This window comes from Saccostrea echinata, unplaced genomic scaffold, assembly GCF_033153115.1.
Source record: "Saccostrea echinata isolate AGI-Se365-2 ecotype Australia unplaced genomic scaffold, CSIRO_AGI_Sech_v1 ptg000047l, whole genome shotgun sequence".
NCBI lineage: Eukaryota > Metazoa > Mollusca > Bivalvia > Ostreida > Ostreidae > Saccostrea > Saccostrea echinata.
The window spans coordinates 15,093,503-15,237,681 of record NW_026889796.1 but is presented as its reverse complement, the minus strand read 5'-3'; the positions used below and the strand labels follow the sequence as shown (position 1 = coordinate 15,237,681).

The 144,179-nt window shown below is 33.1% G+C and overlaps 2 protein-coding genes across 2 annotated transcripts; both read left to right on the top strand.

Moving 5' to 3' along the window:
* Nucleotides 1-30,211: 30,211 nt before the first annotated feature.
* On the top strand, nucleotides 30,212-75,645 carry LOC133202523 (protein mono-ADP-ribosyltransferase PARP14-like). The gene is made up of 15 exons (XM_061338361.1): nucleotides 30,212-30,227; nucleotides 30,794-31,078; nucleotides 35,981-36,265; nucleotides 39,235-39,519; nucleotides 40,710-40,997; nucleotides 41,074-41,355; nucleotides 42,448-42,690; nucleotides 42,909-43,145; nucleotides 46,114-47,856; nucleotides 48,355-48,813; nucleotides 50,610-50,692; nucleotides 55,941-56,174; nucleotides 73,047-73,268; nucleotides 73,486-73,720; nucleotides 75,575-75,645. Exons 1-15 carry the CDS (start codon nucleotides 30,212-30,214, stop codon nucleotides 75,643-75,645), a joined length of 4,968 nt encoding a protein of 1,655 aa, XP_061194345.1.
* Nucleotides 75,646-75,770: 125 nt separating this feature from the next.
* On the top strand, nucleotides 75,771-99,771 carry LOC133202594 (protein mono-ADP-ribosyltransferase PARP14-like). The gene is made up of 7 exons (XM_061338432.1): nucleotides 75,771-75,947; nucleotides 78,598-78,831; nucleotides 83,592-83,794; nucleotides 86,285-86,690; nucleotides 87,137-87,294; nucleotides 87,416-87,593; nucleotides 99,448-99,771. Exons 1-7 carry the CDS (start codon nucleotides 75,773-75,775, stop codon nucleotides 99,741-99,743), a joined length of 1,650 nt encoding a protein of 549 aa, XP_061194416.1. The 5' UTR covers nucleotides 75,771-75,772; the 3' UTR covers nucleotides 99,744-99,771.
* Nucleotides 99,772-144,179: the final 44,408 nt, after the last annotated feature.

Sequence of the window (144,179 nt, the reverse complement as noted above, 5' to 3'; positions counted from 1 at the left end):
AGATAAATATTTCCTAAGAATGTGATTTTGAATTGCTGGGGCAAATTATTGTTATTATCACACAGCACCAGTGTCCCAGAGACAGGGAAAAAATTATAGCCGATTTTCCCAAATAAGACCGCGGAACATTAACTGGCAAAATTGGAAATATGCAGCTTGCGTCATTTCCATCTGTTACAGTCAAAATATTTTATGATAGACAATGAAATGGGTGGGCACAATTTGGCACGGACGTCTGAGGAAACATTGGATTGAAATTCTAGTTTGAAATTCATTTTCAATCCACCTCAGCAACGTTAAAATCACTGTGCTAATGATTGACCGAAAAGACAAATAATTTCAATTTCGGAATAGTTTGAAATTTATATAAATCAGAATTTCTGTCCAGTGTTTTAAAAGAAATATGAAGGGACAGATATTTGATTTCTGTTAGGTATATGCATGAGTGTGGTGGCGGTAGTGGTGTATGTGTCGGGGGGGGGGGGGGGGCTGAACAATCTTGGAAATAAAAAAAGAAAGTTTTTTTTGTTTGGACAACCCCTCCCTGTTTTAACTTGTCAAACATTTTTTCCAGTGAAGACAAAACTAAAGAAAATAGCTCTTGTCATCCTAGAAATAAATATATTTTGTCATGTGAAGGCATGATCTGACTCGACAATTTTTGACACCCCCCCCCTTTCTAGAATCAAATAGCCGTCCCCTGAAAAAATAATCTCTGTCTTCTATGACTTTTACATGTCCTTAAAATTATAGGCTAAAAAAAATCATATCAATATGAATTTCAAACGACATTATTTTAGAATTGAAATTATTTGTCTTTTGAATCATACATTCACACTTTGCGTTTGAAAACAGCTCAGGTGGATTGAAAATGAATTTCAAACTAGAATTTCAATCCAATGTTTTCTCAGACGTCCGTGTCGAATTGTACCCGCCCATTTCATTGTCTATCATTAAATGTTTTGACTGTAACAGATGGAAATGACGTAAGCTGCATATTTCCAATTTTGCCAGTTAATGTTCCGCGGTAGGGAATAGGAGATGAAAAAAGCATAATATAAAATAGGAAGTCTAATTAGGATAATAATTTAATCAATTTGCTAAAAGCTAGTTTTTTTGCCTTTGATTGATACATTGTTCTTTGAAAATTTTTCATCAAGACAACTAAATACGGTAGCAATTACTTTATCTTTACTTATATTAAAATTATAGATATTTTCTTCAATGATTTTCATATTTAACACAATCGAAACAATTAAAGAGACACCGTGATGGAAAAAGGGGAAAATTGACCAAAGTAAAATTTTTGCATGACACGTGCAAATTTTGTTCAATTTTTATTAGGTTTCAAAAAAATTACAGGTTTCAGAACCTAAAAATTCTACTTTTATGGAGAAAAATAAAAGTAAAAATAATTTTTGTTTGCGCCAACACAAAAATATTGCTTCTCTTCTTCCTTTTCATTGTACGCATGCGCAGAAAAGTTGAAGAATTTACCATGATGTCAATTCCATAGATATAAATGTCGGATGCCCGAGGATTTTGATACAATCTTCAATAAAAATGATTAGAACTTATTAATTCCTCACTTTCGCTTGCTCCAATTCAATGTTGCTTACAAGTTTCACGCTAAGAATAAAAATCGCGTAACCTTGACATTGTTGACATTGACGATAACAACAAAGCGATAGGTACAACCTTTGCTTTTCCGGCACTTACATTTTGCAGTTCTTTTCTTGCTTTACAGTGCAGTTTAGTTGTCAAAATTTCGCATTATTCATATTTCACATAAATGTTTTGTATATGATACAATTATCTTAAAAGAAACACATGATTTTGACTCATTATGTAACTTTAAATATTATTTAAACTGATAAAGAAGGAGCTAAGTTCACTTGAAGCATAAAATGGCCCTGCATGTCTGTATACTAAGATAAGACAGCGGAATATTAACTGGCAAGATTCGAAAGAACACGCAGTATATGCGTAAGCGCCATTTCCATCTGTTAGAGTCAAAACATTAGATGATAGACAATGAAATGGGAGGGCACAGTTCGGCGTGGACGTCTGAGAAAACATTGGATTGAAATTCTTGTTCTGAATTCATTTTCAATCCACCACAGCTAATCTCGTAAGCACAGTGTTACTTATCGATCCAGAAGACAAATAATTTCGATTTCGGAATAGCTTGGCATTTATATAAATCAGAATTTTCTGTCCATTGTTTTAAAGAAATAAAATCGGGAAAAAAAATATTTCTGTTCGGTATGTGTTGAGGGGGAGGCTGAAAGATATTGGAACTAAATAAGAAAGTTTTATAGTTTGAACACCCTCTAACCGTTTTTGCTTACCAAACATTTTTCTATGTAGAAAAAAAATCTTGTTTTCCTAAAAAGGTGAAGGCATGTACATAAATAACCTGACTCGACAAGATTTGCACCCCCACCCCCACCTCTAGAATCAAATGGCCCCTGAAAAAAAATATCTATCATCTATAAATTTTGCGTGTCCTGAAAACAATTGGGAAACAATCTCTGATATACATTGTTTTCAAATTACATGCATTTGGGAATTGAAATTATTATTATTAGAAGGCACGAAGTTTAGGGAAAGGGGGGTGGGGTGGGGGTGGAAGGCGGAATATAGGCCTGACCTCCCCTTTTTTCTAAATGTTTTGTTTGTTTGTTTGTCTGTTGTTTAATGTCCCTCTCGAGAATCTTTCACTCAAATGCAGACGCCACCACTTGCCGGTGAGGGGCTGCAAACTTTGACCTATACTCGGAACGTAGGGTCATTGAGCAGTGAGGGATCTTTTTCGTGCCAGCGACATAGGGCCTCGGTTTATACGGTCTCATCCGAAGGACCGGTCTCCACGTTCTGCAGTGGGATTCGAACCCGCGACGTAAGGATCAACTCCTTACTCCGCGATTCTATCTCACAGACGCTCTAACCATTGCGCCACGCGGGCGACTTTATCACTATTGAAAATGTTCATTGAAAGGCTGACAGCTCCCCCACCCCCCACCCCCTCTTTTGTTATAGTATTGTTAGATCATGGTTAATTTCGTTATGTTTTGATAAAATTTGGTTGTGAAAGAACGGCTTAAACATTTGGCCTTTTCTGAAGATTATTGTCAAGATATTGTAAAAATGACGTAATTTATGAAGTCGCAATCATCGGCAATGCATTGAATAGCAAGAAAATTAGTCATTTATTGAATGTTTTTAAGTTCTGTGTGAGTTATTGGTTTCTAAATCACATAGACTTGTCACGTAATCATATTTCCTGAAGCGCTCTAGCAACAAAAATATACTCAAAGTTTGAATTTTACACTGCCCTATATCGTTAAGTTTTTATTAACGTCTCTGTTTCTCCGTGTATATTTCTACGCGTGAGTATACACGAAAATTCATTCAAATCAATTTCACAGATTGCTTACTAGAAAAAACACAGCATATGTAAATGTTTTAATCGATATGCGGTCATCACGAGTCCAAGTGATGTTTAATGCATTCTCCACTAAAACTATTTTTACTTTTTAGAAATACACAAGACCTAAATAGGTCCTAAACGAACCTTGCTCTTTGAGTTGCTTAACCTGATATTACGGTGACTTTTTCTACTAACGTAATTACTTCTTGCTTGCAAAATAAGAGCAAATAAAAAGTAAAGGATATTTGCAAGTTTATCTACCGTTATTAAAGTTATCTGGATGATAAAAAAAACTTTTTTCTCGGAAGACGATTTTTTTTAGGTCAAGCTGAGATATCTTGCATGACTTTTCGTGATAAGTTTACTTGATTTAGGACGATTAATTTGGGTTGCGTCCACATATATTGACCTTAAGCTAGATTTCAATTTATTCTTGGAAACAATGGGTTTATAAAATTGATAACTAGATACACAATTGTATATCTCTTCGACATACTAGAGATATACATCCCCCTTCAATAAAAAAGAAATTCTATTTATGTCGGATATCATCATATGCACTTTCAGAGTATCCATTTATCAAACATATAGTTACTCATAATCTTGTCACTTCATTTTCTTTTCAATAGTTCTCGATAGTCGTGCTTCGGCATCCATGTTGATCATGCATCCATGTTGATCATGCTAAAATTACACGTCAAGAAGATAAAAATAAGTCATATGTCCAGAAAATAGAAATTAGTCATCTGATTCAAACTTCTAAGGTCAGATATACTTATCGTCTATAAGAGTACATATATCAAGAAATTTAAACAGATGGAACAAAAATTTGTATAGATTTTCTCGGCATTTGCATTAATTGTCTACACCAAAAGTCTACCTATGTTTTTTCCCCCCAGTGAATGGATAAGTAGCTATCTAGTTTATGTCCGATTTTTTTTTCTCAGAGAATTACAATTCTGAAACTAATGGATAACATTATTGAAACATTTACAGATATGGATTTGGCATAGAATACAACGAATAAAAATAATGTAATAATCTCAATATTTTTATTAAAATCATTGATAGATAAAAATTAAAACATATGGAATTACTGTCCGGGATTTTAGCTCATATGAGTTGAAAGCTAAAGTGAGCTTTTCTGATCACATTTACAGTTTGTCAGTCGTCTGTCCGTATGTAAACTTTTCTCATTTTCGACTTTTTATTCAGAACCACAGGGCCAATTTCAACCAAACAGGGAATTAAAGTTTGTTCAAATGAAAGGCCACGCCCTCTTTCAAGTGGAGATAATTAAGAATTGGTGAAAATATGTTGGCATCTCTAAAACATTTTTTAAAATCCATTGGGCCAAAGAACTGAAACCTTTATTGCATAGTGTAAATTCAAAGTGTGTTCAAATCATGACTCTCAAGGGTAGGAAGGGGCCTCAATGGGAGTTGAAAGTTTTAAATAGGAATATATAGGAAAATTCTTTAAAAGTTTTTTCTCAAGAACAACAAAGTCATGATAAGTCATTTTGATATGGAAGCATCTTCATGTAGTATAGATTCAAGTTTGTTTAAGTCATGACACTCTTGGTTAGGATGGGGCCTTAATGGGGGACAAAGTTTTACATAGAAATATATATAGGGAAAGCTCTCCTCAAGAACAGCGAAGTGATTCTGATTTGGAAGCATCCTCGGGTACTGTAGATTCAGGTTTGTTCAAATCATGACCCCCGGGGGAAGGGTGGAGTCTGAATTGGGGTTCAAAGTTATACATTGAAATATATAGTAAAAGCACAGTTTCACTTTTCTGCGATTCGACACAGCATTTCTGCGACAAATTAAACTGCTTTTCCGCTTGTCATTGACCATTCTATACGTAAATCCATCGTTTGTAATACATTTGTTACAAATCTTCTTCTCAAGAACAGCAAAGTCATGATCAGTCTTATTTAATTGGAAGCATCCTCAGGTAATGTAGATTTAAGTTTGTTCAAATCATGACCCCCCGAGGTATGGGTGGGCCACAATGAGGGATCAAGTTTTACATAGGAATATAAGGAATATCTGTTGATGAAGAAGAACCGGGCCCTTTTGTCCAGGTGAGCGTTGTTGGCCTTTTGCTTGCTTTATGATAAATCTGAGGCAATTTGCCCGTATGATAATCTTACTTAAAATGCATTTGGCGTTTATACAAATTGTCACACGAGCAAACTGATTGATCACATCATTAAAAAACTAGACAGGTATTCTTTGAATCATTTACCCATTAATTCAGAGTAAAATTGCTTTCGTTAAAAATTTTCCTCAATCACATAAGTCTTTCACACTTGATAAACGAAGTAAATTGATAAAGGATCAGTGTACTTAAGCTATGAGAGTTGGATCCCGGTGCTTTGCCGATAATAAATTTCCGAAATTTATAAACTTTTTGAATCAGAATTATTAAACAATATCTTAAGAGCAGGGTTTGATATATTATATCACATAAAAATATTAAATAATGCCGAGCGACACTGGTTTTTGCGACAGGGGTCGAGCAGTTTTGTCACATTTCTATTGTTATTCATATGCATACCAGTTTTCAACGACATTGTTTACATCGAGCCGCAACTTGTCCATTCTTCTCATTTGCACAGAATGTGTCCAAAGGGCAATGTTGGACAATTTGCGGCTCATATGTAATTTTTTTTAAAAATTCTCCAAACTACCGTAACGGTCGGGTTAGCTACTAAATTAACAGGTCACCTATTTTGACCTCTTTGATATTATAATCACTTTACTCACGTGACATTCCACTGTTCGATATGCTTTCATTGTGTCTGTCAATGGACTTCAGGGCTGTACACACGGATATGTATTTAAGTACAAAATCTGACTATGTATAGACTTTTAATACAGTGAATCCTAAGATTATTCGAATCTTATAAAACTGTATTAAGAATAGGGCAATGCTCTATTTCTTGATACAAGTCTTAACTTACCTTTCATTTTTAAACCAATCAAAAGTACTCACATTGTGGTCATCCTATTTTTATCATAAAAAAAGCACGTGGTAAATAATGGTCGACTTTAGCAGTAAAAATATCGAAAAACTCGTTGTTTTATTGGAAGAAGATCAAAAGGAGTAACTACATGTAATTGTAAAAGTTGCTCAAATGCAGCGTTATCTATTCTGAAGAAGTTTTTATAACTACTGGGGTCTTCTCCTTGCACCTCACTAGCGATGCATTGTGTGCACCAAGTACATATACGAGTGTTCCGCCGCTGTTTCCATTACGATGTTTTTTTTCAGTTTTAATGCAATGCATAATACGATAACAGATACTGCTAACCAGAACCTCGTTTTCCATTATTGAGAGAGAGAGAGAGAGAGAGATTGCGAGGGAAACACGTAGAAATCCCTAAAGTCTATAAACAATCTAATAAAACGTATAAACGTATGTACAGGAAAGTATTATAATACAAATATAATACTTGTACAAGTATTAGCTTTCCTAAAAAGCTTGTCTGACTTGAGCAATTTTATTTTTACCCGAAGAATCAAGAAAAGTTAAATTCAGTGTAATCAACATGACTCTGAGTCATGAAATGAATTAGCACTAAGAAACAAGAAAAGTTCAAATCAGAAACTTGGACATGAGTTTATTCTATCAGAGGCGTGATTCTATATACACTAATATTACTTTTAAATTCTTTTTTTCATGGACGTAGGAACCGGGGGGGGGGAGGGGGGGGGGTCTGGGACCGTGAGCTCAATAATTTTCGGGGATTTATATTCATAGCTAATTTATGCTTGTGTTCCCTAAATCATGTAAATATTAACTTCAGATATCTTAATTTTTTTTAATGTCCGATAAGGAATTTTTCCTTGATTGTGTCCACCCGAAACTGAAATTTTCTGAAATTTATTTTTTTCAACGGGCAAAAAAAAAAAAAAAAAAAAAAAAAAAAAAAAAAAAAAAAAAAAAAAAAAGAAAGAAAGAAAGAAAGAAAGATATAACCAGTGTATTTGAAAGAAAAAGTTACAACACATAAAAATCTAAACATCACTTGGTGAACAATTTTGATAATTAAGAAATGTCTTATTAAAAATAATAAACGTGTTTCAAATGAGCTAATATCTTTGCAATTAATTTAAAGCAAAAGAATATATTCGACATCTATCCTTCACTTTGATATTTTTTAAAACTATGAATAAATCAAACGTCTGCTTGTTATGAATATGTGTAGATTTATAAAAATTCTAAAGGTAGAGGGACATAGTGTATACATTGAAAATAAACATCCAATAGTTTATCTGATAGTGTTGATCTGACCAACTTCATTCCTTCTATTTTGCTGGACATGAATGATGCAATTTTCGAGAATGGTCAAATGTTATGTAACCCGTCATGTGTAATGTGATAATAATGACATCAGATCCAATGCCCTAGCTTGTTTGGGTGTTTAGCACGTTTGCTCTCCAATTGATCTAGTTAAGATAATATGAAGTTTCCAAGATCAAGTTATCACAAGAATTCTATTGAACGACTTGACCAACAAGCCTTGGCTAAATCTAATACTGTCTGACGCCATGACGTCAGACAATTATACAGTACTACAAATCTCACCGTTTGTACCGGCCTAAACAACTTCAAAATAATGAAGAATTTTGCGAAAATTTTATTAGGGTCTTAAAGTTTACATTGTCTTCTTTCACTAAGTTGTGTTTTTCGTTTGGTATTTTGGAGGAAATTCTGGTATTGCCAGTGCAAATCAAGTGCACGATTAGTATGTAGCTGTGTTAGCTCATATGTCGCTTCTGTATTATGGTCTGCAGGCATCTACAGACACATCCCTAAACACTAGTATCATACCTGACAATATTTGGATTGCCGAAATGATAGAGATATAGAAGACATAAGCGAGTGATCATCTATATAGTAACGTTGTAGAATTTTCGTTGACCATGTTTTTTAATCTGAAATATACTTGTTCCGACAATATAATGTTAATTTAAATTACAGATAGTTTGTATTTCTTGGAGTTTTCATGTTAACCTAGCGACTCAAATTTTAAGTTAAAATTTTATATTTCATTTCCGAATGTTATTTATCTATACATGCATATAATAAAATATGTATCACCGTGAGTACTACATGTGTAATTTGTTTCACTGAACGTTTGTATTATTCTACGTACTACATGTACAGTGAATTACGATTAAATGTAGTGTGACATCGAAGTCATGTAAATGTGAATCTTTCTTAAAACATACGAGGGTTGTCCAAAAAGTTCGTGGACAAATGCTTAATTTTCTTAATAAAGTCCGCAAAGGCAAACGTGTACAATAATATTTTAAAATAGACAATATCTTAGTGATTATATAAAAAATTAAAACAATACACACTATTTTATGAGCATTATAGGTGTAAATACTTTGTATATGCAAGCCGCACGACCCAGTCTGACGTAACGCTAATTTCACAATAACGCCAAGAATATGGATTTTGAATTCTTATCACATGTTTAAGGACACACGCTAATTTTCTTTATTATGCCAAACTGCCAAGTGTGTGCAATATTATTTATGTATAGACCATAATTGATTTAATTTTTAAAATTCAAAACAATACACGATAATTTACGAGCGTCATTAATATGAAGACTTCATATACACAGGCTGCATAGCCCAGTCCGACGGCGCTAGATTTATAACAACGTAATAAATAGAGATATCCTATTTTTCATCAAATAACAGTGATTTTCCACTTCTTACAGTGTCTCCGAAATTTAACACACCGTTGAAAAATCGTATACACCAATTACAAATCAATGAACTAAATATATTCCAATAATTTCAAGTTGTTTGAATAAATATTTTGTGTCTGACTTCGTTTCAACCATATTTAAACATAATTGTATGATTGGACGCTGTCCCGTTCGGATGGCTGACGTCGCTTTTTCTGTCAATTTTTGAAACATACTTCTTGCGGTTTTCGCTTAATATTCTCACTGTCTATTTAGTAAGCGATACGAAACATATCAGAAAATGACGACAGCCGCTTTATTTGCGACACATTTAATTTTTATTAAGCTTTGACTCGTTTTATAAAGAAAACAATCATTTTAATCAGAACACTTTATTCAAAAGTTTATGGCAGTTTAACCTTGGTCCGTGCTCACTATCGGCGACCTTTAATGACCGCGATTTTTATTAAAATATTAAGTTCAAACAATGAAAACCAAAATATGCCGACTTGGATTTTCATAACAAATATTTTGGTATACAATAAGTATATCTTGAACCATTCATTTTAACAAAAGCGCCATTGTCCACGAACTTTTTGGACAACCCTCGTACATTCATTCTTTGAATTGAAAAGCATTCAGCATATAAGACGAAAAATTATAAAGCTAAAGAAAAAAGAGAGGGCATTTTTTTTATCATATACGAAAACTTAAGATTGATCTAATTCGGTGCTAGGCATCAAACATATGGATACGAATCATGAAAATGATCAATATGTATGGCCATGAATCATTTATTATTTGTGTGAATCATGAAACTACACAATCTCTCTCTCCTCCATTTAAATTCATACTGTAGAATCAATCTGGAAATAATGTGCAAATGTTTACATTCCACTTCCATGCGATTTAAATATCTCCGCCCATTTGCGGGTACCTTAATTAAATTCGAAAGTGGTCCAGTTCAAATTTCCGGAATTTAAGGCTTATATATGTTATTTTCAATGACGTTGTGTGGAATTATAGCAATATGTTTAATAAAAAATTCGAAGTATAAATATCAGAAGCATATGTATGCACAATAATCATAGATTAATTTAGCAATATAGTCTAATTTAAGGCTTAAAATGGGTGGCCGAAAAGGCTCCAAATGACAAAAGTGCACTTATTCTTTGAACAAACTTGATCTGCGATAAAGCTTTTTTACTATACCGTTATCTTAACAATACTAGAGGTACTGTGAACAGTGAGATCGCAAAATGATACCCCTCTCCTATATAAGTATAATGGCAAAGTTCATATTATGCAATACGAAACCTCAAATATCTGCCCGATCAGAACACAAGATGGAGATGCACTATGTAAGAAAGATTCTGAGAAAGTCTCATTAAATTTTATTCCGTTGTATAGTAGGAGTTGCAATTGAGGTCAGATGATACATTCCTCAAATATCTGTTATGTATATCTTCGTAATGTATGAAAAATAATCAAACTTTTAATTAACTTCTGATTTCTAAACCAGTTTCTAATCGTCTTTAAAAAATCCAAACACTAACAAATTTGATATTGTCAAATTATTTTTTTTTCCAAAAGGATTATATAAGAAAAATTATCCTCTCTTATCTTGCACAAATGCCTGGTAAGGTACCTCAATTTTTTGTGAGTAAACATGTTAAAGTAGCAATATTTCAATGACAAAATCTTAGAAAAAAATATATATTATTGAGAAACGTATCGTCTGTCCTTAAGAGATGGGTATTCGCCTTATGTTTTGCTATAGTAAACCCCAATTATCTGCCAGAACCAAAACATAAAATAGGACGTGCAAAGTACATTCGCAGCACTATGTAAATTAAGATTCTGTAAAATACTCATTAAGTTTTATCCAGTGGTATAGTAAACTGTAGAAAGTGCGTAGAAGAGATGGGTATCTTCTATGTTATAGAAAGCATGGCAGTGTCCATAATTACTAAGTAGTCCCCTACCGGTGAAATCTTATTGAGTTACAGATCAAGTTTGCATTTCGTTCCGCTTCAATGATTTTTTAGGAATATCGACGTTTTTTAATTGTTAAGGGATTTTCGCATTTTTTTTTCTGAACGTTTGCAGATATTGAGCTGTTTTTGGTATATAACTTTACCTTGATGAGTTATAGATCAAGTTTGCATTTCGCTCCGTTCAATAATTTTTTGAAGGAATTACGGCATTTTCAATTTTTAATGGGAACCAGATTACTTTTGCCGGTAGGGAATTAGTATTGCTAATGCAAAACTCCCAGATTGCTTGTCTTCATCGGTAAGACTCATCGCCATTCTTTAAAACATTGACCTTTCCATACGTAAATCCATCGTTTGTAATACATTGTTATCACGATTTGTTTCTTTATGAACAATTTCCATGGCATCTTAAACATCACTGACCAGTGTAAAATGTTATTCCATCAATTTTTATCACACTGTGGCACTACCATAGGAATAGATAGGAAAAATCTTTAAAAACCATGATCAGTCATATTTAATTGGAAGCCTCCTCGGGTAGTGTAGATTTAAATTTGTTCAAATCATGACCCCAGGGTCTGTCTGGTCGCAATTTTTTCTAAACGTTTGCAGATATTGAGCTGATTTTTTGGTGTATAACTTTGCCTTGATGAGTTATAGATCGAGTTTGCATTTCGTTCCACTTCAATGATTTTTAACGGAATTATGGCATTTTCAATTCAAGTGTTTCACAAATACATCTTGTTTAATTTGTTAGCTATATACCGGTACACTTTGAAAGATTCATGGCTCATTATTTGAATCCTCATTACCCAATGTTATTCTATGCTTAGTGTGTTTGAAATTGTTTGAGATAGTTGTTCTGAAAAAGAAACTAAAATATGAAATGTAAATGACGCCAACAACAAGAACCACAAGGCCTAAGGAGCTAACTTGGGATTTGGCCAAGGTGATCTAAATCTAATATGCAATGCAACCAAGGAAGCTGATTTTTAAAAGAAAAACATCTTGGTTATTTTATAGGATATCGAGAAAGAAATATTAAGATCGATATAGTGTGTTTATTACTAGATTATTGGCAATGGAACACTTATGAAATAAAATATCTCTCTGTAAGAGAACTTACACATAGAGTCGAAAACAATCCCTTACAATTGTCATATCTAAAATGTACATGTGTTCAAAATAGATCGTAGGTATTTACACGTATATTATAATTGCTGTATGAAATGTTATGGCCGGGGCACAATGTAAAACAGTGCAGGAAACATTTACAATTTTTTGTAGATATCCCAAAGTCCCCATGTGCTAAGTATAAGAAAATGTTAGGACAGAGCAAAAGAATCATTCATTTAGATGTCCAGGCTGAGATAAATTGCTGGATTCAGCATTTTTGAACATTCAAGGACTCTTGTTAAATCTTCTCTTTTCTTTACCTTAAAACAAATTTCAGGTGCTAAGGAGTGGGTCAATCGAGGCAGTTACAAGGTATTTAACTTCACTTTGGACATAGTTGCGAGCACCGGATCTGACATTCCTGATGATTGGCTTCAGGTAAGAAAAAATTGGTTCTCCTATGAGAGCACTTTCTTTAGGCATCTAATTAGGGATTTCATACAGGTGTAAATGAAGTGGTGTAAATCAGATGTGGATACTAACAACTCCAAAGAAGTTTTGGAAAAAATCACAATATTTTGCTAAAATCAATAGCATCAAAACGAATGACTTTTCAACACTTTATACAACCATTCCCCACGATAAATTGAAGTCTAGGCTTTTTGGCACCATAGGTGCTTTTTCAATAAAAATGGAACTGGTAAATATACTTACCTTGTCATTGGTCATTTACAAAATTATTTTGTTAAAAGCACTCTGATTGTACTCTGAAGTTGATATTAAAAAGATGCTTGAGTTTCTGATTGACAATATCGTATATAGGTTTTGGAGATCATGTCTCCCAACAATCTGTTGGAAAACCTATGGGTACCAATTGCGTCCCCTTATTAGCAGACCTATTTTTGTATTCATATGAAGCAGCATTTATTAAAAAACTTCTACATGAGAAGAAAACACTTGCTTTGGCCTTCAACTCGACATTTCGATATATCGACGAGGTTTTATCATTTAACAGTAGTTACTTTCATTCATATGACGAATCGATATATCCCGGTGAGCTTGAAATAAAAGATACCACAGATTTTGACACATCTGTTTCATATTTAGATATTTTACTAGAGAAAAAGACGTTAATGGTAACCTAACAACAAAGCTTTATGATAAATGTGGTGACTTCAACTTTTCAATCGTCAACTTCCTTTGTGTACATGTAGCAATATATACCCTTATCACCTGCATATGGGATTTATGTCTCTTATTTGATTCGATACGCAAGAGCATGCTCTACGTATGAACAATTTCTAAACGAGGCAAGCTATTGACAATCAAGTTGACGAAACAAGGATATCAACAGTCTCGTTTAAAGTCATCTTTTCGAAAGTTTTTCGGACGATACAATGACCTTGTCAGCACATACAACCTATCATTGAGTCATCGTTTTTCATACTAATTGTTAGGCCATTATTTATTCACTGAACTGAATTATACACTTTCCCCGATCATGACAAGGAGAACACGGCGGGTGTAACCGGTCGACAGGGCTCACTCCTCCATGGCACCTGATCCCACCTCTAAATTTTTTAGGTCCGTGTTTGCTCTGATCCAAAATTGTATCGTATCACTGGACTTTAGAGATTGAATACTGTTCGTTATCTTCATATTCCATAGTACTACGTACAATGTATATTGTAAATACATGAGTTGATCAAAGTTTTTTTTTTTTGGTTTTTTTTTTGTTGTTGTTTTTTTTGTTTTTTAATTTTTCATTGCCATCATTTTCTTTAGATGTGGTTGACAGCAACGTTTGTTTTCTGAATGAAAAAGTAAAGATAACAAACAATGATCAATCTTTAAAAAAATTTAATCAATACAAGTCTGTGAACAGGACACAAAATCTGGACCTATGAAAATTCCAGAGGTGGGGTCAGGTGCCTAGGAAGGTAAGCATACCCTGCTGACCGGTGGCAGATGCGGTAAGCCCTATGTATTGATCAGGTAGACGTAACATTCCCTAGTCAAATTTAGTATAAAAACAAAGGACTAACAATAGGTTTAAATCATATCAGCCATAATACGACCCAGTGTTAGGTTATGTTTGTTAACATGGTCATTATAACGATGAAAGAATTTTCTAACTTTGTTGTTGAAATACCTGTAACTGTCAGTAGCCTGTCTTGTTTCAAAAATTGACCGTACTCAGAGCATGCCCTTGAGTCACGAAAAAACTTTGGAGACGTAAACACCATATGCAGGTGATAGCGGAACTATACTGCCTAAATAAGGAAAGTTGACCATGGAAAAGCAGAAGTCACCTCGTTTGAGATACAATATAGTTGTAGTTGGCTTTTGTCTTCTATAGTTAGTAAAAAATTTAAATATGAAACAGATATGGCAGACTCTGTATGTGGCCTTTTATTTCGAGTTCACTGGGATATATCAAGTTGAAATATGAATGGCAGAAATTTTAGTTAATTGATAAAACGTCATCGATATATCTGAATGTCTAGTTGAAGGCCAAAGCTTGTGTTTTCTTCTTCAAATACAGAAGCTTTAAAAAAATCCCAGGAATTAAGAATTAAAAAAAATTGACATATTTGTGTTTACGAAATGTTTAATTAATTTATCAATTACTTTTACAAGTAGGTAAACATAATTACAAAATTTAATATTTGAAAGGTCCATCATTTTCAGAAATACATGCCTTATTTCAGCATGGCTTATTGTCTGTTTATTTTTCTAACAAATGGATCACAAATTCCCAAAATTTCACTGCTTTAGACTTTCTTTTTTTGCAAATGGTTGTTAAAATTGTCTTTTATGATACTCCAACTGGCCATAATAGGATTTAAATCCTGACTATAGCCCGGCCTGCTAAGAAAATTAAAATTATCATATTCTACCTATGACCATGGTGTGAAATGTTCCGTTCTGTGTATTTGATCATAATGCTGCTGAAGTATCCAATCAAAACATGTGCCGTAGATGAGGTATACATTTGCATTGCGCAGAATTGTGAGAAATCCGTTAAGGCACAAAATTGTGTAGCTCCAATCTTGCCATTCCAACCACATATGGAATTTTGTAGTACAGTGGTTCAACACCCTTGGTTTATTTAGGATATAGCCAAACTAAATTCATCTTCGTCTTCTTATTTTTGAGAATAATTTTCTCCTTATATAAAAGTGTTTGAAATAAGTGTTGGAATATAACTATTTAAATTAAGAAAGTTGACGATGAAAAAGCTGAAAACATCCCTTTTGTCATACTGTATAGTTATTAGTTGGCCATTATCGTCTATAGTTAGTAAACATCCAAATATGAAACAGATATGGCAGACTCTATAATGTCTTTCGTTTCGAGTTCAGTGGAATATATCAAGTCGACATACTAATGAATGTAATCTTAACGCAGTCGCTCGTTTGGGGCAGTGATTAGAACGTTTTTTCTATAGAGTTGAGGAGTAAGGACTTGATCCTTACGTCGCTGTTGAATCCACTGCAGTCCATCGGATGAGACCGTAACACGATGTCGTAGTACATGCTGATACAAAAAACATCCCTCACTGCTCAAAGGCTGCAAGTGCCCAGTACAGGTATAAATTTGCAACCCTCCACCGGCAAGTGGTAGCGTCGCAATCATGTTTTTGTTGTTTTTAAGAAGTCGCTTCAAGTTGGCATTTTTATTTAGCTGTGGATGAAACGTTCTCGACAACGGCAAATATTTTCCCAAACTAAAATCTCCTTCTTGGTGCTGTTATCAGTGAAATCAACACAACATCAAACATCACAAAGAAGAAAGCTACATATTCGACAAACTTCTAATGATTCCGTCGCCTTCATCAACCTCCACTGTTACTTAATATGCGTCTCTGTCAAAGAGCTGTGATAGGGCTTTCGAAATGGAAACTTAAGGAACTTTAGTAAAAGAAATGCTTCGAAAAGGATATCAAATAAAATGAATGATGCATATGATAAACGATAAAAATCATTAAGAGCATTTAGGTAACACTTGAACTAGCACTTACCAAATTCATGCATTTAGGATCTTTACATTATCAAATGGAGAAAAAGGGCATAAAACTTAGACCTATACTCGGCACTAAGGACCACTGAGCAGTGACGGTTCTTTATAGTCTCAACGCCTTCCGTGGCACAGGACCTCCCTTTTAATGGTCTTCTCTGAAAGACCCGTGACTTTCAACTTTAGAATAGTTACTACCCTTGTTTACATCTTGGGTTTGACGCAACGCGGCGAGAAAATCGAACGCGGGCCTCCCGATCACAATGCGAACGGCCCATCACAAGGCTACCGTAAACGGGGTGTTACTTTGATGACTATATCAAACAAATTTCAGTCTTTAAACATTGTCATGTCTCGAAATAATCAATGCAAATTTACTGTAATGTTCATGTCAAGCTAAGTTTGTCTGTACCTGAATTTGAATTTCTTAAAAAGAAATCCGTAAGCTAAACTTTATTATAAATAAAATAAAGAAATATTTTCATTTTGTAGTAAACTAAATAGGTTACGTTTTATGCAAACCTTTTTAAGACAACAAACAAACAGTAGAGACTTTATCAAATCCAAAATATGACAAAGCATTCAATGTTTTAGTAAAATACAAAAGGCTATTGGAAGAATAACAAACACAAACATTGGAAGAATAAATTAAGATTTTTTTCTTTAATTTTTTATTTATAACATCAAAAATTGAATGAATGAAATTTGACTCAATGGATTTTTCTAGATATACAAAATGAAATATGAAGATAACGAACAGTATTCAATCTCGAAAGTCCAATGAAATGATTCAAATTTGGAGCAGAGCAAACACGGACCTCAAAATTTGTGGGATCAGGTGCCATGGAGGAGTGAGCATCCCCTGCCGACCGGTCGCACCCGCTATGTGTTCCTTGTCATGATCGTAAAAACCCGGAAAAAAATCCATAGCAGAAATATTTTTTAAAAATATCCTTGAGTTTTATTTTACATAAAATGGATGTTGATCCTGTTTTTCCAACAGCGATAGTTTAAATCAATATTTCAAACTTTTGGGCAAATAGCTCATAGTTTCAGAAATATGAAACCTGACATGATTTTTGTGATATAGTTTCCAAAATTACCAACATCAAGAAATCTAGCGTTAACCTTAACGTGTGCAAATTGATTATGAAAACTATGAGGAAACTGTTATTATTTTTAAAGTTTCCTATCCGAGAGACATGGTGGAAACTACAAATTGGCTCTCCTTATCGTTAATCTATGAGGACACTTAATACATATTTCAAAACTTTCTTAAGTCGGAAAACGTGGTCCCTCTTGTGATGTCGCAACCCTGCTTGGCTTCAAGGTATTAGGTGCTTTTTTGTTGTGAATTAATTCACCTATCTTTGCTTGTCATAGGTTTACGGTCTGCTCTGCTCCCAGTAAATGGGACCTGAAATCCTTCACTAGCGAAAATGTCTTTCACTACATGACGTAAACTACCTTTAAGATACAATGGAATTAGAATTTATTGACACAAAGGATTTACATATCATGGCACACACCGGGAAAATCCATCTATTCCAAACTTCAAAAATTTGAGAGTGTCCAATGCAGAATTTTTTCAAACTTTTAAACAATTTTTAAAGAAATGGTCACACTGTAACATGAAAAGATTTATAATATTAAAATTTATACACTTAAGATTCAAGATGGCAAATGCATGTATATGCACTCTTTATGCACATTATTTATTCTAATTGTTGCGTCCTGTTACTATACTTTATTTAATCAATATCCCGAAATCACATCACTATTAATGGAACTAAAAGTGTATAATTTAATGTATTCACTTGATAAAAAATACCATTTTCGAACAAAAAAAATAATAATAATAAAATCATAAGGACACAGGAAATCTTTCAAAGCTTATCATAAATTGATGTGACCAGAGATATAGATAAATGAAACTTTTTAATTTTCTAGTGATTTATATGATTATTCTATTATTTAAAATTTGTAACTTAATGCCTGGTGTCTAATAGGATGATCAAGCAAAATCTTTTGGAATATCGGAGGCTTCCGAGAGTAAGCAGAATGATGTTAGTTCAAATGGTGAAAGCAAATCTGTATATCAGAATCCATCTGCTGAACCCATGCGTAATGAACCTGATAGTATGACATCAAAAGTCCCTCTCGCAAGTGGACCTCAGATTGTAGCATTCGAACAAATGTCTTCTAAATCTGATGTGGCACCAATGTACTATCCAAATTATCAAAGTATGCCTATGACAGATTCCATGGAACCACCTCCCTATGACAGCCACAATTTCCAATTCAGTAGCCCATCAGGACCATTATCTATGCAATCACCCCAGTCCGCCCAGATACATGTATTATACAGCAAAGAAGAAAAACCGAGCATTCACAAGAGCTTTGACAAATGTCCTGTGAAAACACCTGCACAAGGTATGCTGAGTACATGAACGAAAGCAGTTTTACATTTTTGCAAAGTTCTGCCTACAGTCAAAATGATATATATATTTCCAAATATTTCTTTAAACATTTGTTTTGTTTGTAATAATAAGTATTTAGGATTTTCATTTTTTTAGATAAAATTTAATAATATAAGGCAAAATATAAGCGTAAAAAAGTATTACCTGTGCTGTAAAACATGTTAAAGAAAACTTAAAATTACAAATTTAAGTACATGCAAATTACTTAAAAAAATTATAAGGTAGATTTAATATAAATTCATGATGGTGTTCAAGATGATAAATAGATAAACAAGATGTGTTAGTGAAACACTGATGCCCCCTTATGGCAACTTACAGCGAAGGTTAAACTTTCCCAAATGCAAATCAAATATGTTAGTACCCAGCGTAAGGTCTTGTCTTGAGGAATATACCTGTGAAATATGAAAGCCCTAGAAGCAACCATTGAAAAGATATGGAAAAGGTTAAAGTTTTTCAAAAGTCAACATCAAGGTCTAGGTCAAATGGTCAAAATTAATGGTGCCCAATAAAAGGCCTGCTCACAAGAAATACAAATGTGAAATTTTAAGGCCCCCATACTAACCGATCAAAAGCTATGATTGAGGCTGAAGTTTTTAAAAGAAGGTCAAACCCCTAGGCTAAGGTCAAAGGGTCAAAGTTGTTGGTATCCAAAGAAAGGTCTTGTCACAAGGAATACACATGTGAAGTATGAAAGCCCTAACACCAACTATTCAAAAGATATGGCCAAGGTTGAAGTTGGGTAAAATTTTTGCAAAACTGGGTCAAACTCCAAGGTCAAAAGGTCAGATGTGATGATATCCAAATAAGGGTCTTGTCACGTCACAAGAAATACACTATGAAATGTAAAAGCAATAATTCCAACCAATCAAAAGTTAAAGTTCTGGCGGGCAAACAGACAGAGAGACAGACGGACAGGACAAAAACTATATGACCCCTAATCTGCGATTACGGGGGCATAAAAATTAACAGCACACTCTCACACAAAGATAATGAACAAGACAAAACATCACAAAGATAAACACAGCACAGTCGAACGAATTTTATATATGGTACATGTATTATAACCTGCAGTGAATTGGTTTGGCTTTAGCATGATTTGTTGGTTACACACTTAATGAGAAACAAAGAGAAAGAAATGCATGGTTAACACTTATAAATGTCAAATTGCAAACAGCAAAGTACACGAAATTCAAGAACAGATCTAAACAAAATACATTTAACTCGGTAAGTCTCTCCGTATCTTGTTTTCCCTATGGATGCTGATGTCCCTGGGCGCTAAGATATCGATATATTCTACAATTATTGCTGTTTTTGAGGTAAATACCCAAAGATACTGAAGGAATACAATATTCACCGAGCCCAAAGGGCAGGTTAAATATTGTACTTTTAGGGTGGTTGAATCATTGTCTTGATTTTTTTTTAATTTCATGATCAATGATAAAAAAAATCCAGACTCAAATCCATCCATGCAATCTTACTTGTTTACATTTGCCAAATTCCTAGCTAAATGGAATGAGAGGAAGCGGGATTAAAATGAAAACCAACTGTATTAATTTGAATTTTTAAAATATCTTCTAGGTGTGACGTAGAAAAAAAAATAAATGCCAGACATGAAGGATCGATTTTAAAAGGGGGTTATAAGGGAAAAATTGACTACTGACCTGGCTGCCCCTTCCCCCTCCCGAAAAAGAGAATTTTCCAAACTGGGGTGGGGAGGATGATCGAAGATCCATTAACCGGAGGGGCATCAGCATTTTAATGGATATTTTTATACTAAATTAGAAGTAGATACTTACGTTCAGAAAAAAAAGTGTGGGGAGGTGAGCATGCCTACATTCTACATGTATGTATCTATATGTTATGTCTACCTGAGTGGAAGTCGGCTGCAAGTAAAATTACTTTCCTGATTTTTATTAATATTAATTTGAAAGTTCTCAATTTATATTTTTAGTCCAATGTAGAAAAAATAAATGCTACATAATGTTCACCCGGAAGGTCACATTCCGATGAACATAATGTAGAATTTTTCTACAATGTTGTATCCAAGCCAATTCAGAGAGTTAGGAAATATTAATCATTTAACATAAGTTGTCACTTATTGGTTTATTCCAATCACCACATACTCAACTTAATATCAAAATATGTTCTTAGAAATAAATCAGTTTTTTCCAACAAAAAAAATGATATCATTAGATTAAAAACAAGATATATAGAAGAATTTTACGACCAAAGTCTTTAAATATTTTCTTTAATGAGAGATTCTAAATGAATTGAAATAAACAGAACTCTGTAAACGCCGTAAAAATTGACAATGACTCGTACTTATGCTGTAATTTGAATTATTTAAGATACTTCATCAGACCAGAAGAATAGTCTGACTGAAAAACAGGCATCTGAGGACTATGACAGTATCAAGGTGTCCTATCTGCCAGGTAGTATAACCGAGGACTCTATTTCCGATTTTTTTGAAAACGTGAAAAGAAGTGGAGGTGGATCTGTCTCTAAAGTTGAATATCATGAAGAAAAGAAAACAGCTATTGTCACGTTTGAGGATTCAAATGGTAAGTCAGTATATAACCATTAAATATTTTAAAACAAGAGTCCCATGGGCCCCATTGCTCATTTCAGCATTTTAGAAAATTTAAATTATAAAAATTGAACAATTAAAATCATATAAGTGGTCTCAACCCTCCCCCAAGCGGGCATGATTTAAACCATTTGAAAATTTAATATACACTAACTGGGGATAATTGCTTTAAAAAATATTTTTCCCTATATATTCCTTTGTGGCAAGTTAAGTTGAAATTGGCCCAGTCGTGCTGGACACTTTTTGTTCAGAAAAGCTAAAAAAAATTCAAGGAACCCAAAGGACCTAGAAATGGTTAAAAATATTAAAGCTTCCTGTTACTGTGTAGATTCAAAGTTGTTGGCCATGATTAGTCATATTCATATACAAGCTTACTCAGAAGTTGTAAATTTATTTTTGTTCAATCCATTGCGGTAGGGTAGGATAACAATAGGAGATCAAAGTTTTACATATAGAAATTGTCAGATACACTTACTATGTATACAGTGTTATACATAGAAAAATTCTCTCAAACTTTTTGAGAAGAACAACTGAATATGATGAGTCCTATTAATATGGAAGCACCCTCAAGTAGTATAGTTTGTTCAAACCGTTACGATAGAGTAGGACAACAATAGGAAATCAAAGTTTTCCGTGTTATATAAAGAAAAATTCTTTCTAAACTTTATGTAAAGAACAACCGGATATATCATGAGGAGTCCTATTAATATGAAAGCATCCTCATGTAGTTTAGATTGAAGTTTGTTCAAATCATAACCCCAGCGGGAACACTAACACCACAATAAGGGATCAAAGTTTTTCATGGCATTATATAGAAAAAAAAATCTTTAAAATCTTATTTTGAAGATGAAAAAGCATTTAGAAATAAAATAGAAGCTAATTTGTTTAAATCATGCCCTTTGTGAGTAGGGTTTGGCCATCATAGTAGATCAGTGTTAATGTATATGGAAAATTCTTCTTTTTTTTGAATATACTTCTGAAGAACATAAGGACCGTGATCATTCATTTATATATAAAGGAAAGAAACTAAATATGTTTTGAAAAAAATCTTTTTAAAATGACAATATTTTATTCTAAAACGTCATATATGGACATAATGAAGTAAAAGATTAACGTCCCAAAGGTTCATGCGTCAACGATTCAGTGAGTCCAGGGTTAGTTTTTCTTGAATTGTTTGAACAAAAGTTCAAATACAAAATTATATGGAATGAATTACCAAGCTTTTATTTTTTAAGTTGTCAAAAATGTACTGGAAAAGCACGCAAGCTCACCCTTGTTGATGAACAAACAGCAGATAGAAATAGAGATGTACATACCAAAAACAGACATGGAGAAGCAGAATCAAACGGTCACAGCTGTTCATGTCAGGAATCTACCAGAAGGAACCAATGACGAACAAATAGAGTTATTTTTTGAAAATCATAAGAAGAGTGGAGGTGGAGAAGTAGAAAAAGTGGAGTATGATGAGACTTCCAATAGTGCTGTTGTATGGTTTAAAGAGGCTGAAAGTAATTTAATCAATGTTTTATGATAATAGGGTTATGTTAAGAATCGGTAATCATGACTACCATTTAATTGAAATGTTGTTGGACCGCTTGGTTATAGATACTGGACCTGTCGATGGACCGCTATGCCGTTTTTACGTCATCTGTAGGAGAATCAATAATATCTTTTCTGCATTTGTTGATGATTAATAGTTAGGTAATTAATCGACTTAAAGCGGGTGAGTTTTGAGTTTTGATATATTCCATGTCATAAGGTATGTGGACCGTCTCTACAGTTTGATTTATTAATCAGTGTAAATTTATTTGAGCAGTGATCATTATGAATGATTTCTGAGTTACAACTGAATGCAAGTGCCATACTTTGCAGCTATTATTGTTTAACTACAACTTTTGCCTTGCTTCAGTAAAAAAAAACACGTTAATGTTGATTTCCAAAATTCTGTTACATGTACTGATTACAGACAGAAAAATCAATTCTTGGCCAGTGTGTTCATTAATTTTCTGTGCTTCAATTTAAACAATATGGCATAAAGTACATAAGAATGAATCGGAATTCAGTCAAGACGTAATTGGAGAGTTCACTGTACATAGGCAAGCTACATGTATGTAACTAGATATACAGTGATTGGACAAGTGCTGTTTAAGAATTAAATGTTTACATATACTTAAAAAATGCCGACAATAATCGTGGATACGTAAACTTGTAATTGACGACTTCACTGTACGTAGGTAATTCAAGTTACATAGCTAAATATAATGTAAACAAAAATTTCAAACCCGATTGCAAATGGAAAAGCAAAATACTGAATGTTATATTCTATTATCTCCTCGTTCAGTTTTATTTATGTGATTGGAATATGAGATCAGACAATAGTTGAAAAAATAAAAAATATACATATATTAAGGCAACATTCGATCCCGGTGCAAATTACGACACTTCCGTTTCGCACAGACAAACTAATCCATCCACTAGCTAACACAAACACATTACTATGGCGCGTTTCTATATTCCCTCCGCAAATCTGTTGCTGAATAATGAATGCATAATATTCAATTTTTTGAAGACTTTTAAATATGAATAAAACGATACAAAACCATATAAAATCTATTGTGAACATTTAATCATTTCAGTTTGTTTGTATAAAAGTTGTAGAAAGTGTCCTACAGAAACATGAGAGTACACCACTGATGATGAACAAGCAGCAAATAGAAGTGGAGGAATATCGTCCTCCTCAAGAAGACAGTGACGGAATATCTAAAGGACTGAATGAGAAAAGTACAATTAAAGTAACAAAGCTACCCACAGGGATCTCAGAGGAACAAATAGCTCTTTTCTTTGAAAATTACAAGAAGAGTGGTGGTGGAGAAGTGGAAAAAGTGGAGTATGATGAGAATACAAACACTGCTATTGTTTGGTTTGAAGAGGCTCAAGGTAAGATGATCTTTATTTTCATTGGGTGTTATGGCTACACCATTCCTTTTTAAACATATGCTCTGGGCACATCATGTATAGAAAATTTAGCTCAGATGATTTGAGTCACTCGATCAGTTGAGATATTGTTATATTTTATCATTCATCATCGCCCGTCAATTGTTAAGTCCTTCATGTACTCATTTTCAGCTAGACCTCTTGTAGGATTGAAATCAATTCAATCAATTTCTATGCATATTTGGGTAAAAGGGAACACATGTTATGACTTTTCATGCTCTGTTGCCCTGGACCCTGTTTTGCATGGCCAAAACCATCAAAATTAAATGAATCCCTAAAATTCGACTCCTTGACCTTAACACAGCATGTAACACGTATGTAACATGTGCATTAAATATACTTGAAACGTACGTCAAAGTACCACGTACGTAAAAGTAATGCCCTGTTCACACGGAGAGTTTAATTCGCAGTAAATTAATGCGAAGTAAAATAATGCGAATTAAACCAATGCGAATTAAATTGCGTTCACGCGACAGCTAATGCGAAGTAAACTAATGCAAATTTTAAAAATTTTATTTCTACAATAAGGCTAATCAGCAAGGTTATTATGACGTCATTTTCAAATCACGTCACCTTATGCAGAGCAGATCCATTTGACATAATGTCATAGTGTCTGTACACATTTCAGTGATTAACATAATTTTCCTTTGTTTTTCACTAAAAATAGCAGAAGTACCAATATCTGACCACCGACATGTGGCATGTGACTTTATTTTGCCATAACGCATGCGTCAAAATTTAATTCGAATTAGCTTCGCTTAGCGTTCACACGGAGCTAATGCGAAGTAATTTAATGCGCAGAAAACTAATTTGAATTAAACTAATTCGCATTAATATATTAAATTCTCCGTGTGAACGCGGATCAAATTTAATTCGCAGTAACTTACGTTTAATTCGAATTAAACTCTCCGTGTGAACAGGGCATAAGTCTTCACCCATACATATATCAGGCCAACCACGCACATTACATATACGTATTGACTCCCATACCTTACACACCCTTTGCACTCGTACGTTATTTCTATGGTTCCAATGTGGAACATACCTTTTGAACATTTTTTTTCACATATTGTAAACATAGAAGAAACAAGTTTTCAATCCCAGCCATTAACATGATATTTTTTATAGGCCTCTCTTTCGATCGTTGAATAATTGGTCTACATTTTGAAAGTACAGATCTTATAATTCACCTCACATTTCCTGATCCTAACCCTTCATAGGGAAATAACAACAAAAAAGTCTTCCAGAGTTCGCCGCATCTGTTTGCCCCCTGTTTTTTACCAGAAAGAGATGAATCTCCTAAACCTACACCGTACAAACCGCTATTGATGAGATGGATTGATAAATTGCATGTTTTTTGACGTCCCATTTTGGAATATTTTTTAATATATTCGATCAGTGCATATTATCTATTCAAGATATATTACTAAAGTCAGGTACTCTTCACACAATTGCTCCCAAGAAAATAGTTCCATTCATGATCAGTAGATACAACATTACAACAAATGTTAAGAATAATGATGTATATTTAATACGTTATAGAAAACAAAATTAACGTAAAAAGATTTTAAGAAAATCACTTTTCCCCAGAAAAGGAAATAAAAAGTTTTCATATTCCTACGCTCGCTGCCTCCTCAGTCTTTTTCTCGAAAATATATATAGGTCATCCTTCGATTGATAGTGATAAATCTTTTCACCAATTATATAACTGTCATGATTATTGTTCGTTAATTGCCGTATATTTTCTTTTGAGTGAGAATATTAATCATTAACTGTGTGTGTGTGTGTGTGTGTTTTTCTCTCTCTTTTTTTAAATAACGGAATGGTTATTATGTGGTTAAACACCTGCAATCGTAACTTCTCGGTAAAGCAACGTGATTTGCCGAGCTCGTCTGAAAGGATCTTCGCACGTGTGTAAACCTAGTCTATTTGGCCTTGCAAGCACAGGTATGTGCACCGTTCGCTTAGATATCATGTAGACTGGGTATCAGTATTTGCTACGGACATGAAGAAGAACTACACACCAGTTTCATAACAAGTGCAGGTTTTTTACTCAAGCCCTAGACTGGGCTAGAGGGGCTGATCGAGTTACCTAAAACGATGCTAGGTCATTGATCTACTCAGTTTAAAAACACGAAAATATACTTTTTTTGTAAATAAAAACATTTCTAGAAACAAAAATGAAGTTTATCTTCAAAACGTCTCTATATTCAAAATCTATATAAAGTGTTAAATGTCGGATTTTATTCTATGACAAAGGAGTGATGCTCCACAGCCGCAACCGATCTCGCGCTTTCCTTTGCGTTTAACAACGGCCTTCAATGCATCTCTAGACAAGTTCATTGATTACTCTTGTTGACCCATCTTTAACATCTGCCTATGCTTTGAGTGATAGTACTTTAATAGCACAAAATTAAAAAATAAATTAAAATCTATCCTTGATAGATCTATAGTTTTGCTATTTAAAAAATTGGGCTATCTTTGATCTTTACTTGGATTTGTTTCGAATTTTTACTGAAGATTCTATCATTGGAAAGTTAGATGGTACACATGTAGTACAGGCCCATAGTACGCGGGATTTTTTCGGAGCCCCCCCCCCCTCACTTTGAAAACGTTGCTACAGGCCTGTAACATGCTATTTGGATTAAATATTCCTGAAAATGAGTGAGCTGTTAAATACATCTTTAAAATTATACGGTTAATTATATTTAGTCTATGTTCTATGTGAAATTAAAACTATTTCTATAGGCATCTGCAACGTTGTGATAATAAAAGTCACTAATCGCATGTAACGTTATATACATGTATGTATATGCAGTTTCCTTAGTACATGCATATTTTATTCAACAAAAGATGTTGAAACTCAGTAGAATATAATATTAAAAATTATTATTAATAATTTATTATTAATTATTATTATTATTATTATTATTATTATTATTATTATTATTATTATTATTAATTAATATTAAATATTATGTCATTTTAGGTTATTTATGGCCATTGTATAGTTGACTTTCTACAGCTTTAGTATCTCTGACGTTTTATCAGTAAATCAGTAGTTTTTTTTTTAAATTAGAAATCATCTGAGCACAATGAAAATTCGAATAAATTAAAAGTCGAATATCTTGGATATGGGGTACCCCATATCTATTCTTGTTTACTCATATAGAGATGTCACCATATACCGGTGAAGAGTTTCAAACTTAGACATTTGATCGGCACTTTGGGCCATTACGATAGCGTAGTCGTATATATATATATATATATATATATATATATATATATATATATATATATATATATATATATATATATATATATATATATATATATATATATAAAGGATGACAATTTGTAACCGGTTAATCGATTACTCAATTGGAACAATGGTAATCGGTTTGTCGGGAAAAAAAAAAAAACTATATGTAAATTTAAACGCAATTTTTCTTAACATTAATTTTTTATAAAAGAAACCTCAGCATAAACCTAGATAATTTAGCATTTTCACATATCTACTTAAGCTGATTTGATTATAATTATGGCTAGCCGGATTGAGATTGCGGGGTAATAAGTAAGTTTGTGAAGTGTTAATAACTGTTTTAAAAAAACCATGTCGGTACCCCAATGTCCTGTAATTCTTTAATGATATTAAATAAATCACCGTTGAGCACTGTGAATTAGTATGTCTGTCTCTTGCCGTTATCTATTAAATAATATTATTATACAAATGACATCTGCTCCGGAAAATTATCAATGTCTCTGCAAGCATATTTCATATTTTTAGCTCACCTGAGCCAAAGGCTCAAGTGAGCTTTTCTGATCAAAATTTGTCCGTTGTCTGTCGTCGTTGTCGTTGTTGTTGTAAACTTTTCACATTTTCATCTTCTTCTCAAGAACCACTGGGCCAATTTCAACCAAACTTGCCACAAAGTATCCTTGGGTGAAGGGGATTTAAGTTTGTTCAAATGAAGGGCCACGCCCTCTTTCAAGGGGAGATAATTAAGAATTAGTGAAAAAATAAATGCATCATTTAAAAATCTTCTTCTCAAGAACCATAGGGCCAGGAAAGATAAAACTCATGTGGAAGCATCTTCAGGTAGTGTACATTCTAATTTATTCAAATCAAGACCCCCGGGGGTAGGGCGGGGCCACAATGGAGGATCAAAGTTTTACAGAGAAATATATAGTAAAAACATTTAAAAATCTTCTTCTCAAGCACAGCAAAGCCATGATGAGTCATATTTATATGGAAGCATCCTCGGGTAGCGTAGATTCAAGTTTGTTCAAACCATGACCCCCGGGGGTAGGGCGGGGCCACAATGGAGGATCAAAGTTTTACATAGAAATATATAAGAAAAATCTTTAAAAATCTCCTTCTCAAGAACAGCAAAGTCATGATGAATCATATTTATATGGAAGCATCCTCAGGTAGTGTAGATTCTATTTTGTTCAAACCATGCCCCCGGGGGTAGGGCGTGGCCACAATGGAGGATCAAAGTTTTACATAGAAATATATAGGAAAAATCTTTAAAAATCTTCTTCTAAGGAACAACAAAGTCATGATAAGTCATATTTATATGGAAGCATCCTTGGGTAGTGTAGATTCAAGTTTGTTCAAATTATGACCCCCGGGGGTAGGGCGGGGCCACAATGGAGGATCAAAGTTTTACATAGAAATGTATAGGAAAAATCTTTAAAAATCTTCTTCTCAAGAACAGCAAAGCCACGATGAGTCATATTTATATGGAAGCATCCTCAGGTAGTGTAGATTCTATTTTGTTCAAACCATGACCCCTGGGGGTAGGGCGTGGCCACAATGGAGGATCAAAGTTTTACATAGAAATATATAGGAAAAATCTTTAAAAATCTTCTTCTAAGGAACAACAAAGTCATGATGAGTCATATTGATATGGAAGCATCTTCAGGTAGTGTAGATTCAAGTTTGTTCAAATCATGACCCCTGGGGTAGGGCGGGGCCACAATGGAGGATCAAAGTTTTACATAGAAATGTATAGGAAAAATCTTTAAAAATCTTCTTCTCAAGAACAGCAAAGTCATGATGAGTCATATTTATATGGAAGCATCTTCAGGTAGTGTAGATTCAAGTTTGTTCAAATCATGACCTCCGGGGGTAGGGCGGGGCCACAATGGAGGATCAAAGTTTTACAGAGAAATATATAGGAAAAATCTTCTTCTCAGGAACAACAAAGCCCAGATTGTTCATATTTATATGGAAGCATCATCAGGTAGGGTAGATTCAAATTTATTCAGAACATGACCCCCGGGGGTAGGATGGGGCCACAATGGAGGATCAAAGTTTTACATAGAAATGTATAGGAAAAATTTTAAAAATCTTCTCAGGAACAGCAAAGCCCTGATTGATCATATTTATGTGGAAGCATCCTCAGGTAGTGTAGATTCTATTTTGTTCAAATCATGACTCCCGTGGGTAGGATGGGGCCACAATGGAGGATCAAAGTCTTAAATAGAAATATATAGGAAAATTTCTTCTGAAGAACTGCAAACCATGATTAGTCATGTTGATATGGAAGCATCCTCAGGTAGTGTAGATAAAATTTTGTTCAAATGATGACCCCCAGGGGTTGGGTGGGGCCCATTGGGGGATCGAAAGTTTTACATAAGAACATATAGAAAAAATATTTCTTCTCAAGAACAGGAAAGCTATGTTTAGTCATATTGATATGGAAGCATCCTCAGGTAGTGTAGATTCAAGTTCAAATGATGACCCCTGGGATAGGGAGGAACCACAATGGGGGATCGAATTTTTACAAAGGAATATATGGGAAAAATTTTTTTTTAAACTTCTCAAGTACAACAAAGCCATTTGTTATATTGACATGGAAGCATCACCAGGTAGTTTAGAATTCAAGCCCCCCCCCCCCCCCCGGGTAAGCTTTTCAATACTGAACTGATTTGTGCTTTTGCCTAGCCAATGTGCTCAGGTGAGCGATGTGGCCCATGGGCCTCTTCTTAATTTTTTCTTGTTTAGTGAAATTGAAATAAAATATATGTACATGTAGTTTCCCGGTCAAGATAACCAGAATGTTTTTAACATCTAACGTTTTTAAGTCTTCTTGTGTATATGAATTGAGCTACTTGAAAAAAATGTCCTAAAATGTATATTTTGATACGATTAACCGACTAATCGGTCGAAACGTTTTGCGGTTAACCGATTAGCGATTCTGTATTCGATTGCCATTCCATATATATATATATATATATATATATATATATATATATATATATATATATATATATATATATATATATATATATATATATATATATATATATATATATATATATATATATATATATATATACATGAGAGAGAGAGAGAGAGAGAGAGCACTGCATGATAAGCACGCTAAAATGTATACTTTGAGCATAAGTTATTTAAACATTTGCATATATTTCAGTTGTAAAACGTGTTCTACAGAAACACGAGAGCACACCTCTGATGATGAACAAGCAGCAAATAGAGGTGGAGGAATATCATCCTCCTCAAGAAGACAGTGACGGAATATCTGAAGGACTGAATGAGAAAAGGACAATTAAAGTAACAAAGCTACCCACAGGGATCTCAGAGGAACAAATAGCTCTTTTCTTTGAAAATTACAAGAAGAGTGGTGGTGGAGAAGTGGAAAAAGTGGAGTATGATGAGAATACAAACACTGCTATTGTTTGGTTTGAAGAGGCTCAAGGTAATATGATCTTTATTTTTAGTGGAAGTTATGGCTACGTCACTCCTTTTTTAAACATATGCTCTGGAGAGATCATGTATAGAAAAATTAGCTGTTGACCTATTGTTATACGATATATTGTCCATCATCGTCCATCAGTTATAGTCTTACATGTAATCATTTTCAGTTTATTTCTTGTACAACTGAAACAATTTTTTCTATATAGCATATTTCGGTAAAAGGGAACAAAAGTTATGCATGTTTATGATCTTTCTCCCTGGACCCTGTTGTGTGTTTCCCAAACCATCAAAATTAAAATTGAATCCTTAAAATTCTTCTTTACTCCTTGATCTCAACACAGCAAACACTGCTATTGTTTGGTTTGAAAATGCTCAAGGAAAGATGACCTTTGTTTTCATTGGATTTAGGGTTACATTATTCCTTTTTTATTATGTATACTGTTTACATCATGTCAAAAATATCAAATTTTGTGATATCATTCAATTGTTGATGGAGTTAAAAAATTCACATATGACCATCCGATACCAGTGAGAACAAAAGAAATAAAAAATTAAGTGATTATTTAGCAAATATCAAAGTTTAACATTAAACGTTCACTTATCTATCAAAATCGAATATTATTAGTTGTCCAGGTCCAATCAAGGGTGTACGAGGATTTATACCAGGTTTTATTCCATACACCTTGAGGTCGAAGGCCGAAGCGTGTATGGAATACAGCCCGGGTAAATCCCCGTACACCCTTGATTGGACCTGAATAACGAATTTATTTCCTAAGTACCCAAATAATTCTTTGTAAACAAGTCCAATCAACTGTGTTTCAAGCTATCGATAGGCTATCGATAAGATTCGTGTTATTTGCTTTTTATCATATAGAGAAACTATGCATTTCGATGTCACATTGTTTACGCCTGGCTCAAGTTGGGTGTACGGAAATTTACACCCGACTTTGTAACCAATCAAAGCTTGTGTTACCAGCTACTGTACATAGGAAATAATATGTATTAATCATGCAGAATTTGAAATTGAAAGATTAAAATCAAATACACATTTGCAACAAGCAGTGATTCATACATGATGCCCCTGAACTTGTAATTTACTTATCAAAATTTATGCAAAGTTTACCTTTATTGTTAAAAGGTTTTAAAAATGTCATACCAGCTGGGTTAAATACTTATAATCAAAGGGTGTCGGCTAGTAAATCTGTCATTTTTAATCGTAAAGTCAAGAGTTTTTATTCTGGGCACTATCGAGAATCATTCATTACACATGCAGTCTTTTATAAGGTTATTCTCAATGTCTGTAATTAGAAATTCATACACGAGTGTTGATCCAAATTAATGTCAAAGCTGCTCTAAAATCTTAAAAGATCAAAAGTTATCTTTAAGAAAAAAAAAGGAAAACACCAAAGTCCAAAACTCTATTTCGTGTGGAGGGGGGGGGGGTCTCTAGCTAGAACTATTGAAGGACAGATTATTTATTTCCTTGCCCAGTCGAGAAAAGATTATTCATTTCCAAAATCTGCCAGCCCCCCCCCCTTTTCAGAATGAAATGATCGTCCCCGTATGCCTCTATTATTTTGACATTGTCTTAAAATTTTCAGTTATATTCCATACATCTTTTTAAACGTCAGTGTTTCAGATGCAAAGACATTTCACGTTTCTTATCAATCTTTTCAACATTTCAACTAAGGAGTGAGTGAACGAACAATCAACCTTGAATTAATTAATGTCCTATTTCTCAGACATGCTGCCACCCCGCAAGACACAGAAACCGCCACCCCGAGCGTCGCATCGAGTTTGAAGCCTAAATTGGCTTAATTAGTAAAATATATTAACTTATAAAGTAGGATTGAAGTTTATTCTATCGTTTTACTTTATTACTGTTCAAGATATAAGGGAAAAAACCCTTCTGAGGTCAATTTTGAAACAGAATATTGTGTCAAAAGTCGAAAACGTTGATACCCCGAAAAGTGAGGAGGAGTGTTTGAGAAAACGGAGCACTCTCATAGGCTGCTTTAAACGGTCAGAGGTAGGTTGATATTTGCTCTCTTCCGTAGAATACAATTTTTTGATCTAACACGTCTAAACATATGAAAAAAATTCAGGTTTAATCACCGTGTTGATGTTTTCTTCGCCTCGGTGCCGCCACCCCGAGTCACGCATTGCCGCCACCCCGAATGTACCGTTCTAACCGGTGAGGTCTTTGAGCAGCAGTGAGAGATCTTTTTCGTGCCAGCACCTACTGCAACACTGGAACTCGGATTATACGGTCTCATCCACACTACCGGTCTCCGCGTCCCGCAGTGGGATTCGATCTCACGACGCAAGGATCAAATCAATACTCCGCGACGTTAGGGAAAACGCTCTAGACTACCACTGCGCCACGACGACAAAACACATAATAGAAAGTGGTATTAGGGTTGTTCTGACAGTTGTTCGTGGACTATTGTCATAACTTTTTTTACTTTACGTCATAATTACATGTATTATATTAAAATTTTGAAGAAATGTTACAACAATAAATTTAAATGACGTGTACTTATAGTTTTAAAAATATTTCAAACTTACTTAAAGTTAAAAATGCTAAAATCCGGTCGCAGAGTAGGTCAAAATTTCGTAATTTACAATCAATACAAACATTACATAATGTCTGTTGTCATATCCTTTGTAAAATGGGCAAAAACGGAATAATCCTAGACGTTCAAATTTAAAAATTGTTGCATCGTTTCATATTCCAAATAATGACAACATTTTGTTTCTTTGGAAAGAAATCAGTTATAGAAGTAAGGCGGTACTTATTGAAAAAAGAAAAGACGTCGTAGAACGTCACGGAGCAGCAGTTTATAGCGATACAAATTTGTGTTGTACTCTGAAAAACTCTATAGAAAAAAAACTCTAAAAATGCCCGAGGAAGCAGAAAAATATGTCAAAAGCGAATCATGCATTTGTGTGTACATGCGGTATTTGAATTCTAGAGGCTCTGTCTCAGACGAGGACGATCTGTGAGAAAACGGATTATCATTCTGTAAAAATCTTATCAAAAACTTTTAAAAGTTAGTAAGGTCATGGTAAGACTTAGGCGATTCAAAGTTGCTGATCTTGTAAAAGCACGGTTACACATTTAAAAAAAAAAAATAACATTGACAAACAAAGTTATGCTAGCCTACTTCATCAATTGTTTTCAAAATATATTTCACGTTATAGAGTTCAACGTTATTAATGAGTGCACTGGTATTGGGCCATACTACGTGAAATGTACAGGGATAATATTTTTGAAAAAATTTGACGCTATGTTCTTGACGTTGCAATGTTTTTGAGTTTGCTCCGTGATTACAAAACATGTTGATTTTAAAATTAAATAACTTGACTTCTTCTAAATCACATGGAATGAAGCTTCACACATCAACAAAATAAATATTTTTTTTATATATGATATTGTGCTCATTTTAAATTTCTCGAAGATTGACATGGTCCGCGAGCTTTGCGAACAACCTTTGTATGTACAATTTTGTCCATAACGTTCGATTATCAGAAACTTTAAAGCAGTTTTGACATTAATTTTTGATTAACCCTCGTAACATCAGCATCTTTAGTACGTAGGTAAATGTTTTTATTATAGTGACATACATTAATTTGTATACATAATACATTAATTGTGTATGCATTAATTTTACAATCATTATACAAATAAGCATATATATACAACACTCGGCCCATCGGCAGTATATGCATCTATATATGTATAATTATATATATCTATTTGTTACATACGTGTGATTTTCTATGTCTCATATAATTTGCATTATACATGTTTATGAAAGTCGCAGTTTGACGTGGTATATGAATGAATATATACTTAAATGGAACATTTAAATTATTATTATGTATATTTGAAATTCCAGTATTTGTTAGAAAATCATATCCACAGTTCTTATACAGATCACATTTTAATAGAAAATGAAGTTCACCCTCTACTTCGTTCAATCACAAAGACTACATATTTTTCTGTATTTTCTGTGTTGTTCAGTTCAAATCAATATTTTTCTGCATGCATTTTACTTTCTACCCGCCCCCAAATAATTCCTTAGGTTGCATGTATCATAAATGGACACACTGATCTGAGTTACCCCCTCCCCCTTTCAGTCAAAACAATTAAATTACTCAGTCTATTGTTATGTAGCTAATTACAAAAAAAAAGAAAGGAAAAAAAAGAGCAGTTTTTATTCTAGCCTTTTTGACGGCATTACTTCAACTGATGTAAACTGTTTTTACCGGGTAGTGTGATATATGCCTCATACAATTCTGTATGAAAAAATAGACATTTTTCGGCCCTAAAAGCCTTAAACTGTCTGATTTTTTCATACAGAACTCTGTTTGGCGTAACATTACTTAGTTTATATCATTTGAGTCAATCGATCGGATGACCTTTAGTTATTTGTATCGTTCGCCGGTCGTAAAGTCAGTAATGGGTATATGCCGATGTGTAGTTCTATATGAAAAAAATATATATATTTCAGGCAGTTTGAGGCTCTGAAATTCTCGATAAACCGCCTTTTTTGAATTTAGATATCATGGCGGTATAGCGAATTTGGCGATGAACTGAATTTCCCTGGAAACAAGAAAAAAGTTATCGTTCTTAGAAATAAAACATTTAAGGGTATATTTTCATTTTTTAGTATGGCAGAAAAAAATATTTCAGAATTTGAAAATGCTTAGAACAATTATTTTTATGTACAATAATTTTATTTTTATACAAGATATGTAATTATTTCGGCTTTTGTCCTCAGGTTGATTGGAATGAAACCCGGCCGTACACCCTTTGATTGAACCTGCATATCTAATAAATATATATTAAGAAAAATATATTTTGATCATAAGTTAATTAAACATGTATATATTTCAGTTGTAAAAAGTGTTCTACAGAAACACGAGAGCACACCGCTGATGATGAACAAGCAGCAAATAGAGGTGGAGGAATATCATCCTCCTCAAGAAGACAGTGACGGAATATCTGAAGGACTGAATGAGAAAAGGACAATTAAAGTAACAAAGCTACCCACAGGGATCTCAGAGGAACAAATAGCTCTTTTCTTTGAAAATTACAAGAAGAGTGGTGGTGGAGAAGTGGAAAAAGTGGAGTATGATGAGAATACAAACACTGCTATTGTTTGGTTTGAAGATGCTCAAGGTAAGATAACCATTCTTTTCATTGAGAGTTCTCGCTAATTTATTCTTTTTTAACATCTATACTGGGTACTTCATGTATACCAACTTTAAGAAATGCTAAGATATCATTCTTGCAGTCTAACGAATTACCTTTTACAGTCCGATATCTATGGTGTCCCGATAGGGCCAATTGCAAAAGTGCAACAGCGCGTTAGAAACAACGCGCCGGTGCGTTGTTCACATGTGACAGCGCACCAGCACGTGGATAACAACACGTCTTTTCGCTAATGCATCTAAACAGAACATGTCTGTGTAAAGACGAATAATGACCCCCGTAAAATAATGACTGGGGGTCTCTTCGTTGTTGAAAAATGACTCCCGGTCATTTTTCAACGTCGAAAAATGACCCCCCAGTTATTATTCGACGTCGAAAAATGGCCCTTTTGCCTTTAAAGTTACATCACCTTAAAATATGCATACTTAATAATGACCCTTTTAAAAGTGTATATAGAGTGTGTTAGCTATATATATACTTGTATTTTTCATTTAGATAAAATGATTAAAATTATACAATTTTAAGGCCTGTAGACAAAAATGCTCACCCGAGATATACATAAAATGAGGATACAGGAATGATACATGTATGTTCGTACCATAAAATCTTTTGAATACGATTATCTTTTTTTTTATGCTTGACAACATTAATCGACCTCAATATACAATATGTGGAAAAGCTTTCATTTTAGTTAGACAAACAAATTTTTGTTTTATGATTTAAAAAAAATCTTTATATATCCCAGAGAGAGAGAGAGAGAGAGAGAGAGAGAGAGAGAGAGAGAGAGAGAATTGCTTATAATGTCTAAATGTCTATCTACCGGTTAATCAAGTTGCATTTGTGCGACTGTATTTTTAATTCATTGATTTTTAGTTTACATACATGCATTTTTGGACATAGAGCAAAGTATATACGTATCTTAAACGAAGAAATGTATAATGATTTAGATACTTTTGGTTCATTTTTATTAAAACCGAAAGAACGAGCATTATTCTAACTATCAATGGTACTTGTTGTATGTGGCCTAAATTTAAAAAAAAAATGGAGAGGCAAGTAATTGTCACCTAAACTGCAAGTTAATCTTTTTTGAAACCCCAGAAAGAAATGGAAACCATAAAAGTGTAATTAATACATGTAATATTTTTGATTTCCTGGATTTTTTTAATCAGAGGAATGATAAATTTTGTATAAAGAAAAGAAATCAAATGTGTTCGATCAAACATATAATTCGCTGTTGTCTAAGCAAATATCCAGTTTGAGTTAACAATTCGATAAAAAAAAAAATCAATGTACCTTTCTTAAGTGTATATAATTTGTCCGAATGCAGAACTTTTTTCACACAAATATCTTGTTTGTCCGAACGAGGAACAAACTTGTCAGATTTATTACATTATTTGTCGAAACATATATTGAATTCGTCCGAACATTTATACATTTTGGAGCCTTCAATGGCACCATTTATGACTTTCATGGATTGTTAAAATTTGTGTATATTATAAAATTTACAAAATAAATAACCTTACAAATTAAAAAAAATTAATGTGTTTGCTTATAAGGTCATTAGAATGACCTAAGAACTTTCGAAATGCTTTGATTTAGACCGTTGAGCCCTGCAACATCCTCTTGTTTGTCAATATCCTGTCTCTGTTTTAAAGTTGATGGTACTCAAAGCATGCTCTAGCGTATCAAATAAATAAGAGACTAAAATCCAGGCGATACTGGAATATTACTGTATAAATACATTTAAGAAGTTAGCATTTGAAAAGCCGATTTGATAGTCATATCTTGACATACAGTTTAGTTGTAAGTTGGTCATAAGCGTCTAAAATCAGTAAAATTTCGAAATGAAAACGGAGGCTAAAGAAAGATAAAGACATCTGTTTTAACCGATAGCCACTCTGGCGTATCTATTGAGCGATTTCTTTTGTGTGTTGAAAACGCAATAGATGAAATATAAAGATTACGATCGGTAATAAGCTCAAAAGTCCATTTAAGCAAAACAAGATAGTCGTGCAAACCGGACCTCTAAAACATCATAGTAGGTATCATATGCTTGGAGGATTAGGCATCCCTTGTCGATCAGTCACAACATTAACCGCTGAGTGCCCCTATCGAAATGAAAATGCATGTACTCTAGGTACACTTTTCAGGCCCAAGGGATCATAGAGTATCCAATGGCTTGTGCTTGTATATGATTTTTATGCAAGGAGTAATCTATTTTCTATTCCCCGGCTTTGGTGTAGGGATCAGAATCAAACAACGATTTAATAAAAATTATGTTCATTCACGAACCAATGAGATTCCTTTTATCAAATGTTTTACACATTGCTATCCCATGTTTAACACAGTTTTTATATGTGAGTTCACTTTATTTGACTTCATCACTTTAAGCCGAAACCATCATGTCACAACTTTTTGATATGAAAACGATATCATATGAGCTATTCCCACGTGCACTGTATAAAGAAGTAAATAAGTGATAAATTGAGAGAACATTTCATCTTTCAGATTCATCTTCGTAATGTGTGGGCATTTTAAACTTGTATTTGTGTTATTATATAATTATATATAAATTGTATTCATGATTATATATTAGCAGGTATTCCTTTTAAAAAATTAAAACTCATATTATTTTGATTATAGTTTATTATAAGTTGATTATTTTTTAATTGAAATTGTTTTTTAACCGAATACTATGTAATCTTTATTTTGCCAACAATGAGATAAGCTCTTGAATATGATGATAATTAAAGAGTCTTTCGTAAACATAAAGATTCTCTCAAATGACTCTAGAATTTTATGCCCTTGGTGTGGCTAAAGCGATAAAATCCTGAGAAACTCATGATCTGCAGACGATCATTAAAGCATTTACCTCTTTTTATTTTTGTTATTATAACATAATGACTTTTAACTCAGTTCAGTATACATGTGTTCAGTTGTAGCAAGTGTTCTACAGAAACAAGAGAGCTCAACACTGACAATGAACAAACAAAAAATAGATGTGGAGGAATATCATCCTCCTCAAGAAGACAGTGATAGAAAATTTGAAGGACTGGATGAGGGAAGGACAATAAAAGTAACAAAGCTACCCACAGGGATCTCAGAGGAACAAATAGCTCTTTTCTTTGAAAATTACAAGAAGAGTGGTGGTGGAGAAGTGGAAAAAGTGGAGTATGATGAGGATATAGACACTGCTATTGTTTGGTTTGAAGATGCTCAAGGTAAGATGGCCTTTCTTGTTATTCAAAGTTATCTTACATTATTCCTTTTAAGCTCAACTGAATCAAAGCTAAATGGAGTTTTTCTAAAAGGTGTCCGGTGTTGCTTTTTTCGTGTATCGTCTGTGAACTTTTCAAATTTTCGACATCTTCTCCAGGGCCAATGGGCAAATTTCAGCAAAACATGTCACAAAACATCTTTGGATGAAGCAAATTTGTAGTTTGTTGAAATGAAGGGCCACGACCCATTTTAAGGGGAGATACTTCCGATAAGTGAAAATTTAAAGGCATCTTTTAAAAAAAAAATTATCAATAATTACTGGGTCAGAAAAAAATTAAACTCAAGTGAAATCTTTATAACACAATGTAGATTCAATTTTGTTCAAATCATTATCCCCGGGGGTAGGGCTGGGCTACAAGGGGCAAAATATTTTCACATTGATGTATATATATGAAGAATCTTAAAATGAAATATGAAGATAACGAACAGTATGCAATCTCGAAAGTCCAGTGAAAAAATAAAAATTTGGAAAAGAGCAAACATGGACCTAAAATTTAGAGAAAACCTTTTTAAATTTTAATTTCAAAAAAAATTGTGAAGAACCACAAAGTCATTGGTCATATCTTTATAGAAGCATCTTTAGGAAGAGTAAATTTAATTTTGTTTAAATCATGCTCCCAGGTTATAGGAGGGTCACAATGCCGTTTTACAAAGGAAAACCTAGAATTTAAAAAAAATATATATTCTCAAGAACAGCATAGGCATGAATACTAATATTCATATGTAAGCTTCCCAGGTTGTGTAGATTGAAGTTAGTTCAAATCATGGCCCCTCCTCTGTGTGGGGGACTATTTATATAATTGAATTCTTCAATTTGAACTTTCTTTTTTCTAGCCAAATGCTCAAGTACGCGATATGACTAATGGACCTTTTGTTAAATGTGTGTGGTAGATCTTGTATGGAACATTATCTGTGGTCATTTAATTCAGTCAGGGTACGATTGTTATCTATTTTCGTACGTCGTCGACTGTCAGCTTTAAATTCTTAATCATTGTCAGCTTCTCTTGTACGACTGTATTATTGTGACTTTATGCATAGTTCAAGAGGAGAAAATGATGATAAAAATGATGATAAAAAACAAGCAATGTGCAAATTATTATATATTCAAAATGATAATTCATCCGTATTTTAGTTGTAACAAGTGTGCTACAGAAGCACGCAGGCACACCACTGACGATAAACAAACAGAAAATAGATGTAGAAGAATATCATCCTTGTAAAGAGGAGGTGGAAAACAGCTCAGAAGTGGAACAGTATCAGGGAGGGGCTATCAAAATAACAAAATTACCTCCAGGGACTTCAGAAGAACAAATACTTCTATTTTTTGAAAATCGTAAAATGAGTGGAGGTGGAGAAGTGGTTAAAGTGGAGTATAATAAAAATACAGACAGTGCTATTGTTTGGTTTGAAGATGCTGACGGTAAGTATTTATAATAATGTGACAGTTTTCATATTTCATCAATAAAATGTGTTCGACAGCTTGATTTCCATTCCAGTTGTATCACGTGTCCTCCAAAGAATTCCACTTTTGTTCAATAAAAAACAAATCTATGTGGAAGAGGTACGTTTGGATGGGAAGAGTGTAGAAAAAGAAGCAGAAGAGGATACTTTGGGTCCCTTGTGTACCATTGAGGTAAGGGGTATGAAGGAAACAACGTCAAGAGAGAACATAGAACTGTACTTTGACAACAAGAAAAAATCAGGAGGTGGAGGCGTGGAAGACGTCAAAGGTGAAGTGGAAGATGGAGTCCTTTATATAACTTTTGAAAATGAGAAAAGTAAGTAAGGATTACATGTTCATGCACAAATATATATATATATATATATATATATATATATATATATATATATATATATATATATATATATATATATATATATATATATATAATCCATTGGCATCAGAAGCAAGTTTTTTTTGACTTGCCTAGATGGCCGAGCGGTGTATCACGCTGGTCAATCACGCTGTTCGGAGACAGATTCAATAGGTCGAGAGTTCAACCCCGGGTTGGGGCGGAAGTGGGTATCCTTGTAAAAGTGAATTCCTTTGTGCTTTCTATATTAATATCTCTTCACTCAGGGTAGTTATGTTAGTTTAAGAGTTTTTGTAAAATGTGCTTTATAAATAAAAACGATCCATTACAATGTGTATCGGTAACGATCCTCTAATAAAACTGTTTTGTTTGTATGTTGTTTAACGTCCCACTTGAGAATATTTCACTCATATGGAGACGCCACCACTTGCCGGTGAAGAGCTGCAAATTTTGTCCTATACTCGACACTTACGGCCATTGAGCAGTGAGGGATCTTTTTCGTGCCAGCACCTACTGCGACCTCGGTTTATGCTGTCTCATCCGAAGGACCGGTCTCTACGTCCCACAGTGGGATTCGAACCCGCGACGTAAGGATCAACTCCTTACTTCGCGACTCTAGAGCACACGCTCTAACCACTGCGCCACGTCTAATAAAACTAATATTCAAATAACTGAATCTCATTTCCATTCTCAATGACCGTGAAGTATAGGACAGCATCGCAAGAATTCCATCGGCATCGAAAGCAAGTCTTTTGACTTGCTTAGATGGCCGAGCGGTCTATCATGTTGTTCCTGTACTGATAGGAAACGAAACAGATTCCGTAGATCTCTGTAGAATTCAACCCTGGGTTGGAGCGGAAGTGGGTATCCTTGTACAAGTGAATGTCTTTGTGCTTTATATATATATATATATATATATATATATATATATATATATATATATATATATATATATATATATATAGATAGATAGATAGATAGATAGATAGATAGATAGTTCGAATGAAAATTATCGTAACTAGTAATAATCTGTGATTTAATATTTTCTATTTTCAGATGTTGAAGAAGTTATGAAACAGGAACATAAAGTTGATGGAGTTATTTTGGACGTCAAGATTTACCATCCTCCAAAGCCGATACCAGTTTATCCAGACAGAGTACTCATCACAGGTTTCAAAACAGGAACAACAAAGGACGGACTTACAAATTTTTTGGAGGCCAGAACTGGAGAAGATGTCAAAGAAGTAGTTTTTGATCAAGAACAGGAAATGGCAATAATCATTTTTCAGGAAATAAAAGGTTTTTGCAATTAAAAAAAAAATTTCCGAAACCTTTAATTTGTCTTGTTTAGTATTTTAAGAAAAATATTATGTACTATTTATTAGCTATATAATAAGGAGATATGAACCATGTATATCAGTGACATCTGTTTTATCTTTAAGATCAATAAAATTTGTATTATGGAAGATGAAGCATTGCCAAAATGAAAGAGAAATCATATCCTTTTATAAATACAGATTTTCTGAAACTTGAGGAAATATGTCAAAAGAAACCTCTAGAAAAACACTTTTTGAGTGTGAAAAAAGTTTCCATTTCTAACTGCATAATTGTGACTGGATTCGCTGAGAACACAGCAGAGAGCACAATAGAATTCTACTTTGACAATGAGAGACGAAGTGGTGGAGGTGTAGTTACGGAAGTCAAAATCAACAAAGATGATGACACTTGTTTGGTGTATTTTGAAGATCACACAGGTCAGCACAATCAAAAAAGAAACATTTACAAGGGCTTTGCACATTTACAATTTTATGAGACTCAAATTCAAAACAAACTTAAAGAACTAGATATAATATTGAAGGGAAAATATTACTATACATTGATAGATATTTAAAAATTCCTGTAAATAAAATTAACATGTCTAAGTGGCGTCTTTTCTTGGTGGATATCTCCGGTTTGGATGATTAAACATGTCCCAATCGGAGGAAAGCTTAACAAAGTCGTCACGGTATCTAAGTTGGTAGAGCGCTCGGCTCTTGGTTAAAAAGTGATGGGTTTCAATCCCCGGCCGCGACTAACCTAAGTCGATAAAAATAAAAAGGAAAGAAATGCTCCTATGCCAAGTGCTCGGCATTTTGATTTGAAAGTTGTAAATCTTCCGGATTAGACCTTAAAAAGCGTGGCCCCATGTCACAGCAGGCATTGACACTATAAAGATCCCACATTAGTACTGCTCAATGGCCTCCAGTGCCGAGGAAATGTGTAAATTTGAAGGCTTTCACTGGCAAATAGAAACGTTTCGTTTAAGTTAAAAACTCTCGAACGAGACGTTAAACAAGATACAATTCATCACGCAATAAAAAAAGGTAAACGTAAATTAATTTAACTCTGAAAAAGGTAAAGCAACCTTTGCTGTTAAAAAAAAAAATGAAAATGAACCCTACTTCTTGTTCTTTTACTGATTTCTCAATAAATCATTTTTAAATCAACTGTGCTCGATACATAAGTAAATAAAATTGTGCGACAAAGTTTATATCAATCGTGTCATTATGAATACTCTTTTTTAAATTAATATTTTTAATAGTTATCAAACTGTTTAGAATCGTTTAAATTAATTCATCAATAAATAGATAACTTATTTAACAATTTATACATGTGTATTCAGGTATGAATGCTATTATTTTTCATGTCTGTTAAAAGCCTTCTTTTTTTAAATGTGGAAAGGGTTGTGGGGATGAAAAATTCAAAATAAATAAATAAATAAATAAATAAATAAATGAATAAATAAATAACTGGCAAAAAAGTTAATCAGCCATATTAATTTGGCAATCCTACGAAAGCAAGGGCTAATAAATTGATCTTGTTATAATATAAAATTTTCAAAATTCATTTTTGAAATATGGAGATTACGAACAGTTATCAAACTCAAGAGTCCATTGAAACAATACAAATTGGGAGCAGATCAAACACGGACCTCTTAAAACAACAGAGCTAGAATCAGGTACCGTGGAGGAGTTCGCATCTCCTGTCGAACGGTCACATCGGCCGTATGCTCCTTGTCATGATCGGACAACGGAAAATTCCGTAGACAATTCAATGTGTAAATAATGGCCTAATAATTAGAACATCAATCAATATTCGCCTTAATGATAGATTGTACTTGATGACAAGATTATTGTATCGACCATAGAACTTGCGAAATGATGACTTTAAACGAGATTGTTGATATTCTTGTTTCATTAAATTGTTTGACAATAGCTTGTTTCGTTTTAAAAATTGTTTGCAAATAGAACATTCTCTTGTATATTGGATCAATTGGGAGACATCGTTGATATAACTTTTAGCAAATCGGATACACTATCAAATGCAGCTAAAAAGCATCTTGTGAAAATCGAAATGGAAAGTTAGGAAAGAATGTGAAATGCGAAATAATTCAAATAATTGTACACGCTTTCCTTAAACTTTCATTATTTAAACTTTATAAGCAGTTTTAAAAACTATCAAATTCATTTTGGGATTAAAAACATATTTTGATAACGAACAGTTATAAAGCTCAAACGTCCATTAAAACAATACAAGTCATGAGCAGAGCAAACATAGGCAACATCAAAGATGGGATCAGGTGTCATGGAGAACTAAGCATCCATTCCCGACAAGTTACACCATATGCTCTATGTTACAATCAGTTTCATAACGGAGATTCAATAGTCAATTCAATATGAAATTAAAGGAAACATCGCATGTTTCTCAATAACTTGGAATAATATGCACATTACCTCCCTCATGTCACAGTTTATATATTTTGTATTTTTACTGTGGTAATTAAGTATTTATTGATTAAAATAAAAATCCTTAAATTAAAAATTCAAGTTAATTTGAGAGCGATTACTTGACAGTGTAACGTCAAAAGCGACAATGTCTGATAAGCTTACTAAATAAAATATAAGCGATACAAACTGGTTATTGTACGTAAATTATGGACGACCAAATCGCTGAATTTTTTGATATGAAGTTTGAGTTCTAGCCTTATATGTTTGAATTGTCTGAGGAGAAAATCCGCAAAATCGGGCAAATTAACCTCTTAACAGCGACGAAAACAGCAACGATAGCGAGAGAGAAACTGCGTAAACAAAGAAACTCTCCTTCACAATACAATTCGATTTGTCGTCTTGTAACACGTATTTGCCTACTTTATAGAACTTTGCTCATTGTAAATGAGCGAGTGAATAATTGTTGAATTAAATCAAAAGGTTGCAGGGGGGAGGGGTTAATTGAAATTATGTCTGCAGTTTGAAAAGGTGATGGGATCTTAGTTTATTGTCTTTTCTTCTTTATTCATGACAAAGATAAAAATAGACATGCCCTGACAGTTGTAATTTAGCAAGTTTCTCGACGCATTACTATTTTTGTTTTTATCAGTCATAATACTTTAAATTAGAACTAGTTCATATTTCAATGGTAATTTAAAATTACGTTAAGAATTTTTTCCACCAATTTTTGTAATTATGATCCGTTTGTCGTTGAAAACTGCGTTAAAATTATACAGGCTCTCATCTCTCTGTTACTGAATTGTCGCCTATGACGTCACAGCAGTATTTTAAATAAACAAGGTCAAAGATAATTTTTTCATAAAAGTGAAATTTTCTTAAGAGTCCTTTAACGGGATATGGGTATGCTTGATATATCTTAGATAAAAAAGCATAGTTTTGTTATTTTTATTTTTAGTGTGTGACAGGGTTTGTCAGAAAGGCCATATGCTAGAAAATATGAAGCTGACGGTACATACATTTTATGAGTGTCTTGGGCCACCATTTAACCCTGAGGAAGGACCAAAGTTTAGGCCAGTTGAACCATTGGTTGTAAAAAACCTTAACTTAAGAAAGATGAAATTTGTCCTAAGTTCGGAGGAGTACAGAAAAGTCTTTGATAAGCAGGCAGAATCAAACCATGGCAAAATAAAATGGCCAAGCAAAGCAGCCACAGAATTAACTGTGGAATGCACTTTAAGTAAAGAAGTAAAAGATTGCCGGAAATTGGCAAAAACATGGAAAGATCACATGGTGGATGTCATAAAGAAGTTGCTAGAGGTTCTACATGTTGAAGCCGTAAACGTCTTGCAGGAAGCTTGGCAGAAAAGCCTAGAAGAAATTCAAAAACTGAATGTTCCTGATCCCAGGAAAGTAGGAATTATAACAGAAAAAAGCAATTTTACAATTGTTATAGTGGGGTATGAAAAATTGTTTGAGGGTGTAAAGAGCGAGGTTAGACTAACCATATCTAAAGTGGTAGATGAGATTCAGCTAAAGAAAAAACTAGTGAAAGAAAGAGTACCGTTGAAGCGCTATCAGCTTCTGCTACTTAGCAATGACAATTTTACAGAAGCTACAGAAAAAGAATTCCCAAATATGAAAGTTACTCTAGATATTCAGGACAAAAGTGTTACCTTTGATGGTCTATATTCAGATGTTAGCAAAGCAAAACTATCAGTACTTGAGAAATGTCAACAGATGTGCCAGGCTTCTGCTGGAAAATTTTCAAAAAACAGGCAAGAGTTTTTAAGTAGGAACGAGGTTTACGCGAGAATTTCAAAGGAGCTGAAAAATAAGAAAAATTTGAGCTGTTTTGAATTCCAAAAAGACGAATTGATGTTTTATGCCTTTTCCGATGACAAAGCCGTTGAAGCAGCACACCTGGTGAAGAATTATATTGCAGAATCCCCCATTGATGTTCAAACAGACTCTGTCTATCTCTTAAATTCAGAAAAATGGAAGAAACAAGTGAAAAAGTTAGAAAGTTCCCAAGATTTTGAAGGTCTTCTCCAGATAATCACAGAAGCTGACCAAAGAAAAATAGTTATTGTTACAGTGAGCGAATACGTGGGTCTCGCAAGAGAATTTGTAGAGGACTTCCTTCGTGACAATACTATAATTAGCGATACAATGGACATTCCTCCAAGTCTTTCTAAATTTATGGAACTCCACCACGCAGGCAAACTTGAACAGATTTCTGAAAGCTTGAAAGAACAGCAAGTCCGAATAAAGAAGAATAATAACAAAATCGATATTGAGGGGACTCAAAAGGGGCTCAATCGAGCTAAGAAAAATATTGAGGATTTTTTGAAGGGGATCCAATGGAAAAAACAAAAATTGGAGAGGCCAGGAATTGCCAAACACTTAAAAAGTTCATCAGGCAAAAGCAAAATCTCTGAGGTCCAAAAGAATCACAAATGCTACATTCAAATTGGCGAGGACGGATCTACAGATTTGTCGAATTTTTGGACCGCCACCTCTAATTCAAAACAGAAACAAGATTCAAATAAAAGAATGACTGGATATTTGACTAAAGAAGGTGTCAGTATTAAAGTTCATTCTGGTGACTTGACTGCTCTTCCTGTCGACGTGATTGTTAATGCTGCTAACTCAGAACTTTATCATCAGGGGGGACTAGCGGGGGTCATTGTTACAAAAGGTAAAAAAGACGATAAATACACATATATTAACACAATTATTGGTTTGAACGGAAAAGATTAACTTAAAATTATATACAATAACTGGATTTTATAAACTGTCAACTTCTTAGAAAATACATCAAGTGTTTGTTTCAATTGTAAAATTTCACTGTAGCTGATTTGTTAATATTTGTGCATTAATTTACAGTTATTTTGATATATTGCTGCAAATTTACGTAAAAAATAAAATTTCAAGCGCTTAAAGTTAAGACAAAGATCATGAAAAGTATAATAGTATAATTTTCAGAAAATAATTATGTGCTCCATATATACAGTAGACTCTTCAAGGGAATTATAAGACTACTTGATCTGGTAATTTTAAATATAAACATTGAAAAAAGGCTCCTTTTTAAGAGAAAAAGGGAATCTTTTAATATAATTATAATTTGCGTTCAAATTTTAATCTACGCTTTTAAAAATAATCTCGAAGTAATAAAAAATTCTCAATTTATCTTTAGGTGGTAATGAAATTCAAATAGAATGTTCAGACTATGTGAGAAGGAAAGGAAAGCTTTTTGAGGGAGACACTTTCTGCTCAAAGGCAGGACAACTGTCCTGTAAAATGATCGTCCATGCTTGTGGTCCGACTTGGAGAGGTGGAATGAATCAAGAGAGTGAACGCCTGACAGACTGTGTTGAATCGGCATTGACAGAAACAGAAAAAATGGGTTACAACTCGATTGCAATACCTGGTTTATGCACTGGCATATTTGGCTACCCTGTTAACCAAGCCACTTCTGTCATTGTCAAAGCAATGAAATCATACTTAAAAAACAGAAAGGGATCCACCATTGAAGAAATAATTTTGTGTGACGTGCGGGAAGAAACTGTTAAATATTTCAACGAGGCAGTGAAGCAAGAGTTTAAGGGGAAGATTCAAAATGTGGGTGACAGCGCGCACGCACACTTTCAAGACGGTAGGAAAAATTTCTTTAAATAAATAAAGTTTATTTTCCCCCTTCAAAGGCATAATGACAAGTTTTTATTATAACCCTGCAAACAAAAACTTAGGGGCCTATATTGGAATCAGCATGCCAGTCTGTCTGTAAACGTGATTTTGTCTGGACCTTTTCTTGGATATTATTCCATGGATTATTGACTAAGCCATTTTGGTTCATATAGATTTAAGACATCGAATCAAGAACTTGCCAATTGGTACATCTGTAGAATATGTGAATTGCAGCTTAAAACAAGGTTATTTAACCTAAAAAAAAAATCAACAAATATTTTAAATAAAATCATGGTAGAAAATCTCTTGTAGTCCCCACAAATCTATGAGTCACGCAGTAACCTTATTAAAAATGTTGCAATAAAATTACACACTTTCCTCCCAAAATATACAGCAATGTAACAAATTTAAAAAAAAATCTTTGATTTGAATAGCAATGACAGAAATATATATGGCATATTGTACTACAAGTGCATCAAACAGCAGATAGTGTAAACGTTAACCCATTCGTCCCTTTGAAGTAATAAATATGATATGCATTCAGTTAAACAATAAAATGCTTTCTTTGTTTGTAAGTACGGAAATTAATGTTGCAACTATTGCAAAAAATTAAATAATTATATATATAATTACTAATTATATAATAAAGAAAGCCATTTTATTGTTCATATTTATATCTAGACGAATAATCAGTTAAAGTAGGATTAAGAAGATTAAATATTGTATTATATAATATTAATGTCATTGTAAGTTTAATATTTGGAAGAGCCACTGCTCTTGAAATCTGTAGAGGTAGTATGCTTCGTGGTGTTCACTGACTGATAAACAGCAATGGTTTTCTTAAGAAATAAAGGAGATAATATTCAGTGGATGTAGGTATTTTAAGATGATTTAGTGACTTAAATGCGGGGAGTTGTTAGAACATCTCTCATCAAGCGGTTGTTATTTATGTCTTCGAATATGGACAGGGGATACAAACATCTGGTTTCTAACTCTCTTAATAACAATTTATAGTCAAATTAAAATATATACATGTAGTTCCTGGATGACTTGTGTTTTATTCTCCTTGTCATGATCGAGAAAACATAAAAAAAATTCAATGTGTAAATAATGGCCATAGAACTTGCAAAATGGTGTCTTTAAGCAAGACTTTTGATAATCTTGTTTCATCATCTTGTTTGTCAATATATAGCTCGCCTCATTTAAGAAATTGTTCAAACAGATTGTGAACACCTCTTAGATCCATAAAGTACTTTGTCCTTTTTCTGAAAAAAAAACCCCAGCGGGATTATTAGTTCATTTTTTACAGTTCTAGATTGTTGTCAGCAATTCCTGAAACTTTATGCATTGTGTATTTTAAGACGATATCATATAAATAAATATTTTTTGAAAAATTTTCTTTTCAAAACAACACTTTTTTCTTTAAGTTTATTTAAACCCTTCCATTCTAAGAACATTTAAGCTAGAATTCACATATCAAAACACTTTACACCTCTCTGATATAGATTTAATGCGTTCTATTGAATAATGTAGGAATTCAGTATTGCTTCCCTGGAGGAATTAATATCTTTTTTAATATTTTTTAAATAAGAGTTTGAATATTCTCCTGAAAGGATGCGAAGGGTGAGTTCATATCTGAAACATTTGGAAAAAAGACAATTCAGACAATAAACTGTTATTTCAATCATTTAGAATCTTGAGCTTGTATCGATAATTTTGCTTGTAAATTGTATACGCAGTCTTTAAAACTGATTTCAATTTCAGGACAAACTCAATCACATGATACCGAATTTAAAACAGGAGGCATACGTGTCAAATTAGTGAAAGGTCAAATGGCTCAAAGAAAGGTAAATACGCAATTATTCAATTAAAGCCACTGTCTATATAAGGCCTAAAGAAGACCCCTGTTGATTTTCAAGTCAAAAGGTCAAAGCTCAAGGTAATAAATTCATAAATTCTGTCTCTGTGTTACACTTTCGTTTCTGGGCGATAACTCAAAAAGCTGTTGAGCTTTTGCAATATACCATAACTCCCTATCTCCCCGCCCCTCTCAGGGTGTCCCAAACCGTTGTTTTTATGGGTAATTTTTTTTAATTTATAGTCATTTTTTTATCAATAGTCTGGAACACCCCCTCCCACCCTCCCTCTACATCCGCGCTTGCTCTTTCTTTTTTCCCTAAGCGGGGGACACAGATTCTCTGAATTGTTTTAAAGAATGTTGTTTTTTTAGATATCTAAATTTGAATTTTCAAATATGAGTTTACATGGCCGTAGGAACCGGGGAGGGGGGGGGGCACAGGAGGTCGTGCCCCCCAATAATATTGCCAATACATAGATTACTATAGTAAACTTAGATACTATATGCTTGTGCCCCCTCAATTGAAACATCTGATGACCTTCCTTTTTTTTTGCTTGTCAAGGAATTTTTGGTAGTTGATGACCTTTTTTTTTTTTGCTTGTCAGGAAATTTTTTGTAGTACCCCTTCAACTGTCAACTGAAAATTTTATTAGCAACTAAAATTTTGACTTGCATGTATAAAGTCTAAGACTGCTAAATATTGTTACACCATATGCATTTCAATATAATTTAATATAAGATTTATTCTAAATGCTGCACAAAAATGTCAAAGGGGTGCAAAAATACTTCCTTCGATTTTATTCATTCGTTGAGTTCATGAAAATCATCAAAATGAGCTACTTCTCTCAGTACCAAAATAAAGCAAAATATCCCCGGGTTAAGCGTAAAGACCTCATAATGGGGCTAGGTGTTGTTTGGTGATACTTTTAATATGGGTATCTTTAGAGTGAGGTGCTCGTTGGTATACTTTCAATGCGCACAAAGTTCCGTATTGAAATTACAAAATTCGTATCAATTCGTTAATTACCAAAGTTGAAAATGAATTCTACATATATTCAAAGTGCAATTTGTCTTCAGAAATATCCGTCTAGCAGGCAACTCATTTTAGATCATCTAAGATGCTCAGATGAGCTTTCCTGATCACCCGTTGTCCGGCGCCCGTCTAGCTGTCTGTCCTGTCTTTTGCAAACATTTTATATTTTTAACTTCTTCTCAAGAACCACTCGGCAACATTTAACCAAAGATGGTATTCCAGGGATAAGGGGATTACAAATTGTTAAAATAAAAGGGAAATCCCTTTCTGAGGGTAGATAATCAAGAAAAGTAAAAGGCTGAGGTCACTAAAAATCTGATTCTCAAGAACCACCAGACCGGGAAAACTGAAATTTATAAATTAGATGGAATAGAGTTGACGTAGTGTAGAATTTCATTTTTTCAAATTATGGCTCCCATGCGTTAGGTGGGGCCACAGTAGGAGATGATTTTTAAAAAAAAAAAAAAAAAATCTTTTTCTCAAGGACCTTTGAGCTAGAAAAGCTGAAACTGAAGTGGAAGCTTCCTAAGTTAGTATAGATTCTACATTTTTCAAAACATGTCCTTTTTAAGCATGTTCTCTTTTAAGCATCCTAAGGTAGAGTAAATTATAATTAAAAATTGGTAAGATTATGCCCCTAAGGTGGGCGGGGCCACAAAAAGGGATCAAGTTTTTAAATTCAACCATACAGGAAAAATCTTTAAAGTCTTCTCAAGAATCATTGGATCTGAAAAGCTTCAACTTTTGTGGAAGCTTAACTAAGGCAGTGTAGATACAGTCCCTGAAACGTTCTACTTTCCCATTTTTCCGTTCGCTCACCGTTCGTTCACCGTTCGTTCACCGTGCGTTCACCGTTCGCTCTCCGTTCACAGTTTTGCGTTCACCGTTCACCGTGCGCTCGCGTTCACCGTTCACAAAGCGTTCAGCGTTCGCTCTTCGTTCCGTTCACTTTGCGTTCACCTTGCGTTCACCGTTCACCTATCGTTCAGTGGTCATTGCCATTCGGAACTCCCAAGTGAAAGGACTTATCTTTTTGTAGGTAAGGAGTTACAGATTTTTTTAATTTAATACTAACATATCGTGTTTGAAGAATCATTATTTCATGGGGGAAAAATCTAATATATATATTTTTATTATTCTAACTTAGCTATTAGGTTATTTATTAAATTACTCTGGGAAAAAAAATGTTGTTATAAGCACATCCTGTACCTATGTAGAACGATGCTGAAATATTAAATTTAACTAAGGCCAATGTGCAAATACTTCAAGCACTGCAACATTTTGATGTTTTGTTAAAGACGACAAATCGTTAATGGAGATATAATTATCCAAGTCAAATAATTACGCAGCAAAATTACGAAAATATTTATTTCTAACGCGTTTTTTTTATTCAATTACTACAGAAAATATGATAGAACTAGTTCTGAGAGTTATACATAGTACTGCGGATATCCTGTTAATTTATTATCTTTGGAGCGAACTAAATTGATAGTGTGTTTAAAGGAAATATTTATTTAAAATGTAATGCACTACAGAATATTCGCTACTATAATACACGTATGTAAAGTCTATAGTTATAGAGAAAAAATCTTTCTTCACCGTAACTTTATATGTTTGCTATTCGATATAATTAATAAACCCCCCCCCCTTTTCCGCTAAATCGGTTACTTAGTCAGTACTGTATTTCCAGAAAATTTTAATTAACCTGTTAAAAAAAAGTTAAGGTCTTTTTTAGAACAAAAATTTCAGTCTCAAAACAAACATGCATCTAAAAAAGTCACAAAACAATAGTAGTTCAAAATGTACACGTGTCGGCGGTGGTATTTGAAATTGGCAGAGAGTATGTTTCAAATTCAAGTGTTAATGCCCAATATATTTTATTCACTAATTATTCAAATGTTGGTATCAAATCTAGAAATGATAAAAATGAATGTTATAACTTGTTGGAAATACTCGCACTTCGTCTTCGATGTGACGAAACTTTCACATCTGCACAGTGTCGAATGATTTTGATTGACAGGACAAGCACGTGGACTTCGTGTGAACTTGAAGCAGGAAAATAAAAACGAGTAATACTGTCAAACAGATGGATATGATTTGTTGATAAAAAAAAAAAGAGTTACTTTCACTGTCTAATATATTTAGAAAAAAATATCAGAGTTATTGTTTGATATAGGTGCAAACATTTAGTGAAGCCTGAAAGGAAGGAAGGGGGGGCTGAAACGGAATCTCTCTCTCTCTCTCTCTCTCTCTCTCTCTCTCTCTCTCATTTGTCTGTTTGATAATATTACTTAAATATCAAGTTCTGAAAATTGAATTTATAACAAATAATATGAATATGTGTCTTTGTATTATCTTGTCTGAGTATAATCACGGCCATCTACAGATACATGTAGAAGTCTGTTCAATAAATCATCATGAAAAATAGAAATGACACATAATATATTATTGTATTAAACATTTAAAATACGAGGGTATAAATGCAAAACGTCCACTGACCTTTGTAATTAATTTTTTTTATTACTTTACATGAAATCGTCTTGACGCGGAGATACATATATGAATGGATGTTACAATCGCTTTAATTCATTCTATAAGTCAGAAGTTTTCTCTGATTTGTTATCAAATAAGAATAAACATTTTTATTTTCCAACTAAAAAAATATCTTTTATACTTCAGCGTTCGGCAACAATTGCAATGTTTTAATGCGTTAAAAATCGTGTGATAAAAAACTTAATGTGCATGAATCGTCTTTCTTAGGGCAATTTTGGAGAATTTATTTTATTTACTTATTTATTATTCATTTTTTGGTTTATTTATTTATTTATTTTTTTTTTTTTTGGCACCTGACATTATAATACAATAAAATAGTTTCAATGCAAGGAAAAGATCAGAGGCATTCCGAATATATCGTTCATCTTGCGTTCACCGTTCGTTCACCGTTCACTTTGCGTTCGCGTTTGCGCTCCGTTCGCGTTCTGCGTTCGCTCACCGTTCACCGTTCACACATCGTTCACCAAGTTGCGTTCAGCGTTCACACATTGTTCACTCACCGTTCGCTCTGCGTTCGTTCAGCGTTCGCTCACCGTTCGTTCAGCGTTCGCTCACCGTTCAAGTGGGAAAGTAGAACGTTTCAGGGACTGTAGTAAATTGTACAGATTATGGTCCATGGGAAAGGATAATGCACATTAGGGATTATATTTTGGGAAAAGCTTTAAAAATCTTCTACTCATGAACAGCATAGCCATTATGAATCATATTAATGTGGAAGCATCCTCTTCTAGTGTAGATGATTCATTTTTGTTCAAATTAGTTTCTCCTTGAAAAGTGTGGAGAACAATCAATATTATACACAGGAATAAATGTATAGTGGGAAAAATGTTATTCAGAACAACAGGGCCAAAGTGATTCAGGTAAACATTAAGGCCCATGGTTCTCTTGTTTGTAATTCTAATGAACTTTTAGCCCATTGAAAACAGAAAGAAAATAAGTATAATGACAGGACCAACGTGAATAAGTTGATTATACACATTGTAAGATTGTAATTTTTTCTTAGCTCTTTTGCTCATCTGACATTGGTTAATTATTGTTCACAATAATCATATTAATAAACCTCTTTCAAACCTGTAAAGTGCATGACCCCCCTGGAGACCATGTCATCAAGCTTTACACGTTTGGGTATGTATAGTTATTATAATTGTGTACTGACGTGCCTACTATCCGCTGGAGACCAGGCATCAGGAATGCTTAAATATATATATATAACTTTTCAAAAGTCTTAAATTTGTTTTTCAAATATTATTTACAAAATAAGAAAACTCTTAAATTGTGTGAATATGTTTCAGTACTATGCAATAATTGTGCATGATTAGTGTTTTTTCTCCATTGATGACAAATTGACAGGTGACCAAGAAAACGAGAAAACATACACTTAATTAATTTTGAAAGTCGTTGTCTGTAACTGCAGGGTTTGTCATAATTAACAAAATACACAACTGTCATTTCTACGGATATCAATAATATTCAGAGGATTTTTTTTTTTTTTTTACAGAAAATGGAATTTTTCATGCTTCTCAAATGACTAACACTGTTCACAAGCTTTTTGTAACAATTATGCCTTAGAAATCATTTTCAAAGATATTGCTTTCTTATTCACCCAGCATTACCGTATATGATACTAGTAATGCAAAGTTTGTATTTACAGGTGGATATTATCGTTAATACAGCAGCAAAAGATTTAAATCTGAGCCAAGGAGCAGTGTCGGCCTCCCTCCTTAACCTGGGAGGCATTGATATTCAGCGCGAGTGTCATTCCAAATACCCCCATGGCATCGAGTTCGGAGACATTGCAGTCACCAGTGGTGGAAAATTGAACTGCAAGAATATATTTCACGGGGCTCTTCAAAACTGGGACAAAGAGAAAGGAGTTGCGAAAACGGTTAGTAGTATATTGTTTTAAGTTTTTAATAGTTGATTTTATGTATTTTGTGTAGATTTCAAGCGCATGTGCAGATATATATGGGCAATAAATTAGCAAAATGATTAAGTTAATTGTTACTTGAAATTCAGACAAAGGATTGCGGGACAATGTATTTTCATTGATTGGGGTTGTGGGGTTACAAATCAGAATTTGATAGCTTTCTAGAAAAGAGAAATATTTTTTATTTACAATATAGAAATGTTAAGTTTACAACCCTAATTATAATTATTTACACCTTTACGAACACCAGAGGACATTAAATCCCATTCGTCTATCTGTCTGTCATATAAACATTAATCTTGGTCATAGTTCTTGTCACTTAACTTTAAGTAATTGCTGATGATCCAATCTGAAGAAATATTATTTGATGTTGCGTGTTCTAGTTTATAAACTTATTTTTCGTAACTAGTTAAACAGAATGACTTCAACCAACACAACATATAAATAAGTAAAAAGCATCAAATGGTACAGTGAATGAAATATTAAATAAGTTGAAAGAACAGATATAAAAAATAACCTGATCCCACCTCTGATGTTTTGGAGGTCCGTGTTTGCTCTGCTCGTATTACATGTATTTAATGGACTTTTAGCTTGAATACTGTTCGTTATCTCCATAAACTGCATAGATAATTCTGTTATTTATATTATTCAAGCAAGATGATATGGTCAAATCAAATTGATCAAAATTTCATTAACTTTTCAAAGCCAATGGTCTTAACTTCAAAACATACATTAACATTTTACAGGTTGAAGCAAAATAAACAAAATATTCATGTATTACATAATTGTTTCTCTTTATTAGTAATTTTTTTTATTGTTTTAACTTTCGCAGGTATACATAAAAAGTTTGAAACTTATACATATACATGTATCTACAGTATACTTCAAATGAACTATTAAAAGTCTAGACGAACTCCCGAAACGGCATGAACTCCGAAAAAGAAGTATTTGTCTCCATCATGCATTGCGGCAAAGGGCGTACATTGCGTATTCAATGTAAACAAACAATAGATTGTCGTTCGCTTTCTCCAAATATACAGCCGCATAATAGCTGTATGTAGTACATTGTGACTTTTGTTTTTCTTGAATGAATTATTACACATTTCTACTCTGGTATCCAAGTTGTTATTGGAGAAATTCTGTCAAATAACGATTCCCACTGTAAGACGATATCAGTTGACAAGTATTATAGATAAAATAAACAGTTACAAAGTGGTTGAAATAGTTTGTATTGTCAAGTGACCAAAGCTTGTTCTGTAGCCAGTCGACGGGCATTACCAAGTGGTGTTTGTATAGCCAATTGGCTAGTATTACCTAGTGGCATTGCATAGCCAAATGGCTAGTATTACCCAATGGCATTATATAGCCAAGTGGCTAAAATTACCAAGTGGCGTTTGTATAGCCAAGTGGCTTGTACATGTATTACCAAGTGGCGTTTGTATAGCCAAGTGACTAGTATTACAAAGTAGCGCATGCATAGCCAAGTGGCTGATCGTGCAACCATGTGGCAAGAACATTGGTAACACTGCTACCATGCGGTAAGCTGCCTAGCTGTTTTTGAGAGGCAGTACCATTTTGCTTTGTTATTTAATTAATTATTGCACTAGGCAAGTGACATATATATATATATATATATAATGCATAAATTATACACATGGCAAGTGTCCACTATATTTGTATATTTTGCATTTTTTATTATCCTTACAAGACTTGGGTAACCCAAGAGATCGCTCGGATCTTGCACGTTACAGTTTATATCTTTTTTTGCAAATATAATCTAAAATCTGACAAATACAAGCTCTTCTAGATACTTTTATATAGCATTTAACAATGCTGACATGATTGCCAGACTTCCCAACACTTTGCACGAGCAGACCTGTAATTTTTGCCGAAAAATTTATATTTTCGTGTTAGTGCACATGCGCGGACTCTATTTTCAGAGTCTTTTTTAATTTCAATTTTTTACTTCCGGTAACTCTGTTTCAGGGGTTCGTCTAGACTGATCAGATATGTCATTAATAATCATGTGCAAATAAAAAAAATCCTCGGATAGAATAGCACTTACAGAGAACGCAGCGAGTTCATTAGGAAACGCCTAGTCGATTAGAGAGTTTAGACTGGCTGTACATTAATTTATATTTTAACGTAAGCTCAGTACGCATAATCCTCCATAAATTGCATATGGCACACAAATGAATTCTTGAGATAACCAAACAAATGTTTACATAAAAAATAAACTTACCTTGATATCTTGGTCGGATATTACAGAAATTTGGTAGATTTGACGTTCTTTGTTAAAATTTTACACATTTCAAACTTCGAAATGGAAATATTCAAATATTATACGACGTCATAAAACGTCATAGTCAAGGTCTTCGAAATGCCTCATGTGGTTAAAATAGGGTATCTAAGTTATAAGTAATAGGTAAGCTATCCAATAATGCACAACTGCGCTCGCTCCATTTGTCGCACTGTCAATACATTCATATGAAAGTGTGATAAATAAAATGAGATATGATTCCCCAGCTCTCAAAACTAAATGCAATAATGAAATTGGAAGAATAAAATAGAGCAAAGCTCGTTGCAAAGCAACGAGTAGGTCTTCCGTCCGATTTGCGATGTTGACTGTGATAGATTTACTCAAAAAAAAAAAAAAAAAAAAAAAAAAAAGAAGGAAGAACAAGTATAATTGAATAAAATAGGCGATTGAATTATTCAAAATATGTTTAAAAACACATGAAAGAGTGATATCTTTTCATTTCAATCTATTTCCGGTTCTTTTAAATTTTTAAAAATTCACTTCCGGTATGACAAGAAGTGCTCAAAACGACTTAAAACTCCACAGTGAGTCTGTACAAATCTTTCCTGAAAGTTTGGTTAAAAAATATTCATTTTTGGACAACTTCCGGTTTAAAAGTACTCTTCCGGTGGAAATGAAATGACTTGAAACACTATATATGTCAATGTTCTAAACATTTAAAAATAAAAAAAAATCAAAAATTGCATATTTTTAAGCTACTTCCGGTGGACAACGGAAGTGACGCCGAAAAAACGAAACACCGGAGACAAATGTACAGATCATGATCTTTTATCCCAGAATGACTCCATCTTCAACCGTTTTTGAATAGAGGCACAGACAAAATTTCAATTTAAAAAGAGAAAATCAAATATAACTCGCGACCGGAAGTAATATCATCGAAATAAAAAAAATGCCTTAAGTTCATGTAATTTGCCATCATTGCTGAAAGTTTCATGAAAATCCATCGATGCATTTACGAGAAATCGCGTGCACAAAATCGGTAATAATAATAATAATAATAATAACTAGAAACTCATTGCGAGCAATGAGAGGTCTTCCGTCCGATTCTGAAAAAAAGAAAACTCAAGCTGAAAAAGTGATAAAAGAAATTCAGGCACTCTCGAGATTTAACCCTGGTCGTCAGCCTGAAAATCCAACGTGCTAACCATTAACCATTCCCTTTTTTGCATCACTTCCTGTCACGATCGGAAGTAACGGCGATACAAGATTTTGTCACGATTCAAATAAACTGATGACTGACTATCAGTCCTGAAAGTTTTAGACTTCAGTCGTTTACTGTTGTCGAGCAATAGACCGGAAGTTGACGATTATTTCCGGTGGAATCTAACATATTTTAAAACAGCGAAAGAGATGCAATAAAGTGATGCAAGTTTTAGTTTAAAAAAGAAAGAAGAGAAATAACATGAGCGCATCCTCTGATCTAAAACGATAAAACAGGTTTTGTAATCCTCAGAAATAGTTCTATCATTTAATAGTTGCATACTTAAGATCAGAGGTTACGTCCTATATTAAATATCGATATCGAAAAATAGCTTTAAAAATTGCTGTTTTGTAGAAATTTTCAGGATACGAGGAAAATGACGCATTTCGTGACGTCTTAATGCATAGGCTAGCCAGAAAATTACGTCATTTTTGAAAGATACGCAGTCATCAATGGTCTAAATGATATTTAATGCATTGTCAACTAAAGCCAAGCAGTTTCAGTTTTTCTGAAATTCACAGGGCCAAAAAAGGCCCTAAGTGAACCTTGTTCTTTAATATTGAAACCACTACACTAGCGCAATGTACCAGCCATCATCGATGTTTACCTTGCACTCATTCTCTGAAGTAACGAGTGTCAGGCAGGTTAATTTTTTTTTCTTATAGTGCGGAATTATAGAATGAAAACTAGCCAGCTAAATTTTGTGCAAGTGCTAGTAGATTTACATCGGATTTGTTACTTGAATTTTAACAATAACTGATAGCAGAGAAAATAATCTGTTACTGATAAAAACTAAAAAAAAACTATTGTGTTTACATCCTTTATTCTTTATGCATTCAGCTTTCTATTCTATGCAATTCCAAATACAGGCATGTCCGTGTAATCTTTTTCTGTACTTCTACACTACTGCATCAGACCATTTGTGAAAGGCGGGTCAAGATACATTATTTCGCGCCAAACGTCACGAGTAAATCTTCGCACCTTTTCTTTGAAATGTGTCTTCAATTGAATAAGTGTACGTGATAGCTTCAATGAAATTTAAAAAAAAAAAATATGTTGCTATAGCCTGATTTTGGAGCCTAAGAATGTATATTTATCACACTGTACATATAACATATCGTATACGGTCAAGTAACATAAAGGCAGCGCTAAGTTTTCTGACACATTTTATTTTCCTCTTAACCCCCAAAGTGGACTATTCCAATTAGTAACACATTAATGAAAAGTCTTGAATGTTTTGCAACAAAACACGTCTCGCCATATGACGCTCAAGGAATCTGATACCTATTATGTTCCGTAACTTGCATCTATAAAGGAATATTACCCTACTAAAATCAAAGAAAAATATTGAAAAACGTAAAAGTTGAAAAAATGGACTTTTTTACTTCGCTTCCGGTAGCGACCGGAAGTACTCACGACGCATGAAAAGGCAAACCCGCACATCTAGAAGTCATGTTCCATGCTCTCCAACATTTCTCCAATTCATATCTTTAGCCGTTCTTCAGATCTCGCGCGGATAAAATTTCATTTCAAAATCAGAAAAATGTCCATAACTTGGAACCGGAAACGAATTTTTCCAAAATTCTTTCAAATGTAACAATGGCATTTTATAGCGCATTATCCCTGAAAGTTTGATGGAAAACCATAGAAGAGTTCTCGAGATATTGCGTGCACAAGATTTGTCTAAAAAATCTATTTTTAAAATGTATTCCGGTAGACAATTTTAAAAACAAATTATATAATAAGCATTACAATAAGAGTCTCTATTAACCCTATTAAAATCAAAGAAAAATATTGAAAAACGTAAAAGTTGAAAAAATTGACTTTTTAAATTCGCTTGCGGTAGCGACCCGAAGTACTCACGACGCACGAAAAGGCAAAGCGCATATCTAGAAGTCATGTTCTATGCTCTCCAACAGGTCTCCAGTTCATATCTTTAGCCGTTCTTTAGATCTCGCGCAGATAAAATGTCATTTCAAAATCAGAAAAATGTCCATAACTTGGAACCGGAAGCGAATTTCTCCAAAATTCTTTCAAATGTAACAATGGCATTTTAAAACGCATTATCCCTGAAAGTTTAATGAAAAACCATTGAATAGTTCTCAAGATATTGCGTGCACAAAATTTGTCTAAAAAATAAGAATAATAATAATAATAACTAGAAACTCATTGCGAGCAATGAGAGGTCTTCCGTCCGATTCTGAAAAAAGGACAACTCAAGCTGAAAAAGTGATAAAAGAAATTCAGAGACTCTGGAGATTTAACCCTGGTCGTCAGCCTGAAAATCCAACGTGCTAACCATTAACAATTCCCTTTTTTGCATCACTTCCTGTCACGGCCGGAAGTAACGGCGATACAAGATTTTGTCACGATTCAAATAAACTGGTGACTGACTATTAGTCCTGAAAGTTTTAGACTTCAGTCGTTTACTGTTGTCGAACAATAGACCGGAATTTGACGTTTTATTTCCGGTGGAATCTAACATATTTCAAAATAGCGAAAGAGATGCAATAAAGTGATGCAAGTTTTAGTTTAAAAAAGAAAGAAGAGAAATAATATGAGCGCATCCTCTGATCTAAAATATAAAACAAGTTTTGTAATCCTCAGAAATAGTTCTATCATTTGATAGTTGCGTATTTAAGATCAGAGGTTACGTCCTATATTAAATACCGAAAAATAGCTTTAAAAATTGGCTGTTTTGTAGAAATGTTCAGGATACGAGGAAAATGACGCATTTCATGACGTCTTAATGCATAGGCTAGCAGAAAATTAAAATTACGTCATTTTTGAAAGATACGCAGTCATCAAAGGTCTAAATGATATTCAAGGCATTGTCAACTAAAACCAAGCAGTTTCAGTTTTTCTGAAATTCACAGGGCCAAAAAAGGCCCTAAGTGAACCTTGTTCTTTAATATTGAAACCACTACACTAGCGCAATGTACCAGCCATCATTGATGTTTACCTTGCACTCATTCCCTGAAGTAACGAGTGTCAGGCAGATTAATTTTTTTTCTTATAGTGCGGAATTATAGGATGAAAACTAGCCCGCTAAATTTTGTGCAAGTGCTGGTAGATTTACATCGGATTTGTTACTTGAATTTTAACAATAACTGATAGCAAAGAAAATAATCTGTTACTGATAAAAACTAAAAAAGACTATTGTGTTTACTTCCTTTATTCTTTATGCATTCAACTTTCTATTCTATGCAATTCCAAATACAGACATGTCCATGTAATCTTTTTCTGTACTTCTACACTACTGTATCAGACCATTTGTGAAAGGCGGGTCAAGATACATTATTTCGCGCCAAACGTCACGAGTAAATCTTGGCACCTTTTCTTTGAAATGTGTCTTCAATTGAATAAGTGTACGTGATAGCTTCAATGAAATTAAAAGAAAAAAATATGTTGCTATAGCCTGATTTTCGAGCCTAAGAATGTTTATTTATCACACTGTACATATAACATATCATAATATATGGGCAAGTAACATAAAGGCAGCGCTAAGTTTTCTTACACATTTTATTTTCCTCTTTACCCCCAAAGTGGACTATTCCAGTTAGTAACACATTAATGAAAAGACTTGAATGTTTTGCAACAAAACACGTCTCGCCATATGACGCTCAAGGAATCTGATACCTTTTATGTTCGGTAACTTGCATCTATAAAGGAATATAACCCTACTAAAATCAAAGAAAAATATTGAAAAACGTAAAAGTTGAAAAAAATGACTATTTTAATTCGCTTCCGGTAGCGACCGGAAGTACCCACGACGCACGAAAAAGCAAACCCGCACATCTAGAAGTCATGTTCTATGGTCTCCAACAATTCTCCAATTCATATCTTTAGCCGTTCTTTAGATCTCGCGAGGATAAAATTTCATTTCAAAATCAGAAAATGTCCATAACTTGGAACCGGAAGCGAATTTCTCCAAAATTCTTTCAAATGTAACAATGGCATTTTATAGCGCATTATCCCTGAAAGTTTGATGAAAAACCATTGAATAGTTCTCGAGATATTGCGTGCACAAGATTTTCTAAAGAAATCTATTTTTAAAATGCATTCCGGTAGACAATTTTAAAAACAAATTATATATTAAGCATTACAATAAGAGTCTTTATTAACCCTACTAAAATCAAAGAAAAATATTGAAAAACGTAAAAGTTGAAAAAAATGGACTTTTTAAATTCGCTTCCGGTAGCGACCGGAAGTATTCCTGACGCACGAAAAGGCAAACCCGCAAATCTTAAAGTCATGTTCTATGCTCTCCAACAAGTCTCCAGTTCATATCTTTAGCCGTTCTTTAGATCTCGCGCAGATAAAATTTCATTTCAAAATCAGAAAAATGTCCATAACTTGGAACCGGAAGCGAATTTCTCGAAAATTCTTTCAAATGTAACAATGGCATCTTAAAGCGCATTATCCCTGAAAGTTTAAAGAAAAACCATTGAATAGTTCTCAAGATATTGCGTGCACAAAATTTGTCTAAAAAATAAGAATAATAACTAGAAACTCATTGCGAGCAATGAGCGATCTTCCGTCCGATTCTGAAAATAAAAACGAAAATTCAAGCTGAAAAGGTGATAAAAGAAATTCAGACACTCTAGAGATTTAACCCTGGTCGTTGGCGTGAAAATCAAACGTGCTAACCATTAACCATTAACTTTTTTGCATCACTTCCTGTCACCACCGGAAGTAACGGCGACACAAGATTTTCATACGATGCAAATAAACTGATGACGGACTATCAGTTCTGAAAGTTTCAGACTTCAGTCGTTTATTGTTTCCGAGCAATTGTGAGAACAAATTCTAATTTTGAGGACAGGAAAACACGCGACCGGAAGTGAATTTTATAAAAAAAATCTATAACGTGTCTCTAGACATTTGCAGTATCTACAACATGTATTAAAACATTTCAATTCTTTTTCTATAAGCGATATTTATGAGAAAGTTAAATATCGAAATAACGTATTTTATCTCCTAAAACCGGAAGTTGACGTTTTTGTTTCTGGAGGAGTCTAACATTTTTCAAAACAGCAAAAGAGATGCAATAAGGTGATGCAAGTTTTAATTTAAACAAAAAAAGTTGAATTTTTTAATTTTTTTGATCACTTCCTGTGACGACCGGAAGTGACGGCTGACAGTTTAACCCAAAGAATTTTGCCTACTCTTCAAGGTCTATTACTCATATAGGTTTGTTGTCTTAATCTCTTACCGTTTCTGAGAATTCGCTCAGATATTTTCTCACTTTGAGGACAAAAAAACACGCGACCGGAAGTGAATTTTGCAAAGATATTTGACGTTGCTCTAGACATTTGCAATCTAAATAACATATCTATAAATCATTTCAAATACTTTACCTATAAAAGATATTTATTGGAAAGTAAAATACTTAAATTATGTAGTTTTTCTCTTATAACCGGAAGTTGTCGTTTTTGTTTCCGGTGGGACCAACATATTTCGAAACTGCGAAAGAGTTGCAATAATGTGATGCAAGATTTGACTAAAAAAAGAAAAGTTGAAATTTTCGATTTCTTTGAACACTTCCGGTGACGACCGGAAGTACTGACGACGAAAACCAAGGTAATTTCGAACATGTAGAAGTCATGGTCTATCATCTCTAACAAGTCTCCAGTTCATATCTTTAGCCGTTTCTTAGATCCTTCGAGGACAAAATTTCATTTTAAAATCAGGAAATTGTCCATAACTTGGCACTGGAACCGAATTTACCAAAAAACGGAATTTTATATAAAATTCATATAAAGACCTTTTATCCCTGAAAATTTCAAAGAAATTCATTGAATAGTTTTCGAGAAATCGCGTGCACAAAATTTTGTCTAAAAAAAAAGAATAATAATAATAACTAGAAACTCATTGCGAGCAATGAGAGGTCTTCGGTCCGATTCTGGAAAAAAAAACAACGAAGATTCAAGCTGAAAAAGTGATAAAAGAAATTTAGACACTCTGGAGATTTAACCCTGGTCGTCAGCGTAAAAATCCAACGTGCTAACCATTAACCATTCACCTTTTTGCATCACTTCCTGTCACGATCGGAAGTAACGGCGATACAAGATTTTCTCACGATTCAAATAAACTGATGACTGACTATCAGTCCTGAAAGTTTTAAACTTCAGTCCTTTATTGTTGCCGAGCAATATTGTGAGAACAAATTCTAATTTTGAGCACAGGTAAACACGGGACCGGAAGTGAATTTTATAAAAATCTCTGACTTTTGTCTAGACATTTGCAGTATCTACAACATACATAAAATTATTTCAAGTACTTTATCGATAAGCAATATTTATGAGAATGTCAAATATAAAAATAATGCAGTTTATCTCCTAAAACCGGAAGTTGACGTTTTTATTTCCGGTGGGACCAACATCTTTCGAATCTGAGAAAAAGATGCAATAAAGTGATGCAATTTTTAATTAAAAAAAGAAAAGTTGAAATTTTCGATTTCTTTGATCACTTCCTGTTACGACCGGAGGTGACGGCTGACGCTCTGAACCCAAATGGTTTTGCCTACATCTTAAGGTCTGTTGCTCAAATAAGTTTGGTGTCTTAATCTCTCACCGTTTCCGAGATCTTGCTCAGACAACTTCTCATTTTGAGGACAGAAAAACACGCGACCGGAAGTGAATTTTACAAAGATATTTGACGTTACTCTAGATATTTGCAGTCTAAATAACATAATTCAAATTCATTTCAAATACTTTATCTACAAAGGATATTAATGGGAAAGAAAAATACTCAAATTATGTAGTTTTTCTCTTATAACCGGAAGTTGTCGTTTTTATTTCCGGTGGGACCAACATATTTCGAAACTACAAAAGTGATGCAATAATGTGATGTAAGTATTGATTTAAAAAAAGAAAGTTGAAATTTTACGATTTCTTCGATCACTTCCGTAAACGACCGGAAGTGCCGACGACGAACGAAAAGGCGATTCTGCAAATTTAGAAGTCACGTTTTATGCTCTCCAATAAGTCTCCAGTTCATATCTTTAGCCATTCTTGAAAAAAAGGGGCGACAAAATTTCATTTTAAAATCAAGAAATTGCCCGTAACTTGGAACCAAAATGGAATTTTCCAAATTTTCATTGTGATGAACAAAGTTCATACAATGACTGATTTTTTCTGAAAGTTTGATTGAAAACGACTGAATACTTTTCGAGAAATCGCGTGCACAAAATTTTGTCAAAAAAAGAATAATAATAATAATAACTAGAAACTCATTGCGAGCAATGAGAGGTCTTCTGTCTGATCTGGAGATTTAACTCTGGTTGTCAGCGTGAAAATCCAACGTGCTAACCATTAACCATTCACTTTTTTGCATCACTTCCTGTCACGACCGGAAGTAACGGCGAAACAAGATTTCCTCGCGATTCAAATAAAATGATGACTGACTATCAGTTCTGAAAGTTTTAGACTTCAGACGTTTACTGTTGCCGAGCAATGATGTGATAACAAATTGTAATTCTGAGGACAGGTAAACACGCGACCGGAAGTGAATTTTATAAAAATTCTCTGACGTTTCTCTAGACATTTGCAGTATCTACAAAATGCATAAAAACATTTCAAGTACTTTATTACTTTAATGATAAGCAATATTTATGAGAAAGTTAAATATCGAAATAACATAGTTTATCACCTAAAACCGGAAGTTGACGTTTTTGTTTCCAGTAGAAACTAACATATTTCAAAACAGTGAAAGAGATGCAATAAAGTGATGCAAACTTTAATTTAAAAAAGAAGAGTTAATTTTTTTTATTTCTTTGATCACTTCCTTTGACGACCGGAAGTTACGACGGACGCTTTTAACCAAAATGGTTTTGCCTACTCCTCAAGGTCTGCTGCTCATATAAGTCTGGTGTTTTAACCTTTTACCTGTTTTTGAGATCTCGCTCAGACAATTTCTCATTCTGAGGACAGAAAAACACGCGACCGGAAGTGAATTTTTTAAAGATATTTGAGGTTACTCTAGACCTTTGCAGTCTGAATAACATGTTTAAAATTCATTTCAAATACATTATCTATAAAGAATATTTATAGGAAAGTAAAATACGAAATTTTGTAGTTTTTCTCTTATAACCGGAAGTTGTCGTTTTTGTTTCCGGTGGGACCAACATCTTTCGAATCTGCGAAAAAGATGCAAAAAAGTGATGCAATTCTTAAATAAAAAAAGGAAAGTTGAAAATTTCGATTTCTTTGATCACTTCCTGTGACGACCGGAAGTGACGGCTGACGCTCTAAACCCAAGTGGTTTTGGCTACATCTTAAGGTCTGTTGCTCATATAAGTCTGGTGTCTTAATCTCTTACCGTTTCCGAGATCTTGCTTAAACAACTTCTCATTTTGAGGACAGAAAACACGCGACCGGAAGTGAATTTTACAAAGATCTTTGAGCTTACTCTAGACATTTGCTAATTGAATAACATATTTAAAAATCATTCCAAATACTTTATCTACAAAAGATATTAATGGGAAAGAAAAATACTCAAATTATGTAGTTTTTCTCTTATAACCGGAAGTTGACGTTTTTGTTTCCGGTGGGACCAACATATTTCAAAACTACAAAAGAAATGCAATAATGTGATGTAAGAATTGATTTAAAAAAGGAAAGTTGAAATTTAACGATTTCTTTGATCACTTCCGGAAGCGACCGGAAGTGCCGACGACGAACGAAAAGGTGCCTTCTCCAATCTAGAAATCATGTTCTATCATCTCTAACAAGTCTCCAGTTAATATCTTAAGCCATTCTTGAGAATACTCGCGGACAAAATGTCATTTTAAAATCAGAAAATTGTCCATAACTTGGCACTGGAACCGAATTTACCAAAAAACGGAATTTTATATAAAATTCATATAAAGACCTTTTATCCCTGAAAATTTCAAGGAAATTCATTGAATAGTTTTCGAGAAATCGCGTGCACAAAATTTTGTCTAAAAAAAAAAGAATAATAATAATAATAACTAGAAACTCATTGCGAGCAATGAGAGGTCTTCCGTTCGATTCTGAAAATAAAAACGAAAATTCAAGCTGAAAAAGTGATAAAAGAAATTCAGACGCTGGAGATTTAACCCTGATCGTCAGTGTGAAAATCCAACGTGATTTCTTTGATCACTTCCTGTGACAAGCGGAAGTGACGACTGATGCGTTTAACCCAAATGGTTTTGCCTACTCCTCAAGTCTATTACTCATAAAAGTTTGGTTTTTTTAATCTTTTACCTGCTTTTGAGATCTAGCTCAGAAAACTTCTCGTTTTGAGGACAGAAAAACACGCGACCGTGTGAATTTTTGAACGCTATTTAAGGTTACCCTAGATATTTGCACTCTGAATAACATATTTAAAATTCATTTCATCAAATTTTTAATCTATAAAGAATATTTATGGGAGAGTAAAATATTCAAATTATTCAGTTTTTCTCTTATAACAGTAAGTTGTCGTTTTTGTTTCCGGTGGGACCAACATCTTTCGAACCTGCGAAAAACCTGCGAAAAAGATACAATAAGATGATGCAATTTTTAATTAAAAAGGAAAAGTTGAAATTTTCTATTTCTTTGATCACTTCCTGTGACGATTGGAAGTGACGGCTGATGCCCTGAACCCAAGTGGTTTTAGCTACATCTTAAGGTCTGTTGCTCATATAAGTCTGGTGTCTTAATCTCTTACCGTTTCCGAGATCTTGATCAGACAACTTCTCATTTTGAGGACAGAAAAACACGCGACCGGAAGTGAGTTTTTGAAAGATATTTTAGGTTACTCTAGACATTTGCTGTCTGAATAACATATTTAAAATTCATTCCATATACTTTATCTACAAAAGATATTAATGGGAAAGAAAAATACTCAAATTATGTAGTTTTTCTCTTATAACCGGAAGTTGACGTTTTTGTTTCCGGTGGGACCAACATATTTCAAAACTAAGAAAGTTGAAATTTAACGATTTCTTTGATCACTTCCGTAAGCCACCGGAAGTGCCGACGACGAACGAAAAGATGCCCTCTCCAATCTAGAAATCATGTTCTATCATCTCTAATAAGTCTCCAGTTAATATCTTAAGCCATTCTTGAGAACACTCGCGGACAAAATTTCATTTTAAAATCAGGAAATTGTCCATAACTTGGCACTGGAACCGAATTTACCAAAAAAACGGAATTTTATATAAAATTCATATAAAGACCTTTTATCCCTGAAAATTTCAAGGAAATTCATTGAATAGTTTTCGAGAAATCGCGTGCACAAAATTTTGTCTAAAAAAAAGAATAATAATAATAATAATAACTAGATGAGAACTCGTTGCGAGCAACGAGTAGGTCTTCCGTTAGATTTGGGAAATTTTGATTACAAGAAAGTAGAACAACTTCAAATGAAAAAAAATATTCATATCAATTCTTCAAAATATGCTTAACAACACATGAAAGAGTAAAATCTATCAATTTCAAACAACTTCCGGTCTTTTATATTCACTTCCGGTATGACCGGAAGTACTCAAAATGACTGAGTGTGGAGGAGTCATCCCTCAAAGTTTCGAAGAAAAATAAGCATTTTCTCGTCTACTTCCGGTTTGGTAGAAATAACTTCCGGTGGAAATAGTATGACTTGAAACAGTCTATTTGTCTCTATTATCTCTATTGTAAACATTTAAAAAAGAAAAAAAATAAAAATTTGCATTTTTTAAACTACTTCCGGTGGACAACGGACGTCACGGCAACATACACTAATCAAAAAATTCAAATCTACTTGTCACAATCTATCATACCTGAAAGTTTCAAGACTCAATCTCAAAGCGTTTTTGAGAACACTTTCGGACAAAATGCAACTTTAAAAAAAGAAAATTGGCCGTATATCGCGACCGGAAGTGACGACGGCAAAATAAAAAAAATGCCCTAAGTTCAGATGATTTGCCATCATTGCTGAAAGTTTCATGAAAATCTATTGAGGCGTTCTCGAGAAATCGCCTGCACAAAATCGGTAAGAAAATAATAATAATAATAATAATAATAATAGTGGAAAAGAAACAACAGAATCAGTAGAAGGTCTTCCGTTGGAAACGGAAGACCTTAATAATAATAATAATAAGAAACAATAGAATCACTATAAGGTCTTCCGTGGAGCCTTAATAAGAAACAATAGAATCACTATAAGGTCTTCCGTGGAGACGAAAGACCTTAATAAGAAACAGTAGAATCACTATAAGGTCTTCCGTGAAGACGGAAGACCTTAATAAAAGTTGAAAAGAAACAACAGAATAATAAGAAGGTCTTCCGTTGAGACGGAAGACCTTAAAAATAATTATTTTTCATGTTGATCATACAGATTGTAACACTGGTATTTTTCCTATAGATAACGTCTTTTGACAAACAATGCCAATTCTACATAGATTCCTAACGCTAACAAAGTAGTAAACTATAGTTCACTGTAGTTTAATATAGTGAATCAAAATTTCAATATCATTACTATCGTCAATCATTTTTTTTTTAAAAAAGTTTTCACTATTGTAGTGTCATGGTGATCACTATAGGGTTTTAGTGATATCCACAGTAAATTAAAATGTCAAAGTTTTCAAAATAGTAAATCAAATTGTCAAAATTATCATTATGGTAAATCAAAAAGTTTGTATTTCTAACTACAGTATATATTGTTCATAAATAGAAGTCATTTCATTTCACACAATTTCTCAAACGAGGCAAGCTAGTGACAAACAAATTGATGAAACAAAGAAGCCATCATTTTACAATACAATGACCTTGCCCCGTATCATGCAATATCTTAAGCTTAAGTCAAAGTCTTTATGTTGTACTAAAGTGTTGTAGAAGTCAAGCAGGACAAAATTTAACTCTTTTACAGTATACGTATTGCTCAACAAAAATGTTGTTAGCTGCAAAATTAGAGATAAATTCAATAAATAATCAACATTTTAAAGGCAACTGAAAATTTGCCATAAGTCAAAGTCTGTTTCATGATCCCGGGGTCTGTCAGCAAATACATCCTATCATTAAGTTAAATACTGACTGGCTTTTTACATACAAATTGTTAGGCCATTGTTACACACTGAATTGCCTACGGATTTTCCCGTTTTTCCCGATCATGATAAAGAGCACAGATGGGTATGACCGGTCGGTAGAGGATGCTCACTCCTCCATGGCACCTTATCTCACCTCTAATGTTTTTGTATGCTCTGCTCCCGAATTGTATAGTGTAAATGGACTTTGAGCTTGAATACTATTCGTTATCTCCGTATTTTATGCACTATCTATTTTGAAGATTTTTTTTCATTTTGCCAAAGATCCTAATTGATATATTCTATTTCTCATTATACCATGTACTTTGCATGCAAGAAAGTAAATTTCATTTGATACTTTTTTTAAACTTCATGTTTTTCATGACTGTAACTGGCAAAATGTTTCTTAAACAAATAATAAATACCGTATAAGTGGAAATTTTAGCGAGACGCAAATTTAGCGATTTGTCCTTAAAAATTGGTATTTTATTTTTATGGAAAAGTAATTTTAGCGATTTTAGAATGCTCACTAACGAAGCTATTACAAATAAAACGCAATTAAATTTTAGCGAAATTCAAATTTAGCGATATCTGCACCCTCGCTAATAATGCCAGAATTCAATCCTCGCTAAAAATTCTGCTCATACAGTATCTTTCATTCTAAATGGTCTTCTTTGTAAGTAAGCCAGATTGCATAAATGTTATAAATTACATGATATATGTAGATAACGAACAGTAATCAAGCTCCAACTCAAATAAGAAGTAAGGAGTTAACATCATAATATTAAACGATATCAAGTACATATAAGTGATAACTATAGTAAATCAAAGTTTTCTTAGTTATCACTATAGAAAATGATTTTTTTCAAAGTCATAACTAGAATGTCAGTAATCACTATGATAGATAAAAGTTTTCAAAATTATCACTATAGTTAATCAAGGTATCAAAGGTATCACTTTAGTTGACTCTAGATTTTACATGTCCAAGTATAGTTTATTTCTTGGGGAAGCGTCGTTCTGTTCTGCAAGCGACACAATGAAGAATAAACAATCTGAAATGTTTAGCATTCCTTTTAAATCAGAAGAGAATAAACATTACTGTTCCCTAAGATGCACAAAATCTGTGTACAAAAGAAAGAACACATCAAATTTCGTGTATTCGACATGTAGATTTGTTTAGAAGGTCACATTGTCTTCTGCAAATCTTGCTTCATTATTCTTTGTTTGTTTTTACCAACAGACACATCTTTGCTGTTTATTTGTAAACTCACTAACACTTTTACATGTACCTTTGCTGTAAAGGGGCTGCAGAAATTCATGAAGACCTGTTTAACAGAGGTGCAGAATATGAAGTTCTCCAGTATTGCTTTCCCTGCCTTTGGAACTGGTAACCTTGGTTACCCAAAAGATATAGTGGCAGACGAAATGTGCAACGCAGTTGTCAACTTCTCTAAGGACAATCCAGATACTTGTCTGAAAAATGTGGAATTTGTTATTTACGAGAAAGATAAAGTTTCCATTCAGGTAAAACATCTTGTATTCTCTGTAAAGATTTTTAAATAGGGAAAGAATCTTGTAATTGAATTGACTGGATGAAAAACTTTCTTACTGTTGTATAATAAATAATTAGTAACTGTATTTGAATTTTTTAAAAAAAAAATCACGCAAAAAAAGTTTTAATTATTATGACTAAAAATATTCGATTACTATTCTTCAAATCCGTAGCTCTTTAATTGAACAGATTTTTGAAAAAGAAATGAGTAGTAGGGCCAAGGAAGTTATACAAGTAAAGATTAAGACCCAAAGAAAACGACATGGAGGTGAGCATGTTGGGAAGACTTTTGGTTCTGACAGTCAAAAGGAGGTATCTGTAGATTTCGGTCCTATCAAACTACGCATGTACCAAGGGGATATAACGCTGGCTGATGTGGATGCCATCGTGAATGGCACTGATAGTGAAATGGATCTCAGTAAAGGTAACTTTTTTAAAGGTAACTCATTTGAATTGTTTGAATGGACTTTAGAGCTTGAATATACATGTACATGTACTGTTTGGTATCTCCATATTTCATTCGATAAAGATCACTTTAACTTTCAATAGTGTATCAGTCGTTTAGTTTAAGGTTATTTTTTTTTCAAATTCATTTACATTTCTTGAAAATTGTATTGACACTGTATTATTTTTTAATATACATGTACAAAAATACTATTGTATTACTATGCTATTCAAATTAAGACGCTTGTATGAACATGGGTCTGCATTACCTTATCTTCGATCAATTTTCATTTCATGACCATATTTTCCAATAATTATTATCTGTTTCTAATTTGATAAGACAGAAACATTTAAAGTGGACAAAAAGTAATTACTTGACTACAATGATTTTATAATGCTCTCATGATTGCAAAAGACATATTTCAAAAGTAATGAATCAACTGTTTAATGTTTAATCACTGCAAGAAAGAAAAATTTTACCACACACCAAGTCCGGACGTTTATATTGTATCCAAAATATAAATGATTAACTAAATGTTTAAGATGTGAAATTTTCCTTTTCAAAAGTTACATGAATCATTTAGTTTACAAATTTATCTTTTGTTCACTATCAACGTGTGATTTCCGATGTGCATAGACCTTAGAAGATCTTTCTCTAAAACTGCTGAGTTGCTCGCATTTTTTAAAAGAAGGATAAAAGGTTAAATTTTTTGTTGTTGAAAATAGCGGACATTTTTCTATTACAAGCCAAAAAAAACTGTAGTCATCTTAAATTCAAAGAGACCAAAATAAGCAATTTTTGCGATCAACTCTGTAAAATGAGATTGATCGATAATATGTTCATTTAAGTCAGTTTCGATAATTTTCACTCATATAGACCCCTCACCATAAACCGATAAAGGACTTCAAATTTAGACCTGTAATTGGCACTTAAAGCCATCGAGCAGGCAGGGATCTTTATCGTGCAAACGCCTGTCATGAAACGGTGCCTCGGTTTTTAACGACTCATCCGAAAGACCTGCAACTTTCACTTCAAAGTGCCGAGCTTGGCGAAGGAACAGTTGTTTCCTATTTTATTGACTTAGGTCAGTCACGGCCGGGATTTGAAACCACGACCTTCCGATCAAGGAGCGAGCGCTCATCGGCTGAGCTACAGTGACGGTGTGAAAGGGGAAGATAATGAATAGTAAAACATAAATATTCAAGGCGGAGCAAATAAATACCCCCAAACCATCAGAGGTAGAAGAAAAGTATCCTTTGTCTATCGGTCACACCCAAAGTTAGCGTTTTGCTTAATTGGCTAAACGAAGTAATCGAGAGAAAATAGGAGAAATAAATTTCTTCCAATGTGCATTGTAATTGTTAGTCAACAATTAATTTGAGGACAGTTGGTTGTTAAAAATACATTTTTGCAAGGACTATAAAATTTGCGAGAATTTGACTTTAAACAAGTTGATACCCTTGAAGTATCAACATATTTGTCAATAGCATGTCATGGTTATTCGATGTGTCCGAAAATTTATAAATATATAATTTTATTTAAATAGACTTGATCAATAATTCCCTTTTATTCATTAACTTCTACTTGATTATAAAGGTATAAAGGCTGCAATTCCTAAATTTGACATAAAATTTAAATTATACATATAGAGATTACTAAATTATATATATATATATATATATATATATATATATATATATATATATATATATATATATATATATATATATATATATATATATATATATATATATATATATATATCAGTTGGTGCTTTGGTTATTGTTAAATGTATTATATGCTATATTTGTATTCTTTTGATTTATTTTGTAGGAGAAGTGTCTAGAACAATCATGTCCAAATTAGGAGTAGAGCTGCAAAGGCAGATAGACATTCAAAGTTAGTAAACATGCTCGATATAAAGATTTGTCATCTTTAATCTTTATCTGCCACTTTTACAGTATTTGTTGTACAAAAACGGTAATAAATAAGCAATCCTAATTTGTTGAATATTTATGATCAGAAAAAACCATGCACGAATATGGTATGGCTGTTACTGCAAATGGCGATAAGTCAAAGTTGCCGTCAAAGTACATAATCCATGTGAATCTTGCCGGTGGTAATTACAAAAGAAAAATTATGAGTGTCTTTCAAAAAGCGGAAGAAATGGGCATGAAAACTATAGCTCTGCCAGCTCTAGGAACAGGTATTTCGATTCTTAACATTACCTGCTTTTTTGTCTGTTTATTAATGTTGGTACTCTGCATTGAAATTGTTATTAAAATTGCCCACAGATTTACATATACATCATGAATCTGTCATTCACAAAAAATCACAAAATCATGTTGTTTGACATATTGTTTTTAAGAATTTATAAGTTATTATCTGAAATATTATCAGATCAGAAAGGTTCTTTGAAAAAAAATCTAATATACTTTTAAGGTCAAGATCTAGTAAATTAAAGGTGCCTACAGATTTCTCAAATATGAGAAACGAGTTCTTTTAATAATCCTTTACAAACATAGCTTGGTAAAATAAGGTGTATTGGGACATAATTTTTAAGTAATCTCAACGACAAAACATATTTTGAACTGTCATTTTCGGTGAAAAAAGAAGAAAGTCAGGAATAAATTTTTTCCCATTTCAGAAAAAGGAAATATATCTATATTGCCTACAGTCTCTCAAAAAACGGTTTTTTGTATCTTTTCGACCCATACCTGAAAATGATATTAAATTGAATATATGTATTGGGGTTACTTTTGACGTGATTTCAAATGGAATTCCATGAAAATGCTTCATTCATATATAATTCTATTAGTTGTAAAGTACGGAAAAAAATAAGTTTCAATCAATTATGACGTCATAATGGATCTTGCACCAGACAGTCTAAACTCATTTACTAGATCTTGACCTTAAGTCGAATTCTTCAGGAATATAGAATCGACCCCCCTCCCATCCCTTACACACTATACCTGTTAAGAACAATCGTCGGTGCTCACTGAAAATATTTACACTTCCAATCATTTTAACTAAAGATTCCTTAGAAATTAGGATTGATTGATTGTATGTTGTTTTACGTTTCATTTGAGAATTTTTCACTCATGTAGAGACGTCAACACATACCGCTGAAAGGCTTCAAATTTAGACCTTTACTCGGCTCTCAGGACCATTGAGCAGTGAGAGTTCTTTTATCGCAACGCCTACCGTGACACGGGGCCTCGTTTTTAAGGTCTTATCCGAAGGACCCGCAACTTTCACTTCAAAGTGCCTAGCGCTTGGCAACGAACAGTTGTTACCCAATTTTTATCGACTTAGGTCAGTCGATCCGATCACGAAGCTAGCGCTCTACCGACTGAGCTACCGTGACGGCTAGAAATTAGGAAACAAATCATTTTCTCATGAACTACCATAGCTGAGCATGAATATCTCTTTTGTAACGTCACAGAACCGAACATCTACTTGATGTCAAAACTATAGCGCAAACTGTATTGTTTTTAAAATGGCAGTTGAATGGCGTTATTTGCAGCAACCAATCGTATAAATAACATAAATATATTATATGAATTTTATATTTTTTTATTTTTGAAAATCTCTGAGATACATTAACTACATGATCTCACCAGCATATTTATCATGAAGCGCTAATGCACTTCATGAATTCATGACTTAATATGCTGGCGTGTAGCGTCGTAGTTCATGCCCTCGTGAATTTTCAAAATTAAAATTACTCTTAAGTGGTCGCTGGTCGGTAGTGGTATATATATATATATATATATATATATATATATATATATATATATATATATATATATATATATATATATATATATATATATATATATATATATTAGGTATGACAATCGAGTCAAAAATTGCCAGTTAGTTTCACCGCATCTCCTTCCGACCGATTAATCGGTTAATCGTCTCAAAATTTTCGACTATTTACTCAAATAAACGACTTTAAAGGTAAAAGTAAGTTTATATTTGTTCAGAACACTACTATATGTTATTTTCAAAAGAAGGGAAAAGTAAGAAAGAAAGAAAAAGAAACTATTGCTTAATTTACATTGCTTGTTTAATAATAAAATTTGATAGGTAACTGCAAGGGAAAGAAGAGGTAAGATACAAATTATAATGAGATATGGAGATAAGGAACAGTATTCAAGCTCAAAGTCCATAAAAACAATACAAATCGGGAGGAGAGCAAACACGGGCCTCCAAAAACAGAGGTAGGATCAGGTCCCATGGACGAGTGAACATCCACTGCTGACCTGTCACACCCTCCCGTGTGCTCCTTGTTATGATCGGTAAATAACTGAAAAATCCGTCGACAATTCAGTGTGTAAATAATGGCCTAACAATTAGTATGTTCACAGTCTAGTAGCATTAGTAGAGTTCAGAGTACTCAAAAATCATTAAAGAAACACAGACAGCCGTGATAACGGCATGGTGTTTAAACAGCAATTGACATCTCGAAAACTGACGAATTATTCCCCAACGACATCAATCCAGAGAGTCTCAATTATCTGTGAATCGGCTAATAGATACATGTAGGTGAAAATGCTAACATTTCAGATAACTTTATTTGAATTTTTAAAATTGAATTTTCAGGTAACTATTCATATTTACACATATATTTTCCCCCGAATAACCCATAATAGATTTTCTAACCGATTACCCTCGTCCGACCGGTTAACCGACTCCAACGTCTGGCAAATATGAAATACATTTACAGTATCCTTTCATCAGCAAATATACACAATTAACACAGAAATGAATGCAACTATTTAAAGAAGTATTCCTATTTTAATGTTTCAATATGTATCTGCAATGTCTTGAACATTTATAATCCTTAGGGCAACAAAGCTTTCACCAAAGGAAAATAGAGGACTTTGCTCAAGAAGTTTTTGATGGCCTAAACAGAATGTCTTCAGATGTGAAGAATTTAACAGAAGTTCATGTGATTATTTTTGATCATCAACAAGCCGTACAGTTTATCGTAGAAATGGAGAAATGTTTTGAGTCGCAAGGGTCCAAACCAAAGGGTTGGTTTAAAGGAATGGTGGATGCATTTAAATATTATGTCACCGGTAAGAGTCATAGGTTCGTTAGGTAAACCATGTAACCTTTTACTATCTTTTCCTTTCTATCCTTGTTCATCACGCTTCATAGTACGTTTAACATTTTTTCTTTCAGTATTTTCTATTAGATTCATGGAATTCTATCAGCGAACGTTAATGCAGTTTAAACTGTTGCAAACTGAGTTTTACCGGCAACGCATTTTGTTTATTGTTTTCATCTTCTTTCGTTGAGTTTTGCCTGTTTGTTATACGAAATGTGTCAAGAAATGTTTATGCTTGACGTTGTATTTTTTTGCCATCCTGTAATGAGCCAAAATCAAAGGATGTTACGCTCGTAAATGCTGTGCTCTTTTAAACGCCTCAAGCATTAGCAAATCACATATAAAAAAATAACTGCATAAACGAGTTTTCTTCTTTACTCTAATTAGCCGTTTACCAAAATTGTGAAATCTATGACCCTTTGGTCTTGAGTTGAGGTCTCATAGGGAACTCAAATTAATCAGTAATGAATAAAAAATTCTTTTAAAAATCCTTTTGTTTTAAATTTCTCCTTAACTTTCTGCAAACTTTATACAAGATAAAAATGAACATCTAGTTTACTGTATTAAATGGGGAACTCATCACGCTTGGATTAGTGTAAGCTAAGATAGTAATTTGTAAAACAATCATTAGAATCTTAAATTGAATGTTTCGTCTTAACATCTGTCCTGTACATCCTTGTAAACTATTTACATGGCTTTGAGGAGTAGTTATTTCCCTTTCTCTACACATGTGAATTTGACATACCTTTGATTTAAAATCCATGACCAAAGTTACCAGGTGAGGATTAGCTGGTCATCGTTCTGTCCATATTGGGAATTTTTACACATAGATAAAAATATATAAGTGGTTATTCATCTTTCAAAATGTTTTGGAATATAAAAAGGCTTTTAAATTTTAATGAGTTAGTTTCTTTAATTTTCATCATACTGCATTTGGATAGGGAAAAGTGCATTCTTTTAAAACATCCTAAATAATAAAAAAAACTTAATTTGATAAAAATCTTTTTTTTTAATGTTTGAAAGTTAATTTGTTTCCGGAAGTATAACTCTTCTGTAATTAAAAATGTGAAAGTTACCAGCCAGCTTGGAATGAAAAATGCTCAAAAATCCAATTCTATAGATAATCACTGCTTAAATGTCAATGAGTTGGAAAAAATGTAAGGGAAGTGAGTTATATCACCATATATGAACTTATCAACAGTCTGAAGTTGAACTTAAAATAATAATGGTAAGTCTAGGCCCTAAAAATAACTCACTCAGAAAATAAACAACATATATAAATAAATAATGAATAGAAATTCTAGAAAATTAGCCTGTTATCTACAAATCCCTAGACCAGGCTGGACTTGAAAACGAAAAATTAAATTTTCTCTGTAAAACCTACCCTACGTCCTAGCTTAACAAAAACCTAATTAACGTAAGATGTGTTTGTGAAACACTGATGCCCCCGTATGGCAACTTATAGCAAAGGTTAACCTTTCTCAAATGCAAATCAAATATGTTGGTACCCAAAGTAAGGTCTTGTCTCGAGGAATATACCTGTGAAATATGAAAGCCCTAACAGCGACCATTGAATAGATTTAGGAAAGGTTAAAGCTTTTCAAAAGTAAGTCAAACATCAAGGTCAAGGTCAAATGGTCAAAATTAATGGTGCCCAAGAAAAGACCTTCTCACAAGAAATATACAGGTGAAATATGAAAACTGAAGCACCAATCGTTCAAAAGTTATGTCCAAGGTTTGAGTTTTTCAAAAGTAGGTCAAACTCCAAGGTCAAGGTCAAAGGGTCAAAAGGAAGTATCCAAAGGAAGGTCTTGTCACAAGAATTACATATGTGAAGTATGAAAGGCCTAGCACCAATCGTTCAAAAGTTATGGCTAAGGTTAAAGTTTTGCAAAAAGTAGGTCAAACTCCAAGGTTAAGGTCAAAGGGTAAAAAATGTTGGTTTCCAAAGGAAGGACTTGTCACAAGGATTACACGTGTGAAGTACGAAAGCCCTAGCACCAATTGTTCAAAAGTTATGGCCAAGGTTAAAGTTGGATAAATTTTGCAAAACTGGGTCAAACTCAAAGGTCAAAAGGTCAAATATGGTGGTACCCAAAGAAAGGTCTTGTCACAAGGAATACACATGTGAAATATGAAAGCCATAGCTACAACCAATCAAAAGTTATGGGCAATGTTAAAGTTTTTGCGGACGAACAGACAAACAGACAAACAGATAGACAGACAGACGGACGGACAGGGCAAAAACTATATACCCCAGAATCTTCGATACGGGGGCATAAAATCGTGCAACTAAAGCTAGCTAAGACTTAGAGCACTGTAAAATCATAAAGTTTTTTTTATTTCTGTAAGGTACTAAGTAAATTATTCTCATAAACCATGAGGTTTTCCTTGCGTTGAAAAGAGGAACTAACCATAAGCCTTTGTTCGCCAACCCAAGTGAAGAAAACTAAACGAACTCAGCTTTAAATACTCTAGCTATAGGCCCAAAATGAAAGCCAATAAATATCAAAGATCCTATAGCTAACTTAACCAACCAAACACAACTACCAAAAGTACTATGGAATGACTTCCAACATGGATGTCACTTCCTGCTTAAAAAGTAAAACATGTAGAATGTCAACACAGGAACTATGAAAACATGGACTAAATTATAACAGACAGATAATTAACGGGTTTTAAGTTACAACTGATAACACAAGGTAAATAGAATTATCATACTGAAACAACAGCAAATACTTGTAAAATATAATTTACGAAACCAGGGCTATAAAAATGAAAACCAAAACCACTACACATTAAAAGTGAAGTCCTTCATTTTATTGAGTAACTGTTCAAATATCGGAAGGTGAGGATTACTTCAATAGTGCACAGTAAATTTTTAAACAAGACATATAAGCATGATAAAAATGTGTTATGTTTACATTTCTCGAGGACAGGAAAACTACGACGTCACACGTAAGCTGAGTAAGTGAAATAAAATACTACATAAAATTTCGGTCATCAGCCATGCAGAAATATTTCTTATCCCTGTTTCAAAAAATGCCTCACCATGTGCTGATTATGACTAGATCTTATTATATAACATTGCCCGTGTATTCGAGTATGATCTTGCTGTACTAACAGATCGTGCATGTCGTCACCGACTTGATTGACGCACAGTCTAGAGAAACAAAGGAGTGGATCATTTTATTTCATAATTTGTTAGTATTTACAAGAATGTTAAAACTTTTCAGTGTTTTATTTAAGATGTTGAAGTAGAACAAACTATAAACTATGGTTTAAATGACCAAAACCATCAAAATTAATGCATTTTTAAAAATCTTCTTCTTCACAACTGGACATCAAGCAGTCAAACTGTTGACATGATTATAATAAGCATTGATCAATCTACCAAAATTTTGAGTTTTCAAAATTTATAGCCCCAGGGTAAGAGGTTTTGCTGTTAGGGCGGAGCTCTAGTGAACCTCTAGTGAAAATGAATAAAATCCTTAAAAATCTCTTTCACTCTGTATATTAAGAGGACAAAATTAATGCATAAATATGATGAACAAGATTCTAAAATTCATGGTCCTAGGCTCAGGGGTTCCAATATTAGGGGACCCTATATATTATAGAGTGAAAATGCACTTTTCTTTGAAAAATAGTCTTTTCTGCTAGTAGGTATTAAGCAAACATACTGCAAAGTTATGATAGGCACGGGTCCTCCCTGTTTGTGGATTTCTTAGCCCATGGACAAGGGGTTCTGGTATTATGGCGGAGCTCTATTTATTATATAGTGTAAATGCAATAATTCTTTGAAAAATGTTCTTCAAAGACCAAGAGAGGCCAATATGAGAGGGGAATGTTATTGCTTTACTATAAAAACTCAATCACTATTGTTTTGTTTCATCTGAGTGGTGATAATGACGGAAATGGGAGTATGATGGGCACTTGCAAGTACATGTTTTATGATTTGCTAATTAGTAATGGCTATTTTGTAGATCCCTAACCATTCTATATTTCTCTTGCTTTTGGGTAACATGCCTTCATTTATCAGTTTGTTTCTAATTTTGTATGCTTTTTGGGGCTTTTACAATGTTACATTTGTATACCCAGGTGATTATTAAGATACTTGGGCTTCTTATTTATTAAATGTTCAGTAAAGATTTTACTGTATAGTTTGGAAATATTAATTCTTATGGGTAACTTGTTTATGCGAAAGATTTGACACAGTTGACAAAAAAATCGTTTTTAGGTATGAAAGTTCGTGGGTAATTAATTTCAGGGCCATCCATAAAATCTTTTAATATGGGGTTCCCCTCCATCAATTATGATTTTACATTACATGAGATCCTCTATTGATGCACCTATATGATAGATTAGGATCTATAGGATTGTCCTAGTTGGTTATTCATATTAAAAAGGTTCAAGGCTCTAAGACTGTTATTTACCTAAACCTCTTAGCGTATGGCTGCAGCAAACGCCATTTTATTTGCAATAGTTAAATGAATCTCCTAATGATATATCACAGTCATCAGGACGAAACAATTTTGCATTATATGAATAAGAAAAATGCTTACCAATAAACATAGTTCAGTCTGATTGCTTGATTAAAAGTAGCATATATTCTTAATCAGAATTGGGAATATGTGTCATTTATATCCTTACGGGTCTCAGACTTTTTTCATATTTCATAATTTGTAAATGAACAATGTGTAAAACCTTTATAGTATTTTTGATTTCCAGGTGGAAAGTCTGATGGTAGTGGACAATGGAAGCCAGTTCTGACTGACAAACCTGATGATCAATCATCGGTAACCATCGTGGTTTTTGCAGATAATCAGAAAAATCTTGATGCTGGACTACGAAAACTTGAGAATCTAGTAAATGCTGATTTCAAAACCAGGGACATCCGGGACTCTGCTATCCCTCATCTTTCTCTGGAACAGGTTAGTAAAATATGTTTGTCAATAGATCAATCACGGTAGATGACAAAACTTTAATTAAGGAAAGTTGACGATGGAAAAGCTGAAGTCATCTCGTTTGTCTAAATAAAGACCTGAACAATGAACATGCTTGTTAATATGTAAATCACTGTTACAATTCTGTATGACCTTGGTCTATCTACATAAGATTTAATTTTAATATAAAGTATTTCTGCTTGTAACGATAAATCAGTATGTTAATATCATATTATCAAATTGGCCTACGTCACAATATGACTTTCGTCAAAATTGTATTAAACCGCATGACGTTGCACAACTGAAAGGGGGACTTTTATCGTTCTACCTGAAAACAGCGGTGTTTGACGTCACAGTAGCAGTGTTGTTTTTTACATGCGCTCCTTCAAAACGAGTTTGACGTAGCCTTTTGCACTTGTGATATGACACAACGAAATCCACATGTTGATGGTTAGGTACATATGTACATGTATTACAAATTAAGGTAAGTCACTCGTGATATGAGTTATATCAAGGATTTTTGAAAAGTATATTTTAGATAACTACTCATATAGCATGACTCAAAATCGCAAAGAAAGTTTGGAGTCGGTGTGCATTTTACTGTGCAACAGTTCAACTGTTCAAAAATTGAACTGTGCCACCGGCAGTGGAAGTGTCTCCATATGAGTGAAAAAATCTCGAGAGGGTTGTTGAACAACAAACAAAAAATTTACTTTTGATAAACTACTGCAGCTCACACCGTTACTGTATACGTCTGTCCCTGCGATCACCGCCATGATAAAACCGCGACCGTGTATCGCGGAAAGGATTAAAACACCGTCGGTGTCGCGTTAAAATACGGGCTCCATGTTGACCGTAGTGTAGAAAGAATGGAATGGGAAAATATTTCAAAATGACTTTCCCTTGGTGCTGTCAATTTTAACCTGATTTTAATAAGCATGCAATATATGTGTATAGACAGTCTACTTCGACTATACAATGTCCAGTATCGATTTTCAGTATCTATATGGTTGCTAGGGTTACCTTGACAGAAAATCGGTTTCCTTTTTTCTTTAGATAATTGATCCTTCAATTTTGAGCAATATTTATTGAAACGTGATGCAAATATAGTTCATGTCAAAACACATAATTCTGTATATGTGAAATTCTAAAAAAGAATTGTGTAAGAAGACTTTTTTCTTTTTATTTTCATTTATAATTACAGTAAAACTTCTCAATCCTGACACCACTGCTTCCTATGACATGTCAATTGTTGCATTTTTCGATCTTTTCCATTTGTATTGTATATTTTTCCATTTGAATTGTATATTTTTTTCATTTATATTATATACTTTTCTATATTGTATAACTTTCATTTTATTTGTATTTTATAATTTTCCATTTGGATTGTATAACCTTTGTTTGTAATCTATATATTCCATTTGTATTATTATTTCTTATTTGTATTGTATAACTTGTTATTTGTATTGTATAATTACTTATTTGTGTACGATAATATTTATTTTTCATTTTTATTGTATACGAGAACGAGGGATTTCATTGGTCAAGTTTTGATTGGTCTGTTTAGTGTTTTAAACAAATGAGATTTTTCGGGTGATCCACACAACTTAGCCTGATACCCTTCCCACAATTCCGTTCTCGCACTCTCTACAAACTCAAACTAGTCTCCTCTATATGCGTGCATGCTGATTTTGGTTTTGCAAGGGGGTGGCAAATTTTGTCGAATCCGATTATTTATTTTTATGCTCTCTCAGGAGGGAATATTTATTTCCAAGATGACCAGAGACAAGTAGAAAAGTGAAAAGAAGAAAATCGGAGGGGGGAGAGGGGGGTAGGGGGATGTAGGTTTCACCAGTAAAGGTCAAATTGTTTATTTTCTCAGTCAGCATTTCTAAATACAGGTTATTTATTTGCCATCTGCCATAACTCCCTTTTCAAAGTCAAATGGCCGTCCCTTAATACATATAGCAGCCCAGTTTGCTCTGAGCACCCGGAATATCTTGCTCGTTTTCAAGACTATACAGGCTAAAACTTGACCAATGAAATCCTTCGTAACAAAACAAACAAACAATCCTCGGATACAATACAAATAAAAAATATCGCATAGAAATAAGATATTTTACAATACAAATAAGAAATTATACGATGCAAATGGAAAATATAGAATACAAGTAAAAAAATATACGGCTCAAATGACTTTTTAACAAAACAAAAGAAAAATACAGAATGCAAATAAAAACTTATACAATAGAAATGGAAAAATATAGAATACACATAAAAATTATACAATACGAATGGAAGGACGAATATCGGAACGTTTGACATGTCATAGGTTCCACAGAATTGGTCGGATTGGACATTAAAAAAAAAAACAATATTTTATGAAAGGGCATAAAAATTTACATTGTAATAGTCAAGATTTCAGAAAACACAACCTTTGATAAGACAAATTTTACTGTATTGATTTTTTTTATGCAGATGAAAGCTTTGAAGAATCTGGAGGATGAGTTTGATGTAGAAATTAATATAGATAGAGACGGAGGAATAGTTACCCTTCTTGGAACCAGCGAATCGTTACTAGATGCTACCAGTTATGTTAAGGACATGCTTCGAAATGTTGATCGCAATAAACTTGAAGCTGAATACGTATCAGATGTCGTGATGTGGTATTATGTTGACAATTCTGATGGTAAAAATGAACTGTGCGATTATCCAAAGAATATCAATCTGCTTGTTGAGAAAGCTTATAGTAACAAACAACCAGATGTCAAGTTCCTTGACGTGCAGGGTACACAGTACACCATTGATTTTTCCTCAATGGTGGAGTACCCGAGTGATGATCCTACGGATGTATTGACTGTTACCAGAAGAGACAAAATTAAGGGTATGTCTACACTATTTTTCAGAAAAATATCTGTAGAGAGGATTTGTATAGTGTATTACGACAGATACTAGTATTGCTATCCAGGCCGAGTTTTCTTAATATACCTAAAATTAATTAGGGAGAGGGCAAATATAGTTTTTAGAACTTGTGCCCAATTCCATTGTATATATTTATTGCAATAAAATATGTTTAAATCAAACCTAAAATATCGTCCATTTAAGATGATTTCTCCATAAAAATTCAGTTTGTGACCGTGTCATAATTAAGTACAGAGGATCATGAGGTTCATGTCACTTTAATATTCAAATACAGATATGCGATGAAAATCTCCTAGAAATAACCAACTTTTGACCTATTTAAAAAGTTTCTTTTATTCTGTTTGCTGAAAAATGCATTAAATTCTGCATTGTAAATTATTGTATAAAAACCTCCATCCATCCTAACAGCTTCTACCTTTGAGCCTCCACCTGAGTGGACAGCTATGAGTGAATCCGAAAACCTTGTGGTTATTCAAGTTCCTTCTGGGTCACAGGAATATCTAAAAGTTATTGACAGATTTCAGGGAGAATTACAGACAAGCGGCATAAAAAGCGATATAATCAAAGTATGTCAATCCATAAAGATTTTTTATTGGAAAAAATTAAATATCAGAGTGAGTCTTTTACAGCGTTGAGATAAAATTTCTAAATTCTCTGGAAAACTTGAGATATGTGTGTTTTTTGCAGTTGGAGAGAATTCAGAACAAAATGCTGTACCAGCAATATGTTGCCAAAAAGAAGTTGTTAGATTCTCAGAATCCACCTGGCACAAAGAATGAGAGAGAACTCTGGCATGGAACTGCTCCAGAGGCAGTTAATAGTGTCAACTCTCTTGGCTTCAATAGGAGCTACTGCGGGAAAAACGGTAGAATTCCTTTAAGCTTATCTTATTGTGCTATTCTGATAAGGGTTTTTTGGTCTGATATCCTTGCCTGCAAAATATATTCGTTTCTTTTTTTTGTTCATTTTTTTCATTATTCATATGGGCAAGTCTCATACACAATGTCTAATCAAGCATGGGTGATAAAACAAGTTCTTTTCCTTTCTCAACACACTATCAAAAGTATGTTGCCGTACCTTCAAATAAGTCCATATCTATTACACTGAAATGTCTACGGATTTTTTCCGTTATTTCCCGATCATGACAAGGAGCACATGGCGGGTGTGACCAGTCGGCAGAGTGTGCTCATTCCTCCATTGCACCTGATCCCACCTGTGATGTTTTAGAGGTCCGTGTTTGCTCTGCTCCTGATCTGTATTGTTAGAATGGACTTTTGAACTTGAATATTGTTCGTTATCACAATATAAAAGCTAAAGATCCTCTATTAAAGTACATGTATTTACAGTTACATTAATTCACGCAAAATGACCCGTTCCCATAATATATATTTCGTCGTATAAAGACCTTGAGTAAAGAATGCAATGGCTTTGAAAATGTGCTTTGTAATTTATAATCAAGATCAACATTAAAACAAGTAAATTTATTTATCATTCTGTTATTTAAGATACATCTCTATGTTTGTTCCTTCTATTTCTTCACCTTGATTTTTTTTTTGCGCGTACCCGGTATACATTGTAATATCTTTGGGTAAATTTTATGTATTGACGTTAAAAAGAGATTGAACAAAAAGAATAGTGTCAAGTCTAAATTTCTATACATTTCTGGATTTTTTTCTCCTTTTCCTTTTGCTTTAGAAAGAGTCCTCTGAATAAAACACTTTTCTGAAATTCTCATCATCTCAACTATATTAAATTAGACTTTGTCCATGATTAAAAGTCAAAACAGGTGTCCCCAACTAAAAAAATGTGTGGAATTAAGAAACTAGTTGTAGGAGCCGGGAATATATGATTTTATTCAGTCGTATTTTCAATAACGATAAATTGATTTCTAGATATTGAAAGAAAAAAAAATTCCCCATCGAATGGAACTTCTTATTTAAATCTTTGGAACAATATCATCTTAAACATTTTTTAGGCGGGTGAAAATTCTTTTTAAAAACGGTATTCGATTTAAAAATAACGATCGAATTTAAAAAAAAAAATAAAAAAAAATAACACAAACACAAACAAACAAACAAACAAACAAAACAAAACAAAAAACCCCATATTTGTCGAGACGAACATGACAAGGATGTTTTATTGGCTGTATTTCATTTCTGGAATTTTTAAAAACATTCAACTTTTCTTCATTTCCGACATTTTATAGTTTTCATTTCCGACATTTCAAAGTTTTCATTTCCGACATTTATCATACAGCACTGTTCTGGCAATGAAAACAGAATTAAAGTCTTCCCTTATAAAAAAAAAAAATCAAAGAATAAATCAAGAATAATTCATTCTTATCCAATATAAATTTGATGCAGTCACTGATATAAACTTCAGTGGACATTAAATGGGATTTAACCCATGCAAATGACTTTTAACTATACATCGTGCTACATGTATGTACAGTGTCTTGTTATGTTTTTATTCAAAAAATGTAGTTTGAAATAAATATAATATTTATATCTTGTTAAAATGTTATTTCCACATAAAAAGTACCCTCCGAAATTCCGGAAATGTAAAAAAAAAAAAAAAAAAAAAAAAAAAAAAAAAAAAAAAAAAAAATTCGGAAATGAAAAAAATGTCGGAAATGAAATTTAAAAATTCCGGAAATGAAATGCAGCGGTCTTATTTCAGCGGTACTATATTTAATTGTTTTTGATAAAATAAAGCATAATAATCAAATTCCAGGAATACCATTTAAATATAACAGAGAATATAAATTTGTTCATAATGCAGATGATCATACTGTAATTTTAAAGAATATCGAATCTATGAAAGAGACTTTAAACTTTATGGATATTAACTGATCCATTAAATAACTACAAAGATAAGATAGAAGATAAAACTTAAAAACCTTAAAAAAAATCATTGGAATAAAAAAATTGGTGCAGATAATGATGAGTGTAATAAAAAAGATAAATTTAAAAAAATGAATCGACAATTGCCAAAAAATGCAAAAAATAAAATAAAATAATAATTTTAAAAAATTGCGTCACTGAAGAATCAACAGAAAAATATTTCTCTTGTTTTGAAAAAGAAGATATGCAACATCTGATACTGAAGTATAAAAATGTTAAACTTATTTGGAATATGATATGTTGTGTTTTCAAACTGATCAGTCACTTGAAAAAACAATAGTATTTTTGATTATTTTACATGTAATCGGAAACACTTTTATTCAATAATTTCCTATTCCTTCATTGCATTGAAAATACACAAATATTAAATGTTTAGTACACTTGAAAAACTTGAAGAAACGGAGTATTACATAATAAAGCATGTTAAACAATGTACCAGTTTTAGTTGTTAAAATATATAATTTATTTTAAAAAAGATATATAAATTAGATGGAGAATTCATTGAAAAATCCATCTGACGATGATAATCTCTCATATGCATACAAAAGAAAATATTTATATTTAAATACCGCTGAAATTAGGCTGAAATACTGAGGATTAATATACAAAACAATCAATCATTTTTTCCCTTAATAACTGTTTTCCCCCTTTACTATTACCTGATAAAATATCTTAATAGTATTTGAAAAATTTATTCAAATTCTGTTTTTATTTTTATTTTTAAATTTTTTTTTTCAGTTTCTTATCCTATAAATTGTTAATTATATAGTCATTTATAATAACACTTTTAAGGGAGCCGACTGAGGTTTTATTGTGTGAAAACTACTATAGAGAAACTCTTTAATTTTATACCCTATATACCTTACATTGACTTCTGTATACATGCCAAGTTTAGTGAAAATCTACCGTCTGGTTATTTTTCAGGGACCGTCTCAAAATACAGGTACATTTACTATAGGATTATATAGGAAAATACCATTTTTTCGCACTTCGGAGCAAATTATACAAATACTACTATAGACTTTTTTCTCAAATTTTATTATTTGATGAGTAATACTATATTCTACATTTTGTGCAAGAAACACAAAATTCTACCGTCTGGTTTCCAGAGGGGGCATCTCAAAATGTCAAAATTCATGATATTTTCCTGTTTTTATGGAGTACAACAAAACATGACAGATACCACAGATTTACATAAAAAATAATAACATTGATTGCAATATTCTCAGTTTCCTATGTTTAAAATTTCAAGAGCATATATTTTATACTTTTTATTTTATGGCATAATTAATGACCCCGCTTAAAGAACTTCGGTTATTCATAACGTCAAAAACACACTATTACGACGTCTATCTACCCATCATTTTAAAAATCGTTAAAAAAAAATCAGTTATTTAAAAAGGCAATTAGATTTTTTGACCTCATATTTCCTAAATTTGTTATTTTTTATAAATTATGTAGAAATAGTTGCTTTAAAAGAGTAAATACGCTTTATTTTACTATGCTGCGCGAAGTATTGCGCAATGAAAACCCCAGTCGGCCCCCTTAAGAGAATACGCGATTTTACGTTTTAGAACCTTGCCTTAATTAATTCTTCCAATTTTGTAGATCGCACTTTACCTGAGTACACCAGACAGTCCCGACGTATTTCAAAGTTGTCCGGAATTATTTCTTATCAACTGGTTTTTTTAAATAATATTCAAATTAAACGTAAAATTTAATTTTTATATTCAGTAAAGAAAAGTCTCCATATTATCTGTATAGAGAAAACAGTCGGCAATATGGACATTTGCGAAATAGCGAACAGCGCACATCTGACACCGGACTTCTACGGAAGCCCAATAGTGCAAACCAAAAATAAATAAACAAAAACGAAATTATTAAATAAACAAAAACGAAATTATTAAATAAAGAAAAACGAAATTATTAAATAAAGAAAACGAAATTATTAAATAAAAAGCAAACGAAATTATTAAATAAAGAAAACGAAATTATTAAATAAAGAAAACGAAATTTTTAAATAAAGAAAACGAAATTATTAAATAAAAAGCAAACGAAATTATTAAATAAAGAAAACGAAATTATTAAACAAAAAGCAAACGAAATTATAAAATAAAGAAAACGAAATTATTAAATAGAGAAAACGAAATTATTAGATAAAGAAAACGAAATTATTAAATAAAGAAAACGAAATTATTAAATAAAAAACTGAAACTAAGATACGGAATTTATAGATGTGCGTGGTAAGGGCCTGAACCCATGAATCATTCCATAAAGCACACGTCTTCTATGACCTGATTTTGTTTCGACATTAAAACAAGTGTGATATTTGCATTTACACTCAGCTATTCCCGTATCGATAACATAACCAGTTGGAGTAGACAATCATAATAGATGAATAGGGGAGAAATTTACCTTTGGTTATCCAATATGCTTAGATCTATGTTTTTATCTTACATTAACATGATTAATGTGAACTTTGACCAGTCTGATGAATTGGCCAGTGATGACAAGTTTACGTTAACATTAGCTTTCTTAAACCCTCAACTCAGAAGGTCTAATTATTAGCAAACAATGAATCTGGACATGAAACATCAAAGGGATTATCCTGATAAATTGCACAAATATTTAAGATATACATGTCTGTTAAGATTTGCTGAACCTTATAACATTTAGAAAATTCCCATGGCTATACATCATTTTTCAATCATAGCACAGTACAAAAAATGCTGTAAAAAGACACGTTACCGATCGGAACCCATTATAAAAAATTGTTTAAAGAGAGCAAGTGCAAAAATTAAACCAGACAAAGTTGTTACAATGAGTAGATTTTAATGATTGCTTACTTTATTAAAAATTAAGCAAAACACTTCTAATTTTTTGGTCATTTTATCAAAGCATAATTAGAAGTGATGCACTAACTATTTGTTCTCACATATTCTAAATGACAAATTCTCAATCTGTTTTTATAAGTCAGTGATAGTTGTGAACAAGCAATGCACACACTTGCATAACAAATCCAACAAAGTATTCAAATCATTCTCTTTATTTTTTCAACAACCTAAGATTTTTTGGTACACAGATAGGGCGCTAGGTTTAGTTCGGGGGGAATTCAGCAATACGATACGCAAGGTCTTGACCTTTAAGCGATTTATGAGCTCTTTTGGAATGTCATTAATTTTATGTAAGCAGAAACAGCCATCCTCGCTACGTTCAGGCTTACAGGCTCAAACTTTGACGTTGTGGGAATGCGACACAGCATCAAATTCCCTTAAATAAAATTGAACAGTTATGAATCATTTACTTTACAAATGCGAATTATAGGCTGTGGGCACATAATGTTTTTCTACGTTTGTCAATTTGACATTTATCTAAGTTTTTTTTAATTTTTCATTTCCCCCACACTTGTTTCAATGTCGAAACAAAATCAGGTCTATAGAATTACTAAGTGATGCTTTATAACACGTGCGCTTTATGGAATGATTCATGGGTTCGGGCCCTTACCATGCACATCTATAAATTACGTATTTCAGTTTCAGTTTTTTATTTAGTAATTTCGTTTTTTATTTAAAAATTTCGTTTTCTTTATTTAATAATTTCGTTTTCTTTATTTAATAATTTCGTTTTCTTTATTTAATAATTTCGTTTGTTTTTTATTCAGTAATTTCGTTTTCTTTATTTAATAATTTCGTTTTTTATTTAATAATTTCGTTTTCTCTATATAATAATTTCGTTTTTTGTTTCTTATATTGTTGGTTTGCACTATTGGGCTTCCGTAGACTTCAGAATTTAAAAGCAGACTTTTCAAAATGAAAAAGATCAAATTATAACAAATCGTCTGAAAATGTGCAGTGTTCTAATAAATATTAATAAATTCTAATTGGAGGATTTTGAAATTTTATTTTGATGGGTTTAATTAGAAAGTTTGCAGAAAATTTGTATGTATGTAGACGTATTATGATATAAATTCACACATTGAAATGTCTCCAAGTAACAATCATGCATAAGACTCAGGTCTACATAACATTCTTAGAATAACAACAATATTTGGTAGCCAGTCTGAAAAGCATCAAATACAATGTAGAATCTCAGCAACGATTAGTATAGGCGCGAAATTTTGAATTCTGTACGTTTTTTTTTTTTATTTATTTTCAGATTGAACGTAATACTTCCGATCTATATGACGTGAAAACCTTTTCAAATTTTATACATTTCCTGCATAATTTGTTGATAATTTGATAGTGAGGAAAAAAAAACAGTCAATATTAGTTTAAATTTAATCTGATTAATCAAATTTAATCTCATAACGAAAAGTACAAAATAATCAGCAAAAGACAAATCTTGACAAGTTTTTGTTGTTGCTTTGTTGCTGTTTTTGTTTTTGCTTTTTTTGTTTGTTTGTTTGTTTGTTTTTTCTTTGGTTTTGTTTTGTCAGAAAATGCATGACTGTATACTCTTGCCCAACAACACAATATATGTGACGTATTCTTCCTTTAGTTATTACTTATTATTTTAACAAGTATAGCATGGTACATGTAGTTTTGATAATGCCCCCCCCCCCCCAAAAAAAAATACATTTAAGCCTTGAGGTGCAGTGATGAATAAGACCACGGAACAAAAACTGGCAAAATTGGAAATATGCTTAATAGCTTACGTCATTTTCATTCGTTACAATCAAAACATTTAATGATATTCATTGGAATGGGCGGGTACAATTCGGCACGGACGTCCGAGAAAACATTGGATTGAAATATCAGTTTAAAATTCATTTTCAATCCCTCTCATGCTACGCTAGAATCACGGTGTTACTGTTTGACCCAGAAGACAAATAATTTCAATTTCGAAATTGTTTGAAATTTATATGAATCAGAATTTCTGTCCAGTGTTTAAAGAAATAAAGAGGGACAATTCTTTGATTCCTGTTTGGTATTTGCATGCGTGTGATGGGGGTGAGGGTGGGGGGCTCCACGATCTTGGAAATAAAAAAGAAAGTTTTTTTTAGTTTGAACAACCCCTTTTTTAAAATTGTCAAACATTTTTTCAGTGAAGACAAAACTAAAGAAAATAGGTCTGGTCATCCTAGAAATAAATATATTTTGTCATGTGAAGACATGATCTGACTTGACAGTTTTTGCCCCCCCCCCCCTTCTAGAATCAAATGGTCGTCCCCTGAAAAAAAATCTCTGTCTTCTTTGACGTTTACGTGTCCTTAAAATTACAATGTATAGGCTAAAAAAATCATATAAATTTGAATTTCAAACATTTATTTGCGAATTGAAATTATTTGTCTTTTGGATCATACATTCACACTTCGCGTTTGAAAACAGCTAAGGTGGATTGAAAATGGATTTCAAACTAGAATTTCAATCCAATGTTTTCTCGGACGTCCGTGTCAAATTGTACCCGCCCATTTCATTGTCTATAATTAAATGTTTTGACTGTGACAGATGAAAATGACGTAAGCTGCATATTTCCAATTTTGCCAGATAATGTTCCGCCGTCTTAACTTAGTTTGCTTCATGCATCTCCATCCTTTTTTTGCTTGGCTATTAACGTTAGATTATGAACTGCGTGGAATGCATTTGTCAAAACTTACAGTAGAAGCGCTGATCCTAAAAATGTTATGCACGATGGATAATTTCGAAACTAAATCTAATGAAATTGATTAAAAGCTGTTTCCCGGAGACAAAAATATGCCCTGTTACATTTTTGCTCATTTTGTTCATTACTGAAATACTTAATGAAAAAGAATGTTGAATGTTGAATCTTCTAAAGTTATTTCATAAACTTTGTGCATGTAATGGGCAGGCATTTAGCATCGATTTTGAAAGTGTGTGTATGTGACGGAAAAAAGAGAATTGTCTAAACTCGAAAATCCCATCTCTAGAGGGGTGTGTGTCAGGTTCCGACTAAAAATTTTCAATATATTTGCGTTTTCAATATATTTGAATTTTATACGTACTGTATTAAACCCGGGAGGGGGGATGGCTTTTTTAACAATTAATTTCATATCAAAATATATGTCAGGCAAAAAAAATTAATCTGATAATAATAAGGTTTGAAAAATAAAGTAAAGAATAATTAAGTAAAATTAATTAAATAAATATACCAGTGTTGATGAAAAAGTTCGCAAACTAATTGAATTACTTCCATAAAAGAAATGAAATTAGGTTTCAGTGTTCATAGCGTAGTCTTCTCCGATTTAAATGCACATCTGCCACCGTTCTGCCCTTGTGCGAATCAAGTCATATTACGGGCGGTTACGTTACATGCTCCTTAGCGTTCTCTTCACAGAAGCTAAAAAAATTTTCCGAATCTTATATTTCTTACGCTGCAAGTTATTTTTTTTATAACAAGAATAGTCCATTTGTCAGAGATGAACAAATCTCGGCAATATGATGGATGGATAAGGATATCTTTTCCCAGAATGAGCATGGTGACCATCGCAACCCGAGTCCTCTGTCTTGGGAGCGTCGTATTTCCAATGTCGATAAAGTACGAGGGGTGATCAAAAAGTTCGCGAACTAATTGAATAACTTCCTTAAAAGACATAAAATGAGGTTTCAGTGTTTATTATTTTTTAAAGTATTCCTCTCCGATTTTAATGCACATCTGCCATTGTTCTGCCCATGCGCAAATCACGTGATCCAGGCAGTCACGTGACATGCTCCGTAGCAGTCTGTTCAAAGAAGCTAAGAGATTTTTCCGAGTCTTATATTTCTTACCATGCAAGTTATTTTTTATAACAAGAACAGTCCATCTGTCAGAAATGGCCAAATCTCGGCAATAGGATGGGTGGATAAGGATATCCCTTCCCACAATTAGCTAGTATGGTGACCCATCACAACCCGAGTTCTCTGTCTCGGGAGCGTCGTTTATCCAATGTGGATAAAGTATGGGCGCATTCTTTTTATCATATCTCATATTTTTAAAGTCTAAAGTAAACGATATTTTAGGGATTTAATGATTATAGTATTGTTAAGATATTCAACCATTTTTCTAATTGTAACTTGACGATGTTTCATAACAAATTGCTTAGCTAAGTACACATATTTTCCCCGGCTTGCTTTCGCTGGGCAACATAACAAACATCATTTTTAACCGTCTCCCTGCCTTCACTAAAACAATCCATCCAATTTATGATTAAACGTCTGGTAAGTCTTTTGTCTTCATAAACCTTGTACAAATTATCATCTTCTACTGCAGAAGAGTTTCCAAGATAAACGTTAAACATTACAGCCGTTCGTTGCTCGAGTACGACTGAGTCAACCATTTTTTGTCACAGGTGACCTACATATTGACGTCATTTTCACATTGTGACGTCACAAACACGGAGCAAAACATTATTTAACATCTGTTATTTATAGAACATGTGTATGACTATATGTGTGCCAAGTTTCATTCTGATCTGAATTGTGGTTTTGTAAATATAGAGATAGTTCGCGAACTTTTTGATCACCCCTCGTATGGGCGCCTTCTTTTTATCATATCTGATATGAATAAAGTCTAAAGTAAGCGGTGTTTTTGGGATTTAATAATTATATTATTGTTAAGATATTCAACTATTTTTCTAACTGTAACTTTGCGATCTTTCATAACATATTGCTCAACTAAGGACACATCTCTTCCCCATCTTACTTTCACTGCGAAACAGAACAAGCATCATTTTTAACCATCTCTCTTCCTTCACTAAAACAATCAATCCAATTAATGATTGAATTTCTGGTAAGTCTTTTGTCTTCATAAACCTTGTACAAATACATGTAATTATATGCTACTGGAAAGGAATTTCGAAGATACACGTTAAACAGCCGTTCGTTTCTCCAGTACGACTGAGTCAATCATTTTTTGTCTTAAGTCACCTATATATTGTCGCAATTTTCACATTGTGACGTCACAGACATAGAGCAAAACATTATATAATATCTGCTATTTATAGAACATGTGTATGACTATATGTGTGCCAAATTTCATTCTGATCTGAATTGTGGTTTTGTAATTATAGAGATAGTTCGCGATTTTTTTCACCCATTGTATAAACAAATAACAGAATAAAAAAAAGACAACAAACGCAAATTCTTACAATGTGTATGTAAGGGAGTGGGGCATACAATGCTTTTCTAAGCAAACAATTATTCAGTATTTAAGACTGTCGGTGTCAATTCTGTGACTGAAATATTAAACAAATCGCAGTGCTCTGCATTTATTATTTTTTTTTTAAATGTCACAGAAGTATGCAGTTTATTCGATAATCGTGCTATTAAGTGCCATTGACGAGATGTACTTGTATTAATTCAAAGAAAAAGGTGATTAATAAGTTCTAATCTTTCAGACGTTCACCTTATTTAAAGTCCGAAGTCTGATGTCCACTAGCTGTCCGCTGTATATTCCGCAAATGTCCATTTTAGCAGTCATTTAATTTTTACTGTTTACAGGCAAAGAGAGTTTTCCGCCCATATTATTGATTTTGATTCTGATTAGCAAATTTATTTTTTGTGTCGTAATGATACCGTCACGGCTTCCAAAATACATAACGTCAGAATAAAAATAAGTAACATAATCATGGCAACTTGTAGATTCGCCAACACAGCAATCAATGCGCAGATAATGCTTTGGGATTTGCTAAAGGACTACTGCACTTAACACCGGGTTTAGGATCTTTTTCGGTTGTTTCTTTTGCTTTAATATCTTCTCCTAATTTCACTTTTTTTTTTTTTATTTATTAAAGAACCCTGTAAATTTGATCTCAAATTTAAATGTTCAAATGATTTTAGACTGTGATATGATAAAAAATTATGATGTTTTCCTCTCCTGTTTGAGCGAACCTCATCACAACAAAACTGACGGAGGGAAAATAAAAAATATTTTGCAGTGCACCATTTGTAGTAACATCTCTGAACTACCTTGATATTACATCATAATCGCATATGACTTCACGGCATTGCAAACTTGATCTAAATGACGGGAAAAGTGTAATAACTTAAACATTTATCTCATATGACATATAAAAATATTTTTACCTTAATATTACAAATTCAGGTGTTTTTATTGTTGTTTGGAGATTCAAGATGCTGTTATGATTATGATAATCTGATTCCTTTCTGTTGTTTGATATGCAGCGTATTAAACAATTACAAAAAAAGTATGATGTGAAATGTTCCCCGTTACATCCGAAGAAAAGATAGAATTTTAAAACCCCTGTATATATCATATAAGCCTAACACAAGTGATTTATAAGATTAAAGTGAAGATATTTGCGTGATTTTATACAAGAAGTATATTCTGTAATTAAATCTTGCTGGGGATCGTATACTATTTATTCTATTTTATATGGATTGCAATATATAGTGGAAAATACCCCTATACCTCAGTAAGTTTTTAACTCCAAATTGAAAATGTAAAATACTAAAAATATAACACGTTAGGATTTAATTATTAAGTTGTACTGCTAGTTATTTTTGTCATTTCGATGACTTTCTAATCTTTTCTCTGTCCGAAGGAAGGCAAAGGGCGTTCTGAAAATTTAACAAGATCTATTGTTTGTATTGCTTTTCATATATAATTGCTTGTTTTATATATATATATATATATATATATATATATATATATATATATATATATATATATATATATATATACATATATATATATATATATATATATATATATATATATATATATATATATATATATATATATATATATTCCGATAATGCTTATCTTAAAATACCTATCCTAAATTTAGTAGTAACAGTAGTATATCTCTGATGATTTACGGTACATGTAGTTTCATTTCATTTTACTCATATTTTACAGCTGCTGTTCATGGAAATGGCGTTTATTTTGCCGTAGATGCTGAATACTCAGCTCGTGAAACATACTCTAAGCCAGATCCAAATGGACACAAAAGAATTTATTTATGCAAAGTCCTTACAGGCGAGTTTACACTTGGTAAAAAGGACATGAGGGTACCGCCACCCAAAGATGTTAATCAACCTCATATCTTATATGATTCTGTGGTGTACCCTCTACAAGATCCTGAAATGTTTATCATCTTTAATGACACCCAGGGATACCCATCTTACCTGATTACTTTTATTAAAACGAAATGACTGAAAACAATCTAAAGAGAAAAAAATAACACAAAATAAGTTTACTTGTAAAAACACTTATGTGGATTCGGTCGTATATTTAGGTAAATTATGATATGATATATTCAAAATCATGGTAATAGCAGGTGCATGGACGGTACATTTAATGGATAAATAAATAGTTTTAACACCACAACGATTTAAATCTGGAGCTTTGAGGTACCAGTACTTTTGTTTTTGATTGAAAAAAAATCTTATTCATGATTGATTTTTTGATGATTGTTATCCAAATCAGAATGTAATTGACGATGTTTCAAAATGATTTTGTTGTTTGCAAAGTGTTTGGCTCTTTGCCAATTCCAATTTAAAAAAGTTTCAATTTTTTAAAATCTTTGTGTTTTCCGCATAAATGTATTGTCTTTTTCATGTCATTCTTTGAAAGGTAATCTTACATGCATAACATAAATGAATTTTTAAAATTTTACAATTGACAAAAGAATAACCTTAAATCACTGTAAAATTAATTACAGTACATGATCCTACGGACGATGCATCGTTTTTTTTTAATAATGATATTTACAATTTAATAATGTTAATTTAATTTAAGAATTAAAAATTGAATGTAATAATATATTTCAGAAGTTCGAAAATTGCGGTAGTAATTTGAACTTTTAAGTACACAGTTACAATCATAAAATCTGTAAGGTTAACTTAAGGAAAAAATATGGCATGAAAGATGCAAGTAAAATTTATGGATACTAAAATGTAGTTGATCCATTTTGATTAACAATTATCATTTTTAATTTTTTTTTTTTTTGAAGAATCACAATGCTACTTTTTCCTTATTTAAGGGCTTTTAGCGGTTGGGAAAAAATGTGGAAGTACAAAACCTTGTTACTCAGGTTTGAGGTATTGAATTTTTTTATTCAATGTTTGTTTATCTAAAGATTTAGTTCGCAAATTAAGAATTAGGTGAATAAAGCTGAGGTGGTATTTTAAAGGTTATATGATAGAAAAAAAGACTACCACAGAATTTTTACAAATAATAATTCTGAATATGGTTAATTCCACGTTGCATTGAAATCAGTTTAAGTAATATCGTTTATTCTAATAAACCAAAAAGAAAGATATATTTTGTCACAATCTCCGTATAAAAAGTGCATGTATTCCTTACATCTTGAATTTTATGAAGAAAAAAAAAGATTGTCGGAACCTACTTATAAAAGTGAGAATCTGTTGTGTATTCGAACCTCTCTGATTTATTTTCAAAGAATGACGTTTGAATATTAAAAATGGGGAACAACTTTAGATATTTTATAAGCCCTTTTTTCTTTAATAGTAAAAAGTACTGATTATCTACTGTGTATTTAATTTTTAATACGAATAATTTCATTCATTATTGATTTTTGTAACCATGCAATTACACTGAATAAATCTTTTAAGCAGTCACTGAATTATAATCTGTTGGTTGAAAGAAATTAAAAAGAAAGCTTTTGTTAAACTAAAAGTTTTGCACTAGTCCTGTAAATGAAGTGGCTAAGTTTAATCTGCAAATTCACATGCCACACTACCATTCATGCTAGCCCCCAATCCCCTTACTCCATAAAAAACTTGCACAATTATGACTTTCTAAGAAGAAAAACATCTTAATGCTATTATTTCATTGCAACCATTTATTATCTACGTTCATTTTTAGTTTTCATTTTTGATAAACTTTCATGTGACTTCTATTCTTTCTAGTGTTGTCTTTAGAAAAGGATTCGTATCTTTTGTGGATATTCTTTTTAACTAAAGTAATTGAGCCTCAGATTTCCTATTGTTATAATTTTTTATCTGTCTTCAGCTGTTTTGTTTTGTCTGTCGTTCGTAAACGTTTCATACTTTTGACTTCTATTGAGTTCTTAGTCAAGTTTCATCACACTTCTGTCAACAAAATAATGAATGAAAATGAGGTAGACTAAAAAAAAGATGTTTACTTTTATTTTCACAGAAACCCACAAATCAGATAAAAATTATTAGGAATCTTTAAAATATAATTTATTTGTGATTTTCACAGATGACGACCACAAAGGGATTACAAAATTTTAATAAATTTGAATCGGATTTTTTTAAAGAAAATTTTCCAAAAACTATTGGGCTACAGATTGTCTTTTTTTTTTTTTTTTTTTTTTTTGGCTATCAGCTTCAACTAGTGTGGTTTTTAATGTGTTTAAATCATGATAAGTGGGACATGAATAGAGCAACAAAGGGTGGTGCAAAATTGAAACTAAATTTAGGTGACTGCTTTATTTTGTTCAGTATGTTTATACTAGAATTAAAATAAATTATATACAAATATCATTCTTTTTTTCTTTTTACACTTTGGTTGTTTCTTTGTTATTTTGTTTTTGAAAATCGCATGTTGAGCAAACTAGGTATAGAATTACTGTTGATGTAATGGCGGTATTCTCACCTCAGGAAAATGCAATTAGAGTGAAAATTAAAAAAAATATTACTTTAAAAAAATTTCTTCGTAAGAAATGATGTCTAAACCGATATCAACACCCATATTTTCCCCTAGAAGGGATAACATGTATGTTATTATATACAATGCGATCAGTCTTTGGTGTCCTAATTTACTGGTAGTGCAATTAACAGGGAGCATAACATTTGCATGTAATATAAAAATTTCTTCAATCTCTGTTGACTAGCTGAATCAGATTCTCAATTTATGCACATATTGTTGACTTGAATTTTACATTATATAATTGCATAAGCATATAGTTTTAATTAAGGTTAGAAGAAGGATTTTAACTGAAAATTAGCATTATGTGATAAACACATTATAGATGCATTTCTCCAACCCGACCAGGGTAGATATGTTTTGTGAACCTATTAACTGGAGCACTTTTATCGTATCTAGGACATTCTTTACTCTAAAGGAAACGGTTTTTTGGACATTGAGAAAATTATAGTGTGTTAAGGTGTAAATATTGATCTTATCTCTTACATTTTCAAGATAGGGTACCTTCAAGCTGGCATTTCCCCCCAAAGAAAAAATGTTAAAAAATAATGAAGTACTGATGAACAGAAATCACTTATGTTTACTCTAGGAGATGATACAAGCAAACCATTATAAAAATAAATAATGAAAAGAACAACTTGAATCCTGTTTATATTAGTAAAATGAACAAGTTTAAAAGCATAGTTTTTGATTTTTCATTCAAAGTTTCACGATAATGGGTTTGGGAAGGGACAAAAATATGCATAGATTAATAAGGTTGGTTGCAGAAAGGTAGAATTTTGAACATCATAGAAGGTTTACACTTTTTGAATATTTTAGAAATTTATTTTTTGCATCATTTACCAAAAAAAGGCCCAAAGTATATACCAATCCAGGCATCCATTTTTTGCTTGTATCTGTCCTTAAGTGGGCAAAATTCCTGCAAATAAAGTGTTCGATCTATTTATCTTATTCGATTAAAATGTTATATATGCTTGATTTAATCACAAATGAAATGATAAACTATACATTTCTATTTTCTTTATTCTAGATTAAAGGGCAGATTACTCTATTTGCATAAAAATACCACAAAATCAGAGCTTTTTAGTGTGAAGTGTATAGAGGAATCTAAAATGATTTATAATAATACTTATTTAGATATTTTTTCCCTTACATTTAAATATCCAGGACAATAAAGAATACATGTAAAATGAAATTCATCTTCAATTTGACGAGTATCACAAAATCGTCTAATATATCCCGTCTTGATATAAGAGATTCACTACATCTATCTCTTGATGTCATTTAAATTCCTAGATGCCATTTTTCAACTGCCATTTTGCATATTTGTAAGTGCCGTTTTGCATATTCATAAGTGCAATTTTGCATATTTTTGAAGTGTCGTTTTCACCAGGTGCTGTTTTCACTTGCACCCTAAACAACAATAATACAAGAAAAAGAGAGATAAACACAGCATTCAAAAGGATAGCAGGATATGAAAAAAAATACGGAAGACCTTTAAAAATAAATAAATTTTGTGGGTACTTTGAAAAAATGCATGCAAGTGTTAAACTTATTCTATTTCTCATAAAATATATGTCATAAAGGGCTGTTGGACTCTGTTTATAAAGCCACGCTTATTAGATACGCAATATATTACAGTTCATTTACTTTCGGGGCAGACACAAACTCGGTTACTCTGTAATATATGGTGACAATGTGTCTTAGTTTTAAAGTTCCTGACATGCACAAAAAGCGTATCACAAAAATCCCGGTTTGATGCAATTATGTAAAATCAAGTTACAAGCTCTTCAGTTTAAAGTGTCACAAAAAGTACACAAAAATATATTCAGAATGTATGTTCAAATATAAAAGATGTACATAATTGCAAATTAAATCGCTTTATTTCATCCACCAAAAATGTAAAATAAAATTTCACTACTTAATCACAGTTTATTACGTTATTTTTAAAATTGTATGAAATGTTTATATTCAAAATTTTGAACACAATAAAAATTGAATAATATTTCTACAACTGTTGGACCTAAGAATTTGGTTTTTATCTCCTTCAACTAGCTTTCTCATTTTTGTGTGAATACCATTTCAAGAGAGCTACCTACTTATATATGGAAATCATGAGCGGAACATATATATTTCTAAATTTTAATCGACCCCTTTGGTTTGCAACGATATTTTTTTAAATTCAAAACAAGTCAAAGATATAAAATAATTAGATAAGACAAAAGCAGGCTTTGGTCTTGTAAAACACTTTTTCATAAAACAATCTTTGCAGTCACAAGAATTTAGTTTTAGATGCCAGAATAAAAAAATAAAATGAAAAGAAACATTTACGGTACGAAGTGAGTAGATGAAAAGAATTGTCCAATAAATTACTTTTAGGTATCTTATAAGATCCATCCTATTGGACAGCTACAGGTAACAATGATATGAAAACAAATGGTGATGACGATAACAAACAGCACTGAAAACGCTTCAATAAATTAAATAATATAATTTGAGCAGTATAGGAAATAAGCAGCCTTAATTGATATAATCTATATAATTTAACAAAATTCTCCAACTTGGAGAACTTGGGATGAAATATGAATACTACGAATTGTGATCATTTCCAGACATCTTGATTTTAAAGCTCTGGTGCGCAACGAAGCAAAGATAACTTAGTGGACCTTAACTCTTTCACTGCAGAGTACGGAAACGTATTGGTGTCATTTTGACACTTTATTTTTTAATTTCTACACTTTAATGTGTAAAATTAACACATTAATTTGTAAATTGTACACTTTAATTTGTAAAATGTACACTTTATAAAATTTACACTTTAATCTTTAAATTTTACACTTTAATCTATAAATTTTATACATTAAAGTGTAAATTTTACACATTAAACTGTAAAATTTACACTTTTATCTGTAAATTTTACACTTTAATCTGTAAAATTTACACTTTAATCTGTAAATTCACACAATAATCTGTCAATTTTACACTTTAAACTTTTACTGTAATCTGTAATAATCGAACGGTTGTTTCGTGGTGTTACATGTATACCTTTGACATTTGAAAGATAGTATAAAACTGAGACGTTCACAAGTGTTTGCATAAAAATTTATAAATGTACATATGATAAGTAAGGATGGGCTATTTGCTCATGGGCCTCGTAATTTTCCCCAGCAAAATATCGGGAATATGCTTTCAATCCAGTATATTTCTTTAGTAAAGAGCGACGAACAGTAAATATATATATATATATATCTCAAATATTTTTGATTTCTCAGAGGCAGTTCAGATTGATATTGCAAGTTGATGGGTTTATGATCATGATGTAAAATATAACAGTTAAAATTATGTCATTTTAGAACGTAACAATAAAGAAACATCATTGAATCAAAGGATATTAATTTCTATGCTGTTCCAAAATTAATATAAACTCATATACTTTAATTAATTATACATTTATATACTTTAAAATATCAATTGGTTATCTAAAAATTTTCAGTTCAATAAGTAATTCAATTGTTGCCCATAATACATGTAGAATGTAATTCAATTAATGATATCAATAATTGAACTGCTAAGCGCATCAAATGAATTTGCGTATAATGATATCTATATCATATTCATTGATCAATGAGAAGATACATGTATGTGTGTTTGATTTGCTCTTCACTTCCACTGAATTCATAATTCTTTCAAATATTCTATGAAAGTCTCACTTATATCAGTCATACTAGATTGCTTATTATCTGTATTATATCCATAGTTGCATATATACTGAATGGAAAAAGAAATGCAGGGTAAACTTTTTAGGTGAAATAAAATTATATTTTCAGACGTATTTTCCAGTTTGTTTTCCTATCTAACATTTAAAATCATCTTTAATAAAAATGTAATCAAGATTTCATTTGATTTTCCCCAATAATTCATGAGCTATTGAAACTCATATGACGGTACCCCGCAAAAGTGAAAAATGAAAATTCTCATTATCTCACATGTTTCCTCGCGCATCTGTCACAGCCTTGATTCTCCTATGCATGGAGTTCTTAAGTGTGTTTATCCTTCTAACAGGGATATTATTCAACCCTTCCGAGAAGGCAGCCCTTAATTGATTGAGACCAGCTTGGACATTTTAAACCCTATCGTCCACGTAGTCCCACAGACGTTTGATGCGAAAAAGATGGACTTGACAGAGATACTTATGACCATACTTAAGTAAAAAACTTAGCAAGCTTTATGTTACGACCCCCAGGTCTCTGTAGACCATAAACTGAGAACAGACTTAAGTCAAAATTTTGATTTTGAATAACTTGTCATTTATAATACATACATTATCAGAAATTTGCAGATTTGTATGATATTTCAAATTAAAGATATGGTAAAAATTTTGTTTTGTTATCAAAATTATTTCAGATTTGAAATTTTGACTTAAGTCTGTTCTCAGTTTATAGTCTTGGGACCAGACCCCATGGTACTTCCGTCAAACGTACCTTGATTTCAAGAAATGCAATTCTACTGTAAATATCGAAAAACAATGTGTTTAACTTAAGTGCAGCAAATGGTACTACGAGATGTGTTGAAAAACATGTCGTCATCGATCTGCACGTGTTTTCGGCTTTTTACCACTTTCCTTATGTGACGTCATATATTTCATGGTTGACTAGTTCTGAACACTGATTTTAATGCACAGTAACCAAGATATCCCTCTGACCAATTTTCATAATTTTTGGTTATATAGTCAAAAAATTTTCGCATATTATGTTACCCTGCGTTTCTTTTTCCTTTCAGTATAATATCTGATAAGTAATTATTTTCCACATTTATTGTGAATAAGACATCAAAATTAAATTTTATCAAGCAGGATTCATGGTCTGTTGGCTTTAAAGCGTTTTACTTAAGATGTATGAAGTTGCCAGATTGATTATGTGAACAGATAAAAGTGTAAATTTTTTAGATTAATGTGTAAAATTTACAGATTAAAGTGTAAATTTTACAGATTAATGTGTAAAATTTACAGAATAAAGTGTAAATTTTACAGATTAAAGTGTGGAAAATGAAAAATAAACAAGTGTTCAAGTGGCACTTATACACTTCCGTTGCAGAAAACTTACTAGACATCGATCAAAAAAAAAAAAAAAACAAACAAACAAACAAACAAACAAACAAACAAAAACAAGAACCAAAAAAAAAAAAAACAACTTAAATACATATAAATACATTTCCTTACATGTATAATCTTTTGTTAAATGGTCAAAATTATAAAAAATAACATTATAATTTCATCTTGTTTAAAAACTGCAAAAATTTAACATACTCAGTACATGAGAACATGAAAACTTGACTAATTCGTTGATCTTTTTGTGACCATTGTTTATTCTATCACTCGAATTTTATACTCATTCTGTGGCAGAGTTGACACAAGTTTTTGCACTGGTATGAACTACTGCATTGTTTAAATAGACATACAGAAGCAGGGACTTTTGGTATAATATTGATGTTTGCATGGAAACTATTGCCCCGTTTATTTGAGCTCCTCACTCCTCGGCCCCTTGCAACTAGGCAAATTCAAAACTGGGCGAATTGAACGAAAAAAGGGGTCATTTTTTTTTATATGTGTGCCCTATAAAACATTGCCCCCCCCCCCCCCCCCCCGTTGAAAAATGACCCCTTTTTCAACAGAGTGATACAAAATTTATAACAGGTGATTGATGCCAAGGATTGAACCTCAATGTTTAATTCTTCATTATGCCCTTTTTGACCAACACTGGATTATATAGCAAAAAAACGAATGAGATAAGTTTTTGGAAATAGAATTCGGAAAGTTTTTCAATGTAATATATATATATATCTATATATATATATATATATATATATATATATATATATATATATATATATATATATATATATATATATATATATTTGAAAGACATAACAAGTAGAATGTATCGAAAATGACATAATATCGTGCGAACGACATACTGTGGATATATTTCCTAATGGAAAAAAAGGTGAAGATAACGAACAGTGATTATTTTAAAATATCTAAAAACAATACACTTCTGTTAACATGGCATAAAAAGGACCCCCGAAAATTGCAGAGGTGGGATCAGGTGCCTAGAAAGAGTAAGCATCCACTGTTGACCCGTCACACCCACCGTGAGCCCTATGAATAAATCAGGTAAACGGGACATTCCGTTGTCGAAATTAGGAAAAAAACAAGAGCCAAACAATTGACCCAATTATAGGTTATATTTGTTGACAGGGGCATTGATACGACCATTGAATTGACGGAATGCTGACTATAAACGAGGTTATTGAAACTCCTGTAACATCAACTTACATGTATCTGTCAGTAGCCTGTCTGGATTCAAAAATTATTCGTGCTCTTGGGTATCGAATAAGTTGGTAGACGTTAACATCATATGCAAATGATAGCGGAATATTACTATATGAATCATGCAGGAAAGTTGACGATAGAAAAAGTTGAAGTCATCCCCTTTGTCAGAAAATTTGGTTGTAAGTTGATATTTATCGTCTATAGCGAGTAGAACGTCCAAATATGAAGCAGACGTGGTAAATATAAGAAGGACATAAAATTTCAGCACGTCTGAAATATATACATTCGTATAATGTGCATTCAATTTTCATTATAAACAGTGGTGTGTGGGAATTTCTTTTCAAATATATAGAAGTTATAATTCCCATTATAATGTACATTCAAGTCTGTTAACATGATCGTCTGACAATAAGATACATACATGGAAGAGGACTTTTTTTTAAAATCTACTTTTAAACAGTGAGTCATTTGTCAAATCAATATTTCAATACAGTGTTTATTGGAGTAGATTAATGTTTTCAATTTATCATTAAAGACAGACCATTTTATTGACCTCCCAGGTGGAGAAAAGGATTTGTTTTTCTACATTGAATTAAAAATAGATTGAAAACAATTCTGAAAAGTTATTTCACTTGCATCCGAATTTCACTCAAGTGAACATATTCAGGCACAAAGAATCGGAGGAGGGAGAGAGATTGTCCCCTCCCCTTTTTCTGAATGTAAATTTTAGCAATTTCTAGTTTGAAAAATGTTAAATGAAAGTCTCGTAATCACCCTCTATTTTTTTTATACAGTATAGTTAAAAAAAATCTCCCCTACTTGAGTGGAGAAGGTTAACATAACATTCAGGTACATAGAATCAGGGATGGGATGGGGAGTCCTCCCCCTTCCATTTTCATGACCCTAAATTTTTCTTTTTTCGCTTGAAAATGATCATTGCAATGATAATTGCAAGTCTAGTTGCCCTACCCCTAACTTTCTGATACAGTAGAGTAAAAGGAAATCCCCCTTGCATCAATAAACTTTTTGAGGAGTTCATCAAAGATATTTCTAAGGTAAGTTATCATTTTGCCTCTTATAATGCCCCATTTCCCCTTTCGATGATATGCCTGGCATTTATTTTTTCTACATTGCACCAATACTACATTTCAAATGCAAAATTATTACTGGTTAAGGCTTATGTTAACTCCGATTCTCTCACTGTGTTTGGCTAGGACTTGAGCAAATGTAAACAAGAAACTTGATCATGTCTTCTTAATCAGTTTGTATCAATTTAATAGTTGAATCATAAAATAAAACAATTATTTTTTTCTGTCAGTACAATGATTTTCCACCATTGAAAAACAATCTCTCCTCGCCCTTTGGGTTCGATAAATCTTTTACTCCTTTAGATTCTGAATCATTGCATTGACCTTAGAAACAGCAATAATTGTATTGTAATCATCAATTTATTCCTGATTTAGCTCAGGTGAGCATCTTAGCCAACAGGTCTCTTGATTTATTATCTTTATTTTGCCCCCTAAAAATTTCAACTTTAATCCTCTTTAATCCACAAGGGGGTCATTATTCTACGGGGATCATTTTTCTTCACGTGGGGTATGCAAAATTTTAGGGTGATTACACTTTTTCTACGGGCAAAAGGGTCATTTTTCGACGGCGAATAATGACCGAGGGTCATTTTTCGCTGTTGATAATTACCGGGGGTCAATATTCGACGTTGAAAAATGAACCCCGGTCATTATTCTATGGGGGTCATTATTCGTCTTTACACCGGCACACCGGCACTAAAGACACTAATGGCTTTTAAAAGCATGTTTATTCTACACATAAGAGCTGCATATTTCATTTGCGAGGAACTTAAGTAACTAGTTCTTCCTTGCTTGAAATTATGCCATACATATCTAGTACTTTCCCGTTATAATTTTGAATATAGTAGTAAACTGTTATCGTGTTGACGCTTTCTTTTAATAAGCGATATAAGGGTATGTGTTAATTTAAATGTTGACTATTGATTGAAAATTAACATTTTTAACGACTTCTAAGTCGTTGCCACCTTTGCTACAGCCTCCAGGACAGATACATTTTATGGGTTTTTTTTTTTTAAAGATAACTGGTTCTAAACAAAGATTTAATATACATGTACCTAGAGAAAAAAAAATATTACTCATAACATTTCCAGCTTCCTCTCACATATACATCCTTGAAAAAGGAAGAAAACACATAAAAAAGCTCTCCCGCAGGAAGTTTGAAGCGACGTCGATCGTTCAACAATTGTAGAATTTTATTTTAAAACTCAAATATGATCAATCTGTTCACTTACAGGTGCAAAATGAAGGTAAAAATGAGTATATTCAACCGGTTATGACAAATTTTCAACTATAAGATATCAACTTAATAATTCTTTATGTCTTATTTGTACAAAATACTGCTGATATACTGTTCTCAGAAATTATTGAGAATTTTTTTATGATAATTTATCTAAAATGTTGAATTAATAACATACAATATAATTTAACATTACTATTTTATTTAATGATAATACCCCTTACTTTCTAATGATACATGCAGTTTTCATAGATAGCCTCCCATTTATTTTGTAAACTTCCTGTTGTCTGCTGATGTTCAAAATTACTGCTTTCGAAAATAAAAAGCCTATTCAAGCTATGTATTAGTAAGGGATTTTTAAATCTGCTGATATTTCTGAAACACCAAGTATTTCACCTCTACTTTGTATTGTGTGGTACAAAATATTACAAAGAAGAGGAATTCACTTTAGGAAAAGGGATTGTAGGCCTAATAAACTAGCATTCAAATATCAAAGAAGGCTTGGATATTTGCTATATTTGTACATCAATACGTTTATTCCATTAAATGCATATACTTTTCTTAATGTTTCTTTTCAATACTGATTACTAACGTCTTGTAATTGTTTAGTGAAAATGTACTAAATTTAAGTGTTTTCCTCTTTGTCTACAAATGACTCGATCTTTTTTTGTAAAAAGGCGGTGAAACAATTAAATGTCTCCCGAATGTTCTCTTTAAAACACAAAACACAAAAATTATTCGATACACACGATAGGATTCACTACAACAGGACACGATAGAACTGTCAAGACTTTTGTGGGTAGTATAAACTGATCGGACAAAAAAAATATAAAGTGATCAAACCCTTTAAAATTGTTTTCGTAATTGCACAATTTGCACCTCAATCGATGAAATTTTGACATCTACACATCCCATCTTCTTTAATATTTTTCTAAACTATGTGCAGAGCGCTTATTTTTCTCAATTTTCAGCACTACACTACAATATCAGAGTGGCCATAGGAATCCAGTAATTATTGAATTATGCAATTTAAAAAAAGGCAAATAAGCTATCGTATCAAATAAATCATTTCAACTTTTATATGTAATTTACTTTGAAAAAGAAAAAAAAGTGTTAAAGGCCTACTATTACGCATGATTTCGTCATAAAAGAGGGTTGGACTGCCTGTCTCCTGTTATCAAGTCACGCTCATTAGATACATGTACGCTGTATATTGCAGTTCACCTACTTTCGGGACAGACGCGAACTCGGTAACTTTCTTTGATGAGGTAACAATTTGAATCTCGACATGGAAAGCGTTGGCACTTCACAAAACCGCTGACTAAATGCAATCTACTCTATAATATTATATATGATCAAGTCACAGTCTTGTAAGTTGAAAGTGTAAAAAAAAAAACCGCCGGTGCATTGAATTACACAGAAATATATATGTTCAAATACAAAATATTACACCTTCGCCTTATCCCCAGTAATTCCCGAAATGTAAAATACATGTATCTGTACTTTTTCGGAATCGATATTCTATATTCTTTTAAAAAATCTTATGAATTGTATTTAATAATAGTTATGAAAAATTGTAAAGACAGTTAAAACTTGAATATTTTTAGAGCTGTTGGGTGTGTTTGGTTTCCACTTTCGGTTTTCTCGTTTTTTTGTGAGGTACCTCCCCAGTGAGCTAGCTGGTTAAAATGGAAATCATGCACGGAGTAAATTGTTTAATTTTACTTAATGAATGCGATTTAATATGTAGGTCATCCTATAATAATATGCAATCATACAGATTTTTTTCTTTTATGTATTTTCAGAATTTTCTACGATTTTCCTAGTTTTATCGACAAAAAACACACACACACAGATTTAAAGCTTCAAGAAAAATTTGCTTAAATTCGCATTTTTAAATCGACCAAATTGTAAAATAATGTATACAGTATTTTAAAGAGTCTCTCTCTCTCTCTCTCTCTCTCTCTCTCTATATATATATATATATAATCAAACAATCTAAAATATATATATTTATGGAAAAAAGTATGTTTGCATTTCTTCAAATAAGGATTTTATCTTAGGTACAATTTAGATAAATTGGTTTTGTTTTCTTCTTTGTTTGACTACATATCTATGAAAAAATCATTGAAAAACGTGTTAAACTTTAAATGACTACAATAATTTTATCTTAGAACACCAAGAAGAACAGAGGTGCCTTTTTTGCAATGTTATAGACGTGACCGCCAATACGATCGATGTACGATGTCTCATTGTTGCAATCAATTCGTTCCATAAAAACCTGCAGTGTGTTCCACTGAATTTCCACCAGTTCCTGACCCAATTCAAGTTACATCAGCAGTGGATTGGGACGGTTACATAGACGACATTCCATTTCATCCCATAGTGTTCAATCTGTAAGCAGCAGGCCAAGCCCTAACAAAAAACACAATAGTTAACTAAAGTTTACTATAGTTACTTTGACACTATGAAAACTATAGTGAACTATAGTGATAATTTTGACACTTCGATTTACTATAATGAGCACTATGAAAACTTTGATTTACTATAGTCACTGTTATAACTTCGAAACTTTGATTAACTTAAGTGATCGCTTTTACACTATACTGATCACTTTGAAAACTTTGATTTACTATAGTTATCATTGTGACTTTTTGATTTACCAATTAACTATAGTAAACTATAGTTAACTGTAGTTAACTATAATATTTTTTTGTTAGGGAGGCATTACGTTCATGTTCAGTTGCTTAAGAAAGTCAAGAACAACTCGTGTAACAGGGGATCTTGCGTTGTTCTCTTTCAATATGATTTGTCTGCGATTTTGGATGAAGAGCAAGACATATTATAAAATAATTTTGCCCTTATTACTTACAATTTCCACCAATGATCACTAAGGTAGTTCTTCCATGTCTACTTCATGCTTCCTCTGACCATTACATTATCCCACAGAAAAGACTAACGTTGTACAACGCAGGCGTCTATGAAGCGTTCTCTAACCCGAAATTACGCCACTGCTTTGTAATGAATTAGGTGAAGATAATGAACAGTGATCGATCTCAAAAAACCTATAAACAATACAAATCTGTGTAGAGGGCACTTACGGATTAAGGGGGGGGGGGGGGGCAGGAGCTCCCTTTTGTGACCCAAGATTTAGTAAAGATAAATAAATCCTTTTATTTTGGTTATCAGGTATTGTCTTTGTATGCATAAAAGATAGCTCAAATAACTAATAAAACTGTATTTAATAGACTTAATACCTGCATGGGAGCTTCAAGGGGTTTCGCCCCTTGGCCCCCACTAAGGATTTGCTCACACGCCCGGCCTGCTGCCCCCCTCCTCCTTTTGAAGAATCCTGGATCCGCCACTGCAGGTTATAAAATACGGATACCTGGAAATTCCATAGGTACAGAGTAGATCGCTGTACATAGTCTGTAATGAACGGTTCTTCAACTTATTTCACTTAGCTATTCTAGCTGTATGAAATCTACTTCGGTGATGGACAAACCGTATCAAGTTGCTGACTGGTACGATTTCACACGAGGGCGTCTAGATCTAGAACATGGATGGTCTTGCATGACTCCAAAATAACAGTAGTGCCTCCCGAGTGATCTCACGCGTTCTGTAACCAAGGTCTGGTTCACTCCAGTTTCTAAATTTGCGGATTGCGCATAGACGAACAGCGACATTCAGGCGAGCCATCACAATTAAATAGTCAAATATATCAAATAAAATTGTTTTCAGAGTTACGAAACTTGAAATTAAATTTCTGCTTCAGTTTAACGATATAAACTCAGTCAGTTCACAATAAAAACAAAATAAACACAAAACGTTCGGTAAATTGTCAAAATTATCGTGCAAATTCATCGATATCATTAAGTATCATTAACATCGATACAATAATTTTTGTTGTAAAATTGTAAGAGTGTACATTTTATCTAATATACAGTAGAACACAGATACTTTTTCTTGAGTACATCATGTTTGCAATTTATTTTTACACTTGCTGAGGAAAAAAATTACATAATCGCAATATACGTGTATATATAAAATATGGCCTTCAACATCTTGCACCTGTATATGTATCCCTAGAAGATATTGGTGTACCTCTTTGTCGAAAAACGCAACAAATGACTTTTACTTTTAATACCGATGGCCTTCGAAATGAACAATTTCTACCTTGTAAAAGTCTTAAGACTGGAAAAAAAAAACAAAAAAAAACAAAACAAAACAAAACAAAACAAAAAAAAAAAAAAACGGAAATCTAAACACGACATACCACGAAGATGGCCTCTATCGACCAAGCAGCTTTTCATTAATGTAGATGCTTAATTATACATGAAGCTTACATTTATTTAATTACTTTTTTTCTTTAGATGAGACATGACATCTTTGACTAATGTCAATACTTGTTGGTTGCCGAATGGACAGAATTTGAATAAATTACTTGTTTGTTTTTTTTGTTTGTTTGCATGTTGTTTAACGTCCATCTCGAGAATTTTTCACTCATATGGAGACGCCACCACTTGCCGGTGGAGAGCTGCAAATTTTGTCCTATGCTCGGTACTTACGGCCATTGAGCAGTGAGGAATCTTTTTCGTGTCAGCACCTACTGCGACACGGGACCTCGGTTTATATGGTCTCATCCGAAGGACCGGTCTCCACGTCCCACATTGGGATTCGAACCCGCGACGTAAGGATCAACTCCTTACTTCGCGACTCTAGAGCAGACGCTCTAAGCACTGCGCCACGCGGGCGACATAAATTACCTGTTAGTATAAGCTATGTTTTTATATCTTTTAAATAAGAGACGAAATTCAAACGGCAGACATACTTATCATTCCTTACTATGTCTAGTCTTGAGGAAAATGACAAGGGAGAGAAAGAAAATAGGTAGTTTAAATTCAAATTAAAATGTCGGAAACCGAAACTATCTTTAACATCCATAACTTCCATTGTTTCTTGGCTTTTTAGAAAGGTAGGCGGAAGAGAGCTATTTTATATCATCCGTTTGCCAGTTCGAAATAAGAAATATTTTTATTCCACTCACTCATCTTTAATCTTCTGTAAAAATTAACGTTGCATCACTGTGATAAATAGTCATGCGCTATACAAAATTGTACCATAGGACTGGCGGTAGATTTAGGGTGTATTTGCCAGAAGAATCACAGTTTTTTTAAGTCACGCCCACCTTTTGGCATCAAGCCATGCTGTTACAAGACCTTGACTGATGAACGAACGATGTTAATTTCTAGACTTTGGCAATGGCTAATGAATGAATTAAGTCAACATTTTCAATTCAAGAATACTAACATTAGCTTGTCGATGTTCGCTTCATAAATGTTTCTGTATGTTTTCTCCGCGTATCCTTAATCAGTAAATGATACGTCCTATCTCGAATTCTCGTCATTCTCTTTCCCGTCTCCAAATACATATAGCAATTTCACATCAGAAGTCCCCGCGTTTTTTTTACTTCCAATACCATTTCAAACTTTCATTAAAATGTCAGAAAACATTTCATTTTTTTTTCTGTACGCCGATTGCCATAAAGAAAATTTTCAATGGCGATGTATCTCATACCCATCCAGCCTTTTTTTAAAAAAAAAAAAAAAAAAAAAAAAAAAAAAAAAAAAAAAAGATATAGAACTAGAGCTGAGCTCGTTGCAATGCAACAAATAGGTCTTCCGTCGGAGCTCCGGACAGAACATAGCGACCTTGAGTCAAGGTCATGCAACATTTTAAGGTTATAAACAATCCTGTAAGGGGCATCAACTTGCAATGTTTCAATAGTAGAAAGACAGTAACAGAATGTAAAATTCTCCTGTCAGTGAACTTGAACTTGTCCAAATAACTTTGCGTCAAGCCATGACACATTCTGCAGCTTGTTAAGAGCAAACACCATCTGTATGTCACCGACATAAAAAATTCACAATCATGTATTCTTTCAGACTATTCATCCAAAACATCATATTCTAAGTGACCTCGAATTTAAGTCAAGGCCATTATACACTCTGGATGATATATTTATCATCTTTTCAGTGAAATGCAAATGCATGCAATTTTTCCTATTACAAAATTATAGACCTTTTTGTTTGTTTGTTTGTATGTTGTTTAACGTCCCTCTCGAGAATTTTTCAATCATATGGAGACGCCACCATTTGCCGATGAAGATCTGCAAACTTTGACCTATACTCGGCACTCATGGCCATTGAACAGTGAGGGATCTTTTTCGTGCCAGCACCTACTGCCAGACGGGACCTCAGTTTATACGGTCTCATCCGAAGGATCGGTCTCTGCGTCCCACAATGGGATTCGAACCTGCGATGTAAGGATCAACTCCTTTATCCACGACTCTAGAGCAGACACTCTTACCACTGCGCAACGTGGGCAACTAGACCTTTTTGAATTTTACACTTATTATATCAGTAACCTTGAACTTGCCTAAATGACCTATGCTAAGGTCAAAAACAACCTTTGAACAAATCATGAGCTTCCAGTGGTACTCAATGACAAAGATATTCCTGAAAAAGAATATTGCACTTTTCTGTCAGTGACCTTGAACTTGCCAGAAAGACCTTGGATCAAGGTCAAAACACATCCTTGGATCATAAGCAATCTCTGTATCAAGTAAAAGCTTCCAGTGATTTTATATTACAAAGTTATACCATGGAAAAAAAATTAATATTTATCTGCCAGTGACCTTGAACATGCCGGAAAAACCTTTGTTCAAGGTCAGGACAAACCCATCTCTAGCAATCTGTGAAAAAGTTTCCTGTGTTCCTCCACCCCTTATAAATTTATAATCCAGGCACGAATTTTGCCACTTATCTCAAACCGGTGGATCATAAGCAATCTTTGTTCCAAGTATGAGCTTCCAAAATTATAGCACATACAGCAATCTTACACTTTTCTGTCAGTGACCTTGAACTTACAGGCATGACCTTGGATGAAGGTCGTGGCAAACCCTTTTGTCATAAGCAATTCCTGTATCAAGTATGAGCTTCCAGTGACTCTCTATTACAAATAAATGGGTCGGACAAAACTTTGCTATTTTTTTCCAGTGACCTTGAACTTGCCGGAATGATGTTGCATCAAAACCATGACACACCCTCGGATCATTAGTAATTTTTGTACCAGGTATGACCTTCCAGTTTCTTCATAACAAAGTTATATCCTGGGCAAACTATTACAGACGGACAGCTAGGCAGACGGACAGTGTGATTCCAAAAGACTCAAAACACCCCCACCTCAAACCCACACACTTCGTTTGGGAAGATAAATAAATTCCTATGTTAAAATATGAACACTCTTTCCGGCCCAAACCTTCTCCCCGGAATCAAGATTTGAAAAAAAAAATGAATGTATGCTATGTTGGAAATTTTCTTATTCTAGTCCAGGGGTTCTTGAGAATACTATTTTCAAATGACCCCATGCGCGGATCTAGAGGGGGTTGGGGCAGTTAAATGTATATACTAAACCAAGTAAAAGTGACCATGGAACCCCCCCCCCCCCGCCCCTATAAAACGCGGACCCTTCCTCGAAAACGCGGATCTGTGTTAAAATGGTATGAAAAGTCTTAGGTATGAAGCTTTAAGTCAACACCGCCTCCCACACACAAACACACACACGAAATAGGTTTTTCACGTTTGGGAAAAGAGTTTCTTTTTTTGACTCGTCAAGAAATTTCTGGGTTGAAATATTTTTTTATTGGGATCCCCCCCTCCCCGTGGAAAAAAAATTCCTTGATCCGCGCCTGGACCCCATCTAATTTTTACTACATGTATCCGTTAAAAGAGGATGTGACCCTTCATTTGAACAAAACTTTACCAGAAATATTCTATGTTAATTTTCGTTGTTATGGCTCAGTGGTTCTTGATAAGATAAAAATGAGAAAGATTTACAAGTAGCTTTAGAACGACAACGATGATAACGCTAATATACCAAGAAAGCAAACAAAGATGAAGAATTATGAACAGAAAAGCTTACTTGGGCCTTTGGCTTGGGAGATGAGATACTTATTAAAATTTGAAATTATTGTGTCATTTTTTTTACGATCGACGGGCCTGCATTTCGAAGAGAGAGAGAGAGAGAGAGAGAATTTCTAGCTAGGTCTTTGAATAACATTGACATCGGTTCAGAAAACCAGGTCTCTAGGAATGTATATAAAATAGACAGTGCCTGTCTCTCGGAATTCACCACCTGCTTCTGTAAAGCTCAATCCTCACTTGTACTTACATAACCGACTGCGAAGGAAAACATTCTATTTATTTCGGGGATGGGGGTATGCGTATAGCACTTGATGAGAGGAAATTTATTCACCTATAAGTTCATTAAATATGAAAGATTGCTTCTGAGTATTTGTATACGATCGCACGACTTTTGTGTTAATTTATAAAACTTAGATTATGTAAGCAAAGAACTAAACTAACATTTGTTAGATGAATTAAATAATTATTTAGCCGTTTATAAGGGGTTTTATTAACATCTGTAAGAACCACTTTATTTTAAAAAAACATATAATCGTCCTATTATGGGCGCCCGTGATATATTAGACAGGATGTTTAATTAAAATATAATTCAGATATCGACATCCAAGAGAACAACACATTCTTTTTCAGTGGCGGATACAGGAATCTTTCAAGAAAAGGGGGCCCGACCAGTTTTGGGTCGGGGTAGGGGCCCAAAGCCACACAAAAAAAATTGATTTAAATATTAAATCTTGTGTATATTTTGGATACAAAAGGGGGCAGGCCCCCTGAACCTCCTCTTAATCTGCCAGTGTTTTTTTTTTTTTTCATTATAAAGACTTGCAGAATAAGCGAAATACATCACAGACATTTAATAAAAATCTCGAACCCGATCTAAAACGCGTTCACAAAGTCATACCAGACGGTTTTAGTTTATAGGGCATTTTTACAGTGATACATGTATGAGAAAAGTCTGATAATTGCTGTTATCTTAAGAATAAAGTTCGGCATTTTTCAGCCTCGTTAAACAGCCTCGTTCAGTGTAATATAATTTACTGATATTTTTTCCGTTTAGGAGGAACACATGGACGAAGGATAAAAAAAGCGGTATTCTGCATGTACATGTAAACATCATTGCTATTGTGTAATCGGATTAAACCCAAAATCCATCGTTACATTGTATTTGGGTATAATTTTCACATGTTCTCAGGTGGACATTCATTTATTTTTATCTGTCTAAAACCAATAATTTCAGTTAATAGAGAAATGTTTTTATTTCATCGTTTTTTTCCCATCCTTTTGATTTACACGTTTGCTTTGTACACAAAAGCGTGTGTTTATGTACCGCTGTTTCTACGCGCTATCGATGTGATCAGGGAGAACATGATATCCTCCAGCAATTTACTTCTTATGAAAACATTCAATGAAAACATATTAGGTGAATATATATATATACCCGTTAGTATCTTAGTACCTTTGTATCTACCTGTTTAATTGCAATGTCACCAACCTTAACGATCGCTGACCAGGACTTGAATATAATTTATTACCGTTATTAAAACAACTCGTCAGCTGAGCGGACCTATGATTTAAACAGTAAAATAGGGAAATTCCAGAGTTCGAAGTGTATTTATTTTTGGCGCTCTTCCACATAGCATTTACGCGTATTTACATGCATGTACCAGTAATTCGTATCATGGGTAAATTCAGTTTATTAGATGAAATAAAACAAATGCATAAAATTAATCTTCCTAAACAACACGTTTTTAAAACAATCTATCTAATATAACTGACGGTATAAAATAACAAAGAAAATAACGGGTTTCTGTTTGTATTTAATATGGAATGAGAACAAATCTAAACCTGTCAAATCATTTATAAAACATACTTCGTTTTCCAGACACTAATTGCCATGCGTAATCTTCACATGCACTGACCAAGAGGTCACAAGATTAAAATGTATGGCTTCTCATTGCGCGAGTTTTGTCAACACACGTCGGAGTAGACTATCTAAGCCAATGGATTCCCAAAGAAAACTGCATAGAAAGTTTTTAGTTGTTTTTTTTTTTGTACACTTTTTAACGGGTAATATTCGTTCGACGCTCGGTAGAATTTTCAAATACAAGTGAAATATTTTGGTTACTTGCGTCCGACCTAGAATTTTGTATGCAATAATATTGCGTTAGGAAGAAAATAATACAAACTCAAAAGTACTCAATTTTATTTTCGATTTTCCTGAGAATTAAAAATGTTACGTACAATTATCGTGATGATTATATACATGCTGTTTAATGTTTATGAAAGAAGTTATATAGCAACTCGTTAAATAATAACATTAGAGAGATAAATAAACTGTTTCTTTAATACGCAAACAATTTAAAGTGGTCTTTTCGGCATTCAAAATGCATTGAAGTGAATAAGTGAAATGCAGTTAAGACTACTGATTAAAACAAGCGAGTGATAAACAATAAGACAAAATCTTATGAAAGATTCGAAATGATTTTAAAGTAATATTCCACAAAGTGCAATTATCTCGATATCGAGAAATACAATGTTTATAAAAATAAACATGCAACTTTTTTGTAATTCAGCGAATAAAATATAAATTGAAATATACTAGCGACTTAATCAAAGATATTATGAAATAATCTGAAAGATTCAACATATTTATCCACTCATCACTTAGTTTACAAAATGTATTTGGAATGGCCATTCTATGGTTTGTTTTGTGTATGACCTTAGGTCGCTGGCTCATACGCCGATTGATCTCCGGTGACCTCCTTTACCACGCGCTATCGAGGGAGGGTTACATAATTGCAAACACACAAGGTGAATGTAAAAGGCATGTACTGAATGGCTGTGAATAGTCTATGTTTAAAGTTTTGTTTTATTTTCTAACTTTATTGTTTGTTTTTATATGATAAGAATAAAAGGTTATCTTTTTTCCGCCTGTTAAGTAGACTGGTTTATCCAAATTTGAAAACAAACGAAACTAGATGCTGTCATGAGACAGTAATACCCGCACTAAGGTGTTTGCCTCTAAATGCACACTCCTTCATATTGGGCTTACCAAGGAAAAAAGTCCAAACAATTCTATAATTAACACAGTACATGTATTTGTCAAATCGAGCATAAAATGCTCAGGTGACTATGTGACCCATGAACCTCTTATACGCATTTCATATACTTAATTCATTACCAGTCTGAAATAACAGAATTTAATTAATGATGAAAATTAGGTTTTGCTAAAAGGGGGGGAGGTATAAATTTTTGGCCCATAATTGGAACTTTTCAAATTTATTTTCTCAACAACAAATAATATTATTTTAGTACAAAGCATTTTTGATGAATTTATCAAAATGTGCAAACTTTTTTTAGTATTTGATTAGGCAAAAACCTCCTTGAAAAGCCATACCCAATCAATTTTCTCACCCCCCCCCCCCCCCCAACACACACACACAATTTGCCTGTTTTTGGAAATAGGCCTAGATGGCAAAGTTATGTTAAAACATCGTTTGTTATGATAATTTAAAATTTGTTTTTGTACTGTACATGTATGTGAACACCTTTTTGAAAATTTCTACATCACATTGGGCTTGCGTCACCCTAACAGTACTAGTACTCAGTGTTCGAAATTCAGAATTATTTTCTGTGGGTCCAAAGGACCCACAGATAAAAGGTCTACACGAGTCCTTCCAGGGCAGTGTAGGTCCAAAATAATACAATCAAATATTTTGGGAAAATAAACTTTAATTGACAATCTTGATAAGTTTATCGATTCCTTACCAATAAAAAAATCATTTTAACAAAGGGTGATCTACAACTTGCAAGTAATTAACAATTTAAAACAGTAAAACACGAAAATTCACAGAGTCTTACTTGGTCATGTAACGAGTTAAAAATATGTTAATATTACTGTATATATACTTTTTTCCCACAGGCTCAAAATTCTGCGGATTCACAATTTCTAAAATCCGCGGATTGAAATTATGCAGATTTCATAGAATTCTTAGATTGCCACAATATGTTAATAAAATGTACTTTAAATGCACTGGGACAAATTTCCACAGAAAGTCTGTGACCGCATACATAATGTAAATTAATATCCTGCGGGAAAGGGTACATCTACAGTTTTTATTTAAAAAACCATATAAAAAGAACAATTGACACATCTTGATAAAAATAACTAGTTTCACCCATCTCATTTATAATTTTTTTTAAAAGACACACATTGGTCAATTTATTTAATCTATCCAATCAAAATGCAGGAATGATATACAAGGTAATCTAAATGCTTAAACCAACATACGTTAGACCAAAAAATTATATGTTTGTTTCCTGTAACAATCCCCAAAAATCCAGGGTCTGTCTGTAGGGTTTTTTTTTTTGGCTAATGTAAGATCTCACATATTGAAGCATAATGAAGTTTCCATTTAAAACATTAATTTTCACTTTCCCTAAATACCTAAATAAATAGGGTCAAACATCCCAGGACTGAATTAACCAGGTGGGATATTTACAGTGGACACCCAACATGGCTGTCTTGCGATAGAAAACGAATTTAAACAAAATGGGGGAGGAAATGCTAGATGATATAAATATGATCATTACTCTTTTAAGTGAAGGTTGACTAGGATGACATATTTATATCTCAACTAAAGATACAATTAACATTCTTTATAAAAATTGCATCACCTGATTGAAACCGGCACAGATATGGTAGCAATTTGAATCGGTCGAGTTATAGGAAAGAAACATATTTTTAGGCCTTCTTTCTCGGCAAATCATCATCGGCCCAAAATCATTTAAAGGACCCATTTAGTCATACTATTCATGAGTCCTTCCGTTTGTACGTCGGCGCAGGACCGACGGACCGACGCTAATTTCTAACACTGCTAGTACTAGTTTTACCATTATCATTTTTAGATTGCACATGCCATGTGACATGGTGTGGTGCAGTGTTACATGTATATCAGTGGAAATTAATTCATTTTGTGTTTTAATTGGATTATATTTCATGAAGTTGACAGGACCTATGACAGTCGGTAAGTACAAGTGTAAGTATAGATTGGGGTAAAATAAACCGAAATGCAAATGGTTAGGTTAAAGTTTAAAAAGGATCAAAGATCATCGGCAATCTCCTATGCAGAGTTGTCGTTCGTTTCTCTCTCAGACACTGAATGTAGAGAGTGGATCATCGGGTGCCACAGTAGACGAATTTCACATTCTGAAGAGTTATCTCCCGTTGTCGACATTACATTCAGTTACAGGCACAGATCCGGGAATTTTTTTCGAGGGGGGGGGGGTCCACACCTCAGTCAAAAAAAATTCCAGCCCAGAATTTCCTGAGGAGCAAAAAAAAAAAAAAAACCAAACAAACAAGCAAAATAAAAACAATGATGGTGGGGTCCATGTTTTTAAAGGGGGGAGGGCATTTAAAGTCATTTTTTATTTGCTTCTGTAAATCAGTATATAGTCCTATTTAAATAACTCTGCAAATTCCAGGGGGGGGGGGGGTTCCAATCTCCATAGCCGCTCCCTGTCCCTGAAATGACAAATGATCATGTGACTCCTAAATAGTAGAAAACTTTTCCATTTGACTATACATAATTTTGTTTCTTGTGTTATTATGTTATGTACATCTAATGGTTTAAGGTTATGAACCCCTGGAGGTCATCCCCACTCTCTTAATGAACTGGAAATGTTCATAATATGACTACATCAAATTAAATAAAAGTGCATCAATGATAAGATTACTTGACATTTCATTCATGAATTTGGGTCAACCCATGTACCCTCCTAGAATTAGGAATGAAAATCATTCAAAGAGATGGACCATTAAACTATTTGTATATATTCACTTTTTTTTTTTATGTCAAACCAAAGTATTAGACTAGTTTGCATACATGAACAAACAGGGGTCTGGGAAGGGGAAGGGGCAAGGGGAAGGAGTTATCTCTTTACATCTTAATTGTTGAAAACTCCTAAATTGAATGTTAACTTCAAATCCGACTTGTACGTCTTCATTATTTTTAAGTGGTGGTGTCTCCGTATGAATGAAAAATTCCCAAGAGGGACATTTAACAACAAACAAACATTAATGACTTAAAAAACACAATATACATGTACATGTTTATTAGTCAACAGATATACTTCTGATCATATCTCTAGTTCTCCCTTGAATCAGAAATGATGATATAAATATTTTGAGAATGGTTAAGAGTTGAAAAGGTTGTGCATTTTAAAATTCACTAAGCTCTGTGCTTGAATTAGCTATACCAGTTTAGCTTATTTTGCTACTCAAAGCACCTTGATTAACTATTTTTAATCATACTGTTTTCTGAAATGTGAAGTTTTTTCAACATGGATACAAGTCATACCTTTTCAGATTCTGAAAACAATGCATGAAAAAAACTGCTTTATAATACTGTAACTCTTTCCAAGTACTAGTGATCATCAGTTTTTAGCTCACTTGAGTTTTTCTGGTTTTCTGATCACATTTTGTTTGTCATCCATCTGTCCGCCTGTAAACTTTTCACACCTTAGAAACTTAGAACCGCTGGGCCAATTTCGACCAACCCTGCCACAAAGCATCTTCGGGTAAAGGGGATTTAAGTTTGTTCAAGTGAAGGGTCACACCCTCTTTCAAGGGGGGATAATCAAGAATTAGTGAAAATTTAGTGGTATCATTTTAAAAAAGTTTTATCAAGAACCACTGACTGGGCCCAAAAAGTTGAAACTTTCTTTACATAGACTTAGTGTAGCTTCAAATTTGTTAAAATTATGACCCACTGGGGTAGGGTGGGGCCACATATGGGGATCCAGTGATTTACATAGAAAAATGCAGGGGATTTTTTCCATCATAAATCTTCTTCTCATGAACAGCAAGGGCATTATTGTCGTCCGTTTTCGCAAAAGGGACCTATGGGACATTAAATCTCATTTGTCTGTCAGTCTGTCCATTTGTCAGTCTGTCCGTCTGTCACAATAAGTTTAACCTTGGTCATAACTTCTGAATAATAAGAGATAGGGCTTTCATATTTCACATGTACATTACTTACAAGAACTTTCTAAACATACCATGATTTTTGAACCCAAGACCTTGACCTTGAAGTTTGACCTACTTTTCAAAAAATTTAACATTATTTTAAATGATCATTTTGAAAGAGAAAAGATAGGGCATTCATATTATGCATGTATATTACCTGTGACAAGACCTTTCTAAATATATCATGACTTTTGACTCTGTGACATTGACCTTGAAGTTTAACCTACTTTTCAAAAATGTTATATTTCCTTATAACTTTTGACTGAGAAGAGATAGGACTTTTATATTTGACAGGTACATTACCTGTAACAAGATGTTTCCAAGCATGCTATGATTTTTTTACCCCTTGACCTTGATGTTTTACCTAATTTTCAAAAATTTTAACTTTGGTGATTACTTTTGAATGACATATGATAGGGCGTGCATATTTGAAACAATATGTCATAAATAATGGCATCCCATCCACTAGGACACAGAAAGTAGGGGACCACAATTCTTTGAATTTGCTTGTTAGTCATTTTGATATGGAACATCCTCATATAGTGTAGATTCAAGTTTTTTATGCCCTGCCATGAATATGGCCGAGGCATATAGTGTTTGTCATGTCCGAATTCAATAAAATGTCATATGCTGATACATACTGATGTAAGCTTTTCAACTGCATCAAAATTTTTGACCTTGAATTTTCCTTTGACCTTGACCTTACTTTTCTTAAATTAGTGTCTAGATCAGTTTTGAATAAACAATTCAAGATATATTTATCAAACTTCATATGCTGATATATACTGCTGAGAGATATCAATTGCATCAACTTTTTTGACCTTCACTTTTCCTTTGACCTTGACCTCACTTTTTTAAATTAGTGTTTATCTACATTTTAAATAAACCATTTCTGATATTTTTGTTGAACTTCTATGCTAATAGTAAATACATACTGATATAAGTTTTTCAACTGCATCAACATTTTGACCTCAACCTTTCCGTTGACCTTGACCTCTCTTTTCTCAAATAAGTGTTAAGCTCAGTTTTAAATAAATCATTGAAGATATTTTTATCAAACCTAATATGCTGATATGTATTAGTGAGAGCTCTTCCACTGCATCAAAAACTTTTCACCTTGCACTTTCCTGTGACCTTGACCTCCCTTCTCTTTAATTTGTATTTTGCTTAGTTTTAAAGAAACAATCTAAGATATTTTTATGTAAGCATGCACTTATAGATAATTTTGTGAGAATTTATCATCTATATCCATTTTTTTTAGATTTTAGTTTCAATTTTAAAGAAACTGTTCAAGATATTCTCATCAAACTTCATACACTCATACAAATTTTCATGTTGCATTAGTAATATACATTCGGCGGGGCATTTATGTCCTATGGACATATTTCTAGTTTTCAAATCATGACCTCCGAGGATAGGGTCAGGCCACAATAAGGGATCAAAGTTTTATAGAGATTTAAAAGGAAAAAATATCTTCAAAATTCTTTTTTTTAAGAACAACAAAAGCATGATTAATATGGAAACATTCCCAAGAAGTGTAGATTTTTTCCTGCCCCTATTTGCTATCCACATGGAAATGCAAATTTTAAAACCATTTTACACATCCACAGGACAAAATCAATCATCTTCCAAATAATCATGATTTAAGGCTAGTGCATAAAATATAAGGGAAGTTCTGGGAACCAGGATGTTTAAACATGTTAAATATTTTTTTAAAAAAATTTGACCCCCATTTGACCCCCAGGGGGAAAATAAGAATTCCGAAACCTTACTGCACATCTATAGGACAACACCAACCATCTCCCAAAAGATGATTAGGCTACTGTGTAAAATGTAAGAGGAGTTCTGGGAACCAGGGGCTTTTTGCATAAAAAACGTTATTTTTCAACCCCTATTTGACCCCATCGTGAAAATGAAAATTCCGAAACCTTACTGCACATCTACATGACACCACTAACCATCTCCCAAAAGACGATTAGGCTACTGTGTAAAATGTAAGAGGAGTTCTGGGAACCAGGGGCTTTTTGCATAAAAAACATCATTTTTCGACCCTCATTTGACCCCCAGGGTAAAAATGAAAATTCCGAAACCTTACTGCACATCTATAGGATACCACCAACCATCTCCCAAAAGACTATTAGGCTACTGTGTAAAATGTAAGAGGAGTTCTGGGAACCAGGGGCTTTTTGCTTAAAAAACGTCATTTTTCGACCCCCATTTGACCCCCAGGGTAAAAATGAAAATTCCGAAACCTTACTGCACATCTGCAGGACACCACTAACCATCCCCCAAAAGATGATTAGGCTACTGTGTAAAATGTAAGAGGAGTTCTGGGAACCAGGGGCTTTTTGCATAAAAAACGTCATTTTTCGACCCTCATTTGACCCCCAGGGTGAAAATGAAAATTCCGAAACCTTACTGCACATCTACAGGACACCACCAACCATCTCCCAAAAGCTGATTAGGCTACTGTGTAAAATGTAAGAGGAGTTCAGGGAACCAGGGGCTTTTTGCATGAAAAACGTCATTTTTCGACCCCCATTTGACCCCCAGGGTGAAAATGAAAATTCCGAAACTTTACTGCACATCTACATGACACCACCAAACACCTCCCAAAAGATGATTAGGCTACTGTGTAAAATGTAAGAGGAGTTTGAGAAATAAGAGTGTGACAGACGGACGGACGGACGGACGGACAGACGGACGGACGGACGGACAGACATGAGTAACAACAATATACCCGAACTTTCTTTAGAAAGTGAGGGTATAATAAAAGGGAAAGTTGGCAGTACATAATTTGGAAATAAAGCACATAATACTTCAAGAACTTGATTTTAAAGAATATTAAAATCTAATGTAGCCAGGTTTATTATTTATAGTAAGTTTATTTTAATTACATGCATGAAGAGCTCTTGTTTACTTGCTGAATGAAAACACTTACCTGTATATGTGTTATGCTTCTAGCTCATTTAGAACACAAGACTCAAACAAAATAACGTTTTCTTGAGATCAAGAAGATGTTAAATAACAACTTTGATTACGGCAGCTTTTTCGAAATATTTACCGTTTTTGAGTTATAAAACAAAAACTTTAAAGGGCCCCAGATCCCTAATTTTTGGGGCCAGACCCTTTTTAGCGGTGTCAAATGAAAGGCCTTAAAATTGTGCACAACTTTTTTTATTCTACATGTCTTATCAAAATATTTTTAGTTTAGAAGATAAAAAGGAAAATATGAGTAAATTTTCGCTCTTTTTGGCGTTCTAATTGTTGACCCCTCTCTAGCGCCATTTCGAATACAGAAATTGAAAAAACAAAAACCGATGTGCACAACTTCAGTGCTTCTATTATTAAAATTCGATAGAATTTCCATTCCAGCTTTTGTAGTCTCAGAGCCTTTGTCTGGAAATGAAGCCCCCTAAATTTTTATTTAAAGGGATATAACCCAAAAGCGGAAGTAGATTTTTGAAATGTTTGAAAACATTCTGATAGAGTTTTGTAACGTCTATAAACCCTGCAAATTTGAGCAAAATCCGTTGAGAAATGAGCGAGACATGAGGTCTCAAAGTTGGCGTCTAGGAAAAAAAAAGAATAATAAGAACTAGAGCCGAGCTCGTTGCAAAGCAACGAGTAGGTCTTCCGTTGGAGCTGCAGGCAGGAAGAAGTGACCTTGAGTCAAGGTCATGCCATATCATAAGGTTATAAGCAATCTTGTAAGAGGTATCAACTAACAATGTTTCACTCTGTAGTATAAAGACGATAAAGGAATGCATGTGACCTTGAACTTGTCCAAATGACCTTGCGAAAGCCATGACACACTCTGGTTATGAGCAAACCCCATCTGTGTATTACTAACTTCTCAAATTCACTCATGTTCATACAGTCCATACATCCAGTCAAAATATCTTATCCTTATTGACCTTGACCTTGAGTTTAGGCCATGTCACACTCTGCATGATACCAACAATGTTTCACTAGAAAAAGACGGTAACGAATTTAAAGCTTCTCATCCAAACTCATCCAAATGTCCTTTCATCAAGACCATAACACACACTGGTTAAGAAAAATCCCAATCTGTGAGTTACTGAGTTATTGTGAGTAATTGACTGGATAAGGTTAGCCATGTTCTTTCAGACCATAGATCGAGTCAAATAATTTATCAGGTTCCACACAATGATTTAAAGATTCATTGTGAATGTTTTTGTCCAGTTTGGATATTGAACAAGACGTGTTTGTGAAACACTGATGCCCCGGTATTGCAGCTTATGGCAAAGGAATGCCTTGTCATAAGAAATAGACATTGAAATATGAAAGCCCTAGCATTAATTATTCAAAAGTTATGACAAAGGTCAACGTTTTTTTTTTTCAAAAGTAGGTCAAACCCCAAGATCAAGGACAAAAGTCAAAACTGTCGGTACTCAAGGGAGGGTCTTGTCACAAGAAACACACATGTAAAAATACGAAAACCCTAACACCAACCGTTGAAATGTTATGAATGAGATTAAAATGTTTCAAAGGTAGGTCAAACTCTAAGGTCAAGGGTAAAAAGTCAAAACTTTTAATTTTTTTTAAAGTACGTCAAACTCCAAGGTCAAGGTCAAATAGTAAAAATTGTTGATATCCAATGAACAGCGTTTTCACAAGGAATACACCTGTGAATGTGAAAACACTAGTCCCAACCGTTCAAAAGGTATTGCCAAGGTTAGATTTTTAAAAAGTGGGTCAAACTCCAAGGTGAACGTCACAAGGTCAAAAATATTTATTCCAAAGAAAAGGTCTTGTCACAAAGAATTTCGGATGTGAAGTATGAAAGCCCTAACGCCAACTGTTCAAAAGGCTAAATTTTGCATAGTTGGTCAAACTAAAAGGCTGTAGAAAGGATAAGAGAGACTCCGAGATATTCAATCAAGTAAACTTATGATATTGCAGATCAAATAAAGCATGAGCTATAAGAGCAGGCACGTAGCATCAGCATCCCCCTTTTTTCAGACCTAATTTTTTACTTTAGTAATGTTCATTGAAAGTCCCGTTGGCCCCCACTTTTTGTTGCAGTATAGTCCCGTTGTCCCCACCCCCTTCCGCCAGGAAATAGGATTCTGGGCTATTTTCCTATTTTGGTTTTGCTTGTGAAGTCTTTTCAGGTAAGTTAATTTTTTTTCTCTGTTTGCCCCCCCCCCTTTTCAAAAACGATGCTATGTCCTTGAAAAGTAGCATGTAGAAATGTCTGTTCTGGCATATGTTATAGTTTTATAATCTACAGCCTAACTTTGCACTTAAACCACAAACACATAAGTGTAGTACAAAATAATGATAAAAATAGAAATAATCAGTAATATTTAATTATTAAGATAAAAAATGAAAATAATACAAAAAATTCTATATTACATATATAGAGAGATTGTCAATCAAATGGCATGTTCAACGCAAAAGCAGCAATAAGAAACTCGCCGAAAGTTTTTTTTTTAAATTCCAAATTGCTTTTTAATTTCTACAGATATTTATAATCCTTTCAATGTATGTTCGTGGATTATTGATGGAATAATTTTAGTTACATGTCAAGTTTAATATTATGGTGTTTGTGCTTTGTAGCAAGGATTTGCTAAATACTTATAACTTTCTATGATTGTACCGAAAAGTAGATACATGTTTTAAAGCAGAGCTGCCGCTCAAGCTTTATTTCTGTTGTGTAGATCTAGAGGTCTTTGTGTATATATCATAGGTAAAAGTACCAATACCGATGATCACATCCCTTCAAAGTTATATTATTCTTGTTTATTACGTCCCTTGCAGTGGCAGATCCAGGAATTTCATAACGGGGGGGGGGGCAAAGTAGAAGGCAGGGGAGGGGTCTGGGGGGCTGCAATGAAGCCCCCAGAGGGTCTATAACAAAGCCCTGGTTGGGATCCAGGGGCGAAGCCCCCAGAAGTTGACAAATTCTTACAAATAAGAGATGTTTTTTCCTTGATTTAAGGATAATGGACATATAAGTTCTACATACAAAAAATTCGAAAACGGAACGGAAAGGGGGGGGGGCGTGCGCCCGGCGCGCCGGCCCTGGATCCGCCTTTGCTTTTTTTTTTATTTTATACATGTAGTTATGCACCTCACCAACCCTTCTTGTGTTCAAGATGTTTCAGTCGTTTGTTTGCATTATAACTTAACAAGAAGTCCGTGATTTTTTGTGTGAAGTTTAGTTTTTAAAATTCCGAAAATGACAGGCTAAAAGGATATTTATTATTGATGAAAATAATGAAATTAATCAAAGTTCAAAATACACGTGCGGTGGCGATATTCAAAATTGACAGGAAGTCGCTTGACTTTTTAATACACTTAAAGATGGTGTCAAGAGGAAAGAGTTTGAAAGGTTTGATAAATACACACATGCATCACAGAGTTGACCAATATGAATGCATTATGATCAGGTCACGTGGTAAGTACTTCTATCACAATAATTGACACGTGGAGCACCTGCATTGATTTCTTATAATTAAGTTAAAAATTTATTTAAAAAAAATGAAGATACATGTATTAGTTAATAAAAGTTTTATTAATTATTTATTATTTAAACTGTATTGGTTTGGGTCATGGATATCGGCCTGGGTAGCTCAGTCGGTACAGCACCTGACTAGTGATGCAGGGGTCCCGAAGAAAATTAAAGAATATTTGTTAAAGGTACGTGTATAGTCAATCAGATTAGAAATACAGCGACTATCAGAATTCCGGGCCGTAAAAAAGATCTGATTCTGATTAGATCTCAGGTATAGGCGAATGTGTGTGTACTGAAGGGGTTAGTTAATTCATTCAAGATTTATTATATTGTTCGTTTGGACGAAGGCTTCATAAAAATATACACACTGCCTGTACAGGTACACTATACCGGTACACATCAATGAATGTTCGGATTAATTAAAAAATCGGCGGACATTAATTTATTTTAGTTATCTAAAGGCAATGTTATTTCCAGAGACATTTATATTTTCTGTTTTTTATGTCTCGGATTTTTCTTTTTTGTGATTTACCGGTTTACAAAGGCCTGTGTTTTAACAGCTGTTCATAAACGCTGTCAATTAATATATGATCAGAGAAAACGAGACATCTCCCGGTAATTCATTTCTTATGGAAAATATATGGATTGACATCTTAGCATTTATCTGTGTAATTACGATGTTACAGACCGTGACGATGACTGGCCATGAGGACTACCCGTTATAAAAACAACTCATGATCAACTCAGCGGACCTATAATTCACTTTAAGGACATTGGCAAGTCAAGGTTTTCCGGAGAAAAAAGGTTTAATACATGGGTTTTTTCACTTATGAAATAGTGATTGAGAGTGATCTCCCGTGTAGAATTCTCTAAGCGGTGAAAACAAATAAAGCGTATGTTTACAGAGGTAAATAAAAGCACGTGTACTTCCTTCAATGGGTAGAATCATCTATACAGCACGAAAGAAAAGTAATAATGGCTTTGTAGTAAATTGTATTCAGGGGACAAAGGAAGCCAACAGGTCGTCATTTACCCTAGTTATGCTCAGTATGCTGGGAAGGGCAAAGATGTGACATATGCTGAAAGGTAGACCGACTGAGATCAGTTCTCAGGTTGTAGGAAGGAAGCAGCATTTAGTAACTACGAATAAAATTTGAAATAAATCCATGCCAATATTTTTATGACAGTGTGTTTCAATCAATTCAGTCAATTACATGATAGAATCACTCAACCAGTCTGACTCTCTTGACCATTATGAATAATTACGTAAATATAGCTGTGAAGGGAAGTAACTCAAAAATAAAGATTGTGCTGGTATGTCCTTGTCTTGTTTCTATATATACATTTTCAGCCAAAATATCTAGAAGTCATAGGAAATGAAGATACAATAATGTATATAATACAAAAACTATATAAAATAAGTGGGTTTTGGAGAAATATTATGGTGAAAAATTATGTAGGTCCCTTTTATCAACATTTTACATAGGAAATGCATTGAGAATTGCAAAAACACTGATTTGACAGAATCTAAAAAAGAAGTCTGGCTTGGTAGGTCAAACATTCCAGAATATAGCCTGTTTAGTACATTTAAACCTACTCAAGAGTTCTTGAAAAATTCTATACTATAACCAGGAACCTTGCCAATGTCCTTAATATATGCTGTAAATCAATAAAATCATTTCAGTGTAGTCGATATTTTATTGCAAAAATAATGAAAAAAAATACGGGATTTAGAATTTTTCTGTATTTCAAACTCTCGATATGCATATATTTGGGGCGCTCTTGCATATGCACTTATAAAACGTGCATGTTCTGTACTTGCATGCGTGTACATTGTATGTGTCCGTAAAACCTTAAGAGAGCTGATAAATGTGTTCTGATTTTCAGAAAAAATAATGGGAACCTCTAAATAATTACACGTTTATCATTTTGTTCGCATACAGTAACAAGTTAAGTAGAAAAAATAATTTGTTCAACATCGAGGTGCCCGTGGCTCTCTGTGGCCACGTGTATGTAAACGAGAACTGGACTACAACACTTAAGACACAAAGCGGCAGAGATGGATGAAACTGTTTGCTATATTACAAAGACTTGAATTATACTACATGTATATTTGAAGGAATTTTTATTTATGTTAATGTTTATTTAATTCTATAAATAATAAATGGACATTCACAAGAGTGATGGTAAAAATAATATGTGCGTAGCATGCGTAGTAATTACAATTATTTACCGAAGCCCCCATTCAATTACAATTGCAGATGAATTAAAATACAACAACACGGGATAGAGCAATACTTTTTTTTAAATGTATTGTTGCGATTAAAATTCAAAATGATTTTTATGCACCAGTGTTAGGAATTAAGATTATAAAAGATCGGTAAAGTAATCTTACTGATTCGATATAATCAAAAACATAACTTTCCATTAATAATAGCTCTTTGTACAAAATTGACATTATACGCGATCACAAATACTAGCTTTGTTTATGGCCACAGGTGGCTAGTACACTGGTGACCTCGATCAAAGGCGTGGGATTCGCGCGTTGGGTTACATAACTAAACATCGAGCTGAACATGGAGACCGTAATATGCATACAGCTAATGATCGTGAATTATTCAATACATACAGTTTAAAATCACTTACAAAGTTTGTTGTAATAATAAACGTAGAAAGATAGATTTAATATTCTCCGCTTTTGAACACTATTAATCTAATTTAAAAAAGAAGAAAAGAAAGACTAGTTGTAATAAATAAGTTAATAGTGAACCATAAACCACGTTTTAAACCTTATTAAAAGAAAATTAACATTAAATACCGCAGGGTATATTATTGATAGCAAGTCTGTTTAAGTTATACACATGAAGAGGTCTGATTTCCTTGCCGAATGAAAAACGTTACCTGTTTACCTTGCCTGCTTTCTAATACGTATTACGCAATACCCATGGTATACTCGAACAAAACAACATTTTCATTAGATCAAAAAGGTGTAAAAGAACAATTTTGTTCCCAAGATCCAGATCGAAATATTTACCGTTTTTGAGTTATAAAGCAAAAACTTTTAAGGGCCCAAGATCCCTAATCATAGGGGCCAGCCCCTTTTAAATAGTATAATATGAAAGCCCTTGCAATTATGCACAGCTTTTGTTCTACATGTCTTAACAAAATATTTCTAGTTTTCAAGATATAAAGGAAAATATGTCAAATTTTTTGCTGTTTTCCGCGTTCTAACTTTTGACCCCTCTCTAGCGCCATTTTTAATGCAAAAATCAAAAAACAATAGCCGATGTGCACAACTTCAATGCTTCCTCTTTTCAATTTCAAACGGTTTTGTGCTCCAATTATAACCATTTCTGAGCCTTTGTCTGGAAATCGGAGGCATGCAAAATTCAATCAAAGGGGAATAACTCGTGAACAGAAGGTAATTTCCGAATTGTATTACGGTATTCTGACAGCGTTTTGTAAAGTATAAAAGCTCTGAAAATTTGAACAAAATCTGTTTAAAAATGAGGAAGATATGAAGCGTCAAAGTTGGCGTCTAGGAAAAAAAAAGAATAATCTTAATCGTCACAATCAGTAGAAGGTCTTCCGTTGGAAACGGAAGACCTTAATAATCTTAACCATCAGAATCAGTAGAAGGTCTCCCGCTGGAGCGGAAGACCTTAAAGATAAATTTTCTTTCAGAGTTGACGGTCTGAATATAAAAGCCTACAATCGCTACCCCTGTACCTGACAAAAATCATGTTTTCTGCGTCTTCAACATTCGAAAGGTACAATATCTTCGCACATACCAGTAGCAGTGCCGCACCTAAAAATGATCCTTGCAGATGGAGACAGCTATTTATACAGACTCCGGACAGTGACTTGACACCTCATATTGGGTGGTGCTAATTATCAACTTGCTTTTCTCTCATTGGTCCTCTGATACAAGTAACTTACACAGTAGATATTAATTGGTTAGCGGTAAATACACTCACAGTTTTTATTCACTCGGGGCTCCGCCCGTCGTGAATGAAAAACTGTGAGTGTATTTATCGCTAACCAATTAATATCTATTATAGTGTAACTACAACTAAATTAAAATTGTTTATTTGATTTTAAAGCCAAGATGGGGTGATTTTTATCAGGTTGTATCGGACAGTCCATAACTTATTATTTCCCATTAATTAAAACGAGAATTTGCCAGAATGCATTTTCAGATTGCCTATTACATGTAACATATTAGAGTGTAATGATCTATTCACCCTTAAGAAGTCTAGAATTAAATCTTCAATCTGAGGGTGCTTAATGAAAGTGACGATATTTATATTGTAATAAAGACTAACTTTTTAAATGATTACGATTTTAACATGAAATATAATTAGCCATTGATAACTTAATGAAAATATATAACGTCTTTAGCTTCGAGGTCCGTTGAATAGAGACAACCCTGTCTAAATATCACATCCTTTTAATACCTGAAATGTTTTTCTTTTGTTTTGTTTTGTTTTTTAATAACGAATACAGTTGTGTTCTGTATGAAATTTCGTTGACGACCGCGAATGAGTATCAAAAACTTGATAAATTGGTATTAGCAATCTTACAAAACAGGGTATACGTGCAAATATTAGGTAAAGTGTATTAAAATACGAGTTTTAATCAACTTCACTAAATGGGGTATTAAGGTCTACTGAACATGAAATGTAAGTTAAAGTTATGAATAAGGGATTCACTAGAACTACGTCTCTATGCCATATAAACATCAGGAATATACAGTATGTATAATTTTATAGAGATGGATCTTCTAATTTGCATAATTTTTATGAATAGTAATTCATAGTTTTTAAATAAAACATTGCATGATCAACAAATAGAAATAAATACGTAATTTTCAAGTGAGCAATTTGCAAATCTTTTCAAGTGAATAATTTCTTACAATAGCTGTATTCTTTCAGCGATCGAACAAATGATTGAGTACATTCTTTCTAAACAGGTTGATTTATTCCTTATGCAAGGAATGCATAATTCAAGCTTCTTTAACAAGAAGGTTTTCTTTTTATGTTGAAAATAATTCTGTCTCTGTTGAGATTCAATGAAAAATAATTTGCACATATTGTTCTTCCTTTTTTGTAACTACCAACATTACGTCCGTAATACTCATTAATGAGTGGTATGTTGTAATCTTTGTCAGCTTTTTGAAAGTTTTCATAATTTCCACCTTTGCTTGTGTGATGCACAGCTAATATTGTTTGGGTAGTTTCAATTACCACATAACTTCTATTGAGCGACTCCATTACTAGAAAATTGTCCATTCCACGTCTTCCAAAGACCACATCAGGCAACTCTTCCCATGGAAAATTCCTGGAGGTAATGTAGTAATCTACAGCATACGGATTAAACAATTGCCCCCTTTCTTTTGATATATTCCTAAGAGTTGCAAAATTCGTGGCTTCCTCCATCGTTACATTAACAACATTCGTCCTTTGACCAACTAGAAGAATTACTTTACTTCGAAACTCAGCTATTTTTATCAAATCAAGAAGCGTTTTGATGAGGCCTTCTGTAAACAATATGTCCCCGCTTGCTAAACAATAGAACCATGAGTCATAGTGTTTCATAGCATCTAAGTACATGTTCTTCAGAACAGGTAAATCGGTACCATTTCCCAGTTTTGTCAGAGGTAGTGTTTTCCAACCGCTTTTTTCCACAGTGTATTTCAATCCTTCATCATTTGTGAAAAACACGGGCGTAAAAAAATTCTGGAACTTTTTCCAGTTAGCCACGGTGTTATTTCGAACACTGTATTTCTCTCGATATTCAGGCTTTGGCCAAGTGGAAAATATTGTCAAAATATTACGTCCTTCATATTTAAAATTGGAGGTCTTTCTCAATGGTCGAAGTGAGGAGTGTGCATACAGGTATAATCCACAAGCAAGACCGACTCCAAAAATTACCAGGATGGTTTTTATTTGTTTCATTCTTTTCACAAACATCTGAAGCATAATAAAATTTATAGAAAGCAAATGAGATGAAAGACAATTGTTTTTAATTAGTGAAAATATATCCCTTTTTGCAAACCCATTACTCATAATTTGGACAAAATGAAATAACTTGAATTTCGAAGTCTTTACAGGAGAAGAGAATGTTATTCATTTTTTTTTTTAGAATGGACAACAAACGATCATTTGGAAAACAGGTTTGTTCGTTGTTAGAAATTCGATTCGGCAAATGGCAGACCAACCAAACACGCTCTCAGATATGAATTAGATCGAGGTCACATTTTAGAATAGTACACCCCAGCTGGATACCACGTGATGAATTGTAATATTCAACAGGTCAAACAGGGTCAATTTAAGGTAAACATAGTCATAAAATTGGAAAGGACAAGTTTATTTTGACCAAGTCTTTTGTAAAATTAAATATGAGCACGCGTTTGACGGTTGAAAATGAGAAACCCTGATTATCTATTTTAATTCAAGTTATCTTCAGGTTCCATGCCTTATATTTTTCTTTGGTTTCCCTTGAAAAGAATGTTTTAAATTTATCGAGAATAAACAGTTAAGATATCGGTCATTTATATTGTGGAAAAATTTATAAAACTTCAATTTATGGGTTTTTTACAGGGCTCTTAAGTCTACTTTTTCTTTGTTTTTACTCTGAATTTTATATTTAGGTCATTAAAATTCATAAATGACCCACATTCATGCAGCATATCAATAATACTAAAATGATGCATAGATTCCATTTTCTTTCTGAAAGTGGCTTTTCATTAATAACCGAAATAAAGAAGGTTAAACGGAAATAAGTGTGTCATTCTGTAGAGATTTGTCACAGAAGCTTAAGCCTAAATGTAATACCTCCCTCTACAAATATCTTTTCTAATTCTTTACTTTTTATTACATAATTGCTTCCACAATTTACGTTAATAATTAACTAATATTAAAATCTTAAAAAGAATCTTATAAAGTTCTATAATAAAGTTATTAGCTTGAGGGACATAATGAACTCTTTTTCAAAAATCATCTTGAAATCTCCATTACCCATAACTAGTATTGAATTATTAATTTTTTCTAATTCTTTCAGCTGTGCTTGAGAAGCATTTGGAAAAGATTAAAAAATATTGTTTGATGTCGGTAAAAATAGGACTTTTAAAATTCTTAAACGACCAAGAGGAGAAAAATTTCTTTAGTTCCAGTGTTGTACTATTTTCTTAGTTAAATGCATGATAGAGAAGAAATATGTTTTGAAGATTTATATCAAATTTAATTCCTAATGGTTTAAATGTTGATTCTTCCACTCTAACAAATAACATATTTCAGACATCATTATCAGAGTTGAATATAAAGTTTGTGTTTTATAAATAGTGTACATCTTATATAATAATATTTAGTCCTTTTAATAGAAGTTTTTTTTAAAAAAAATCTCGACATTTGTTGTTTTCTACATGTACCTAAAAAATAAGATGTTTACATTCATCTCTAATTAGAATGTTAACATTACCTTTAAAAGCGTAGGGTCCATGTACTTCAGAAACAGATAGGTCAAAAGGAGAAGAAGAGAAAACTAAATAAATAAATAAATAAATAAAAAATAAAAAAAAAAACCCTAAATACACATATAAACTGTTAGAAAATGATAAGGTAGTCTTTAAGGCCTTTCACGACATAACCGCGTCATTGTAAAAAAAAAAAAAAAAAAAAAAAAAATCCGAATTTTAGGTAAGTTAGAGTAGAAAGCAAGGCAGAAAGAACAGATAGTTCCAAATGAATAATTCTTATTTATCACTTTTGACAATCTTTTTATATATACATGTAGTAATTAAGAAGTAAAATTTTTGTTTTCCCAGCCTATACACTTCCGATGAAATACCAAGCATGGGTTATCCTGGTGTGCGTGGGTTTTAAATATCCTTTTCAAACCATTACCATAATTTAATCCTTTCATATATGTTTTTAGTAAAATCATTCACCTCAGCTCTATTGTCGAGGATCACTGACAGAGAAAGATCATTCGTAAACTAATTATTTTAAATATAAAAAAAGATATAGTGTTCGTCTTTTAACTTAGAAACATCATCCGAAAGCAAGTTGTCTCCGTCTTAAGCTTGAAATATGCATGTGTGAGTATTTGTCTTTTTCCAGCAGGTACGAGAGTGGGAGAGAGAGGTGTGTATGTTTTGCAATTACATAAATAAATAAATCAATTTTAAAAAAAACTTTGTTAGAATTGGTTTTAGGTTATATGTGGTAATTTAAACATTGAGTTCTAAATTTATCGTCATATAATAGCACCTGGCCGTGCAGAGAAATCGAATAATTTGTCAGCATAGACAGGTGCTGTCCGTGACAAGGTTTTGTGTGTGTGATAGGGGATTAAATGTTGTACATTTCCATGGATTTCATAAAGAAAAGTACACTGAATGTAAATATACAATTATATGTTGTTGATAGTAATATTCAACTATCACTTGCATATGGTATTTATATTTCCCAACTGATTCGATATGCAAGAGCATGCTCTGAGTACGATCAACTTTTAAACTGAGACATGCTACTGACAAATAAGTAAATGTTACAGGGACGTCAACAACATTTTTTAAAGTCAGCATTTCACAAATTCTTTGGTCGTTAGTATGACTTTGTTTGCAATACAACCTATCCTTGGATCGTATTTTATTTGACATGTTTCATACCAATTATTAGGTCATTTTTTATACGAAATTTCACTACTGTGTCCTCCATGTACATGATAATACATTGGGCACACGGCGGGTGTGACCGGTCGACAGAGCATGGTTACTTCTTCTAGGAACCTGATAATACCTCTGGTGTTTCCAAGGGTCCGTGTTTCCCCTATTATTTTTTAATTGGTTTATGAGATTGATCACTGTTCTTTATCTCCACCTTCTACTCACGATATCTCAATTGCAATATCTAGATTTTGAGGAGTTGTCTATAGCAAAAACGACTCCTTATCACAATTTTGCAAAAATTGATTCTAAAGATCGAGGAACATTGTTTATAATGCAACAATCACATATTGAAGTATGATTCCCTGACAATCTTTTATGCCTTTCAGCACGGACCCTAGCTCAAGTGGCCACCTACACTGTCGCCATTTTAAAACTTCCTAGATACAATTATGTACTTGAAAGTTATCTTTTTAACTTACAGATGATTTAAACTGTTCTCTTTATTGAAGATATTTATCGGTTCTTCCATAAAAAAAATATTTTCATACCGGAAATCCTCTTTCAAACTAACTCTTGAACCTTGAATCTAAACCCAAAAGAGATATTTGTTTCTAACCTGATTGGAAGTGGGTTTTAGTAAATTGAAACAATTAACGATGCATAATTTTTCCAGCTATTCAAAAATTCATATGAAAATCGCACAGACTTTTTATAATATAGAAAATAAATTCTGATGTTTATAATGATATCCTCTATATGTACACCCAGGCCTAACCTATATGCTTTTGCTAGTGTGGCTATGTGGTGATTGTAACATATTTCTCTTCTTAACAGAATTCCTCAGTCACTAAACTGAGATCGAGACTCAAAATCTATTAACTAAATTAGAAAAATTAGCGCCAAAATATACAGATAATTATGGCGAACAAACATGCAAAAATAATCGCCTACAATCAAACTTACATAACATTATGCAGTATAAAGAGTTTATGTATAATCAAGTCGCTTAAGATAGCTAAAAAGTGAATATCTTTTCTACAAATTATGGACTTACGTGTATGGTTTCAATATCCGTTGGCTTCTCGTATTTGCATGAACTACCACATTAAAAACCTGGCTGATTAAAAAACGAAGGCATGCGTTGAACATACATATAAATTGCATATTTTTTAGCTAAAGAAAAATCCTTTCATGCAAGTTAATTTGAAGGTTATACGATAACATAAACGTAAACAAAATGCAACCATTACTTTCAGGATTTATTTTTCATTTCATCTATCTTAAATTTTTAAATAAGCGTCGACCTACCCTATTTGCTTCAGTTCAGTAAACTGTCTAATTCTCAAGATGTCAAGGATTTTAAAAATATAAGAAAAGACGACATGACGTTCTGTTTTGTAAAACATTGATTTTTAGATAAAAAATAAAGATGTCATCATGCCCAATAATATTACTTTAAGATATCGAAAAAATAAATAAAAATTTAAGAAATTTCTACCGTAGGAAGTGTGGAGAAGAGTCAAGTCTTAAGAAATCTGTTTTTAGAGGCTACCATAGGGAAGTTTGGAAAGTTGCCCCTTAAGGCAGGTGGCCTCTTATTAGTCCCCTACCGGTGAAACCGGAGGGGACTATAGGTTTCCTCTGAGTCTGTCTGTCTGTCTGTCTGTCCTCCTGTCTGTCTGTCAGTCTGTCCCACTTGGTTTTCCGCACTTTTTTCTTAAACGCTAGCAGATATTGAGCTGATTTTTGGAATGTGAGTGTATCTTGATGAGTTACAGATCAAGTTTGCATTTCGTTCCGCTTCATTGATTTTTGACGGAATTACGGCCTTTTCAATTTTTAGGGGTTTTCCGCATTTTTCTTCTTAACGCTTTCAGATATTGAGCTGATTTTTGATATGTAATTTTACCTTGATTAGTTATAGATCAAGTTTGCATTTCGTCACGCTTCATTGATTTTTGACGGAATTATGGCATTTTCAATTTTTAGCTGGAACCAGATTACACTTGCCGGTAGGGGACTAGTATTGCTAATGCAATACTCTCAGAATGCTTGTTCCAATAAACCCCAAAATAGCAAGCCAATTCATAAACGAACAACATTTGACGATATAGTGAAAATAATTAATATACTGGAGAATTAAATAAATCAATTTTACAATTTCACCAACAGATTTTCATGTCTGTGCATATTAATTCATGTATATTGAGCACTTACATGTAATAGAAAAAAAATCTTCCTTAAAAAATTCCATTAGGTTTTGCACTCTCGTCAGTTAAATAAAAGTCACATGCATTCACTAGAGAGAAAAGCTGGTGTTACATTGAAATCAAACAAACTCTATACTTGTCACTTGAATATATATGTTCTCAAGACGGTAATTTTTTAAATTTTTAATTTATTTTTTTGTTTTTATTTTTAGAACACCCCTGTTACAACGCACTTAGAATTTTTTTTTAAAGTGCGGTAAGTTTTGGACCAAGTTAACGCAGTTCGGAATTGAAAAATCATTTCAAAGTGCGTTGATATCGACAATATTGACGCACAGTTTGGTAAATATTCTTGAAAATTTTAGCATGATAAATAAAGAGTTGAACCTAGTTGGATAATGTTTTGATGATGACCTCACTTCAGGATCTGAGATGTAGAAGTTTAAAAGATTTTTAGGGGTTGTTTTGCTCTCAAAGGTTTCCGTAAACGTTAAAAAAGGAAAATGGGTCTTTGAAGAATAATGGAAGAATGATTGATTAACAGCACAATTTCTTTTCCTTTTTATTTTATCCAGTCTGCAATAAGATCGGCAGATGTAGGATTCGATAAATGACTTAAATCATCGTTTTTTTCTTAAGAAAAAGAGGGTGATTATGAATTTTCCCTTGAAAATAATATGATGGTCTTTTTAGTTATTTGATACGTATTAAGCAGTATGAAAAATTGTTTATTCCCGCACAATATGATGGTCTTTTTTAAAATAGTTATTTGTTTACTATTAACAGGTATGAAAATTGTTTATGCATTTGATACATTTTTTTTAATTTCTTTTTTATTTAATTTTGTAAAGATACTTTAGCCAAAGTAAAGTCAGTTGGCTTAGTTGGATGCTTAGATCAGTGATATGGCCCCTGAGCCTC

Bases quoted from the DNA above. Each gene is read 5' to 3' on its own strand.
- LOC133202523 (XM_061338361.1), top strand. The intron at 36,266-39,234 runs GTAAGATAACCA...ACATGTGTTCAG, and splicing joins TTGGTTTGAAGATGCTCAAG to TTGTAGCAAGTGTTCTACAG. The intron at 48,814-50,609 runs GTAGGAAAAATT...TTTCAATTTCAG, and splicing joins GCACGCACACTTTCAAGACG to GACAAACTCAATCACATGAT.
- LOC133202594 (XM_061338432.1), top strand. From the start codon at position 75,773: ATGCACGAATATGGTATGGCTGTTACTGCAAATGGCGATAAGTCAAAG. The intron at 75,948-78,597 runs GTATTTCGATTC...TATAATCCTTAG, and splicing joins TCTGCCAGCTCTAGGAACAG to GGCAACAAAGCTTTCACCAA. The intron at 86,691-87,136 runs GTATGTCTACAC...CCATCCTAACAG, and splicing joins CAGAAGAGACAAAATTAAGG to CTTCTACCTTTGAGCCTCCA.